We start from the raw sequence: 112,452 nt of genomic DNA on the forward strand, positions 1-112,452 counted from the left end.
CGTTCTCCGGAGGGAGAGCGTTTTGGGGATCACCGTTAACGGCGCGGTTGGTGGCTTATTCCCCGCCACCTTACCTTCCGTGTTGGTGATCCCTCGTCCCTCTTCATGTTCCTATCTCTGGTCGTCTGCTGGCAGCATTCTGTTTGTGTTCCGGCTGCGTGCTGGTTGGGAGTGTCTGCTGGCAGTGACTGGAGTGGGGACGTGAGTGGAGAGTGGACGCAGTGTTAGTGCGCTCTCCCCGGGCTGTTTCTTTGCTGGTCTCCGGTTCCTGTGTGTTGCTCCGGAGCCTGGCAGTCGGCTCCTGGTTCCTGTGTGTTGCTCCAGGGGCCGGCAGCAGTCCTGGGGAGACGCGCATATTATGACACTGATTCCCCTTCTCCTATCCTCTTGTATGGGTCCCTCTCTATTTTTCCTTTTTTTTTGGTGGGGAGGCTTTGAGGGGTGGGAGTGTCACGACCATGTTCATGGCCGTGACTCCTGGAACCGCATGCAGTTGCCTGCGGTCTTGTCTTGTTGTCAATCACAGGTTGAGGGCTGTAGTATGTTGCCTCACCTGTGGTTGCCGCTGGCAACATAATGTATGTGGCAGTTTAGCAACCTGAGCTGGTGCTGGGCAGCTTGCTGCAATCAGGGCCGGCGCCACCAGTAAGGCGAACTAGGCAGTCGCCTAGGACGCCATTTAGCAGGGGGCGCCCGTTGCGGTTTAAAAAAAAAACAAAAAAAAAACGTTGGTTATAATATAGGTTCAGGCGGCAGGCCGGCGGCGCCTCTCATGCTGCGCTGCGCTGCCTGAGCGGCTGAGGCTGAGCGCTTTGCCGCTCTAAGAATCTCCGGCCGCCGGCGCTGCTCAGTGCTGACTGCTCTGCTGTCGTCACTGAGTGACTAACTGCGTCGTCTGCTGCTGTGCTAGCTTACCTGGCTGGCTGTGGCTGCTGGGCTGCTGAGGGTGGAGCGGAGGCGGAGCTCTGCCGCCCTCCCTGAATGATCTTGATCTGGACTGAACCCCCTGACCCCTCCCACCTTGAGCACGTCACGTGACGCAGAGAAAGAGGGGTGGAGCGATTCAGGCCACACACTGAGCAGCAGCCGAGCAGCCAACCACGGTCCAGCAGTCCCACCACCAGCAATTTGCCTCCCCCGATCCCCAGTGAGGAACCAGCGGCGGCAGTGCCTAAATTGCATTCTCCTAGTTCTGGGACAGAACAGAAGTGGGCTCCAGACCATCCTACCTGGATTGGAGTGCAGGACAGGTGCAGCTGCTTTCTTCTTCCCCAGGACGGACCCCAGGGCGACAATGGTCACAGTGAATGGTGTACTTACTACCGTGTGTTTGTCTCCAGGACCAGTCCCCAGAGCCAGACTGCAGCCAGAGACGAGAGACCAGCTCAACTTATTGTCCTGGACTGGTAAGTAGTCAGTAGACAATGCAATATGTTTATTATTTACTGTATTTTTTGCCTTATAAGACACACTTTTTTCCCCCCCAAAAGTGGGGGGAAAATGGCCGTGCGTCTTATAAAGCGGATTGCGGATACTTCGCTGGCCGCTATGCTGCACAGCGCGGCCAGCGAAGTATCAGTGTGGAGGGAGGAGGCGGGGACACTCATGGCGGGGCCCGGTGCAGTGACTCTACTCTAATACACCGAGCCCCGCAGCTGTTAAGTGCATTCAATCCGAATGGGTCTGCAATTACTGTACTGTATTTACTGTAGTACCTTATGTATAGCATTAAGATGGCGCTGACCGTCAGCTCCCTCGGTCATGCGCCGCCTGCCGCAGTTCCCTTCTCATGCGCCGCCTGCCCGTCTGCCTGTTCATTCATAAAGTGAGATAAGCAGGCAGGCGGCGCATGAGGAGGGAGCTGCCGGTCTGCGCCATCTTAATGCTATACATAAGGTACTACAGTAAGTACAGTAATTGCGGACCCATTCAGATTGAATGTACTTAACAGCTGCGGCGGGGCCCGGTGTATTAGAGTAGAATCACTGCAACGGGCCCCACCATGAGTGTCTTTGCCTCCTCCCTCCACACTGATGCATCTGATGGGGGATCTGTAGATAACACTTATGGGGATCTGTGGATGACATAAGTGTCATCCACAGATCCTCCTATAACAGTGCGTCATCCACAGATCCTCCCATAACAGTGCGTCATCCACAGATCCTCCCATAACAGTGCGTCATCCACAGATCCCCTCCCATAACAGTGCGTCATCCACAGATCCCCTCCCATAACAGTGCGTCATCCACAGATCCCCTCCCATAACAATGCGTCATCCACAGATCCCCCCCATAACAGTGCGTCATCCACAGATCCCCCCATAACAGTGCGTCATCCACAGATCCCCCCATAACAGTGTCCGTCATCCACAGATCTTCCCATAACAACGCGTCATCCACAGATCCCCTCCCATAACAGTGCGTCATCCACAGATCCCCTCCCATAACAGTGCGTCATCCACAGATCCTCCCATAACAGTGCATCATCCACAGATCCTCCCATAACAGTGCGGCATCCACAGATCTCAGTGAAGCCGTGGGGGGGGGGGGGGAGGGCGCCAATTTTTATCTTGCCTAGGGCGGCAAAAATCCTTGCACCGGCTGCAATGTGCATGCGGTTGCACCTGGCAACCTATCTTTGTTAGGTGTGTCTTTTGTATGTCTGGTGTGCACAGGGTTTTAGTTATGTGTGCACTTTCTCCTTTTAGTGGCTGTCTTCCCTTCCCTGGTGTGAGAAGGGTTAATTCCCTTCTGTGTGTGTGAACACTGGGTGTGTCTGTGTGGGTGTGGCCACTTTGGGCTTTATAGCCTCAGTTGAGACCTGATGTCTGAGGGGTACTCCAGCCTTGTTTGTAAGCTGGAGGCACCCTCCTGGTCCCTTATACCATCTGCCAGTGAGGGCCACACTTGTGGTCATAAATGTTGTTATGTGATGTTAAGTTTATGTTACACATGATGTTATGAAGGTGTGTTTTTGGTATGCTTGTTTATTGCAGCTTATGGTCCTATGGTCCTATGGTTCCTGTGTGATGTGTGGTGTGTGCTGTGTCCGTGTGTGTTCTTTGGACAGCAGCGCTTCTGCATGGGTTCCAGGCTTTGTGTCTGTGGCAGGTAGGTGCTATACTTGTTGCATTTACCTGCCATTGCCATAAGTTGTTTATGTTTCCCCTTTATTGTAGCCTGGCCTGTGAGACTCCTGTTCCTCCGTGCCTAGGAGGAACAGGTCATCTTACCCTACTCCTAGTTGAGGGCCACCCTGAGGGCTAGTAGGGACTTCAAGGTTCCGGAGTATGAGCCCTCCCACCATCAGGGTCGGCTCATACAGCTAGGAGTCAGGGTCAGAGTTAGTGATATGATAGGAGGTGACCTGCTCCCTGATCTCTGTCCTGGCCTTGCAGCAACTAACATCTTCGTCATCGCACGGCTGAGGGTTTTCCCCATCCTCAGCCGTGACATACTCTCCTGTGTAATTTCGATGTTAGCCAGTGGCAGCTCATGCGTGACAACTGCCGTTTACTCGTGCTCTTTAAGGAGGCCACTTTTTTTGTCAGTCATCAGGACTACATGATGTACAACATCATTCCACTGTTTTATGCCCTGGAACAGATGCTGCTAAATCTGGCTGGCCAGGGGACAGGAGACGTGGCGACTATATCTCACAGCCACATGAGCCCTGTGGGGGCTGAACTAGAGGAGGTGGACATTTGAGCACAAGCAATGTGTAGAGAAATGGATGGTTTTTCTACACAGGAGACAGGAGAGGAGGAGCAGGTGGAGCAGGAGCAGCCAGAGGAGCTACAGGGCGATAAGGAAGAGGAGGGATAAGACCCAGACACACTGTGGCAGTATGCAGTGGAGATTGAGTCAGGGAGTCCCTCTGAGTCACTTGTGCAAATGGCTGATGCATGCTCACTTGCATGCGTAGTGACAGCCAAATTGTCACTATTCGCCAGAGGGATGACTACTGGCTTTCCACCATGTTAGATCCTTGCTACCGGTCTAAAATGGGGGGCCGCTGAGAGGGAGGACAAACTGAACTACTATCGAGACATCCTATGTAGTCAGTTGGCCGCTGCCTATGTGCGCCATCGCCCATAATCACGCAGGTCTACCCTTTGCTCTTACGTTCCACTGCCATGGCTGCTAGGAGGAGGCAGGAGCAGTACCAGCTCCATCAGCAGCAACTTAAGTCTAGAGTCGCTGATGAGCAGTTTTCTTCACCCACCTACTGAAGAAACTACTCACCAGCAGGGCCTGAGCTTCCATACAGGAAAGGGGGGCAATTGCCCCCAGGCCCCCGAGTCCTTAGGGGCCCCCAAGCCCACCACCCGACACTGGCCGGTCCCGAGCCTTTTTTTTTTTTTTTGCGAGGACTCGTGCTGGTGGGGGCCTCGCTCTGGCTGGATTGGGGGTAGTAGGATGATTTATCCAGAAGATGGAAGGATGATGGAAAAGTAGTAAACTAAGAATTTTTTTTGTTGTCAAACTGCAGAGATGGAAAATGGCGACAAAATGGTGGTCTGAAGGTCTGGAAGGAGAAGACGAGGTCAGCAAGTGTCCTGGGAGGGGGGGCCTTATTATTTTTCGCGCCAGGGCCCCATTTCACCTAGAACCGGCCTTGCTCACCAGCAGCAGGTAGACATAGAGCAGAACCTGAACCAGCAGGTTGTGGCATACTTGGAGTGCACCCTGCCACCCCACATTGAAGATTCCCTGGACTACTTGGCAGCCAAACTCGATTTGTGGCCGCAACTGGCTGAGTTTGCCCTGGACAAGCTTTCCTGCCCGGCCAGCAGTGTGGCATCAAAGCGGGTGTTTAGTGCGGCGGGGGTCATAGTTACCCCAAGGACAACTTGCCTATCCACCCAAAATATAGAGAAACTGACCTTTTGTGAAGATAAATGAGACGTGGATCAGCCAGGATTTTCAAACACCAGTGCCTGATGCATCAGACTAGATCATCCATAGTGCCACACCTACACTATGACAAAATAGGCCTGTCTCTTCTGGCTACCTTCTTCAGCTACTATTCTGATGCTGCCACCCACCTGATGCCACATCTGATGCCAGGTGCTCCTACTGCCAGCCACTATCTTTAGCTGGTACTGGTATTGCCCCCCATCTCCCCATTCTCTCACTGTGCCACTCTGTGTTCTCCTCATGCTGATGCCACCTCACCACTCTGTGGTCTCCTCATGCTGCTGCTACCTCAACACTATGTCAATGGGCCACTCTGTGGTCTCCTCATGCTGCTGCTACATCAGCACTATGTCTTTGGGCCACTCTGTGGTCTCCTCATGCTGCTGTCACATCACTGCTCTGTGGTCTCCTCATGCTGCTGTTACCTCAACACTATGTCAATGGGCCACTCTGTGGTCTCCTCATGCTGCTGCTACATCAGCACTATGTCTTTGGGCCACTCTATGGTCTCCTCATGCTGCTGCCACATCACTACTCTGTGGTCTCCTCATGCTGCTGCCACCTTAACACTAATGTCACTGGGCCACTCTGTGGACTTCTTATGCTGTTCCCACCCTCCACACTTCATGACTGGGACACTCTTTTGCCTTTTTGGCCTGGTTGACATCATCATTTATTTGACCCTTCTTCTGATCTGTCAGAAGGAAGGGAAAATGAGACGCACAATGGATCTTGTCTGTGTAGCAGCTGTAAGGCTTGTATGGTCCCATCAGAATTGGCTTATGATTTGGGAGCCAAAAGCAGAAGTGGGTACAAAACACAGAAGACATGCAAATATTCCATTCACGTGTAATCTCTGTTTGGATCCACTCAAGTTTTTTTTGGGCTTTAGCAATACTGATGGATTACTGACCAAATGCTGATCGAGTGCAGGCAGATACTCAACAGACAGGATCCTTTTTTTGGGGGGTTATTGTTCTGACGGATCAGAGAAAGGGCAAAATAGTCAGTGACGTCAACACAAATTTACTGCTGGGACACCCTCTCCACTCTCAGGGGGGCTCTAATTGTATAAGCGTCCTAACATTGTCCTGTAAGGCTGAGTTCACACTTGAGTTATTTGGTCAGTTTTGGACCCGTAACTGCCCAAATAAGTGAAGTGTGCAGTGATTCTATGAGCGACGCCTGTCATCTGCATGTCATACTCACTCACAGTATTATTTCACTACCACAGCAGACTCCCTATGCGTGTTACTGCAAGGCACAGTGTTCTACACCACTATACAGGCTCTCTGCAGCCAGGAAATAGCTGTTTTTTAATGCGATTCGCCACAAATAAATATGGATCGAATAGAATCTTTTCAGAAAATATGGCGAACCGACCAAATCGAATTTTTGAGAAATTCGCTCATTTTTAGTGGCAACCCTAGTTGACAACCATCCTTAGATTCATGGAAGTCCATAAAAACAGGATGTTTTCTTCTGCCGTCCATAGCGTCCAGCAGAAAAAAAGCCTGTCTGTGAATGAACTTCAGTATTCACTGGGCATTCAACGTGAATACTGTGGATCCATGCCAGTGTTCCCACCACGGGCACCTCCCATGGTGTAGGTTACAGGCCTACATACTGAGTTACTCTGTCCTGGTGTATGCGCTGTGCCGCATGATGATGTCATCATGTGCGTGTCTTCACTACGGTGTCATCATACGGCGCGCTGCCTGTGTCGGGGTAGAGTCAACACTGCAGGCAGGCTGGAAGAGTAGGGTGGCCACTGGCATCACTCCAGAAAGCCGGACCTCAACGACCACGCCCCCAAATCGATAAGCCATGCCCACTTCCACAAAGCCATGCCCTCATTCAGTGAAGGGGGGACTGCTGGGGTTAATTAATACTGTGAAAGGGGTACTGCTGAAAGACCTTCACAGTAGTTATTCCCCCTTTTCAGCAGTCCCCCAGTCACAGTATTTATTAACCCCTTTCAGTCCCCTCTTCAGTGCAGTTATTTATTCCCCCCTTAGCTCCCACAGTAGCTATAATTAACCCCTTCAGTAACCATTAACAGACTGAAGGGGCCCCCCCAGAGCGTATAGCTTGGGGGACACATGGTGGCAGGGGCACTGGTGTTATTTTATTCAATCTTAGGAGTTTTGGTTAATGAGTTGTCTTGTAGGATTTCTCTCCCCCCCTTCCTTTTATTTCAATTTTAGGGTTTTCCTAACAGGAATCCGGTTTGGGCTGGTTCCCCTAGTGATCTGCCTGGAAACGGGACGCTTGGAATAGCTGTCAGGATTGGCCAGCTGTTTCTGAAGCGGGAAAATGCTGGACAGCTGATTGGCAGCTGTCATTTTTGAGCGGGAATCTATGAGGATAAGGGTCCATTCACACGTCCGTTGTTTTCTTTCCTGATCTGTTCTGTTTTTTGCAGAACAGATCTGGACCAGATCTGTACCCATTGATTTTCAATGGGTCCTGAAAAAAATCGGACAGCTCAATGTCTGATTTTTTTTCAGGACCCATTGAAAATGAATGGGTACAGATCTGGTCCAGATCTGTTCCGTAAAAAACGGAACAGATCAGGAAAGAAACAACGGACGTATGAATGGACCCTAAAAGTGACAGCGCACAGGTGCCCAGCTGTCAGTTCCAGAGAAGCACCCTTCAAGGAGCAGCGCCTGTCAAGACCTGGGATTTGTTTCTAGGTTTTGCTGATTCGGTGTGTTGCGAGCAGTTATTGCAGGGGTTTTTAAGCATGTGTTCAAAATTTGGCATTCCAATAGCTCAAGAAAAGACCATATACCCGTGCTGTTGTTTAGAATTTTTGGGTATTGAGTTGGACAGCATCAGGATGGAATTTTGTTTGCCTGAGAAGAAGTTGCTCGATCTTAGATTGTGTATTTCAAGGTTATTGGCAAAAAATAAATGTACGTTGAGGGAGCTTCAGTCTCTTTTGGGTTCTTTAAACTTTGCTTGTAGGATCATTCCTATGGGGGAGAGTATTTTCAAAGCGGTTATACTTTGCCACAAGAGGTTTAAAGTCTCCTAAGGCACACATCAGGTTATCTAGACCTTTAAAAGACGACTTATTGTTGTGGTTAGAATTTTTGAAGAAATTTAATGGTATAATTTGTTTTCAGGAAGAATTTATGGATTCGGATGCGTTACAATTGTTTACAGATGCAGCTGGTAGTGTAGGTTTTGGGGCTTTTTGGAATAATAAATGGAGCGCTGGGGTATGGCCCGAGTCTTGGATTGTAAATAAGTTTGTATCTAATTTAGTTTTATTGGAGTTATTCCTGGTTGTTGTAGCTATTGTTATCTGGGGTTTCATACTTTAGTAATAGGCGGATTCTTTTGTTCACGGATAATCAAGGGGTTGTTTTCGCGGTAAATACGTTATCATCAAAGTGTGAGAGAACGGTTCGTTTATTGAGACACTTAGTATTATGCTGTATGAAGTTTAATATTTGGCTGAAGGCTAGATACATTCCAGGTAAAAAGAATGACATTGCAGATGCATTATCTCGATTTCAGTGGAAAAGATTCCGGGAGCTCGTGCCAGAAGCAGACTTGGAAGGAGTCCCGTGCCCGGAGCATCTGTGGGATTTAGTTCTGGTCTAATAATTAAAAATCTCCAAAGGTCACTGGCACCTAGAACATGGGATGCTTATTCATCCGCATGGAATAGGTGGCTTTCTTTTATTCAAAGTGAAGGTGGGACTTTGAATATCAACACTGAGAATGAAGGTTTAGCCTTCATTTCATTTATGTTAGAGAAAGATTGCTCCTTTTCTCACATTTTAAAGACAGTTGCGGGTGTTTCCTTTTTCCAGAAGTTGTACGGTCAGCCATGCTTAGCGAATTCTTTTATTATTAAGCAGGTCTTGAGGGGTGTAAAGAGGAGCAATCAAAAAAAGGATAAGCGATGTCCAGTATCTTTAAGCCTTCTATTAAAACTAGTTGATGTGCTAAGTACTGTTACAAAAAATCTGTTTGAATCATCATTATTTAAAACTGCGTTTATTTTAGCCTTTTTTGGAGCTTTTAGGATAGGTGAGTTAGTGGCTGACTCAAAAAGAGCGGATCCGAGTCTGCTCTCTTCTGATGTATCGTTGGGTCAAGAGAATGTTAGAGTTAGAATTAGTAAGTCGAAAACCGATCAAATGGGTCGTGGTCAGATAATCACAGTAAACAAATGGTTCAATTCTCCGCTTTGTCCAGTTAGTGCAGTGTCTTCATGGTTGGAAGTCCGGCCGAAAGTTAATGGGGCCTTCTTAATCCATGAAGATCACAGTCCATTGACAAAATTTCAATTTAATTCCATTTTTAAGAAATGCTTGAAGGCAATCAAGATGGATCATTTGCATCTGTCCTCGCATTCATTCCGTATCAGGGCTGCCACCGAGGCTGCAAATTTTGGTCTTGAAGATGCAGTCATAAAAAGAATTGGTAGATGGGCTTCTAATAGGTTTAGAATATATGTTAGACCACAGTTATTATCGTTTTAAAAATGTTTTCTTTTACAGGTTCCCGTATGGTTATTTGGTTAGTGGGACATTCTTTTATTTATTGGGCTCGGAAGAGAGCTTTGAAGAGGCAGTACACTGAAAATCTCTCTTTTGATGTTAAAAAATGTTTAGTTTTATGGTTTGGTGTATGGGGTTTACAATGGAATGACTTGCTTACTGTAATGCAGAAGTTATGTTCAAAGTGGCCTTTGCCTAACGTCATTGTCATTCATTTAGGTGGCAATGACGTTGGGAGAGTCAAGACGGTAGATTTATTATCAAGGATGAAGCAGGACTTAGCCTTAATATAAGGCATATTTCCTGATGCATTCTTGGTTTTCTCCGAAATTGTTCAAAGGATGGTTTGGGCTGGTGCAGAACAACGGAAGCTAGAAAAGATAAGGAAGAGAGTTAATAGAGCGTTATTTAAGTTCATGCTATCAATTGGGGGTCAGAGTTACCGTCACATTGATTTAGAAGGTTTTGTCCCAGGGTTGTTCAGATCTGATAATTTACACTTATCAGATATTGGTCTGGATATTTTCAGTTTAGGGCTGCAAAGTATTATAGAAGTTGGTCTGTGTTGCTTGTTTGGGGGGGGCCATGCCTGTTAGGCATCGGCTTGTGGGGTGATCGGTCACCCAGCTCGTGCTGGGTGGACTTAATGGTCCATAAAGTTAATGAGATTTAAGTATTTATTCAATTATTTATATTTTATGGTTGGATTATTTATTGATATTTATTAATTCAGTATTTTTGCTAAATTGGTATGATAACTTGGTAAAACCCCAAATAAAGCAACACGGCCTATTTATTCCACACTGAATTGTCTCGTGTTTTTAATTATCTATTTGGTAAGGTTATATGGTTTCAGGAAATGTGTCCTCTGCCACCCATGTCTTTCCCCCCTTTCAACTTGAAGTTTCACAGCAGACTTCCCCCCTTTCAGTTTCAGCAATCCATTTCCATTCCCTCCACGGCCTGGCCACAGCAACAGCACAGTGTTCGCCAGTAAGATACTACGACTACTACCTGCGCAGCTGCGCTCGCATTCGGCTGGCAGTGGCAGCGCTCCTCAGAAGCTGTCTTCCACTTCCCTTCCCGCTGTGCCTGAAGTGACTGGCGCGAATCTGCAGGGCAGCGCTGCGTGTGACGTCAGTACGCTGAGCGCTCTGCGCTTTTGACAATGATCCGGATCATGTGACATAGACTGTGAGTGATTTAAAGTGCCCCTCACCACGGAGTCGCCAATAACCGCAAAAAAGGAGGACTTCTGGGCGTCCGTCCTGGTCTTGAGCCGGACGGAGGACCAGGAGTCTAAAAACCGGACTGTCCGGCCTAAAACCGGACGTCTGGCCACCCTATGGAAGAGGTGTGCAGCCTACATCATGGACTGCAGGTGATATCTACTGCATTATCTGTCCGAAGAGAGTTATCACTGTGTTATATGTGGTGTTACATAGGACTTCAGGAGACATCTACTACATTATCTGCACTTAGAGAGTTAACACTGTGTTATATGTGGTGTTACATAGGACTGCAGGTGACATCTACTACATTATCTGTACTCAGAGAGTTATCACTGTGTTTTCAGCAGTGTTACATAGAACTGCAGATGACATCTACTACATTATCGGTCCTTAAAGCAATATTACTGTGTTATATGTGGTGTTACATGGGACTGCAGGTAATGTATGCTAGATTATCTGTACTCAGAGTTACCACTGTGTCATCTGTGGTGTTACATAGGACTGCAGGTGACATCTACTACATTATCTGTACTGGTTTGCATGGTGGTAAAAAACGCCACATTTCAACTCCATTTATTTAAGATTGAAGGATCCAACATTTAGGTCTCTGACAAACAAGAGATGGGATATCACTGGTTGTTATGGGCAACTCCTCCATTTTGTCTCTTGGCCCTAGCTTTCAAAACCCATAGGCTGTATTCCTCATAGCAACCAATTACAGTGCAGCTCTCATCTTCTCACAGCTGCTCAAGAAATGAAAGCTGAGCTCTGATTGGTTGCTATGGGCAACGGGCCTTATTTTCCTGTTAGATTGTGTGTTTGACAAATGAGGCAAAATGGCTCACATTTGGTAATGAGGGTACACAATTTCTTGGGCATACACACTGCGCTGTGAGACAAATTTGCACAAAAATTGACAACTTTTGTCACACGAATAAGAAAAGTGAGGAGAACGGTTGTGGTCTTCTCATGACTTTTCTTAGCAAGGAGTTGTAATACAGTGACAGGTGTATCAGCAAACACAAATGTAAGGGGCCCCCTAGAGCATTTAGCTTGGGGGACTCATGGGGACACAGTCACTACATGTTATTGAGGAGGTTTGCGGTGGTTTTATTGTTTTGGTGTTCTGCTGTGGCACTGGTGCTCTTCCCCCCCCTTTTCTGTGTTCCGTTTCCACAGGGCTTACCTGAAGTAGTGAATTCCAGTTCTAGCCGGTCCAAGATCTTCTTTTCCCAGCAACGGTTCTTGATGGGTCAGCAGTAGAGATAAGCGAATCAAAGTTGACGAAGTGGAATTCGATCCGAATTTCAGGAAAAATTAGATTCGCACCGAATCCGAATCTCCTCACTCTTCATGGTAACGAATCGCATTTCTTCCTAAAATGGCTGCTGCACGTGTGAGGACATGGAGAAAGGAACTCTGGGAAGGCGGGATCACCCATAATGCCATGCATGCAGCCAATCAACAGCCAGCCAGCCCGCCCTGTGATTTCACAGCCCTATAAATAGCCTCAGCCATCTTGGATTCTGCCATTTTCCAGTGTACTTAGTGCAGGGAGAGACGTCAGCAGGCGCTAGGGACAGTGCTAGGAAAGAATTCATTGTGCTGAAAAAAGATTTACAAGTGCAGGAAAAGATTATTCAAGGTGTAGGGAAAGGATAGGGAGGAATCATTCCACAGCATTTGTGTAGAACAGGGTTCAGTAGGGGAGGTTACAGTCTGGGTAATAGGAACAATCCTATTACACCTTGCTGCACTGATTGGGGCTCCAAATTGCCATTATACAGATCTGTAATTCCAGCAAACCGTTCTTATTAGGGTGCAAGTGCTGTTTGATACAGATATTAACAGGGTTTATTACAAGGAAATATTTCTATGTCTTATTTGCCCTTGTGCGGTGCAGTTATATGTTCTAAAGCATTTTTTGGGTTGTATTAGTGGGAAAAAAGGGCTTATTAGCCGTTGTGTGGTGAAGTGCAAAAATTACAGCCCTTTTTGTCATGTATTGGTGGCAAAAGAAAAATATATTTGCCGGTCAGTGGTGCAGTTATATGTTCTAAAGCCTTTTGTAGCATGTATAAGTGGAAAAAAATAAGGGCCTATTTGCCGTTTTTATTGGAGTAATATGTGACTTGTGTCACCATTACCAGAAACCATTGTCAGGATTAACACATCCAAAATATAGCTCTCCCATCGAATAGGTAAATTACCTATACTTTTCCTGTATTGATTCATAACACAATGGTTTATGGTAGATCCTCCTCAGACTGATTGAAACACCATGGGGGTCAATTATTAAGACCAGCACTTTAGATGACGGTGTTAATAACCCCAACGCTGGTGGTGGAGCTCAGGGTTTTCTGAGACTTTATAACTAATGACCTATCCTCTTGATAGGTCATCAGCATCTGATCGGTGGGGGTCAAACACCTGGGACCTCAGCTGTTCAGCTGTTTAAGAAGGCATGGCACCCGAAGTAGCGCCAAAGCCTTTTTGTAGTTATCCCTAGGCTAGTGACGACACGTTCATTGGTCACATGGTCTAGGAGCAGCTCAGCTCCATAGAAGTGAACGGGGCTGAGCTGCAATACCAAGCACAGCCACTATACAATGTATGGTGCTGTGTTTGGTGAGCACAGAGAAAGCCAAGATGCTCACCGGAGCACAAGTGCCTTCTCAAACATTTGATCGGCGAGGGTCCCACGTGTTGGAACCCACCAATCTGATACTGGTGACCTATCCTGAGGATAGGTCATCAGTTATAAAGTCTTGGAAACCCTTGGTGTTTGATTACTTACAAGTACCTGATCTTGCAAAAAAAGTAAAAGAAATACAGCACCCTGGTTCCAAAAATAAAGAGGTTCGGTGCGCACCCTTATGAGATTTCGTCCAAAAGTTTCAGGTAGACATTATCCTTTTTCATGCATGCTGGAAATAGTGTAATGTCTTGCATCTACTGGACTGCTATTTATGGAATAAAGACTTCACCTTTTCCTTTGTACAACACAAGTGCTGTCTTTCCTCCATTTTTTTGTTTTAGTACCTGATCTTGGCTTTTCTCTGACCCCTAGACCACTTGTGTTTAGACACTAGTTGAGCAAATCTATCAGCAGGAGCTAGTTCAGGCTATTCCTTGAGTTAAAAGTTGTTTGGATAGTTTGGAAGAGTTTCTGGGATCTGGAAAAGTTTGGTTACAATTATTGCTAAAAAAAAAAAGGGTAAAAAGGGGACAGTTACTTTTTCACACAAAAAAAACTAATGAGATTGATAATATTCTCAAATCCAGGGCCAGATTATAAGTAGAGCAGGAGGAACATGTGCTCTGGTCCTTCCCCAAGCCTAAAGGCCCTCTACCATTCATTGTCCCTGCCATGGTCAGTTCTGAACTGGTTATAAAATAATAGCTTGGTCAGAAGAACTGGTTGTTCAGTTCCACTTTGCGGGTCACTGCATACTTCTATCCTGCTACACAGCCTACATTTCCATGCAGGCCTTATTGTCATTATTTATATGGATAGTGTATACACTGCTCTTATCAACTTTCAAGAAAACCATGGTCCTGTTTTAGCCATTTTGCGATCCTATCCAACCAGGAAGGAGGTGGAGAGTCAGCCAGGCATGTGTTTGGCTTAACACTGCTGGCTCAGTGGTTCCTATGGACTTCAGCAGAGAAGTCCAAGCACATGCAAAGCCATCTTTATTATATGTGGTTACAACATGGGGGTTTAGTTCTATAAGCAGGGTGGAGATTTGGCTCTTCTCAAAGCTTTCAGAAAGGTGAAAGCGAGTTTAGCAATATTGCTCAATAAAAACATGCTTGGTGGTTGTAATCTCTTTGGAGATGTTTGACTTCCTTGTTCTTCCATTCATTAGAAATCAATTGTTTTCTGCATGTCTGATGATTGAATTTCCAACTTCTGGCATAAATTATAGTACATTTTATGGGCCATGGGAGGCTTGCTAAGTTCTACCATGCCATGACCACTTTTCAGAAATGTGGTAGCAAAGTGTAAAAGTGCAAAAATCCACAATTAGTTGTGTTAAGGAGGCTTACAAAAAGCAGCATTTTAGCTCCACACAACCGGTGAAGCAGCTATGATTTCCTCCCATAGTCTAGACATAAAGAAACTTCATTCACAAATACAGAAACCTTCAAGGAGTAGCATACAGTAAGTGCCATATAACAGATCACTACCTCATGGAACTTGTATGGATCCATATTGTGGTCATATCCATGAGATCGAGAAGCGATGACTGGAGATACCATTGGTAAGGCTAGCAAACATGAACATCTTTTTACATACTGTAAATGGTCATGTCTACAATTATAGGTGTCCTGGAGGTTAAAACATCTCCTGTGTCGACAGGTTTCCAACACCTTATACATCACTACTATTAGGAATCTGATCTCCAACCATAAAAGATAGAAAGGAGGTACAGTAAAACTCCAGAAGTTTCCATTTTGAGAATGCCACATTTAGAGGCATTTATAGACAAAGACCTTCTGTATAGAATTCTTTGAAATTCATTGCATTTAATTCCTTAATTTGACTAGAAGGCATAAAGCTGTGGAATATGTCCGTGCTATTTAAGTGTACAAAATAATAATAAATTAGGAGGTCAACTGAAGATCTGCTGTAGATTATGTCTAGGTCATCATTGATGGATTCCCCACTTGGGGTTGCACCATGTGTACTACAACCATATTTATTACTACATTTTCTCTGGCATGTTGCTTCAGGAGAAAAGTGCAGGGTCTCAAAGCTTCACCTGGACATAACAGCTGATTTATGAGGGTTTCAGAAGCCAGACTCCCAGCAAGCAGATAAGATCTGTAGGGCTTCATTGCGAAAGGAGGTTGTCCTCATTGGAATACTATTAAAGATTTTCCATAAATATGTATGTTTGAACTGGCCAAGTATACATTGTGCATTTCATGGCACATGTTTCTGCCAGATAACATAGAAACACAGGTCTTTAGGCTGGTTTACATGTTTAGGTTTCTTTATGCAGTTTTTGAAGCCAAGGCCAGGAGTGTATTCTAAACTTGGAGAAGACTCATACTGTCCCTTATAAGTGTCCTCAGTTTATGATCTACTCCTGGCTTTTGCTTCAAAAAGTGCACCAAGAGATCTGAATGAGTAAAACCAGCTTGTATTATTGAGACAAAAGTCTCAAGTCAACTGCAAGTTTAACGGGAGCCTGTCACCATCGAAATGCTATCTAATCTGCAGGCAGTATGTTATGGAGCAGGAGGAGCTGAGCAGATTGATGTACAGGGAGTGCAGAATTATTAGGCAAATAAGTATTTTGACCACATCATCCTCTTTATGCATGTTGTCTTACTCCAAGCTGTATAGGCTCGAAAGCCTACTACCAATTAAGCATATTAGGTGATGTGCATCTCTGTAATGAGAAGGGGTGTGGTCTAATGACATCAACACCCTATATTAGGTGTGCATAATTATTAGGCAACTTCCTTTCCTTTGGCAAAATGGGTCAAAAGAAGGACTTGACAGGCTCAGAAAAGTCAAAAATAGTGAGATATCTTGCAGAGGGATGCAGCACTCTTAAAATTGCAAAGCTTCTGAAGCGTGATCATCGAACAATCAAGTATTTCATTCAAAATAGTCAACAGGGTCGCAAGAAGCGTGTGGAAAAACCAAGGCGCAAAATAACTGCCCATGAACTGAGAAAAGTCAAGTGTGCAGCTGCCAAGATGCCACTTGCCACCAGTTTGGCCATATTTCAGAGCTGCAACATCACTGGAGTGCCCAAAAGCACAAGGTGTGCAATACTCAGAGACATGGCCAAGGTAAGAAAGGCTGAAAGACGACCACCACTGAACAAGACACACAAGCTGAAACGTCAAGACTGGGCCAAGAAATATCTCAAGACTGATTTTTCTAAGGTTTTATGGACTGATGAAATGAGAGTGAGTCTTGATGGGCCAGATGGATGGGCCCGTGGCTGGATTGGTAAAGGGCAGAGAGCTCCAGTCCGACTCAGACGCCAGCAAGGTGGAGGTGGAGTACTGGTTTGGGCTGGTATCATCAAAGATGAGCTTGTGAGGCCTTTTCGGGTTGAGGATGAAGTCAAGCTCAACTCCCAGTCCTACTGCCAGTTTCTGGAAGACACCTTCTTCAAGCAGTGGTACAGGAAGAAGTCTGCATCCTTCAAGAAAAACATGATTTTCATGCAGGACAATGCTCCATCACACGCGTCCAAGTACTCCACAGCGTGGCTGGCAAGAAAGGGTATAAAAGAAGAAAATCTAATGACATGGCCTCCTTGTTCACCTGATCTGAACCCCATTGAGAACCTGTGGTCCGTCATCAAATGTGAGATTTACAAGGAGGGAAAACAGTACACCTCTCTGAACAGTGTCTGGGAGGCTGTGGTTGCTGCTGCACGCAATGTTGATGGTGAACAGATCAAAACACTGACAGAATCCATGGATGGCAGGCTTTTGAGTGTCCTTGCAAAGAAAGGTGGCTATATTGGTCACTGATTTGTTTTTGTTTTGTTTTTGAATGTCAGAAATGTATATTTGTGAATGTTGAGATGTTATATTGGTTTCACTGGTAAAAATAAATAATTGAAATGGGTATATATTTGTTTTTTGTTAAGTTGCCTAATAATTATGCACAGTAATAGTCACCTGCACACACAGATATCCTCCTAAAATAGCTAAAACTAAAAACAAACTAAAAACTACTTCCAAAAATATTCAGCTTTGATATTAATGAGTTTTTTGGGTTCATTGAGAACATGGTTGTTGTTCAATAATAAAATTAATCCTCAAAAATACAACTTGCCTAATAATTCTGCACTCCCTGTATAATTGGGAATAGATTCCGTATAACTTGAAATTTATTGAAGAAATTTTGGAAGTTTCTATGCTTAGGAGTCTCACTCAATAATTGTCAGCCTTCCCTGTATGGCCTACAGAGATAGCTGTCAATCACTGATTAGGACCGCCCACTGGACTCCTAAGTGTAGAATGAGCAGGGAATTCTATCAGTATATTACAGGTTATGCTGCATCTTTTCCTATAAAACTATATATTAATCTGCTCTGCTCTTCCTAGTTCCAAATACTCAACACAGAAATAAACCCCTGACTGAGTGGCATACTTTCTACAGGGCCTAGGGGACGCAGGCCCTAGGCACTGAAGTGCTTCTTTTGTTCCCAACATAAAAACACTGTTTCATTCAGCCACCACTTAAAAACAATTGTAAATTTGTCAGAAATTTGGGGCTGACACTTTGTGTTCTGCATTGTCTGGTAGTATTTGACACTCGCGTACTGGAAAAAAATGGGTTCATGCTAAGTATTTCAGTTTTTTGCATGGACCTTAGGGCTCATACACACAAACATATTTTTTTCCATGTCTGTTCTGTTATTTTTTTAGGCCCGTATGCGGAACCATTCACTTAAAAAAAAACGAAAATGACTCCTCGTGCATTCCGTTTCCATATGTCCGCAAGTCTGTTCCGCAAAAAAAGATAGAACATGTCCTATTCTTGTCTGTTTTGCGGACAAGGATAGGCATTGTTACAATGGATGCAATACACATGTCACACGGACGTCGTCCGAATGTTTTGTGGATCTGTGCTTTGCGGACTGCAAAATACATATAGTCGTGTGCATGAGACATTCTATTCCATTTAATGATCTCTCTCCTCTATGTCTCTGTGTATTCACACATGCTACAGGGAGGGAGATGAGAGATGCTTTAGGTATCCATCCTTTTATGAGGGGTATTTACCTAGGGGTTTCTTGTGGAGCATGTTCTTCAGTTCCTTGGAATCTGTGGGGGATGGGGCAATAGCTTCAGGGTTGTGATTAGTTGTATTGTAAATAGCATGCTGCCTTGTTCTATTGCTTCACTTTAATCAGCTCTTTTCTTCCCTCTCACTTTGCTCTGGATTGAGCAATGGTCTTTTATGCTGAAGCTGTGTGATTTCCCGGCAGTGTTGAATTTGCATTCCTGTATTTGTCCCCCAGCCAATTGTTTACTTACCTTAAACCTTAAATCTCTTCAGTTACTTATTAAAAAGGCTATAGGGTCAAGGAAAGAGAGCTCAGGCTAAAATCCTTTATAAACCCCCCTCCATGTCTGCAACAGCACATACCCCAGGCAGCATCATGGGGTTAGGACCTCTGTGTCTTCTGCTACTGTATGGACTCATTGGGTCCTACGCGCAGCAACCGTGAGTATCCCCTGACCCTAAACATCTAGAGTCTATACATAGATATGTATTTATACAGAGTCATATGTGCATTGACTGTTATTTACTATGTGAAAATAAGATGCAGTGGACATAGCGGGCAGATCCCAGGGCAGAGATCAGTGAGATTGTGATGCTTGTTATTGTGTTTTTGTCTATTGCTATGTTATAAAAGAAGCAAAGGGTTAAATAGCCAAGGGTTCAATACCTGATGTGTCTAGAGGAGCTGGACCGCAGTGTGTTCAATTAACAAGTTGTAAAAGTTTTATTGGCATTAAAATCTATCTATCTATCTATCTATCTATCTATCTATCTATCTATTATCTATCTATCTATCTATCTATCTATCTATCTATCTATCTATCTATGTTATATCTATCTATGTTATATCTATCTATCTATCTTGTATCTGTCTATCTTGTATCTGTCTCTCTAAATATCTATGCTCTATAGATAGATATATTATCCAACTGTTTTATATTTAGTCAGTCTTACAAAATTGCTTCTGCACAAACGTAAATGTAGTTTACAAGCTTCCATAACTGCCTTACACTTTTATAAGCCATAAAACAATAATTAATAATACTCTGATATTTGATGGATGTGATTGATAGGTATGAGACAGATAGATAGATAGATAGATAGATAGATATGAGATAGATAGATATATATGAGATAGATAATAGATAGATAGATATAACATAGATAGATAGAGATAGATAGATAGATAGATATTACATAGATAGATAGATAGATAGATGAGACCCCATTATTCAGACCAGATTTTCTTGTCCACCATACAGTATATTATGCATATTGGCAGTTTTCTTTGAGAAGACCACCTCCCAAAGAGGTTTCCCTCTACTATCCCCTACAAGAGGATGTCTATTTAGTTAAGCTGCAATGTAAGATGCAGTCCATGAACAAGAAAGGAGTATTTTGTCTAAAAAGAGAAAATACTTAATTTTATAACCATGGACAACCCTATTGAACCTTCCTTTGAGGGGACACGTAATCAGGGGTGGACTGGAAGTTAAAGTGGCCCTGGAAAGAAAAAACTAAAAGTGGCCTCATTTTGTAGTTGGGTCCAAATCGACAGAACGCAGGGCAGCACAAGTAGAGGGGGCCAGCAATACCGTATTGTGGCACATTATACTACCCCAGCAGAGCCAAATTCCACAATGCATCACAAAACTGCCTTTTTGAGGTCGCTAGTGCTAGCTGCCATGTTTTATTCTACTACTCCATTCTGGAGTCATGAGGGGAGCGTCAGATCATTACTTACCATGGTTGTTGGTCATGAGAAGGGCTCCTGTGGCCCCTGGGCGTCAGCCCACTGTGAAAGTTTCCCTGTAGGCTCTATGGCCAGTCCACCTCTGCAGGTAATCAAACTGGGCATACTTTGTATCAGTTTTCAGATATTGACCTTTTCTCGTCATGCATTTCTTCTACCAGATGCAGCCTGATTACACCCAACGTGCTGCGTGTGGACAGCGAGGAGACCATAATAGTAGATGGACACGGTTCTACGGTTAATGCTGAAATAAACGTCCATGACTTTCCCCGAAAGAAATATACTTTAGTTTCGAGCAGAGTCTCTGTGAACAGCGATAACAAATTCTTTGGAGATGTTAAGTTGACGGTAAGATTGCATTCAAGTCATCCTTGGGTGGCACATCACGTACCTGTCTTTTCCTCTGGGTAAGGTAACCCATGTTTCCTGGTGGTGGCCACTAGTGGTGGGTTATCTCTATCATGAACAGATATTATTGATGTGCTCCAGTCTCAGTCTAGTCATTGTGCTCAGTATCCTCTTCAGTCTTGGTCCTGATTCTGGATGCTTCTGTAGTTATAGCTTCAGTCCCCTTCTAGATGTTTTTCCTGGTTGTACACTTCAGCTTGATGACCTTGACGATATTCAGGTAATGTGGATAACTCTAGATATAATCACCAAAATTCAGAAAATTACTCTCCTGAAATCACAGTGAAGGACCAGATCCTTAGATATTGAACTTCAACTATATTGGGGTCAAAGGTCCTATGATCTAGGCCTGTGTCTGCAGGTCTTATTAAACTGCATTGTAACGTTTGTTGACTAGCCTGGTGTTTTTGGTCAAGGAGAAATAATCGTTGCTGATGAGTGCTGTAGATAATATAGATGGATAGGAAGTGTCAAGTTATAATGAAGTTATAATGGTCTTAATTTTCATAATCTGTAGAGAGAGAAACATTCCTTGTAGATTCTATGTGGTGGTTAATAAATCTGGGTAAGAGTTTAGCCTTTTCCATCTTTTCAGCTTCTGATGTTTTTTTCTTCTTTTTTTTAAGATACCCTCAAATAATCTGGAAAAAGACCCAAATAAGAAACAGTTTGTGTACATCACTGTAAAGTCTGCTACTTGCAATCTGGAGAAAGTCGTCCTGGTGTCCTATCAAAGTGGATATATATTCATACAGACTGACAAACCCATCTACACCCCAGGATCTACAGGTACAGTGTTATGACATAACTAAATCGTAACAAATACATTCCTTTATCCACCAAAAAATGGGAATCCACATGTATAGTTCTTGAAGACAACAAAAGAGACTTCCCATTAGCTTTAAATATAGATATTGCTACTTCTTGTTATCATTTTGCCTGGTTCACCAAAGGTTTCAAAATTTGTGCACGTAAGGAAAAAATAGATACATCCATAATTTTATTTTCAGAGATTACCCATCCACCTAGTGGGGCAATAAAAATACAATTAGTGAAAAAAGAAAAGGAGTGAATTTTTGCGAGACATAGAAATTTTTATTCATTTTTCAAGTGGATTTTTTTTTTTATATAATCACACTAAGTCCTAGAGATTTTAGATTAACTTTGTTGAATTTAATATGTCTCATTTCTCCTTCTCTATGCTTAAGTACAGATCAGGTGTTTCTGAATTTCTCCCCGCTTTTAAATTTTTTTATTTAACATCTTTATTGGTATATAAAACAGATACACCAAAAAATTAGAGTAAAAGCTCAATATAAAAATGAAAATGAAAGAACGACTGGCACTCACTATGTGGTTCACATCAAACAAACTATACTTTATTGACCGCCAGTTCTACAGTTGAGTAATAGCAGCAATTAAAACAGCAATTAAAACAATGATGACTGTTAAAAAACCCCTAAAAAAATAAAATACAATGCACTGGTTATATAAATATATACAGAAACGCAACACAATAAAATCTCCTGAATATATAGTAGACTATGTATATTGCAACAATGTTCCTTTGCCAGATGGCAGTGTGTATCCAAATCAGTCGTGTTCGGGATATTTGCTTTTTAGATGGAAAATGTCCATTAATATCCTACCCAATGTCCACCATATATTAGTTCAAATGATCCGGATCCGAAGGAATCCACAAGCTGCAATGGCTATAGTATTCAATGCTGCTGGGGGATGCCGTATCCCTGTATATGTTGTTTGTATTCAGCAGTCCTTTAGCCAGCTCGTGTTTACTGCCTTCAATGGCTTGGCATATTATATATTACAGGGAAATATTGCTTACCCCTGATGCGGGTCTTCAGCAGTCGGATTTGGCTGCTCACTACGCCGCTGCACCGATCGCTCTCGGCGTCCTCGCTCTCTGCTGTTTGTCACGTGGTGTCTCAGAGATATCGCGGGACTTGGAAACTTAGTTTCGATATTCTTATGCGAGGTGCTTCGGTAAGGTGAAAGACTGGAGCGCTCCACTTTTGAAAAATGATGATCTATATCTTGTCGATCATATCCTGAATCTTGCTGTAGACAGGGATATAACGCTAAACGCGTTTCGAGGACTTCAATCCTCTTCCTCAGTAGCTATATCCCTGTTGATACGTCATCTCCTTTTATATCCCCACAAGCAGTCCACAAAATCTGGGCTGGAATCTATTTTTCACATAATGCGGTTTAGGTGCGTTTTCAATGCGGTTTTAAAATCGCTTATGCGTTTTTTGTTGTATTTGAACCGCAACCTCTTAATACATATTTATATATCAAAACACAATGATAAAACAATGTAAAATGTAGAGATAATCTACAAAATATAAAAATATGTTCAAAATTTATAAAATGTATAAAACAGGAAGTATAATAATTTATGGACAGATGAGGACTAAATGACGGTTCATAAAAAGACTTTAGTATATAAAAGGGCATCCTCCTGTACATCTTATATTCTTCCATTTCTTCTAAAATTGATAGATGTGGTATATCAAAGTAGGACAGGGGGAGGTGGGCCCGTCAACAAGAGGGGATCACAGTGCCGATAAACGGCCAAACATGTGATCCCCTATTGTACGAGGGGCACTTGTAGGTATTATCCTACCTATAACTTTATCTTGCAGAAGGTGGTGCCAATGGCGTTTAATAATTTCTTCCACTTTCCTTCTTTGTGTTATATAGGGAAGGATAATCCTAAATTGGGAGTCTGTCTCATTCTGTTCAGCTGTTTTTACAGTCAATAGTGTGCTCCTTGGTAATTTCCTAACCTTTTCCAATGACCCTTCTAGTATGTTACTCGGATATTGTTTGGCCAGGAATTTCTCTTTCAAATGCATGGCTTCCACTTCAAATTGGGCCTCTTCGGTACAGTTCCGTTTTAATCTACGGAACTGTCCGAAGGGTACATTTAGTAGCCAGTTTGGCAAGTGGCAGCTGGAGTGTAAAATAAATGCATTCCTGGCCGAAGGTTTTTGGTATGTCTTACAAATATACTTTTCAGCTGTTCTCGTGATCGACAAGTCTAAAAATTCAATTTCTGTCACATTAATACTTTGGATAAAAACCAAATTTAGGTTATTTACATTTAATTCCCCTATGAATTTTTTGAGACTAGCTTGATCTCCCTTCCAAATTAAAAGCACGTCATCTATATAACGTCGCCAGAGCACCAGGTTGCCCCCTCTATGCAAATCAATGGTTTCCTGCTCCCATTGTGCTAGGAACAGGTTTGCATAGCTGGGGGCAAACCTGGTGCCCATGGCCGTTCCTCTGATCTGTAAATAAAAACTTCCTTCAAAATAAAAATAGTTATGTTGTAAGATGTGTTCAATCCCTTCTAAAATAAAATCTGATTGTAGCTTCTTCATTGTCTTGCTATTTTCCAACTGTGCTCTAATGGCTCTTATTCCAGCTTCATGGTCTATTACCGTGTAGAGGGACTGGATATCCAACGTGGTCATAATCCAGTCCTTTCCCACGTTCAACCCACGTGGTCATATATATTTTGTAGATTATCTCTACATTTTACATCGTTTTATCATTGTGTTTTGATATATAAATATGTATTAAGAGGTTGCGGTTCAAATACAACAAAAAACGCATAAGCGATTTTAAAACCGCATTGAAAACGCACCTAAACCGCATTATGTGAAAAATAGATTCCAGCCCAGATTTTGTGGACTGCTTGTGGGGATATAAAAGGAGATGACGTATCAACAGGGATATAGCTACTGAGGAAGAGGATTGAAGTCCTCGAAACGCGTTTAGCGTTATATCCCTGTCTACAGCAAGATTCAGGATATGATCGACAAGATATAGATCATCATTTTTCAAAAGTGGAGCGCTCCAGTCTTTCACCTTACCGAAGCACCTCGCATAAGAATATCGAAACTAAGTTTCCAAGTCCCGCGATATCTCTGAGACACCACGTGACAAACAGCAGAGAGCGAGGACGCCGAGAGCGATCGGTGCAGCGGCGTAGTGAGCAGCCAAATCCGACTGCTGAAGACCCGCATCAGGGGTAAGCAATATTTCCCTGTAATATATAATATGCCAAGCCATTGAAGGCAGTAAACACGAGCTGGCTAAAGGACTGCTGAATACAAACAACATATACAGGGATACGGCATCCCCCAGCAGCATTGAATACTATAGCCATTGCAGCTTGTGGATTCCTTCGGATCCGGATCATTTGAACTAATATATGGTGGACATTGGGTAGGATATTAATGGACATTTTCCATCTAAAAAGCAAATATCCCGAACACGACTGATTTGGATACACACTGCCATCTGGCAAAGGAACATTGTTGCAATATACATAGTCTACTATATATTCAGGAGATTTTATTGTGTTGCGTTTCTGTATATATTTATATAACCAGTGCATTGTATTTTATTTTTTTAGGGGTTTTTTAACAGTCATCATTGTTTTAATTGCTGTTTTAATTGCTGCTATTACTCAACTGTAGAACTGGCGGTCAATAAAGTATAGTTTGTTTGATGTGAACCACATAGTGAGTGCCAGTCGTTCTTTCATTTTTATTCATTACGCTTGGACTGACTGAGTGAGCAGTTTTTCGACTAGAGCACCCTTACCTTATTGAGGAGGGTGGTGAGCTATCCACAAACTTTGCCATTTCCAAAAGCTCAATATAATTAGTAGCATTTTTCCCCTAGCTCACACCCCATTTCCCCCCTCCCCCCCACCCCAACCCCAACCCCGCGATGTGTCCACCCCTTCCTCCCTCCCCAACATCCCTGAGAAGGAGATAAGGAGAAGGAGAAAGGAAGAAAGAAAAGAAAAGAGGGGAAAGAGAAGAAACACAAAAAAAAAATTGGATAGCATTTCTCTCCTCTTTTGCAAATTTGAGAAAGACAGTCATGTATGGTTCCAATCAAAACCGGGAAAATACTGGCTGCATAAATTTTGTGTTGGAGGTTGCTTCTGTCAATTCTTTTGAATGAGATAAAGCTGGTCCTTGATTGGTTTGATGGGACCACATGCTCCCAGATGAGTAGTTTTTGATTGGATATCACTGGTCACATATGTTGAAAGACGTTTATCAATGGAGCTTCTTACAGATACAGCCGAGCTAAACTTGATGGTTAACGCGTTAAATAAAGAATGTCAAGAAAAAGATAACTAACTTTTCAATGTCTTTTGTCACAAGACACTGTGCCATGTGTTTTCAGAGTCAAGTTTAGCTTGGCTACATCTGTATATATTTATAGTGTGGAAATATCACATAGTGATCATATAATTTATATATTTTGCATTATATCTGAATCTGTCCAGCAACCTCCTTATTAAACTGTTTGCCTTGACACATAGCTGTGGTTCATCTGATTCAAATGTGGTTTCCTTTTGTTGATCAGAGGCTCCATTCCCAAGTTGTGATACTTTTTCTCAATATGTAAATTAGGCCTTTGGTGCAATGAGGGCATCACCGTTGCTCTTTTTGAACTCAAGCTCTGCTCCTTTATGTGGTTAGCCCCTCCCTCACTGCATTCCTACTACATGTTACTGTCAATCAAAACAGCTGTTCCCAGAAAGGAGCAGAGCTTGGGTGCAACAAGAGCAATGGTGATGCCTTCATTGCACCAAATGCTTAATTTGCATATTAATAAAAAGTATCGTAACTCTGGAACGGAGCCTCAGATCAACAAAAGAAAAAGAGCGTTTAATCAGGTGACACACAGCTATGTGTCTATGCAGACAGCTGGATAGGGAGGTACCTGGGGACAGATTCTCTTTAATTAGTACAATATTAATATATTAATAAATGTTTTTTATTGAGTAACATTATACTTTTTTATGCAGTTTTATGTATTTTTATGACTAAATGAGAACATTTTTTGTAGTCAGTTTTACTGCCATTACCGTTTATCGGGTCGCGGCTGACCTCCACTTCCTGATCACTCTCAGGTCTCTCACTGCCACTTTCTATGTGTTGGGCCCATAACAGGAAGTGGAGACCAGCGGGCATCCGGTAAGCATTGCAGTAGTGAGGGAGGGAGGGGGAGAGAGACTTTTTTAACACCGTTCTGAGCACTTTATTAAAGAATTTGCCCCACTGGACAACATATTTAAGGTTATCCTGTGGATGGAGTTGTTGCTTGGGCAGAGATTCAACAGTGTGACTGGCATCTATTCTTGGGACTCTACCTAGGACAATGTTATATGGTGGCACCAAGGTACATGTTGAAAGCAAGTGTAAGCCTGAAGCAGGGGTGTAGTTATAGGCGGTGCAAAAGTGGCCATCACAGCTAGACTCTGGTGCCACATAAAAGGATATCAATGAAACATGATTGATGGGGACCACGTTACAGATTTTACATTAAGGCCCAGGAACGTCAAGTTACACCTCTGACCTGGGACATGCTACATCTGTAAATACTGAAGAAAGCAGATTCAGAATATAAAGACATAATAAATTGTTGACCCATATATAACGAAACCTATATACGCTACATGGTACTTACAGATTTCTCTTTTTCTTTCTTACAAAGTTCTATACAGGATTTTCACCATGACCCCAAAACTAAAACCAGTGAGCAAACCGGTGATCATTGAATTCCTGGTAAGACTGCTTTCTTTGACACAATGTGCTATACAGTCCAATTGTTATACTGCGTTACTACAGAGAGTGATGTGGTGGAACCCTACTTACTTTGTAGGGAGCAGTTTTAGCTATTAAGGATAGTGGCCAGTGTCAATACCAGGTAGGTTCAAGGCAGATCTTACATTATATGGTATATTGTCATACGGTGCACAAAGCTAAACCTTATTGATAGACTAATTGACGGTATTATACTGTATGGTGCCCAAATGACAGTACCACAGTTGTCTGCACCACAAATCTGATCATTGCAATCACCACTATGCAAGGATGGCTGCACAGGTCACACTCTTCTAAGACCGAACTAGTGTACACCAGGCTTGACAGTTCCATGTACATCTAGTTAACTATGGGGTAGAAATGGACTCCATCATGAATCAGTCTTCCTTGGGTCCACATATGTGGACTAGGTGACTAGTCTTAAGAAGAAGTACGTGCACTAAATAGCACCATACTGGGTCACTGTGCTGGACCATACCTGTTTAATTAAGAAGCTCTTTTTTTCTTCATAGACTCCAGAAAATGTCATAGTCAAAAAAGATCTCATTCAACAAAACTCCAAAACCGGAATCATCTCCATGTCTCATAAACTGCCCGATCTTGTAAGGTGAGAAACAAAAACATGGAAGTAGGGGGCAGCATCCCCTGAGGATCATATATTTATCATGATGACAAAGATGAAAATAATTACAAACTTTTTCTGTCTTCTTAACAGTTTGGGAATATGGACAGTATCAGCAAAGTTTGAGGACACCTTGATACAGAATTATACCACACAATTTGAAGTGAAGGAATATGGTAAGAACAGGACAAAGCAAGAGCCTTACTGTTGTCTGATCCTCAGGGCTTTTTTTCTGGCGGAACGCACCGGAACGGCGTTCCGCCACCTTTTGACATCGCAGCCTGCCATGCTCCAGCATCGCAAGCTGTGATGTATCAGCGGGGAGGGACTGGGAGGAGGAGCTGGGGGCCGGTGCGTTCACTGTGCTCCGGCCCCCAGCTCCAGTACAGTTATAAAATGTGTTAATAATGATTCTATTCATGAGGCCCCCTCTGTAGTAGAACATTCAATATATCCATCCTACTCACAGGGCTGTTATCGTAATCCAGGCCGGCCGGGCAGACGAGCGGCAGCGTCACTGACTGACGTCACGTGCCTGCGCCGCCTGCTTCATTCATAAAGTAGGCCGGGCACGTGACGTCAGTCAGTGACGCTGCCGCTCGTCTGCCCGGCCGGCCTGGATTACGATAACAGCCCTGTGAGTAGGATGGATATATTGAATGTTCTACTACAGAGGGGGCCTAATGAATAGAATCATTATTAATTTTACACATTTTATAACTGTACTGGAGCGGCAATGGGGGGGGGGTCTGTGGATGGCAGTGTTATGGGGGGGGGTCTGTGGATGGCACTGTTAAGGGGGGGGTCTGTGGATGGCACTGTTATGGGGTGGGGGGGGTGTCTGTGGATGGCACTGTTAAGGGGTGGGGGGGTCTGTGGATGGCACTGTTATGGGGTGGGGGGGGGTCTGTGGATAGCACTGTTAAGGGGAGGGGGTCTGTGGATGGCACTGTTAAAGGAGGGGTCTGTGGATGGCACTGTTAAGGGGTGGGGGGGGGTCTGTGGATGGCACTGTTATGGGGTGGGGGGTCTGTGGATTGCACTGTTATGGGGTGGGGGGGTCTGTGGATGGCACTGTTAAGGGGTGGGGGGGTCTGTGGATGGCACTGTTATGGGGTGGGGGGGTCTGTGGATGGCACTGTTATGGGGTGGGGGGGTCTGTGGATTGCACTGTTATGGGGTGGGGGGGGTCTGTGGATGGCACTGTTATGGGGTGGGGGGGTCTGTGGATAGCACTGTTAAGGGGGGGTCTGTGGATGGCACTGTTAAGGGGGGGGTCTGTGGATGGCACTGTTATGGAGTGGGGGGTCTGTGGATTGCACTGTTATAGGATGGGGGGGTCTGTGGATGGCACTGTTATGGGGTGGGGGGGTCTGTGGATTGCACTGTTATAGGATGGGGGGGTCTGTGGATGGCACTGTTATAGGATGGGGGATCTGCGGATGCCATCCCCAGATCCCCCATTAACAGTGCCATCCCCTGATCCCCCATTAACAGTGCCATCCCCATCTGGGGGGTTTCTTTGCTGGGCTGGACTTTTATAGCCCCCCCCAAATTTTACTTGCATCCCTGTTCTCTAAAGGGGCGGTTTTAGGGGGCGGTCCTAGGGGTGGGTAGGGGCGTGGCCAGGGGAGGGGGGCTGAGTTCCACCACCTTTTCTCTGAGAAAAAAAGCCCTGCTGATCCTCAAATATGGTATTCTGATTTGGACATGTGATCAAATTGACAAAATTGACCTCCCAAAATAAGCTGATCATGATATGTTCCATTTCTGGCATCATAAGTGATCAGCTCAAATCTGCTGAAGAACTTGGCAGTGAATGCTCAATTTCTGTTCAGCCTCGCCAAACTGGAAATGAAGCATCACATGGTGCCTGTTAAAATGAATGGACTGTGTGTTTAATGGGTCAGTGCACTGGTGCCTTAAAAAGATGGATGCTCTTTCTAGATGCTCTTTCTAGATGCTCTTCACTCTGGCTCATTTGAAATTGAAAATTGCAAAAATAGGGCATTTGAGCATTTGTTTATTAGTGCAGTGGACATTCCAACCACCAGATGTCTATGTAGAGTATTGAACTATACAGGTCTGAATGATGTCTTTTTACTTTGCGTTGCTCAGTCATGTTTTCCCTGAACAGCACACCACATGGTTAGATGTGGTATTGCAAGATTGACTTTTACAGGGATTTAAAATGGTCAATTTCATTTTCCTTTTTGCATTTATTTTTAGTTCTACCAAGTTTTGAAGTAAAAGTGACTGCATCTCAGAAATTTTTCTACATTAAAGACAAAGATTTAACAGTGGACATAGAGGCAAAGTGAGTATAAGTCATGGCCATGTTGAATTTTTATCAGTTCTAGAGATGTTTGGAACTTATTCCAGCTGTCACTGACATCTATGAATGAGATTTTAATGTGACTGGTAGTAAAACATAGTTATTTTTTTTCTCATCAGCTATCTCTATGGTGAACCTGTTCACGGAAAAGCCTTTGTGATCTTTGGGCTCGAGAGAGACAACGAGAAGAAAACTCTGCCAGATACCTTGAGGAGAATAGATGTAATATATTTTTTTTCTTCTAAGTTTATCTTCTTCTTCCTTCTATAAATACATTTACTCTTAAATGAACCATCATCAGAATCCATCAGAATGATACATGTGATACTAACTAACGGGGCTGTCTGAGATTTAGACCTTGTTCACATCTGCATCATAGATTCCTTAATAAATGGAAGCCAAAATGCAGTATTGGATCCATAGCACTTTATACTGTGGAGACTGATGGACCATAGGTTTTCTCTGCAGTATCAATCTTCTTGTCCATAGGCAGGTGCCTAGTACTTTAGCGTTAAGTGACTGAGGTTAAGGTGCATTAACAGACACAGACCATGGACAAGAGTGGTACTGTATCCAGAAAAGGCCAAGGGTCAGGCTCCCATCTCCCCTGGCAAACAACGGATTTTGCTTAGGTAAAGACGTCACCAGGCAGATATGTATCATTACATGATGACCATTGAACCAAGTGACCAAGTGGGAGCTTCCCTTATAGAGCAGCTCTCCATTGTGGCTCATACAGGGAGAAAGCTGACATAAGCCAGATATCTGGCTATTTAGTCATCCATGCATTCATGATTCAAGTCTGCCAGAGTGGGAGCTGCCACATATATAGTATCACATAGCAGCTATTCTGATGAATGGATAGATGGCTTATGTTTTCCGTTGAGTGGGGGCACCTTCTCAATGACATTCCTATTCTGTAATTGAGTATGGAAGGCCTGTCTTCAAGAAACAACCAATTTAACCAGTTGGCCATCCATGGCATAGACGATGTTGACTGTGGTTTTACAACTTTCATCTAGATCAGCGACGGTGTAGGTTTTGCAGTTTTGAAAAGAGAGGACTTGGTGAAGGTCTTTGAAGAAGAGAGAGACATGTTACAATGGAGCATATTTGTGTCTGTTACTGTCATTACTGATTCAGGTAAGAGAAACAAATATCGCCTTGGTCTTGCCTTTATGTAGACTGTCAAACTATATCTTTTATATAAAATATAAATATCTTATATAAGAGATAAAATGTCAAAAAAATCCACTAGGCGGACATAAAAAACGCCTTTTCTTTCATCTTGAGACTCTAAATTTAATTTATGCAATTAATGAAAACAAAGGGGCAATCAATTATGCAAAAATATAAATTTTTTTTACAAATTAGTAAAATCCAATATAAAACAGACATAAGATCAATGGATAGACAAATTGACGCAGTACCAACAAACCACCACTAGATGGTGGTGTAACCTACTATCACTTTCTCACCAGCACAGAATTACTTAAAGTTACATATGATAAGATATAAATGCTATATTTTATCAAACAGACCAATAATTAATATATGAAGAGAAACTCAGGATTTTCTGTTTACCAACAGGCTATAACATGACAAAATACAGATTAATACAGGAACAATAAATGTTGTCCCTTAACTCTGTCTCAGCCTATGACAATCAAAAATATAAATGATATTAATATGATATTATACCCTACTCGGCAATCAGACTATGGAAATATAATTTCCCAGAGTTTTTCCTCTACTCAGACAATGTCTAATCTCCCATTAGCAATATGCATCTTTGCTAAGAGGACAACTAGCATTTAGGGAGGTGTTTAACACTATACGTTCCCACAGTATGGGAACTCTTCACTATATGCTGAGAGGAATATCTTATTAATATCAAAAGCAATAAATAATATACATTACCAAGTCAAGGATGGGCAGAGTCTTGGATGGGACCAGTTCTCAGGAGTTCTCTAGTGGTCAAAATATAATTCAAGTTTCTTTTAATATCCTTTATGGATCTTTTTTTCTTTCTTATGAGGACCCTGTTTCTTGTGATCTGATGATCTGATCTGATGGTTTGATCTGATGGTTTGATCTCTTCCTATGTTCCTATCCAGCAATACTTATCCTCCCTGATATCTTACGTTACCTCCTCCTGAATTATGATCTCCCAATCAACTGAGGAGGGTGTAACGTATGTTAATACTACTATGATGTAATCTTAACCCTTGCTATGTTATAGAAAACAAGTTATAAAATAATGTACTATTGTCCATCTGCCTCTAGATGGCACTGTGGTATTGCAGATGAATACCACAACCTTCAAAATTTATTCTAAATACCTAATAATACATTCACATAACCTTTTTAACCTCTCCAATATACATCAGTATTAAGGGTTGCTTCCTGACATTTTACTTATCCATAATCTAGACATGTTGGAGTCACCATCTTCTACCGTCTTTTTAAATTCATGATAATGGACAATGGGCCCTTTTACTTGATATCCGGGTTCATTAACTTGCCCACATGGCTGGCTAATAATATTCAGCTCTCCTCATGAAACCCAATTAGTAGGAAGATAACTTCAATACTTTCTAAACCTTCTAAGGTTATATCCAGTCAGTGAAATATACATGGCATAAAATATATATTCTAAATGATATATATATATATATATATTTATATACATATATATATCGACACACTGTTACACAGAGATGACATATTATATAATTCATTGGTTAAGATATGCTGCAAATCTAAATATACCACACAGGAATATATAGAATATAATTATGAAGACATGAATGGGACATTCACACACCCAATGCTTCCTATAAGGCAGACTTTCTTAATGACTTTGTAATGAAGTAAAATAATACATTGCTATTTAAATGGTTCTCTCTCACAGACACATGTCTGTTGGACCCATTATAGTATTAACAGATACACTACGTCTGCTCACAATAATTTTTAAAAGACAATACATTCTATGTTCCTACAAACATTTTACCCAAACTGAACTCAGCATAACCTCATCTCGGCCTGTTTCAATCCTACAGAAAGATATTAGACTCTGGTTCAGTCTGACTTTACACTTAAAGGCAATGAGCATTAACATTTAAACTATAATATCTTCAGATAAGACTGTACACTTATGAAAATGCATGACAAGACATATGCAAATAAATATCTATAATCTGGCATCTTGATAAATGTCACTTGTTTAAAGAAAAATCCAGATCACCTCCACATTAATGACTTGGTGCACGGTTCCGAACCAGGCAAATCAAATGTAGTAGTAGAAAAGGAGAACAATCCAGCACTTTGTAAAATCTTCATGCGCTTTATTGGTATTGTAGCAAATAATTCACAAGCAAAAAACCTTCGTACAGACAGCAGTTGCAGTTGACACATTTCAAATACCTCTGTTTTCTTAATCGTAACTTGAGTTACGATTAAGGCTACTTTCACAATAGCGTTTTTGCTGGATCCGGCAGGGTTCAGCAAAAACGCTTCCGTTACTGATAATACAACCATCTGCATCTGTTATGAACAGATCCGGTTGTATTATCTTCAACATAGCCAGGACAGATCTGTCATAAAATCCACTGAAAGTCAATGGGGGACGGATCTGTTTTCTATTGTGTCAGATTTAAACGGATCCATCATCCCCATTGACTTGCATTGTGGGTCATGACGGATCTGTCTTGCTCCGCATCACAGGACGGAAAGCATGCTGCGGTTTGCTCTCCGGTATGAGAACGGAACGGAATGTATTTTAGAGCATTCCGTCCTGTTCAGTTACGTTTTGTCCCTATGACGGATCTCAAACCGGAAAATATTAACGCTAATGTGAAAGTAGCCTAAGAACACAGAGGTGTTTGAAACGCGTCAAATGCAACTGCTGTTTGGGTGAAGGTTTTTTAATTGTGAATTATTTGCTACGATACCAATAAAGCACATGAAGATTTTACAAAGTGCTGGATTGTTCTCCCTTGCTACTATCTTGATAAATGCCAAATTATCAAATATTCCCAAGAAAGCTAAAAATTTGCACCGATTTCTACTTTAACCACCTCAGCCCCCAGTGCTTAAACACCCTGAAAGACCAGGCCACTTTTTACACTTCTGACCTACACTACTTTCACCGTTTATTGCTCGGTCATGCAACTTACCACCCAAATGAATTTTACCTCCTTTTCTTCTCACTAATAGAGCTTTCATTTGGTGGTATTTCATTGCTGCTGACATTTTTACTTTTTTTGTTATTAATCGAAATTTAAAGATTTTTTTTGCAAAAAAATGACATTTTTCACTTTCAGTTGTCAAATTTTGCAGAAAAAACGAGATCCATATATAAATTTTGCTCTAAATTTATTGTTCTACATGTCTTTGATAAAAAAAAAATGTTTGGGTAAAAAAAAAATGGTTTGGGTAAAAGTTATAGCGTTTACAAACTATGGTACAAAAATGTGAATTTCCGCTTTTTGAAGCAGCTCTGACTTTCTGAGCACCTGTCATGTTTCCTGAGGTTCTACAATGGCCAGACAGTACAAACACCCCACAAATGACCCCATTTCGGAAAGTACACACCCTAAGGTATTCGCTGATGGGCATAGTGAGTTCATAGAACTTTTTATTTTTTGTCATAAGTTAGCGGAAAATGATGATTTTTTATTTTTTTTTCTTTTCTTACAAAGTCTCATATTCCACTAACTTGTGACAAAAAATAAAAAGTTCTATGAACTCACTATGCCCATCAGCGAATACCTTGGGGTCTCTTCTTTCCAAAATGGGGTCACTTGTGGGGTAGTTATACTGCCCTGGCATTCTAGGGGCCCAAATGTGTGGTAAGGAGTTTGAAATCAAATTCTGTAAAAAATGACCTGTGAAATCCGAAAGGTGCTCTTTGTAATATGGGCCCCTTTGCCCACCTAGGCTGCAAAAAAGTGTCACACATCTGGTATCTCCGTACTCAGGAGAAGGTGGGGAATGTGTTTTGGGGTGTCATTTTATATATACCCATGCTGGGTGAGAGAAATATCTTGGCAAAAGACAACTTTTCCCATTTTTTTATACAAAGTTGGCATTTGACCAAGATATTTATCTCACCCAGCATGGGTATATGTAAAAAGACACCCCAAAACACATTCCCCACCTTCTCCTGAGTACGGGGATACCAGATGTGTGACACTTTTTTGCAGCCTAGGTGGGCAAAGGGGCCCATATTCCAAAGAGCACCTTTCGGATTTCACAGGTCATTTTTTACAGAATTTGATTTCAAACTCCTTACCACACATTTGGGCCCCTAGAATGCCAGGGCAGTATAACTACCCCACAAGTGACCCCATTTTGGAAAGAAGACACCCCAAGGTATTCCGTGAGGGGCATGGCAAGTTCCTAGAATTTTTTATTTTTTGTCACAAGTTAGTGGAAAATGATGATTTTTTTTTTTTTTTCATACAAAGTCTCATATTCCACTAACTTGTGACAAAAAATAAAAACTTCCATGAACTAACTATGCCCATCAGCGAATACCTTGGGGTCTCTTCTTTCCAAAATGGGGTCACTTGTGGGGTAGTTATACTGCCCTGGCATTCTAGGGGCCCAAATGTGTGGTAAGGAGTTTGAAATCAAATTCTGTAAAAAATGACCTGTGAAATCCGAAAGGTGCTCTTTGGAATATGGGCCCCTTTGCCCACCTAGGCTGCAAAAAAGTGTCACACATCTGGTATCTCCGTACTCGGGAGAAGTTGAGGAATGTGTTTTGGGGTGTCTTTTTACATATACCCATGCTGGGTGAGATAAATATCTTGGTCAAATGCCAACTTTGTATAAAAAAATGGGAAAAGTTGTCTTTTGCCAAGATATTTCTCTCACCCAGCATGGGTATATGTAAAATGACACCCCAAAACACATTCCCCAACTTCTCCTGAGTACGGAGATACCAGATGTGTGACACTTTTTTGCAGCCTAGGTGGGCAAAGGGGCCCATATTCCAAAGAGCACCTTTCGGATTTCACTGGTCATTTTTTACAGAATTTGATTTCAAACTCCTTACCACATATTTGGGCCCCTAGAATGCCAGGGCAGTATAACTACCCCACAAGTGACCCCATTTGGGAAAGAAGAGACCCCAAGGTATTCGCTGATGGGCATAGTGAGTTCATGGAAGTTTTTATTTTTTGTCACAAGTTAGTGGAATATGAGACTTTGTATGAAAAAAATAAAAAATAAAAAAAATCAGCATTTTCCACTAACTTGTGACAAAAAATAAAAATTTCTAGGAACTCGCCATGCCCCTCACGGAATACCTTGGAGTGTCTTCTTTCCAAAATGGGGTCACTTGTGGGGTAGTTATACTGCCCTGGCATTTTCCAGGGGCCCTAATGTGTGGTAAGTAGGTAAATGACCTGTGAAATCCTAAAGGTGCTCTTTGGAATATGGGCCCCTTTGCCCACCTAGGCTGCAAAAAAGTGTCACACATCTGGTATCCCCGTACTCATGAGAAGGTGGGGAATGTGTTTTGGGGTGTCATTTTACATATACCCATGCTGGGTGAGAGAAATATCTTGGCAAAAGACAACTTTTCCCATTTTTTTATACAAAGTTGGCATTTGACCAAGATATTTCTCTCACCCAGCATGGGTATATGTAAAATGACACCCCAAAACACATTCCCCAACTTCTCCTGAGTACGGCGATACCAGATGTGTGACACTTTTTTGCAGCCTAGATGCGCAAAGGTGCCCAAAGTCCTTTTAGGAGGGCATTTTTAGACATTTGGATACCAGACTTCTTCTCACGCTTTGGGGCCCCTAGAATGCCAGGGCAGTATAAATACCCCACATGTGACCCCATTTTGGAAAGAAGACACCCCAAGGTATTCAATGAGGGGCATGGCGAGTTCATAGAATTTTTTTTTTTTTGGCACAAGTTAGCGGAAATTGATATTTTTAATTTTTTTCTCACAAAGTCTCCCGTTCCGCTAACTTGGGACAAAAATTTCAATCTTTCATGGACTCAATATGCCCCCCACAGAATACCTGGGGGTGTCTTCTTTCCGAAATGGGGTCACATGTGGGGTATTTATACTGCCCTGGTATTCTAGGGGCCCTAAAGCGTGAGAAGAAGTCTGGAATATAAATGTCTAAAAAAATTTACGCATTTGGATTCCGTGAGGGGTATGGTGAGTTCATGTGAGATTTTATTTTTTGACACAAGTTAGTGGAATATGAGACTTTGTAAGAAAAAAAATAATAATTCCGCTAACTTGGGCCAAAAAAATGTCTGAATGGAGCCTTACAGGGGGGTGATCAATGACAGGGGGGGTGATCAATGACAGGGGGGGTGATCAATGACAGGGGGGTGATCAGGGAGTCTATATGGGGTGATAACCACAGTCATTGATCACGCCCCTGTAAGGCTTCATTCAAACGTCCGTATGCGTTTTGCGGATCCGATCCATCTATCAGTGCATCCGTAAAAATCATGCGGACATCTGAATGGAGCTTTACAGGGGGGTAATCAATGACAGGGGGGTGATCAGGGAGTCTATATGGGGTGATAACCACAGTCATTGATCATGCCCCTGTAAGGCTTCATTCAGACGTCCGGATGCGTTTTGCGGATCCGATCCATCTATCAGTGGATCCGTAAAAATCATGCGGACGTCTGAATGGAGCTTTACAGGGGGGTAATCAATGACAGGGGTGTAATCAATGACAGGGGGGTGATCAGGGAGTCTATATGGGGTGATAACCACAGTCATTGATCATGCCCCTGTAAGGTTTCATTCAGACGTCCGGATGCGTTTTGCGGATCCGATCCATCTATCAGTGCATCCGTAAAAATCATGCGGACATCTGAATGGAGCTTTACAGGGGGGTAATCAATGACAGGGGGGTGATCAGGGAGTCTATATGGGGTGATAACCACAGTCATTGATCATGCCCCTGTAAGGCTTCATTCAGACGTCCGGATGCGTTTTGCGGATCCGATCCATCTATCAGTGGATCCGTAAAAATCATGCGGACATCTGAATGGAGCTTTACAGGGGGTTGATCAATGACAGGGGTGTAATCAATGACAGGGGGGTGATCAGGGAGTCTATATGGGGTGATAACCACAGTCATTGATCATGCCCCTGTAAGGCTTCATTCAGACGTCCGGATGCGTTTTGCGGATCCGATCCATCTATCAGTGCATCCGTAAAAATCATGCGGACATCTGAATGGAGCTTTACAGGGGGGTAATCAATGACAGGGGGGTAATCAATGACAGGGGGGTGATCAGGGAGTCTATATGGGGTGATAACCACAGTCATTGATCATGCCCCTGTAAGGCTTCATTCAGACGTCCGGATGCGTTTTGCGGATCCGATCCATCTATCAGTGGATCCGTAAAAATCATGCGGACGTCTGAATGGAGCTTTACAGGGGGGTAATCAATGACAGGGGTGTAATCAATGACAGGGGGGTGATCAGGGAGTCTATATGGGGTGATAACCACAGTCATTGATCATGCCCCTGTAAGGCTTCATTCAGACGTCCGGATGCGTTTTGCGGATCCGATCCATCTATCAGTGGATCCGTAAAAATCATGCGGACGTCTGAATGGAGCTTTACAGGGGGGTAATCAATGACAGGGGTGTAATCATTGACAGGGGGGTGATCAGGGAGTCTATATGGGGTGATAACCACAGTCATTGATCATGCCCCTGTAAGGCTTCATTCAGACGTCCGGATGCGTTTTGCGGATCCGATCCATCTATCAGTGGATCCGTAAAAATCATGCGGACGTCTTATGGAGCTTTACAGGGGGTTGATCAATGACAGGGGGGTAATCAATGACAGGGGGGTGATCAGGGAGTCTATATGGGGTGATCAGGGGTGATCAGGGGCTAATAAGGGGTTAATAAGTGACAGGGGGGGGGGTGTAGTGTAGTGTAGTGGTGCTTGGTGGGACTTTACTGAGCTACCTGTGTCCTCTGGTGGTCGATCCAAACAAAGGGGACCACCAGAGGACCAGGTAGCAGGTATATTAGACGCTGTTATCAAAACAGCGTCTAATATACCTGTTAGGGGTTAAAAAAAACACATCTCCAGCCTGCCAGCGAACGATCGCCGCTGGCAGGCTGGAGATCAACTCTCTTACCTTCCGTTCCTGTGAGCGCGCGCGCCTGTGTGCGCGCGTTCACAGGAAATCTCGCGTCTCGCGAGATGACGCATATATGCGTGACTGTGCGCAGGGCTGCCACCTCCGGAACGCGATCCTGCGTTAGGCGGTCCGGAGGTGGTTAAAGGTTTTCCGAGACTTAGTGACAACCTATCCTCTGGATTGGTCATCAGTATCTGATCAGTAGGGGTCGGACACTGGGACCCCTGCCGATCAGCTATTTTAGTAGACAGCGGCGCTCGCAGTAGCACTTGAGCCTTCTCTCAGGTTTCCCTAGGCCAGTGATGTCACAGTCATTGGTCACTTGGCCTAGATGCTGCTCAGCCCCATTGAAGTGAATGGAGCTCAGCTGCGATACCAAGCACAACCACTATAAAATGTACAGCACTGTGCTTGGTAAGCAAGGAGAAAGCACTGATGCATTCTCAAATAGCTGATTGGGGGAGGGGGGTGGGGCCAGGTGTTGGACCTCCACTGATCAGATACTGATGATACGTCATCAGCATATAAGTGTGGGAAAACCCTTTTAATATTTTTTTTTCTGGTCTTTTTCAAATTACATTGCATTTCTAAGCTAGAGACAAATGGGCTTTAAAAAATTAGTGAAAATTGACATTTTACACTTGTTGGTATTTCCAAATGGTTTTGCCCAAATGATATAGAAATGTCAATCATTATTACCTCAAATATCGGTTTTTTACTTGGAGATAAAGTATCATTTGCATGAACACATCTTTAGAAAACTTTTTTGTTAATTAGATATTTGATAAAATCAACTATAGAACTATTTGGGACATTTATTAAAATCAGATATAGCTGGCATTGGGGCCAGATCAAGGTCTAGAGAGACCTTTAGGCAAAAGTATAAGGAGCCCCTGACATTTCTGTATGGAGGGAGATAGACTGAATATAATACTGCTATAATACTGCCCCAATAACAGAGTGTAAATAATACTAACATATAGTGGCAAATGTTTTCATGTAGTCTCTGACATAAAATTCCATTCAATGAGCACACAGCAGTTTAACCCCTTAAGGACTTAGGACGTACCGGTACGCCATGTTTGCCGAGTCCTTAAGGACCCAGGGCATCCTAAGTTTAAAATTACATTGCGGCGCGGCGGGGGTTAATCGGAACAGGATGTCCGCTGAAATCATTCAGCGGGCATCCTGTCACAACGCCGGGGGGGGGGGGTGTGTGTGTTTATGTGACCCCCCCATCGGCAATCACCGCAAACCGCAGGTCAATTCAGACCTGCGGTTTGCAGTTTTACCTTATCCGGCGGGCGGCGGTCCCATCGGGTCCCCATGCGGCTGTAGGGGGGACCCGATAGCATGGAAGGCCGCCAATGCATTTCAATACAGAAGTATTGGAATGCATTGTAAAAGGGATTAGACCCCCAAAAGTTGAAGTACCAAAGTGGGACAAAAAATAAAGTAAAAAAAAACATTTTCCCCAAATAAAGTAAAAAAAAGGTATAAAATAGGGAAAAAAAAAAAGTTAACATATTAGGTATTGCCGCGTCCCTATCGACCAGCTATATAAACATATCACATTACCTAACCCCTCAGATGAACACCGTAAAAAATAAAAAATAAAAACTGTGCTAAATAAACCATTTTTTGTCACCTTACATCAGAAAAAGTGTAATAGCAAGCGATCAAAAAGTCATATGCACCCCAAAATAGTGCCAATCAAACCATCATCTCATCCCGCAAAAAATGAGACCCTACCTAAGATACATAGTCGCCCAAAAACTGAAAAAACTATGGCTCTCAGAATATGGAAACACTAAAACATTATTTTTTTTTTGTTTCAAAAATGGTATTATTGTGTAAAACTTACATAAATAAAAAAAAAGTATACATATTAGGTATCTCCACGTCCGTATCGACCGGCTCTATAAAAATATCACATGACCTAACCCCTTAGATGAACACCGTAAAAAATTTAAAATAAAAACTGTGCTAAATAAACCATTTTTTGTCACCTTACATCACAAAAAGTGTAATAGCAAGCGATCAAAAAGTTACACGCACCCCAAAATAGTGCCAATAAAACCGTCATCTCATCCCGCAAAAATCAAAAAATCATACCCTACCCAAGGTAATCGCCCAAAAACTGAAAAAATTATGGCTCTCAGACTATGGAAACACTAAAACATGATTTTTTTGTTTAAAAAAGAAATCATTGTGTAAAACTTACATAAATAAAAAAAAAAGTATACATATTAGGTATCGTCGCATCCGTGACAACCTGGTCTATAAAAATATCACATGATCTAACCTGTCAGATGAATGTTGTAAATAATAAAAAATAAAAACAGTGCCAAAACAGCTATTTCTTGTTACCTTGCCTCACAAAAAGTGTAATATAGAGCAAACAAAATTCATATGTACCCTAATCTAGTACCGACAATACTGCCACCCTATCCCGTAGTTTCTAAAATGGGGTCACTTTTTTATAGTTTCTCCTCTAGGGGCGCATCAGGGGGGCTTCAAATGGGACATGGTGTAAAAAAAAAAACAGTCCAGCAAAATCTGCCTTCCAAAAACCATATGGCATTCCTTTCCTTCTGCGCCCTGCCGTGTGCCTGTACAGCAGTTTTACGACCACATATGGGGTGTTTCTGTAAACTACAGAATCAGGGCCATAAATATTGAGTTTTGTTTGGCTGTTAACCCTTGCTTTGTTACTGGGAAAAATGGATTAAAATGGCAAATTTGCCAAAAAATTTAAATTCTGAAGTTTCATCTCCATTTGCCAATAACTCTTGTGGAACACCTAAAGGGTTAACGACATTTGTAAAATCTGTTTTGAATACCTTGAGGGGTGTAGTTTCTTAGATGGGGTCACTTTTATGGAGTTTCTACTCTAGAGTTGCATCAGGGGGGCTTCAAATGGGACATGGTGTCAAAAAAAACAGTCCAGCAAAATCTGCCTTCCAAAAACCGTATGGCATTCCTTTCCTTCTGCGCCCTGCCGTGTGCCCGTACAGCAGTTTTACGACCACATATGGGGTGTTTCTGTAAACTACAGAATCAGGGACATAAATCCATGACGGATCCGCAAAAATGCTAATGTAAAAGTAGCCTAAGATAACTAAGCTATAATGAGTGTTTATAAGGTTAGAGAGCAGAAATAAGGAGTCCATCTGCTCCCCAGATGTCGGAAAAGACAAAAAATCCACTAGCTTCTACTAGAGCATGTCAGCTTTGTACACAAAAAAGGATTCCATATTTTTAATAAAGACCAATCGAAAAACTTATTTAAGTACAATGCAATAAAAAAAAATTATTGTCCCCAAAGGTGTACATAGCCTTAAAATGTGATTTTATTCAGTATTCAGATCCAGGTTCTGGTTTGAGAAATGTATTTTTTCGTGGGACAACCCCTTTAATCATAGCCATGTAAATACAGTATAATGCACGGCTCCTTCTCTTACAGGCAGTGATATGGTGGAATATGAGCTGGATAAGATCTTCATTGTGGAATCTCCCTATAAAATTCTCTACACAAAAACATCCAAGTATTTCAAGCCTGGAATGACATTCGATCTTATGGTAAGTGCACTGATTTCATATTAGATTATATTGTACAATTATATTTTTTATCTAGCACTTTCATCTACTGCTTATAAAATAAGGTAAAAATGCAAAAAATTCTTTACAAAGGAACTTATTTTCTGCCCAAGAAAGATGAAACGCCCCTCTGACACATAAGAAGATAACAGGATTATGAATGGCACATGTTGGGTGTGTTTTTTTCTTCTTCAAGAATCTCATTTTTGGTTTTATCCATTTCAGGTGTTTGTTACTAATCCTGATGGGTCTCCGGCTCATCGTATCCCTGTTATAGCAGAACCAGGAGGTGTCAGAGGATCAACTCTGGAAGATGGAACTGCTCGGTTGCCCCTGAATACTCGCTCAGACATAAGCAATCTGCAGATAACAGTAATATTTCTATTATTGGACATGTCTCCATTTGTAATAGACTAATAATGAATGTTTGAAAATTCTAAACTTAGTGGAGGTTAAATTCCAGGATTGTAATATTATTGCCCTATTCTCTGATGAGCTGTTCCAGGGTAGCTCTGGCTCTGAAATTTGGCATCAGAACTTCACAGCTCCATCAACCATGTAGTGATTGGAGCTGGTTACATCCATTGTGTACAAAGGTGATGGAGCTGTGTGGGAACATCTAGTCGGTCGAGGTGGAGGGTAGGAACAGCTAGTCGGTAGAGGTGGATGGTGTCGGATTCCCACAAATTAGATTTTTATGGTCTATCCTGAGGATAGGTCATCAATATTTAATTGTTGGAATACCATTTTAATGCATGGAAAGCCTAATGGTTCTGCAGTGTTGACTTGAATATTGAAGAAATCCCGGCACTCACTATCTTTAATCAGTTAATTTATTTTATTGTTTATGGTTCACAGATATAGTTATAACTAGAGATGAGCGAATCGAAGTTGACGAAGTGGAATTCGATCCGAATTTCAGGAAAAATTCGATTCGCACCGAATCCGAATTTCCTCACGCTTCGTGGTAACGAATCGCATTTTTTCCTAAAATGGCTGCTGCACGTGTTAGGACATGGAGCAAGAAACTCTGGGAATGAGGGATCACCCGTAATGCCATGCATGCAACCAATCAGCAGCCAGCCTGCCCTGTGATGTCACAGCCCTATAAATAGCCTCAGCCGTCTTGGATTCTGCCATTTTCCAGTGTACTTAGTGCAGGGAGAGACGTCAGCAGGCGCTAGGGACAGTGCTAGGAAAGACTTTAAAACTTTTATATTGCTGAATAGAAGTTCAGGGAAAAGATAGAGAGGAATCATTCCACAGTATTGAAGCAGAACAGGGTTCATTGGGGGAGGTTACAGCCTGGGTAATAGGAACAATCCTATTACACCTTGCTGCACTGACTGGGGATCAAATTGCCATTATACAGCTCTGTGATTCCAGCAAACCGTTCTTGTTATTGGGATGCAAGTGCTGTTTGATACAGCCAGGGCCGGCTCCAGGTTCATGTGGGCCCTTGGGCGATAAATCTCAGTGGGCCCCCCACACAGTATAATGACCCCACAGTCGCCCTCCATTCAGAATAATGACCCCAAAGTTGCCCCCATTCAGAATGGGGGTTATACTGTATGGAGGGGCACTGGGGGTCAATATACTGTATGGGGGTTATTATACTGTGTAAGGAGCCCTCACTAGTTAGAACTGACTAGGCCCCACAGTAAATTTGTGTACGAAACCACCGCCCCCCCCCCAGTGGGTTCACATCACGTTTTTCTATCCGTTTGATGTATACAAAAAAGTTACTGTATACAAATGTGCAGCACACCACATTTTTGTTTCCTGCAGAGTCCAGTAAAAAAATACATATGTTAACATATATGTTTTTTTTTTTTTACTATGGGACTGTATAGTGAACGGCCGCCACTGTATAGCATCAGTCTGAGGCATCTGTTAATGTATACGTTTTTGGTATACATTAAATGGATGGAAAAAATGTGATGTGAACCCAGCCTTAGTGTCAGAATAAGCACTAGTACACAGCGGGACAGAGAGGGGGGCCGCCATGTACTGACAGAGTGCAGAACCTGGTCCTGGTGGTCAGCAATCTGCAACTTTTCCCCACTCATGCCAGGTCTAAAAAAGTGGTGTGGGCAGGGAAGGGGATACAGTTATGACCATACAGTACCTGGATAACACTACCATACAGTGACTGGATACTTTTTATACAGTAACCAGATAAAACCTCCATACAATTACTGGTTAACACCATCATACAGTGAATGGATAGTAACACCATACAGTGACCGGATAAAAGGGTATAAAAGTGCACAGTACAGGGAATGACTAGGGACACTGTACAGTGTATGGTAAGAGGGCACAATGCAGGGTATAATGGGGCACAGTACAGGGTGGGGGGCACAGTCACGTGACCCTGTGAAATTAGAAGGTCATTATGGTGCATGTGGTTTACACACTACCATAATGAGAGGCATAGGAGTGAGACAGGGGCCCGGGGCCCTGGATGGATAGAAGGGGTGGACACAGCAAGTAGGTGCAATGGGCTCTGAGGGGGATTCATACAAGAAGTAGTGGCAGGAGGCCTGTGCAGTACAGCAATAGGAGGATGGAACAGGAGTTCTGGATACATGAGGGAGGAAAGGAGACAGCAGGGGCTCCATGAGGATGAAATAGGACAGGAAATGGGGGGCAGGTGTCATGGAGGCAAACTGCTTAATGAGGCAGTAAAACAACCAAATAGCATGTCTACTAGAGCATCCAGCAGCACTATGACAAAAGAGACCGGTTTCTTCTGGCTACCTGCCTCAGGTACTATTCTGATGCTGCCACCTGCCTGATGCCACACATCTGATGCCAAGTGCTCTTTCTTTCACCCACCATCTTCAGCTCGTACTGGTATTGCCACCCACTTCCCCACTCTGTCAACGGGTCACGATGTGGTCTCCTGATGCTGCTGCCACCTCACCACTCAGGTCTCCTGATGCTGCTTCTGCCACCTCCACACTGTCATTGTGCCACCCAGTGGCCTCCTCCTGATGCTGCCACCTCCATACTCTTTCATTGTTCCACCCTGTGGCCTCCTCCTGATGCTGCCGCTGCCACCACCTCCACACTGTCATTGTGCCACCCTGTGGCCTCCTCCTGATGCTGCTGCTGCTTCCACCTTCACACTCTGTCATTGTGCCACTCTGTGGCCTCCTGATGCTGCTGCCACCTCCACACTGTCATTGTGCCACTCTGTGGCCTCCTCCTGATGCTGCTGCCACCTCCACACTCTGTCATTGTGCCTCTTTGTGGTCTCCGGATGCTGATGCTGCCACCTCCACACTGTCATTGTGCCACTCTGTGGCCTCCTCCTGATGCCGCTACCACCTCCAGACTCTGGTTTTGGGCCACTCTGTGGTCTCCTCCTGATGCTGCTTCCACCTCACCACTATGTCATAGGGCCACTCTGTGGACTTCTCATGCTGTTCCCACCCTCCCCACTTCCCTGGGCCACTATTTTGCCTTTTGGACTGGCTGACCTCATCATTTATTTGACCCTTCTTCTGATATGTCTGAAGGAAGGAAAAATGAGACGCACAACGTGACATGGTTCCTATTTTGCATCAGAATTGGCTAGCAAAAGCAGGAGTGGGTACAAAACACAGAAGACATGCAAATATTCTGTTCACGTGTCATCCCTGTTTTGGATCCACTCCTGTTTTTTTTTTTGGCTTTAGCAATACTGATGGATTACTGTCCAAATGCTGACCGAGTGAAGGCAGATGCTCCACAGACAGGATCTGTTTTTTGGGGGTTATGGATCCCCTTCAGGGGAAGGGCAAAATAATCAGTGACGTCAACACTACCTTACTGCTGACACCCTCTCCACTCTGTCGGGGGGGCTCTACTTGTATAAGCGTTTAATAGAACAGGTGTGGAATCAGTGAATTGGTATAAAAAAAGCAGTGCCCTCTTCCACGCTATAGTAGGATCTTGGGCCTCTGCACTGTTCTTCATATCTGGCGCTAACACCTGTAAGGCTGAGTTCACACTTGAGTTATTTGGTCAGTTTTGGCCTCATAAATGCCCAAGTAAGTGAAGTGTACAGTGATTCTAAGAGCGACGCCTGTCATCTGCATGTCATACGGACTCACAGTATTGTTTCACTACCACAGCAGGCCTATGCGTGTTACTGCGAGGCACAGTGTTCTACACTAGTGATGGACGAACATCTGCCGGGGCGGTTCGCGAATGCGATCGCGCGATCAAATGTTCGTGAACCGCAAGTTCGCGGCGGATCCCATTCATTTTAACGGCAGGCAAACCTGAAAAAATCTTCAGCTCATATCTGCAGCCAAGAAATAATTACTAGAAGTGCACAAATAGTCCCACAACATGGACAGTGACATACCAGATGTATTATTCGAATTTGCGATCTCCATTCATTTTTGTTTTCAATGTGAAATATCGGCAATATAATTTTCACGTACGCGCATGCGCAAATGCACTATACAGTACCCAAATGCACTATAAAGAAAGTATATTGGTATATAACACCCCGCTTCAATCTGTTTTTTTGGGGGGCGACTGGTATATCACACCAGTAGAAATGATTTGTTCCAATAACGCTTGTCCCTCTATATACCTGCAGTATCGCAGCAGAACCGCTCACAACTGCCGCACAATACAAATGCACTATAATATACTTTCTAACATATAAAGTATATTAGAACATTTTACAAGAAAGGCAATCCATTAGAATATACATGAAGATAAAACGTAACCTTTAATAATTTTACTATGAGGGTCCATTCACACGTCCGTAAGTGTTTTGCGGATCCGCAAAACACGGACACCGGCAATGTGCATTCCGCAATTTGTGGACCGCACATCGCTGGCACTATAATAGAAAATGCCTAATCTTGTCTGCAATTGCGGACAAGAATAGGACATGTTCTATTTTTTGTGGAAACGGAAGCACAGATGCGGAAGTGCGGATCTCAATTGGCTGTCCTGTACCATGGGTCATGGGTCAGAGTTCTTCACAATGTAAAAGAATATGGCGGGTGCGAATTTCTCCATATGTTCGCATGTTCGGCGAATCGCGAACACGCAAAGTTCGCCGCGAAACGACCACCGGGCGAACCGCAAGGCCATCTCTATTCTACACCACTATAAAGGCTCTCTGCAGCCAGGAAATAGCTGTTTTTAACACGATTCGCCACAAATAACTTCAAACTGAATTTTTTCAGAAAATTCAGCGAACAGGCTGAATCGAATTTTTGAGAAATTCGCTCATCTCTAGTTATAACTATTTTCGAGAACAATATAAAAAAACTAACTGATTGAAAATAGCGAGTGCGGGGATTTCTTCTATATTCCACTAGGACTGATCTTGGCACGTGCACTGCTGACCTCCGACTGCCGACCGAAACTCTCCTTGACTTGAATATTGACTATTGACTATGAATATTAACTATGAATATTGGTTATTAGACAGTTACCACTTTATTACTACTCCATTGTAGATGGCACAGATTCTTCTCTCTACTTCTAGGTGTCCACAACAGATCCAAAAACACCCAAGGAAAAACAAGCTTTTGCCACTATGACGGCCTTTGCCTACAAACCCCTCCATGGCAACTACTTACATCTCAGTGTCACGGGAGGAGTATTGAAACTAGGAGAGAATGCAGTGATCACCTTTATTATCCGGAACAATGACAATGCCGTTCAAAACCAGATCACCCATTTCAACTACGTGGTAATTTTCCTTTTCTTTTCTCTGGCTTAACCTATATAAATTTTTGGAGAGGGGTTCTTAGCTTTTTTGTTGGAACAGTACCCTTAAAATAAGATAACCATATAGTATCTCCATTCTGACAGCCACATTGATCAGCTGTAATCTGTGGTGGAATTGGCAGCCAGTTCAGCGCCACCCCAGGCGAAATGAATTACACCACAGTGGTCATTGAAATCAATAGGCTGTCCATAAAATACATGGACATACCTTGACAAACCATGATAATGAACTAACATGGACAGCACAAGCCAGTCCTATATTTCATGCTGTCATGAGGGCCCATTATAACAGACATGCTGAATGTATAGACATTAGAATTAAAGAGATTACTATTTCCCCTATATTTATATAATCTTGAGGCAATACGGGATCCTGAACTGACCGAGTTCCTCTTCTGTTAGTAGAGCACCATTTAAAAAAATCAGATCTCACCATGTAGGTTAATCTTTGATCTACTTTGACATGGACCGATTGTTTTCAAAAACCTAAACGTGCCTCTGTATGATATTGTACATACTAGGGCCCACACATTTTTACAACTGCTATATTACAGATATGTACTACAAGATAGATCCATAATATGGTCATAGGCATGATCCCCAACCCCTATACATCAGTGTATCACTAATGAGCACTTGCGGCATGGAGGTTGAGTAGTAGTAACCTTGCTATCTGCAAGTAGTTTCCTCGGATGAAGTAGTCAAAAAATTTACCAAACTTTCCCAGATTCTCTGTTCTCTGACATTGATGCTTTTTTCTACAGATAATGAACAAAGGAAGGGTAATGAAGGTGGGGACACAAGTGAGGGAGAAGGGCCAGGGTCATGTGACTATGTTACTGCCAATAACAGAAGAATTTATCCCTTCATTTCGCTTTTTGGCATACTATACCGTGACCACTGGAGCAGTTCGGGAAATTGTGGCTGACTCTGTTTGGATTGATGTGGAGGATACCTGTATGGGGACGGTAAGAAAATTCACCATTAGAGAGACTAGTACCAGTATTATGTTTTTCCCCCCTCTATTTTGGAACAGGGGAAAATACTACAACTTGCAAGCCTGTGCAAATTGGGCTATCGTCGCCAATTTTTTTAAAATAGCACACAATGTTTGGTATCTACAGATCTATAAGCTTCCAAATTATAGGGTCAAACTTATTTGCCATCAACTGAGTTCTCCCCTTCCGTTACATGTCTTTTTCTTCCCTACTGTCCCCTTTTCTTTAGTTTCTTCCCTTCTTTCGGGCCTATAATTATCCCGACAAAGGTCATGATTTTAAGAATTTATGACACTTCCCCTTCCCTTTACTCTCTTCTTACTTATCCCTGGTATTATAGGAGCGCAATGGTATCTTTACAGCCCAAGAGCTATATCTTACCCACAGATATAATCTTAAAACCTAAATTCAGTAACATCATGTCTATCTTAAATGATGTCATCCTGTCTGCATCTATCAAATGACATCACTTCCTGTCTTAGTAACAATGAAGTCTCATCTAAAAACTGTTATGATAACAGGCAATAATTCATATAGATTACAGGGTAGGGAGACTCGACCAGAAAGCTGTGATGAAAGCTTATATAGGTTGAAAGAGTGGACAATAATCAGGAATCAGGAACGTTACAGCAGAGATAATTTCCGCAGGAAAATTATGGTAACTAGTGCACGCTGATCACTGCAGTATGTGAATAAATGATCTCTACTGCACTTGTTCATGCTCACCCAACAAAAGAGGATTGTTGGTACCACATGAAAGGGGCAATCTCCCGACAAATGAGTGAGTTTGTTTGGTGAAAGTTGGCCCGAACCTTGGGGGCCTAAATTAGCATGCTGACCTAGGAGAGGAAAAGAAAATATTTTAATGACTGACTGTTTCCTATAGCTGTCGATAACAGGAGATAAGGACAAAGACAATATTGTTCAGCTGCCTGGAGCCTCCTTGAGGCTGAAACTACAAGCAGACCATAAAGCTGCCGTTGGACTGGTGGCTGTTGATAAAGGTGTCTATGTGATCAACAGTAAACTAAAGATCTCCCAGCGAAAGGTGAGTAATAATTAAGGAACATGCATCACAATAGTTATTACATATGCAAAGCACAGTGTCACTTGAAAGTCATTCTTCTTTCTGTTAAGGTCTGGGATTCGGTGGAAAAATATGACATTGGTTGCACAGCAGGAAGCGGTGCCAATGCACCAGGAGTGTTTTATGATGCTGGCCTTGCCCTGCAAACAAGCTTCGCAATGGCAACTCCTCAGAGATCAGGTGATCATTTATCATATATTTAAATTGTCTTTCAGATTTGAAATGTCATAGAGGCTGGGTCGGGATCTGCGTAAACTGGAACCATCACTGATCACTCGAGTAAGGGGATATGCTGAGAGCCATGTCTAGTTAGGTTTTGATTAATTTTGAAAAAGTTCCATATGATTTAAAAGAAACTATAATCCATGTGTGGTTTTGATGACACTTGAGTTACTTCTCTAGCCACAGAGATTTATACAAGTCAGTGAAGTTATTGTACTTTTCTCCGAAAGTGTTTAAACAAAAAACATTTCAGGTTATGGACATCTACTGCCCAAAAAAGTCCAGAATGGAACATCAAAATCTGATCCGGTCTTTTTCACAAAAGCATCTGGTCAGTAATTGTAAAAAAGGTTTAAATATTACTCAACAGACCTTTCTGTTTAATTTATTTAGTAGATTCAGAGATAGGCAACAAAATTGGTGCCACTTCTGAGACATAAAACATAAGGAAATACTTGAGGAACTTTATAAAATGAAACCTTTTCAAAAGGACATTCCTTGTGAGGAGAGCACTCTTTGATCTTGACCAGAATTCTTGTGAGAGATTTTTAGCTCCATCATATATTGTGTATGTTGTGACCATCTTCTTTGAGAGGATCACCCATAAAATCAGTGGTTTCACTGTTGTGCAATTGGCGGCTCCCCAGGGCGATCGAATTTCAGTGTTTAGGAATGCCGAGTGGTAAGTTGTAGGCCTAATAGTTTGTGTCACGTTAAACGGTGATTAACGGTATTACTTGCAATAAACTTGTGTCATCCAAACAATACTTGATCTTTCTCTTGGCTCTTGGCTCCAACAGGCTAATGGTAAACTGGCATACTTTGCTTAATCGCTCTGCTGCTGTTCTGATCTTTGGCTTCAGTATGGTTCCTATCAGCTTCAGTTTCATATGAGAGTGAGGTATCATGTGACCCGTTTTGCTGAGTAGGGTACTAAGGCCTTTTATATATCTTGAGTGGGCTGCTCCTTTAGCTACTTTCCCAAGCAGCAGTGAGGGGAAGCCTCACCTCTCTGCACCATGCTGCTTCACTCTCTCGCTCCAACTCTCAACTCCACTCAAGCTTCCTGCAACCCTTGACTTGGTAGGAAGTAGGACTAACCCACTTCTGCCCCTAAGGAGTAGGGGGTGGGGAATGGAATGGTAAGTTCCACCCTGACTAAAGATCTCTGCCAGGTAAACTGCCACCTGCTGGTGAACCAGGTACATTACATTTCATTTTGCATATAACAAAATTACACTTTGTTGCTGGTGGTACAGTTGGTGGTGTAAACTAATACAATGGTGGCAAACAGGCTAGCAATAGGAGTGTGGGAGCGGTAGTGTCCCTCTGGGATACTACATATGCACAGTAAGCCGAGCAGAAGGCTGGGAATGTGTCACAAATAAAATCAATGACAGTCAAGACACAGTATAAAACAGTGAACTTTACTGAGATACAGCAGTATAATATTATAGCCTCTAAACTAATTGCCCACAGTCTTCTTGAGACGATGTACAGATTGTACATTAAATACAGTCACAAAGCATAGGTGGCAATGGTGGCTCCCCAACATATGCATCTTCCCAGGTACAGGGCTACAATTTTGACACCGTTGACACCTAACTTTCCACCCACTGTCACTACCATGCAGGTAGCCCAATTTTCAGCTGTTCCACTGTGGTTTCTCCCTCTAGCACGACCCACCCTTACACAGGTTCACTTACTCACTCACTTACTGTCATATGCCTTACTTCTGTTGGTGGGTAGGGTAGTCCAATATTGAGGAGGAATCTTAAGGATGTACTAACTGTAAAATACTTCTTTAGTAAAAAATTAGAGCACATTTGATGGACCTCTTGATGGTAAATGAAGGGGAGCTGGAAAGCTTGAAGCTGCTTATTTTGAAAGTTATTCAATGTCAAATTATTCCACAGAGCCTTTATGTCAACCAAATCTGAGGCGTAGGAGACGTTCCTCTGGTCTAATTATTCAAGAACGGAACAAAAAAGGTAAAACTGGGACAATATATTGTCATTTCTTCATTCCCTCAATCACATTTATGTATCTGTATTTTTTGGAGTAGTTACAAAGCCTACAATGATCTACTTTATCCTTCCAGCATCACAATATATAGGGCTGGAGAAGAAATGCTGTGAAGACGGCATGCTCGACAACCCTATGGGTTACAGCTGTGAACGTCGGACTCACCTCATTATGGATGGAGAGAAATGTATCGCTGCTTTCCTTGATTGCTGCAAACATATTAAAAAGCAAAGGGAAGTTGAGAGTGCACTCAAAACAACTGATGAAGATGGAAGAAGTAAGATGGGAAAAAAATTATCATAGATTATGATTAATAAACCCTTAAATATGTCAGCATGAGGGCCCAACTCACCTAACAGAGTAGGCAACAGGAGAAGCTAAGCAGATATATAATATGACGGGGAAAAGATTTTTATACATTCAAAACATCTGTTCTTTCAATGCCTAGAAAAGATCCTACTTACTGACGTTCTTATCAAGGTGGAGGTCCCTGGGCAAAAAGAGTGATGGAGGCCCTAATAATCTAAACGTTAATGTAGCTGAGAGAATGAGCATGTCCCTTAGATGCATGGCTATCTGCTGACGCTACACTCCTCTAGGGTCTACCTGCCACAGTTGCCCTTTCTCCAACTTGGTGGCCAGTCCATAGTCCATTGTAAGCGCTGCAGTCAGTACATAGTCTGGTGTAAAGGCTGCGGTCAGTCAGTCCATAGTCTGTTGTAAATGCTGTATTCAGTCAACAGTCTAGTGTAAACTCTGCTTCTGCCTAGCAGTGTTCCCAGTGATGTCACCGGCACTAATGGGTGGGCTTTAGTAAAACAAGCTAAATTAGCTGTTCATCACTGATTAGGACAGTGAAAATGACTCCTAAGCCCAGAATGAGCAGAGACTTAAAAGGCATCTGTCAGCAGATTTGTACCAATGACACTGTCTGACCTGTCGTAGGTGCATTTGACAGCTGAAGACATCTATGTTGGTCCCATGTTTATATGTGCGCGCATTGCTGAGAAATCGGATGTTTTCATATATGCAAATGAGCCTCTAGGAGCAACGGAGGCGTTACCATTACACCTAGAGGCTCTGCTCTCTCTGCCACTGCCACGTCCTTGATTCACAGGACCAGGTTTGATCACATTTACACTTCCTGGTCCTGTCAATCAAAGAGGGAAGGATGCAGCAGTTACAGAGAAAGCAGAGCCTCTAGGTGTACCGACAACACCCTCGTTACTCCTAGAGGCTCATTCACATATATTAACATCAGTGTTCTCAGCAATGTGGACACATACTGTATGAACATGGGACCAACACAGATGCCTTCAGCTGCCAAGCGCACATGTAACAGGTCAGCCAGTGTCAGAGGGACAAACCTGCTGACAGATGACCTTTAAATGATGGGTGGGATGAAGAAAAAGTGTTTGCACTGCTAGTTATTTAAAATTTTCATGGTATTCACCGTGCGGGTTAAATAATTTCATTTTAGTAATAATTTAATACTTCTGGAGATACCAATTATGTATACTTTTTTAGAATTAGGATTTTTTTATTTTTAAACCTTTTTTAGAACATTTCTTTACACTTTCTTGTCTCTCTCTTTCTCTCTCTTCCATTTTATTTGGCTGTTTTGAACTTCCTATACATTGTCATGCATCCATGGGAAACTTGGACCTCCTTGCTGAATTTCTGATGAAATCCAAGGGGTTTATGGGTTTTATAAGCTACAAGGCCCATTTCAGCTGGAACAAATAACTGGTAACATTGAAGATCCCCAAGCTTCATGTCAAGCTTGAACTCTACTCGAGCTGAACAAATTGCTCAAAATTCAATTCAGGTTCGATTCGGTCAAGTCGATCGACCAATTTGTCTAGGGTCCAAATCGATTCTAACCAAAGGAAAAGTGCTCTGATTGGCCTGAAAATTTGTGTATCACACTATGAGGTACCCTAGGATTCCCGTTGCTGCCACCTTGCTTCACTCGCCCTTCTTCTCCTGCTCTGGTCAACTGGTCCCGCATGCCTTCCTAGCCAACAGAATTGCTTGTTTCAACTCCCTAGCAGACTAGACCTCAGTCTGCTTCTTGCTGGCAATGGCTCTCCTCTCTGCCCGTAGGGCGCTCCTCACAGCTCACCATTGGTTATTTACCTTTGGGTACTTAAAGTATACGTGATCTTTCAACAGATTTTGCATTAATCAATAGCACAGTGTGTGTGTACGTGAGAAATAACACTACTTCTGGCATTTTTTAGCAGATTTCCCCCGTGCATGCTGAATGTCTAGTTTGCAGTTATCCCACAGATGGAGGATGGAGACTATTACAGAGAGATACTTACCTGTATGGTTGTGAATGAAGCACTTAGGAACTTTTTATCTCAGCCCTCTTCAAAACTTCGGTGGATCCTCCTCCAGTTCTAAATGTAAGACAGCTTCCTAGCTGTCTTACATTTAGACCTTTTTCTGTGCCTAAAACAGGCGTAGAAAATGGTAAATACGACGGACCCGCCAGCCCTTCCCGCGCCACTGCCCCTTTTTAAGACCTGGCATGAGCGGGGAGAAGTTGCAGATTGCAGCGCAACTACTGTAGCTTTTGCGCCGCAATCTGCACCTGAATATAAGTGTATTCAGCTTAGTGAATGACCCCTTGTGTGACAAGGTTTATATTTTAAGATTAATTTTTTTTATCAGGTGATGAAGATGAAGAATTTATTGATGATGCTGAGATAACATCCAGAACACAGTTCCCAGAAAGCTGGCTTTGGAAGACAGAGGTTATGAATGAAGCACCAGATGCCAAAGGGTGAGTCAACTTATTAAATGGATTGAATATGAATGGATGAAAGAATATACAGTACTTTTTATCTTCCAGAAATACCCCCACTTTTGTCCATGGGCTGTGCCTGGTGCTGCACCTAAGTCCCATTTAAAGGGAATGTGACATCAGAAAATGACATTGTTTAATGCAAAATTACCTGATAGGAAATGTTTCATTTTTATCAACCCTTTAAATTTTGGAAATCATTAAGTGTTATCAGCATTAATGATCACCCTGTCCAATATTGTCAGATATGTTGGGGGTTACACTATGAATTTCTATTACATTTTTTGACAGGATCTCCACCAAGTATCTACCTGTTTTCTTAAAAGATTCAATCACCACATGGGAGGTTTTGGCAGTGAGCCTATCTGACAGTAAAGGTAAGTGTTCTTGTTCTCATGAAGAGAGTACACAGGGTTGATTATAGCCATTTTGCTGCCTGATGTGAAAATTTAAATGGCACCTACCTTCCAAATTCTCTATCCAACCCATTGGTTGAACACATTTGGTGATACACATTACATACAGTGCTGTGAAAATTACAGGACAATACAGTGCCACATACCTATTACATACAGTGATGTCTCCCCTGTTGTAGATGTTTTCTTTCCTCATGTTCTCAATTCGGACAAGACCGCCATGATGACTTCTTTCGTCTTTGCCTCCTTTTTTCTTTTTTGCCTCCTGTAGTGGTCTGGCCTGGATTATAATGTCTCCCTCCTATAGTGCCCCCTGTACTACAGAAGGGAATTATACTGTAATATTATTCACTCCCGTAGTGCTAGTATATATAATACTCTTACCCCCACTCCATTGTGCCCCCTGTACTATAATGCTCCCTTGTAGTGCCCCCTGAAGTTTTAGCATTTAGAATGCTCTCACGTAGTATAATGCTGCCTGTAGTGGTAGTATATATAATAGCCCCCTGTATTGGCGGTGTGTATATACGCATATATATAACTGCTGTATGCAACATGGACAACTGTTAGATTGACAGAAAACACAGAGGTTTTCCGTTCACGTGTCATCTCTGTTTTGAATCCACTCCTGTTTTTTTTGGCATTAGCAATACTGATGGATTACTGACCAAATGCTGACCGAGTGAAGGCGGATCCTCAACAGACAGGATCAGTTTTTTGGGGGGTTATTGTTCTGACGGATCAGAGAAAGGGCAAAATAATCAGTGACGTCAACACAAACTTACTGCTGACACCCTCTCCAGGACGGGGGGCTCTACTTATATAAGCGTTCAATAGAACAGGTTCTGTAGACATCTATGTGGAATCAGCTGATGACGGTTTATGCCAGAATATTACTTTGCCTATTTTTTGCAATAAATAGAATACTGAGTCATTATTCTATTTATTGCAAAAAATAGGCAATGTAATATTCTCGCATTGTGAATCCAACTTAGAGCTGTCCATAGGCAACTTTCCTATTGGCTTGCTAGAATTAACGAATATAGAGAATATAGTGCTATATTCATTATCTTCGTTAATTCTAGATAGCCAACCAATAGGAAAGTTGCCTTATACAGTTAAACTTGCAATACGCAAATAATTAAATGGCATATTATTCACAATAAATAGAATAATGACGAATATTCAATCAAATAGTCGCGAAATCGAATATGGCACCTCCTGCTTATCACTAGTATGTACAAGCCAACGACCTATCCATGAGACAGGTACAGACAGCATACCTTACAATGGCAGCCTTGTGTGCAATGAGACATTTAAGACCAGCTCTTATCTGACTAAGAGCCAGTAAGCCTCATAGTTGCTTGATTTTAGTTGGATGGCTTGGGAGACCTGCACACCTAGATCATTATCATTAGGGTGACAAAAATTAATTTTTTTTTTTGGGATGCCAGCTAACTCTTCTCTCACTGCTTAGGAGGGCTGCATAAAATTTTCAGCTTTCTAATTGTCCTAACATTTATATTCAATAACCTTTCTATACTGTTTTGTCATGTAAACTAATTGCATAAACATGGGCATATGGGAAAAACATGCAAATAGTGTTTCAGCTGAAAAACAAGGCAGATTCTGCTAATTTGCATGTCTTTACCATATCCCCATGTTTATGCAATTAGTTTACATGAGAAAACAGTATAGAAAGGTTATTGATGTTAGGACAATTAGAAAACTGAAAATTTTTATGCAGCCCTACCCTCCTAAGCAGTGAGAGAAGAGTTAGCTGGCATCCCCCAATTTTTTTTTTTTACAATTTTTGGCACGCTAATGATAATGATCTAGGTGCGCAGGTCCCCCAAGCCATCCAACAAAAGTCAAGCAACTTGAAGGCTCACTGGCTCTCAAGTCTATGTGGATAGAGAGCTGGTCTTGAATGTCTTATAGTGCACAAGGCTGCTATTGTAAGGTATGCTGACTGTACCTGTCTCATGGATAGGTTGTTGGCTTGCATATACCCGGCTTTTGGCATTTAGCGTTTGTGTGATTGTTTGTTATAGGGAATGAAATTGCGCACACAATACGTGCATATTACATTGCTGATTTTTGGAATTGCAAATATTCTGCTAAAAATATGTGAAATATCACAAATTCAAATATTGCCTATGCTGCTCATCATTACTCTGTAGTATAATACCAGATGTAACTCAGGATCAGTACTAGGTAAGTAATGTAGTATATATACACAGTGACTCCACCAGCAGAATCGTGAGTGCAGCTCTGGAGTTTAATACCAGATATTGAGTATAATATAGGATGTAACTCAGGATCATGGGAATATAAAAAAGTGATGTACTGTAAGTACATTTTACATAGATTATATTTGTAATCAATCACATGGAATTTAAAGTTCTCTTTTGTTTCTACCTTTTCTTGGCAGGTATCTGTGTTTCTAAACCTCATAATATTCAGGTGATGATGAAATTCTTCATTGATTTGAAGCTTCCATATTCTGTGGTGAGAAACGAACAAGTAGAGATACGGGCCATTCTCTACAACTATCAAAACATTAGGTTGAAGGCAAGTCAACCACATTACAGTCATAGAAATGAGAAAGATGAGTCAATTAACCTGAGAATGTTTACGTCTCAGTCATTCGTCTTTCATAAACGGTTATCTTGTTGTTTTTGGTTTAGTTGTATGTATACTGGACCTACAATGAACACTTCTGCAGTCTCTCTACTGCCAAGAAGAAGTTCCGTCAAGAAGTGACAATCCCACCTTCCTCATCTGTGGCTGCAACATTTATTATTGTACCACTAACCCTGGGATATCATGAAATTGAAGTGAAGGCAGCTGGACAGCATGTATCTGATGGTGTAAAGAAAACCTTGTTTGTTGTGGTAAGTAACAAAGAAAGATGCAGTCCTGATAGCATACCTGTATGAAGAAGGTGTAAAGAGGTAATGAATTTGACAGATTCTAAACACGATCAACAACATTCCACCATGTAGATGGTCATTTAATGGTTCCATGCAAACACTGAGTCATAATAAGGGATATCAGAGCATATGTAGACTTCAACGGGACCCTGTTATATATCTGTATGCCTCCTAGCTAGCACATATAGTATTTGTGAAAGCGGTGGAGGATCGGACACAAGAGTAAGGGCTGTTTCACACGAGCGGATGCCGTGCGTGTCATCCGCAGAATGAATGACAGGATGGATTTTTGCCAACACAAGCAAAGCTACATTTTGGCGCCCCCCCCACCAGAACTCCCCCTAGCACCAGCATCCCACCTGGACCCCACTCCAATCGCCTGAATGCCTGCCTTGGAAAACCCTGCAGTGCACCTACCGCACCCACCTCCTGTGCATATAGGATGTCATATAACTTCACATTGACCTCATAACCTCAAGTTTCGTGACATGTAGCATCCTGACCACTAACTTATTTTGCTTATTATTTATCTCCTAGATTCATAAAAAATTTGTGAAGCTCTGCCTCACTGTGCCCCAATACAAATATTCTCCCAGAGGGGAGAGGAAGGGGGGGGGAAGACAGGCTGGACAGTGACTCACCATGCACCCCGATGCAGCCACTGACCCACACGTGCCTCTATCCTCTGTTGCTCCTCAGTCTGCAGTGCAGTCCCCAGCCGAGCCTGAACGGAACTGAAGCAAAATCATATTTATCAGATCTGTGTCACCATATATTATATTCTGTGCCCCCCATATATTATACATCCTGTGCCCCCATATATACAGTGCCCCCAGCCCCCATATAGTGCCCAATATATACAGGGCCCCCATATAGTACCTGTGCTGCTGACCTCCTATATACAGCGCCCCCATATACTGCCAGTGCCCCCATATAGTGCTCAATATTTACAGTGCCCCCATATATACAGTGCCCCAGCCCCCATATAGTGCCTAAATATATATATACTAGGGCTGCACAATTTGGGGAAAATGTGCAATTGCGATTAGGGAGGTAAATATTGAAATTTCGACATATGATTGAGATATAATAAACAAATGGTGAAATTCCCCAATTTCATGTCCACTGCCCCCTTTTCACATCACCCCTCTTCATATCAATCCCCCAATGTCACATTTCTCCCCATGTCACATCAGCCCCCCATGTCACATGTTTCCCCCTCCATGTCACATCAGCCCCCCATGTCACATTTGTCCCCCCATGTCACATCAGCCCCCCATGTCACATTTCTTCCCCTCCTTTTTACATAATCCCCTCAGTCACATTTCTTCCCCATGTCACATTTGACCCCCTCAATGTCACATTTCTCCCCCCTCAATGTCACATTTCTCCCCCCTCAATGTCACATTTCTCCCCCCATGTCACATTTCACCCCCTCATTGTCACATTTCTCCCCCTCCATGTCAAATCACCTATGTCAAATCTGCCCTCCACGTCACATTTCTCCCCCTCAATGTCACATTTCTCCCCCTCATGTCAAATCACCCCCCTATGTCACATCAGCCCCCCATGTCACATTTCTCCCCCGCCAGGTTACATTTCTTTCCCTCCATGTCACATTTCTCCCCCTCCTTTTTGCATTATCTCCTCGGTTACATCACCCCCATGTCACATTTCACCCCCTCAATGTCACATTTCTCCCCTTTCCATCCATGTCACATTTCTCCCCCTCAATGTCACATCACCCCCTCCTTTTAAGTTTACATCACCCCCTTCGTGTCACATCATGATCACATCATTACCCCCTATTGTGTCACATTTCTTCCCCCCCATGGCACATCAGCCCCACCCCCCGGCCAGCCCTGGCCCCATCCCCATGTCACAGACTACAGATATTATCCCCCCTCCCATCATGTCTCAGCCCCCCCCACAGCCCTAACAGTTTCTGATACTTTTTTCTTTTTTATAATATAAAAATGGACACAAAAAGACATACAGTATAATGGAAAAACTTCTCCATCCTGCTGGATTTGCATTCTAGCTTTGACTTAAAAAATAAAAATAAAAAACCCAAAAATGTATATAAAAAAGTGTCATGTGCACAATCGGCTGAAGGATCCTAACGAGAATGGGTCTTTATTCTCACAGTCATAAATTCAACATTACCCCCTCCATCTCTTCAGTAGTTTTTAACGCGAATATTCTAATCGCAAATTTTTATTGCGAATATCGGCACTTTTCGAGAATTTGCATAGATGTAGAATATAGTGCTATATCTTCATAATCGCGAATATTCTAGATGTTTTTTTCATCAGTAACCTCTCTTCTTGCTTGTGGGCCAATGAAAAGGCTGCAATATCTTTGTCTGAGCTTAGCAACATCCCTAGCCACCAATAGGAAAGTGGCATACCCTTATTATATAAGAACCTCCCCTGCAGCCATTTTCTGCTGTTTTTTGCAGTTCTGAGAGAGAGAGCAGTGACATTGCTGTGCTCTGTGCTTTGCTGAGTCAATTACATTAGACAGTTAGTTAGCTCATATATATAATACAGATAGTTAGTGGGAGAAAGTCAGTGTAGGTTAGATAGTGATATAGTGTAGCTGGTAGGTTCCAGTGCAGGGTGTTAGGTAGTGTGATAGGAATTACTCTACTGTGATTTTTCTCCAGTCTCAAGAAACTTCTAGCAGCTTTAAAAATGTAGCAAAAGTGACCCACGCCTGTATTGCGCGTACAATACGCACATATTACATTGCCGATTTTTGCAATCAAGAAAATAATGACTTGAGATCACAAATTCTAAAATTTGCGAATATTAGGCCAAAATTTCTCAAAATATCGCGAAAATGAATATTGCCTATGCTGCTCATCACTACTCTTCAGTTACATATTCCAGTTCTCCCAAAACCAGGGAATGATCCTATATTATAACTTTAGGCCTATATCTTTGATCATCATGGATTTAAAACTACAGTATATGCCAAGATTTTGGCTCTGAGACTCCAACCTTTCATGCCATGCTTGATTCATCGTGAACTAGTGGGGTTTGTCCCTGCTCGGGAAGCTTAAGACAACATTATCAAATCTCTGTCTTTAATATCTATGGCTAAGGCCTGTTCTCAACCCGTTTGTTTAATCACTGTCGATGCTAAAAAAGTGTTTGACAGGGTGAATTGGAACTTCCTGGAATCCACGTTGACTCAGATTGGCCTGGCTTGTCGCATTCGGAAGTGGATTATTGGCCTTTATCGTCGACCCACTGCAGGGGTTACAGTGAATGGTACTCTCTCAGCTTCTTTTTTCAATTCATAATGGGATGATTCAGGACTGTCCCCTCTCCCCTTACCTTTATGCACTGGTGATGGAATCCCTTGCCAATACACTTAGACAAAACAGATCCATTTGAGGATGCCGAGGACCATAAGCTATGCCTGTTTGCAGATGACCTCCTTCTTTAGGTTACCTCAGCAAGGGTTTGTCTCCCTGTAATAAGGCATGAATTTCAGAGGTATGGCATGGTTAATAACTTAAATGTTCCAAAGTCTGTATTACTTAACATTTCTCTATCTGTGGAGGTGTGACACTTGTCCGAGGCTTTGCCCTTCTGATGGAAAGAATCCTCATTAAGTACTTAGGAATTTACCTTCCTTCTGATGTTTCCCAAGTCTTTCCCCTTAATTATAAGCCCATCTTAGACTCTCTGGAAACAGATTTACATAAATGATCCTTACTCCTCCTTTATTGGTTTGGTAGGGATAATGTCAGTAAAATGGATACTTCACCCAAATTATTATATCTTCTTCAAACCCTCCTAATTCCGTTTGCAAAACTATTCTTTATGAGACTGAAGAAGATAGTTTCTTCTTTACTTTGGATGAGATCCTGGTCGCATTTAAGACATTCCGTACTTACACTCTTTAAAACCAGAGTTGACATAGGCCTTCCTGACTTCCAACACATCAGCTATTGGAACATGCGTGCTAGATCTCTGTCATCACATGTCCTCTAAACTGTGGGTGGCTTTTAGAACATACCCTTAATCCTTTTCAAGCAAAAGGGGCGTTTTGGCTCACTGAAACACCCTCTTTCTCATTTCCTATGCTCTTTAAACTTGTCTTGGTAGAGGTTAACTATTCCTCCCGTTTGATAGCATCTCCAGGCCCACTCACTGCTCTACTTTTTAAGAGACGGACAGGTTCATCTCCCCTCCTTCATTTTAAGGAGGGGGGAAGAACCCAGGGTGAACGATGTGCATCAGGGTTCTGGGCTGCAAACACCACCGAAGGGGTGCTTGGTGACTTCAATACTTTTGCCTGCGGGGTTTAATTTCTAAACTGGACCCTATGTCTTCTTTATCCTCTCGTCTTAGACCATTTGAATCACTTTGTTTTGTAGTGTCGGCGCCCACTTAGACTATTTTTCTGATCTATAAAATGTTGGCTTTGGAGGAGATGGGGGACTCTAAGCCAGATTTCATTGCCACCTGGGAGAAGGAGCTGGGAGGCACACTTTCTCAGGAATAGTGGACTACATCACCTATTCTATTTTTATAAACTTTCTATTTCTAATCGTATTTAAAAACTTGCCTGTTAAATTACACCTTATGTTTTCTTCTGTTCCTGCTGTGTGTTAGCGTTGTTCCTCAGCTCTAGGTACTATGTCCCATATTTGGTGGAGTTGATCTTTGATCTCTCCTTTGTGGCAAGATGTCATTTCCGTATACAGTTTTATTTGCCATTCATCCCTGGTTCTTACCCTAGAGATGGCGCTTCTGTCACTTTTTCCAGGGAGTGTTTTTGGGACATTGAAATGTCTGCTCCACAACTTTATTGTAGCGACTAGACAGATTATTCCTAGACACTGGAGGTCGCCCTTACCGCCGTTCAGAGCCCAATGGGCTTAGGCCTTGAATTTTCTAATTAGGATGGAAATATTAAAAGCGTCTGAGGATAGTAAATGCTCAATATTCTTCAAGATTTTCTTTGTTCTTCTCTCTTTCTTTTTCCTCTGTCTTCCCTTTTCCTCTTCCCTTTTTGGATCTCATATAGCCTCTATTTTAGGGGTGTCTGTGTTTTGTATTGTCTCTAATGTTGTATTGGATAACATAAAAATGGTCTGGCAGTTGTACTCACTTGAAGGGTTTCCCACCCTCTGTGTTTTGAAGTTTCATTGTACTGAATAATAAGTTCAACATTATTGGATCTGCGCCGCAGGAACAACCAGAAAGTTTGTGGAGAGAAATTGGATCTTCTTGCAAATAAAAAACTTGCAATCCTTCTTCATGATCTGCAGGTCTCTATTATCCACCAACACCATTACTCTGTGCCGCAGTCGATCGCTGGTATCAGTTTTTCCTCTGCACCGGCATCTATATCAGTATCCTTCGTCCGAGAAAAAATACTATATAGTAGAGTACAGTAGTCACAGGTTCTGCGAAACACATTTTTATTTACTTACAAGATAAAAAGCCTTCAAAATAGCTTATAGAAATTATCTTTGTGTACTTCCCCGACCGCGGTTTTGCTCTGCTTCATCAGTAGCAGAAAACTGATGGGGGGGGGGGGGGACGACATTTATCAATAATAACGTAATTTGCACCAAAAAAATCTTAACATTGCAAATTAAGTGGTGATTTGTTACTCTTCATATATTGAAAGGCACAGGCCACTTTTAAAATGTGCATTTTTGAAAATAAACTTGATTTTCTTATTTCTCTCGATTTGCAACATTGTAATGTCAATGGCACTAAAATGCAACTTTTTTTTAAACCGAAATGCGCCATTTCAGCCACCCCTGCCTGACCACACTTGAGACTTTTGACACATATTTGTGACTTTTGAAGCATATTTGTGACATTTCCACTGGTAAATTGCGCCTTTTTGTCTCTGACTTGGGATGTTTTTGTTATAATTTTGTTTTTGTTGAATGTAAATTTACTGACAAAACCCTGTTTTTAGCTAATTTATATTAGGTAAAAATAAATGCATCCTGTTTTAATACTTGTTCCCCCATCTTTATGCCGTAAATACCACTGTCTACACAAAACACCACCGCATAAGCCGGCTTAATTGTCTGTAATTTGAGCCATTTCTGCCAATAGGAGGATGATACATGAGGCATATGCGCCATTTTGATATCCCCACCCACTTTGACATTTTATTCATTTCTGGTTTGATGCATTCTTTATGGTGAAAATTATGGAGAAAACTGTTGATATATTTGGCGCAAATCAAAACGCCATTCTTTTTGGCACATTTTATGCCATAATTCTGGCGCAACATGCTCAGTAAATGTCCCCCATTAGCTCTACAATGAAAGCAAAAACTGCAGCTCAAACATCATCATAAAAGCTCAACATTTTTTTTTTTGCTTGTAGAAAATTTTAGATAGCCTTTTTTTTTTTTTCAACCAAGCTATGTGGCATCTATAATGATTTTATGTTTTCAGGTCCATTAGATAAGCCTTTTTAGAAAAGCAAAAAAAAAAAGTCCTATGCTCAGAAAATGTCATTTTTTTCAAACAATACCACTGACCCTCTAACACCAAAACAAAAAACAACACAAACAAAAAAGCATTCTGTAGTGCGTTTTATACATGGCTGCAGAAAAAAAAACACAAAAGAAAAACACAGATAAAAAGAACATTAAAAATGGCCACAAAAAACTTCCACAACTTCATGCGTGATTCCCGACGTAAGAAAGGTTTGATGTGGCTTCACAAAATTTGCATGGATGTCCCATTTTGGCCATCATCATGGTAAATTTATTTTTATTTTTTTATTTCTAGCCAGAAGGAAGACGTTTGACAAAGACCATGAAATCAGTTGTTTTGGATCCAGAACGAAAAGGTTTGTAAATTGTATAAGTCTGTGGTGTTACCATATACTTGTGGATGAGAATTTATTTTTATTTTTTTAGGGGGGGGGGGGCAGAATAATGAAGAATGGATTATTAAGCTGTTGTTATTTCCAAATCACTATAGCTTTTAATTTCTTCTTATTGCTGATTCTTATACAGGTGGAGTACAAGAAGAGCGGGTCTCAGCAGTAGATCCCAAAAATATTGTTCCTAATACAAGAATTGACACCATTGTTACCATCCAAGGTGAGCTCTGATTAGCATATCTACAATTGTCACTGGACCATATATAACCAGTATATAGGATATATCTATACATATATACTGTACATCTATACATGTACAGAATGAATTGCATGAAATAGTGACTCTTTTGCTAGCCTGATCTCATGACTTTTACCTTCACAATACCCAGGAAGCCCAATAACTGAAATGGTAGAGAAATCCATTGATGGTGTCAATCTGAACCATCTGATCAATCCTCCACAAGGATGTGGCGAGCAAAACATGATGAGTATGACCTCTCCCCTGATAGCCACACATTACTTGGATTTCAGCAACCAATGGGAAAAAATAGGACTTCAGCGCAGGGATCAGGCCACTCAGTTCATCAAAAATGGTAAGATATTTCTGTTATTTTTTATTCCAAAAGCAGGTCTCACTTCAGCAAGTGGCATTTATCATGTAGAGAAAGTTAATACAAGGTACTTACTAATGTATTAATATTATCCATATTGCCTCCTTTGCTGGCTTGATTCATTTTTCCATCACATTATAGACTGCTGCTTTCCATGGTTACGACCACCCTGCAGTCCATCAGTGGTGGTCATGCTTATAACATCCTCCTCTAGAAGCAATGAAACTCATGAGGGCACCATACAGTAATAAAAACCATAGGGACTCTGTATGCCTTCACACAGGAACTGGGCTAATGGAAATCCTATAGTTATGGATCTAAGGGTGTTAGATTTATTCATGACCTATATGTTCAGTCCCATCAGAGCATCTGGACACAGCAGAATTCCTGGTTTCAGATGTACACTAATTTACTGTATGTGCTTTTTTGACAGGTGTTGTTCAGCAACTGACTTTTGCAAAACCAGATGGTTCATATGGTGCCTGGATCCATACATCTTCTAGCACATGGTATTTTACAAATTTACTAGTGTCGAGTGAATCAAAGTTAAAGAAGTGGAATTCGATCCGAATTTCAGGAAAAACTTGATTAGCCACAAATCCGAATTTCCTGGTGCTTTGTGATAACAAATCAATTTTTCCTGAAATGGCGGTAAAAAAAATACATGCCTCATCGATTTGAGTGCAAAGAGGCCTTCATGGCCATCTTGATGGAAGACAGTGCCCCAATTCTCCTGCCCTCTGATGTGTGACATCACCATGCTGGGTGGGCGAAGTGACGTCATCAGTGATGATGCCACAGCACTCCCCCAGCTTGATGACGTGGTGACATCATCACATCAGTGCGCACACCTATTGGCGTGTTTTCTTCAATAAAGATGGCCACGATGGCTTCTCCTCGATCAAATGGATGAGGTGAGCGTATATATTTTTTTGTTTTAACCCCAGATTAACCCCCTGATAGGCTGAATGTGACTGCTCCATACAATTGAATGCAATTAGTAATAAATTTAATTTCTTGCCGAAATTTGAAGCAGCCAAATTAAATTTTTTAAAACTTTGCTCATCTCTAACTGTGCTTACCATTGGTTTAATAATCCTTCAAAACTATTATCCTCCTTTTTTTTACCATATAAAGGTAGTCTTACTAAATGCAGAAGCCACATTTGCTTAAATACAAAGATGTTATCAGTAGATGCCTGTGTCCTCTGGCCTCCCCTTGATTGACACAATGACCAAGCCCTCATCTTCTCACTCACAGAGACCCATTTACTGCAGTGGGAATTTAATGCTATTGAACATAGCAGGTCCATTACAGTGAAAGAAATATTATAACTATTGGTTTGGGAACTCAAAAGCCCTCCAAGTCAGAAGATAAAAGGGATCAGCACTCTACAGCTGTGTTGGTGCCCATTTTTTTTGTTAAGTTCAGCAGTTGGGGACTCTTGACACACCCTGACTAACGACATGTCAGAGAAGTCAGAATATGTTAAGGTGAACTTTCCCCTTCAAGCCTTCACCACCCACATAGCCAGATGAAGTAATGTAAGATTGAGCCCAACCCTAAATATGAAGGCTGTTTCATGGGTGGAAATCCAATCTAGCTTATTTACAACGTGTTCCTTTCAAGGTATATGCAAAGTCGTAATAATTTAGGCTCCATGACTTGTGGTCACTTGTCTACATTGCTGTCCATTTTCTTTGTGGCTTATTCCCAACACCTGATCTGCACGCTGTGGCTTCTCTACCTGTTGAAACTCTACCCATTGCATTTTAAGTTCTACCTCTACTTAGTAGAACTCATTTTACTTGGTATAATTTTGGTTTACTTTGTTCTTAACATGTTTTTTTTTTATCTACAGGCTCACTGCTTATGTAGTCAAAGTATTTTCCTTGGCTTCAAGTCTGATTGATATTGAGAAAAATGTGATATGTAATGCAGTGAAGTGGCTCATTCTAAATAAAAGAAATCCAGATGGAGAATTCAGAGAGGATTTTCCTGTCTATCATCAAGAGATGGCGGTATGTACAAAGCCTTCACAAAAACAAAAAGCAAACTGGAATATTCCAACTAGAAGACATGGGAATATAATTCTCTTGGTTCTCAAATCTGATGACCCAATGACATGGTTAATGAGCAAGGGTAACCACTTGGGACCAAGAAAACCACTGTGGAGTACACAATATACAGTAGTTATTATGACCATTATAAAATACTTCTTATTCTTACTTTATTGTGTGTTAGAAAATCTTGTCAGTCACCAATCTCTTCCTCAACAATAAGGCCATATTAACAGTGTGGATTTGCCATAGACATGTCTCAGATAATCCACCTGCTTGTTTTTCTACATGGAAATTATCTATAGCTAGCAACTGGGTGAGATACCCATTCACATGCATTACCAGCAGTAACTCAGATGATACTTCAAAAATTTAGATGCAGAATATGCACCAAAATTCTGAAAGAAATCTTAAAAGTGTGAACATGGCTTAAAGAGGACCTTTCATCAGTTTAGCCATAGTCTAATTATGGTCTTACCTTGTAGGGCGGCCTCCACTGATGCTATGGCACTTTTTTTTCCAAAGACCCCCCCGTTCGTCCATTCTTGGCCCTGTTGATTTCGACGCCTTATATTATAATGAGCCGACTCGGTTATACTAGGCGGAGACTCACAGTTTCACTGGGGGCAGTTCTCTTCTCCCTGGCTGTGAGCGCATCCAATCAGAGCGCACTGCTCTTAGCTTCTCCCTGGCTAAGAGCGTTGTGCTTTGATTGGATGTGCTTCTCACTGGCTAAGAGCGGTGCGCTCTGATTGGATGCGCTCACAGCCAGGGAGAGGAGAACCGCCCCCAGTAAAACTGCGAATCTCCGCCTAGTATAACAGAGTAGGCTCATTATAATATAAGGCGCCTAAATGGGGCCAAGAGCGGAAGAACGGGGGTTCTTTAGAAAAAAAAAAAGTGCCATGACATCAGTGGGGGCCACCCTATAAGGTAAGACCATAATTAGACTATGGCTAAACTGATGAAAGGTCCTCTTCAATCGAGTAAAGTGGACAGGAAGGGGTGACATGCAGCTGCAGACCTGTCTCTTAGTGGGAGCTAGATCAGCTGTGCAGACATGAGGTACATTTTAAAAGTTAAGGGGTGGGTAGGGTAAATTACACAGACTAGGCACATAATTTCATGCTGCAAATAGTTTACTCTAAATCTACTGCTGAGATTGGGAACGTTTTTTGTAGTAGCATTATGTAAGTGTATTCTTTTTATTACATAGGGTGGTATAAAAACAGGTGCTGTTGAGTTGGATTCTAGTCTTACAGCCTTCGTCCTCATCGCCATGTTAACTAGTGAAGAAACCTGTAAAGACCAAGTTGTAAGTTCCTCCTCTCAATTAAACACATTGCCCTCAAAAGGTCAACTTCTCTACACTTTACTATTGTCCTACTTTTTGTGAAGTACAGTTGAGATGATATAACATCAATGACATAGTCAACTGTAGCATGGTCTTTTAATAGATTAAACCATGTTGGTGGTGGGAATTATTTATAATGTTGTTTCTGATGCCAGTTTTAATAAGAAGCCTCGCTGGCATACCATCTCCAGGCACCACAAGATGAAATTTGCAAGTAGCTGGTTTACATTTCGGGTACAATGTGAGCCAGATATCCGAAGCACATATTGGTAAATGTGTTAGGCCATGGAGATTCTGCCTCTGACCCACAGCTTGTCCCACCCATGGTCTACCCAATTTTTTGCAAAAGTGGTGAGGGAATAGGAAATCAGGGAAAAGTTGGACATTCTGGTGACAATGGGGGTCATTTATTAACAGCAGTGTTTAAGACTCCGGTCTTAATAACCCATTTACCTAATGGTGGATCTGCCGAAAGTTATGTAGAGGCCTGGCTTCTAACATAACTTTGGTGTATTCACCGCCGGTCTAAATGTAAACCAGCTTCCTTGCTGGCTTAAATTTAGACAATTTTCTACAACTATGCCTTTTTTTTAAGCTCCCCAAAGCCCCTAAATGTGATAAAAAGTCCTATACTCACCACTTAAAGGGGTTTTGCCATCACATACAATGGGGGCATATCGCTAGGATATTCCCCCATTGTTTGATAGGTGCGGGTCCCACCTCTGGGACCTGCACCTACAACGAGAATGGAGCGAGGAAATTAATGGAGGGCACACTGCGCATGCGCAGCCACTCTCCATTTATTTCAATGGGATCACCGAAAATAGTCGAGCTATTTCCGTCTGCCCATAGAAATGAATCGGAGCAAGGGCCACGTGTGCATGGCGCGCTTCCATTCACTTGTATGAAAGCAGCGGGGAACAGCGCTAGGTGGTGGATGGACCCTGGGAAACCCGGGGTCCTCCAGCCACAGCTCTCCCCGCTCCACCTCTGGGACCCGCACCTATCAGACAATGGGTGCATATCCTAGCGATATGCCCCTATTGTATGTGATGGGAATACCCCTTAAAGTAATCAGCCGCCTGTCTGGGCCTAACCGATGGGAATTTTTTACTTGACTGCAGCAATATATGCTGCATGTCACCACTCGGCTGTATATAGCACAAGACTGCTGGGGCCAGTGACTAGCTAGAGCAGTTATGCGGAGTATACAACTTCTTTACGGGGGGATCAAGTGACTAGTATTGGATTTTCTTTTATTTTATCACAGGTAAGTGAGCTTTATAAAAAAGTTAGACAACCCACTAACTATAGGTCTAGTATGCCTAAATATGTCTTCTAACACTCAATCGTTTTAATAACTTTTCAAGAAATTATAGCATTTACTATGTTTTAAATGCAATACCATACTTACCCCCATGGTGTGCTGTGAAATGAAAACACACCTATGAGCAACATGGATCTCAAATAGTGAAACATATAAAAAATAATTTTACCTGATTGTAGTATACAATCACCACAGCTTGTACTTATTTTTTTAACAATTGTTAATCATGGTTATTTTACAGAATGTTCCTACAAGCATTGAAAAGGCTGCACAATATTTAAACGATCGTTATCACTCCCTGAAGAAACCCTACTCCATCGCCATCACTTCCTATGCACTGGCTAAAGCTGGCAAACTCGAGGACTCCAGGATACTAATGGCTGCTTCTACAGGTAGAAGACCAGCAATTATCCATTTTCTTTCTTGTGTTAGATCAATGCTTTCTATTAGAAGTTATTTATACCTCATTTCATTGGTGGTAGATGATGTGTTGATAGTATTGTTGAGTTGATGGATTTTTTTGTGCCCAACCTTTTTCATTTTTTTTTTTACAGATAACAACCACTGGAATGAACCAAACTCTCGCTTCTTATCCCTTGAAGCTACCTCCTATGCACTTCTCACCCTATTGAAGTTGAAGGAGTTTGAGAAGGCTGGACCACTGGTGAAATGGATAACCGAACAGAGATACTATGGAGAAATCTGGGGATCCACACAAGTAAGTCATTCAACTGTACAGAAAATATTTAAAATATGATTTTGTCTGTCATGGGATATGTTGAGAGATGTCAACCTCTCTCAGCCCCATGCTTTGGCTTCAATAACAGTTGTTCTTTTCTTTCTACTAGTTAATGGGGAAGGCAGATATTTTTATAAATTTGAACTTTGACCTTAGGTCCACCAGAGGAAACTATTTTGTGAATTTACTGTAAATCTACAGTATAGAAAATATGTGGACACAGTGATAATATGTACTTATATAGCACCAACATATTCTGCAGTGCTTTATACCTGGGAAAAGAAACAAATAAAATTACCGATAATGTCCTGTCCATAACAGCTGACAATCTAAAGGAGAAAATTCCCTGCCAATAAGAACTTACACTCTACAGGAGAGAGGTCCTGCCCATTAGAGCTTACACTCTACAGGAGAGAGGTATCTGCCCATAAGAGCTCACACTCTACAGGATAAAAATCAAATGTCCATCAGGTCCAAGGCATATAGGATGATTTAGGAGATCCTACACTCTACAGGAGAGAGGTCCCTGCTCATAAGAGTTTACACTCTACAGGAGAGAGATCCCTGCTTATAATGGCTTGCACTCTATAGTAGAGAGGTCCCTGCCCTTAAGAGCTTACACTCTTCAGGAGAGAAACTCCTACCCATAAGAACTTGCAGTCCACAGGAGAAAGGTCCCCGCCCATAAAAGCTTACACTCTATAGGACAGAGGTCCTGCCCATAAGAGCTGACACTCTACAGGAGAAAAATAAAATGTCCATCAGGTCCAAGGCATATAGAATGATATGAGTAAAGGGAAGGGGTATCGCTAAAATATAGAAACTTGTTTTCCCCTTTTGAACCAGAGGAAGCTAAAAACCAGAATAAGGCATGATCCTGTCTTGCCAAAAAGGGATGTTCCTCCCTATGCCAAGTGGTGATCATTTTGGCTCAACATGCAAAAGATAAATTCTATATATTTCCATAAGAATAGATGTTTTTAAAAAACCTTATCAGCTTAGTTGCTCTTCTTTAGACCTTTTCAACCTTTAAGGCATCTTTTCTAAGAACTGTTGCCTAGACATAAACTGGTGTATATTTATTTCTGGGGACGAACCCGTTGTGTTGATATTGGGATTATAATTATAGCTACATTAACCAGTCACCCCAATACAAATATGAAGTGCAGAGTGATGCTAAAGTGCAGCTAGCTGTGAAGAGGAGGGAGTGGAAATATCTAGGATCAAGTCAGGTTGTATTATGGCCATGGACAATGGTTATGTGACATACTTGGAGCAGGCATATTTAAACCTCGGAGTGTTAAAAGCAATAATAATGGTTCTTGGCAGTGAGTTGTGCATTTTGGGTGCAGCACAAGAGAAGTCCTAATGATAGGAATGATATGTGGTAGAATACCAAGTTAGTTGGTAACCAAAAGTGGAACATTGTGGAGAGTCTTACAGGTATCGTCTTTTTCTTGCTTTGGAAACCTTTGTTATCATTGTGCAAAAATGTATTTTTAGATTATTTTTAAATGCTTTTTCAGTATCTTCTCATGGTCTATGAACACAAGCATGTTTCTGATAAATTTAGCATTGTTCTATGTGCTTTGGTTATGGTGGTGCACTGTTTATATCATTATTCTCTTGGGTTGTAGTCCACTATGATGCAGTTTGAAGCCCTTGCTCAGTACCAGATAGATGTACCAGGTTTCAAAGACTTGGACATGGACGTCTCCTTCCAACTCCCTGGGAGATCCGACCGTATAACTCATCGTCTCAATCTTGGAAACGCCCTGCTGGCCCGATCAGAACAGGTAAGAACCTGGAGATGTGATGGGCTCAGTAGTAAAAGAAAAGTCACTGGTGTTGAATGGAAATACAATTTCTTGGGACTGTCATTACTTAATCTATTTCATTGCAGACAAAAGAAGTTGGAGACTTTATAGTCACTGCTAAAGGGAAGGGTCAAGGCACTTTGACGGTAAGGGAAGGGGTTGGTGTTTTCAGACAATCCTGTAATAAATACTTTATAGAGATAATGAAGAACTGCTCTGTACAGCATTGCTGGGGAACATCCTGAGTCTTTGATGAAATTTCTTTTAGACTAATGCAGACTCCATCTTATCCGAAGGAAGAAAGAGGTGGATTCCAGGGCGCTGTACTTAGTCCAGTTTATTCAAAATGTTAAAACAATAACAATTGTTTTTAATGTGATTCACTGGACAAATGAGAGCAATGGGAATTCCGCCTCTTTGTTCCTTCTGATCAGTGTAATGGGTTCTGAGTGAATCATCAGGTGGGAAAGGAGATGCAGTCTTATGTGTGCACTAAACAAGCATAATGCTGAGTTGTGCCAGCTTAAGTTTTGCACAAACCCATATGATCAGGATGGTTTACACTATGGAGCACCATGTATTTAATATACAGGGTGGGCCATTTATATGGATACACCTTAATAAAATGGGAATGGTTGGTGATATTAACTTCCTGTTTGTGGCACATTAGTATATGTGAGGGGGGAAACTTTTCAAGATGGGTGGTGACCATGGTGGCCATTTTGAAGTCGGCTATTTTGAATCCAACTTTTGTTTTTTCAATAGGAAGAGGGTCATTTGACACATCAAACTTATTGGGAATTTCACAAGAAAAACAATGGTGTGCTTGGTTTTAACATAACTTTATTCTTTCATGAGTTATTTACAAGTTTCTGACCACTTACAAAATGTGTTCAATGTGCTGCCCATTGTGTTGGATTCTCAATGCAACCCTTTTCTCCCACTCTTCACACACTGATAGCAACACCGCAGGAGAAATGCTAGCACAGGCTTCCAGTATCCGTAGTTTCAGGTGCTGCACATCTCGTATCATCTGAAGGCAATCGTCTATGCTGTGAAGATACGAGATGTGCAGCACCTGAAACTACGGATACTGGAAGCCTGTGCTAGCATTTCTCCTGCGGTGTTGCTATCAGTGTGTTGAGAGTGGGAGAAGAGGGTTGCATTGACAATCCAACACAATGGGCAGCACATTGAACACATTTTATAAGTGGTCAGAAACTTGTAAATAACTCATGAAAGAATAAAGTTACGTTAAAACCAAGCATACCATTGTTTCTCTTGTGAAATTCCCAATAAGTTTGATGTGTCACATGACCCTCTTCCTATTGAAAAAACAAAAGTTGGATTCAAAATGGCCGACTTCAAAATGGCCGCCATGGTCACCACCCATCTTGAAAAGTTTCCCCCCTCACATATACTAATGTGCCACAAACAGGAAGTTAATATCACCAACCATTCCCATTTTATTAAGGTGTATCCAAATAAATGGCCCACCCTGTATTCTAACAGATTCTAGGCACGGTAGACAACCATAGAATTATATAGTTTTCATATTTCTTATGATAATCATTAACAAATGTAATTCTATTCATCTGCCAGGTATTTTCCATTTTCCATGCCTTTGAGACAGAGAAAGAGAGAACATGCAACAACTTTGATGTATCGGTGACAATTCAGGAGGAACCTGAATGTAAGATATTTGCATCTTGTGATTATTTTGTGATTTTATATTTATATATGATGTGGGGATAGAGAGAATGTGATCAGTAGTAGGGCTCATGCACATGCCTGTCAATGCCCAATGTAAGGACCATGCACAAGACCACAGGGAGACACTACAGATCAGTATTACAGAGATGTAACCACTAACCATGTGTCATGGCTGTGTCTCGGTCTCTGTGTTGTTTGCCATGACACGTTTGCCGTGCATGCTGGTTGCCTGTGGCAACGTGTAGTTTATGCAGCATGTGTGTACACTTCTCCTTTAAGGTTTGTTTTCCTTCCCTGGCTGGGTGTGTTCACTAGGTGCTTATATTGCCTGTGGCTGGTAGCCTGGAGTTTAGTTGTTCTCCAGCCTCTGTTGGTGCTGAAGCTATGCTCCTGTCCTGGGTATTCCATCTGCCCAGTTTTTAAGGGCCACCTAGTGAGACATACTATTATGGTGGGGAGTGGGGAAACTCCCCACCGAACACCGAAGGCAAATAGGAACAGAAACTAGGCCTGAACACCGGGGAAAGGGAGCAGGGAATCACCTAATACCACCCTCATCTTTGCCCTGACTCCTATCCATATGAGCGGACCTAGATGGTAGGACAGCTCATACACTGGAACCTCGGACCCTGAGTCGCCCTGATGATCCCTGGAAATAATAACAGGAACTAGAGACGACCTCTTCCTCCAAGATATGGATGAACAGGAGTCTCCCACCAGCCTAGATGCAAGGAAGGGGGAAGACAAAACAAATGTCATGTTCCTGAGCGGGTTCACCTAACCCCTAGAACATTCCACAATTAAAGGAATCCCCATAACATGCACATATAAAGAGAAGACAGTGATAAGCAAAACTGGATCGGCAGGTAAGAACTCAGCGGCAAATAATATCCACTGCATCAAGGGCCGCTGGATCCTAGGCACTTACCTGCCGCAGCAACAGGAAGGAAATACAGCACAACAGTAACTGCCCAGACCCCCATGCGGACAGGATGCATGGTGGCCACAGGCAGAGCTGATCACTGACTCGTTGTTACCCAGGATCCCTCTCCCTGAAGGCACAGACAGACAGGTGAATGTCTAGCATCCATCCAGGACCGTACACACCAAAACAGACCAGACATACAACACAAACCCTGAACATAAACCACACCATACATAGTAACAGGTAAGGTAGGAAGACATGGTAACAACGGGATGACATTGCTGTCTCACTAGGTGGCCTTCAATAACTGGGCAGATGGAATACCCAGGACAGGAGCATAGCTCCAGACCAGCACCAACAGAGGCTGGAGGACAACTAAACTCCAAGCTACTAGCCACAGGCAATATAAGCACATAGTGACCACACCCAGCCAGGTAGTTAACCCCACAAGCACCATACAGGGAAGGGAAACAAACCTTAAAGGAGAAGTGTACACACATGCTGCATAAACTACACGTTGCCCCAGGCAACCAGCATGCATGGCAAACGTGTCAAGGCAAACAACACAGAGACTGAAACACATCCATGACACCATGCCTCTGTATGTTTCCAGTCAAGTAGAGTGAAATTTCTTTGGGATGACCACCCAAAATGGCATTAACTATGGTCTTCTAGAAGGGTGGTCTTGTCAAATAAGATATCCAATAAGCATAGTGAGAAATAGTGTAAGTGAAAACCTTACAAAGTCAATCTGGTTTCGTTAATAGCAACATCTTCTCAAGTGGTGGTTTTCAGCATTAGAACCATTGAGTGGAGTAAAATGATCAAAAACATTATTTCCCTATTCTATAAAATGTGTGACACAACAACTAGCCCCAAGTTTTGCCTTGATTAAATTGTAGAGCCCATATTTGTCATGTATATGACTTCCAGAGAAAATATACAGTGAATACAGAGACTTCTAGGAATGTCTTCTTCTTGGAGCCAATATTCTTCTCCTCCCTGTAAACACTATAGATGCCTTTAAACTGGTAAAAACAGGTAGGAAATAAATCCTATGTGCTTCACTAATGGCAAATTCCAGTTCCAACACCAGAATCTTCCATACAAAGCACCCATTGTGTGTAAAAAAAGACACCAAATATCTGACACACGTAATGGTCATAAAAGCAGAAAATAAAAAAAATACCATTCTGGCTTCAACATAGGTCAGAGTCAGTTTTCTTTAAAGGAGCTGTCTAGCTTTTTCCTCTGATTACTATACTGCTCCTCATTTCACTTCAATGGGAGGAGCACTGCAGTAACCAGCTCCATCCACTGTACAGTGAATGGAACTGTGTAGTTCCTGCACAAACTTCCAGCACTGGAGCTACTGTAGATCTTGGCGGAGGGTGCGGGGCGTTGGACCCACACTGATTAGATAGTGATGGGCTATCGCTTGTGAAACGCTGGATAACCCTTTTAAGCTGGTCATACATGTGAGATGTTTGCTTTCTGAATAACTTTGATATTTAAGATTGGTCTGTGAAGGTTGACTTGCTCTGGGCCCAGGGTTGAGCTTTTATATAAGGCTACTTTCATGCCTGCTGTGTAAATTATGGCATGCTGTTCCAGCAGAGAACAACCTGCCGAAATTCTCTGCATCCGACACTGCTGGATGAAACTGAAATGCCTGCCAGCCCCGTTAAGTATAAATGCTGAGAATTGACCGGACACAAACCGCTGCATGCTGTGTTGTCTGCGGCCAGATCATAGTGCCGTTGGTCTGAAAGTAGCCTAAGAGGTGCACCTGAACCCACTCTCTACTGCCCTACACTGGAAACTGAATAAGAGCACCGTACATGGTGTGTGTTTAGTATTTTAGCTCAGCCCACTTCACTTGACAAACCCATGGATAACTAAGGCACTGTTTCTGGATAAAACACAGACCATGGACAACCCCTTCAATTTGAGACAGAAGTTTCTTTCAGGTCTCCATTAGTCTGTACCTCCTGTTCCCTCTTGATACACGGAAATGACTGCTCAAACAATCACTGGTCACAGTGATCCTGTGATTGGCTGAGCAGTCATTTTCTGTGTATTAGACGGGACCAGGAACAATGGAGTATCAGAAGGATCAGGGATTGGGTAGAGTGGGGAATCGGAGGGAGAATTTGAATCAAACAGACAACTCCTTTAAGTGAAATCATATTTGAAATTTAACATATCCTTGAAATCTTCCACACAGTTAAGAGACCTAAGGAGGCCCTTTCAACTGTTTCCATTACTATTTGTACGAGGTAAGTTCCATAAGTAGCTAATAATGTTGATGTGAACTTCAGTAGAATAATATTGGATGGAAGTAGGAGAGTTGCTAGATAACATTACCATTAAAACAATCCCATTTTGCCTTTTTGTAAAAATTTCCCGCAGATTGTACATGTCGTCATTTAGTTGGGATTGACTGGTTTAGTCCACATTCAAAGCTTTTATCTATTTTACAGAGGAAAGAGTGTCTCGCTCTTGAGTATCTGGTGTGTCTATGCATTAGATGACCAGTCCATTGATTAGAACGTTGTAATTCTTCATTTCGTCTATGATTGGGAGACCCTTCTAATAAAAGGGGATTTCCAAAGAAATATTATTTCGGTGTTTACTTCACTATCATCCAAGAAGAATCCATTTTTTTAAAATAACGAGTGATCTTTGGAGTAAAACATTTGCATTATGGAAAATATCTTTACCTGGAGGCAAAAAAATATCCAAGATGCTTGTTGGACTGGAGTTGTATCACTATGGAGTGTCAAGAGAATTCAGTAATATAATGTATGTACAGTTCTCAGATAGTAGACTACATTTAGAATCTGTTCCTTTTTGCAGATTCCTTAAGAACCAAGATGCCACCATGTCCATCATTGATATGTCTATGATGACTGGTTATGCTCCAGATATAAATGACCTTAATAAGGTGAGTTCCGATCTGGTTTAAGAGTTGAACATCTGCTTTAGGGCTCATGCACACAAACATATTTTTTTCAGTGTCCATTCAATTTTTTTTTTTTGTGGCCGTATGCGGAACATTTCCCTTCAATGGGTCCGCAAAAAAATGGAAATGACTGTGCATTCTGTTTCCGCAGTTCCACATGGCCATTCCACAAAAAAGATATAACATGTCCTATTCTTGTCCATTTTACAGACAAGGATAGGCATTGTTACAATGGATCCGCAAAAAGAAAACAAACGGATGCAATATGGATGCCACACGGACATCCGTATTTTTGTGGATCTGTGTTTTAAAGACCATAAAATACATGCGGTCGTGTGCATGAGCCCTTAATGACATTTAAACAATGGTCTAATCAGATGTTTTAGAGTAGACCATATGATGAGGGGACTAATGGTCTCATTATCAAAAGCAAATTATTGAGAAGCTTTAAGGACTTCCTTACAATAATGTACAAGAAACCAGGCACAAAAATTGCAAATTAGAAATTATACAGAAGCCATAACCACCTAGTACAAAATTTTCCTTCTTATCATCGTTAAACTTGTATTCAAGAAAACATTAAAGGGAGTCTGTAACCTACTTGAGATGCTTTACACTGATCATATAGCTCTGTGGGACACGTTACTTTTGTTTAGTTTGTGAGAGTCTCCAAAGCACCCAAAACAAGTTCTAAGGGTCTGCAAATGAGCGATCACAAGTGCCCACAGGCAGTGAGTTTGCTGCAAGTGAACTGCAGTAATTGCCCGCTGTCCATATCATATATTTTTTTTGCAGGATTCTGTACATACAGTAGATTTGGTTTAATGCTAATGAAACTGATCAGCTTCATTTTTTTTCACTTGGAACCCATTTGATTTGAAGGTTACATATGTTTAAGAATCTAAATGTCTGTTACTTTTTTAAATATATTTTATGTGATGTTTCCAAGATTTTTAAAAAGTGAACACTTCCTTTATTTACAGCTTAAAAAAGTAGTGGACAGATCCATCTCCAACTTTGAGATCAAAGAAGGCGTATTTGATAAAGGCACATTGATTATGTACCTTGACCGGGTAAGAAATTGCTTGTTTTTGCATGGATGGGCCAGGGTGTGAACCTCTCTGAAAGAGTAAATCTTTGTCTTGGCTCATAGAGGGGGGCAGACTCCACATCTATGACTTCCAAATGTCACAATAAGGAATATGGACATGAGTTGTTTTTATGAGTCAACCACTTGTCGCCAATACCTTTTATTTAAAGCGATTCTTTAAATATGAGATGATCACAGAATCTTCTGCCACTGGATTCCTGGAAATCAGATACAATCTCTGAGAGAATCTGGAAGTTAGGGTTCAGAATCCCCTTATAGGGTATATGGAATTGGGCTTTCCAAACCAACCCTCTTCTATTTTGAACACTTTTAGCCATAGATATCTAAAGTTGGACATTCTCAGGGCCATATCAGGGGGTCAGGGGCATTCTTGACATACATTGCACACAAGTCCATCAGACATTCAATATCATGTGGATATGTCATAAATGTCCAAGTTTGGAATACCCCATTAATGGTTAATGGGGGTGTCTCAACTTGATAATGTGTCTGTATTAACATTCAACAGCATTTTAGGAGGGTAGAAAATGTGTCTCATCAACCATAAATTCCTTTAGAAGGCACCTTTGTCATCTCTCACTTTATAAAGAAGTTTTATTTTGAACTGTGTTTTATTTTTAGATTCCCCACAACGAAGATGAATGTCTGAAATTCCACCTTCATCAATACTTCGAAGTAGGACTTATACAGCCTGGATCTGTCACAGTGTACGACTATTACTCTCCAGGTAAAATCCTAGTCACAACAGCCTCTTTAAAGTGGTTCTCCGAGAATTAAGAAAATAAAAATACTTAAATATAACTTCATTATAAATATATTCTCAAATACCTTACATTAGTTATAATGGCTCGTTTGTCTGGGGAGCAATCATTAGAAAAAACAAAATGGCTGCTGTCCTATTAGTACACAAAACCTGTCCTAATAACACAGGAGGACAAGTTACTTCACACTGAGCTAAATAGCTGCCTCATTGTCAGGGATTATGATCCTCAATACATATGATAAGATCTTTAGCTGAATCTCTGTTGGAATTGAGTTCATGAGCAGATGTGCCTAATGAGCAGCACTCCATTACCACAGTCTGTCCTGTCCATCCTTTCTGTACTTCATGTCTCCTCATGAGCTCCATTCCTACAGAGATTCAGCTAAATATCATATTAAACTGTATTCAGGATTATAATCCCTGACAAGTAGAGCAGAGAGGAGGATGAGGCAGCTCTTTACCTCAGCATTATGAAGTAACTTGTCCTCCTATCTGATTAGGGCAGGTTTTGTGTGTACTAATTAGTGATTAGCGGCAGGGGTCATTTTCGAATTCGCAATATTTCGCAAATATTTTGTAGAATATTCGCCAAATATTCACAAATTCGAATATTCGTTATATTCTACGATTTTTTTTACTCGAAAAATCGCCAAGGTAATGATCGCGTAATATGCGAATTTTCGTAATGCAAATTTTTATCGCAAATTTTTAAATTACCGAGCAAAAACATGATTCCTCCCTGCCTCTTGCTTGTGGGCCAATGAGTCATAGCACTATATCGAATATATTAGTTTTTTCGAATATTCGTAATATTCTAAAACAAGAATATATAGCAATATAGCGAATATTCGAAAAAAAACTAATATAGAGAAATTTAGCTAATATAGTGCTATAATCTTCTTTGTCTAGAAGTTGTAATTTTTTTCTCATCTGGAGCTCAGATTGGAAAAAAATTTCAACTATTGAAAAAAAAGATTATAGCACAATACTAGCTAAATTGCTCTATAATCTTTTTTTTTGAATATTCGCTATATTGCTATATATTCTTGTTTTAGAATATTACGAATAACAAGAATATATAGCAATACAGCAATTTAGCTAATATAGTGCTATAATCTTTTTTTTTTAATAGTTGTAAATGTTTTCCAATCTGAACTTCAGATGAGAAAAAATGACAACTATTAGACAGAGAAGATTATAGCACTATATTAGCTAAATTGCTCTATATTCATTTTTTTTTGGAATATCCGGTATATTGCTATATATTCTTGTTTTAGAATATTACGAATATTCGAAAAAACAAATATATAATTTTTTTCGAATATTCGTAGTATTCTAAAACAAGAATATATAGCAATATAGCGAATATTCAAAAAAAAAAAATATATAATATAGAGCAATTTTGCTAATATAGTGCTATAATCTTTATTTTCAATAGTTGAAATGTTTTTCCAATCTGAACTTCAGATGAGAAAAAAATTACAACTATTAGACAAAGAAGATTATAGCACTATATCAGCTAAATTGCTCTATATTCATTGTATTTCGAATATCCGCTATATTGCTATATATTCTTGTTTTAGAATATTACGAATATTCAAAAAAACGAATACCGGTATATTATTTTTTTTTTAATATTCGTAGTATTCTAAAACAAGAATATATAGCAATATAGAGCAATTTTGCTAATATAGTGCTACAATCTTTATTTTCAATAGTTGAAATGTTTTTCCAATCTGAACTTCAGATCAGAAAAAAATTACAACTATTAGACAAAGAAGATTATAGCACTATATTAACTAAATTGCTCTATATTCATTTTTTTTCAGAATATTCGCTATGTTGCTATATATTCTTGTTTTAGAATATTACGAATATTCGAAAAAATGAATATATTCGATATAGTGCTATATATTTGTTTTTTAGAATATTCATCATTTTTTCCATTTAAAGTCATGATTCCTCCCTGCTTCTTGCTTGTGGGCCAATGAGTCATTGGCCCACAAGCAAGAAGCAGGGAGGAATCATGTTTTTACTCGGCAATTGAAAAATTTGCGATAAAAATTAGCATTACAAAAATTCGCAATAAAAATATCTCGAATATTTGAAATTACGAATATATATCACTATATTCTAAATATTCATGAATTTTCGAAGTACCTATATTCGCAATAAAAATTCTCAATTCGAATATTCGTGATCAACACTAGTACTAATAGGACAGTGACCATTTTTTTTCTCCTAACCATTGCTTCCTAGACAAAATGAGCCATTATAACTAATGAAAGGCATCTGGGAATATATTTATAATAAAGTAATATTTACATATTTTCATTTTCTTCATTCCTGGAGAACCCCTTTAACTATGAGTTAGAACCCAAGCCATGAAAATGTAAATTTTTATTTTATTTTTCACTCTTTTGAAACGGAAAATTAGAAAGTCTTTGAAATTTTTAGTTAATATTTTTATGAAATGTTTTATTTTTGTTATTTGTTGTACATATCTTCCCTTCCTTATGTTTCCTCTTGGACCTGGATTGACTGATGTTAGGTTACCTGCATTGTGAGTAATTTTCATTACTCACGCTGCATTGTGAGTAATGAAAATATCACCAGTGGTGCCCAAACAATGGTCTCGGTGTTGGCAGTAGTCACATGCTGTGCCTGTGCACAACATTGCTGAGGTCATTGATTGTCTGGCAGCAGTGACTTGGATGTAGACGACACGCTTCCAGTCCAGCGGGGACCAGAAGTAAAAAAAAAAAAAAAGAAAAGGGAACTCAGTGCTGGACAAGGGAAATGTTAAATGTGAGTGGGTGAGGGGTTCCCAGTCTCAAATAACCCCTTTATTTTAAGTAATAAAAGTGTAGATGTTTAGAACCTATATAATGATGGTCTTCTGTCATGAAACTAAAATCGAAGATGGCACCAGATTTACTCTGGTATTGGCAAAAATATTTGAATAACTCCCTCTCTGGGGCATTTCAACCAACAATGGTATTACATGGTTGACTAATCATTTCAACTTGTTTTATAATAAATGTCTTACGTCATATCAGTCTAAAATCGAAGATGGTTCCAGATTTACCATGGTTACTAGCAAAAATATATTAAACAAGCATTTGGACATCATGGATCTTCTCCATCAGAAATCTCTCTTCTGTGTGTGGACCAACTATGGTATTACACGGTTGACCATACATTTGAATGGTCGTTGTGTAGTGCTATATTTTCACTTCATTGAAATGTGTGATTGGTCTCAACCTCCTGGACCACAGCTCACTATAGTGAGAAAATTTTAACATTAACATTATCTTATTTTTTGTACCCTCATAAGAACACCAATCAACTCCCGCCAATCAATTGTACAAAAAACTTTTTTTTTATGATTTTTCTCTACCCCACAGAAAACCGTTGCACTAAATTCTACCATTTGGAGGAAGGAAGCAAACTTCTGGGCAAGATTTGTAAGGGAGATGTATGTCGCTGTGCAGAAGGTAAGAGGACATAACTATAATCTAGTTTTAGCAATGGGGGAACTATCTAATCTGGATCTTTTTGTTTAAAGACTAATTGGTTGATATGGTCTATACATCCCAAGTGTTTGTTAATTCCTTTTCTGTATGAAGAATTTTGTTTAGAAATTTTTTGAGTCTATTCATTGTCCCTTTCATTTTTCAGAGAATTGCTTTTTGCAGCAACAGCTTGATAATGTGAATGCGCTTGAGCGAGTAAATAAGGCTTGTGAACCTGGTGTGGATTATGGTAAGATCATTACAATGTGATTTTCATGTTGTTACATATTCATAGTCAGACTTAGACTTTATTCCAAATTTATTAATGTATTGATATTATGTTTTAGGATTTTTTATATCTATTTTCTTAAAACTTGAAAAAATATGTCAGTGCTTCTAGGATTTTGGTCATTTGGACATCTTTAAGACGTAGTACACAGTAAAGACAGTTGTTTATTGTGCACCACATTGAGGCCAAACTCTGTCTAGTCTGATCCTGCAGTCAGGGGCATAGCTATAATACGGGGTGCAGAGGCCCAGGAGCCTGAGGGGGTCAAAGGACCCTTGTGCCACATAATAGGACAACAGTATTGTAGAAATTGCATGCTGGTCAAGTTACATCTCTGGCTGGAGGGAAGGGGTCAAGAATTTGGCATGGGGGATGGGGAGTTGTGCCATTTCAATTTTTTACCCCAGGCAGCAGGAAGGCTATGTTCTTCCCTCCTCCCTGGGCACAAAGCACTGAGGAAAGGGGGGCCCAAGCTGAACTCTTGTACCAGGGCCCATGAACCTTTAGCCTTCATCCAGGAGCTTAAAGAGGGCTTTCTGAGATTAACATGTTGATGAACTATCTATAGGTACAGCAAATCTGCTTCCATTCACTGAAATAGGATCATCAGCTGCAGCATTCGCAAATGATCACTACACAGTGTACGGGGCTATGTTATTCTGGCTCTATCCACTATTTACTTCTGGAACCTGTGGCTTCCGCTAACAGCTGATCGGGGGACGTCCTGGGTGTTGGATCTCCACTGATCTCTTGGTCTTGAAAAACATCTTTAACGTAAAGCTCCTAAAACCCAAGACAAAAGCTGCAACAAGACCCCTGATCTACAATGTGCCAATTGTAATATTGAAGTCTTCTTATGTGTCAAGGAGGCATGTAGGCCCTCTCAGGCACCAAGGCCCAGGTGTGACTGCTGTCCTCATCCTATAACTACACTCTCTGGCTTCCATTTGTTTCTGTTTTACTAGCAAACATTCAGAAGTAAGGGACAGATGGAAAGAAGTATGACTGCATGATCAGACTACTCATGGTATATGTAGTCTGTAACCATAGAGACAAATAGGTCTGCATGTCAGCTGTGTACACAAAATGGTAGAATCATTTTTATTGAATACTATCACTGGAGGTTTTAGTGTAGATGCAATCCACTATATCTATGTGAAGTTCTTAAAATCTTATAAAATAATTTACTTCCAGTTTTTAAGGCAACCCTGACGGAGATTCAGAAGGGTGATAGCTATGACAACTATGTCATGACAATTATTACCGTCATTAAGGAAGGTAAGTTACATTTGTGCATTTCATTCATGCATTGCTATATTTGACTTATATCAAAAGACCATGGCATCAGATCTTATATGTGGACTCCTACTTTTTGTTTCCCCTAAAGCGCTGTAAAAAATATAGCTTAGTATATGTTGCTTGACTTTACCATGTGGGGGCTGAAATAAAGATCAAGCGATATTGAAGTGGGTTGCCCATCGCAGACATTGACGGCATATCTGTAGGATTAGGCATCAATTTCAGATAGGTGCCGGTCCTCTGTCTCCTATCTCCAAGACAGGGCCCCTGAAATGAGGGAGAGTACACCATGCATACACGGGGTGCTCTACATTCATTGCCATGGGAGTTTCAAAAATAGCCAAGGAAGCGCTGTCCTTTATATTCGTAACTCCCATAGGGGTAAATGGATGGTTGCTACACTTCTATGGTGTACTCTCCTTCACTCTGGGGAACCGGTTGTGGAGATAGGTGCGAGTCCCAGATGTGGAACCTGCACCTATCTGACACTGATGGCATATCCTAGCGATATGCCATCAATTTCTGAGATGGGAATACCACTTCAGATCTACAGACGGAGTTAATCTGTCTCATCACAATAAATTTGTACAGTATTTGCTAGAATCAGAAATTTGAATAGAATTTACTAATTTTAGAATCAATTGGCTCATCTCTAATAAGTATCAACAGTTTCTATCTCTCATACAAGCAGAAACTGCAGCTTATTTGTTAGAGATTAGTGATGAGCGGCAGGGGCAATATTCGAATTCCCGATATTTCGTGAATATTGAGTAGAATATTCGTCGTATATTTGCGAATTCAAGAATTCACTATTATTTTCTTGATTGCGAAAATCGGCGATGTAATATTTGCGTAATGTGTGCGCAATACATGCGTGGGTCACTTTTGCTACATTTTCCAAGCTGCTAGAAGTTTGCTGAGACTGGAGAAAATGGTTGGCACGGCAGAACATTAAAAATGGCTTTATATGCAGATAGAGTGCTCCAATATATTCGCGATTGCGCTAATCGGCACTAATGATGCGAATATTTTGGCGCAATAAGTGAAACTTTACATTTTGGCAAGTCTGACTACATTTTACTGATTGGTGCACTATATTTTGTTGTGACATCACAGCACTATGTCTGTAGCATGTATGTATGGACAGCAGAACCTATCAGCTACACTATATCAGGATATAACCTACACTGACTATCTCTCACTAACTATCTGTATTATATATATATGAGCTAACTAACTATGTAATGTAATTAAACAGTAAAGCACAGAGCACAGCAATGACACTGCTCTCTCTCTCAGAACTCCATAAAACTGTAGAAAATGGCTGCTGGGGAGGTTCTTATATAGTAAGGGGGTAGGCAACTTTCCTATTGGTTGCTAGGGATGTTGCTAAGCTCAGACAAAGACATTGCAGCCTTCTCATTGGCCCACAAGCAATAAGCAGGGAGGGATCATGGGTTCAGATGAAAAAAAATCTAGAATATTCAAAAATATATATTCCAAATATTCGTGAAATCTCGAAGTACCGATATTCGCGATTAATATTCGTGATTCGAATATTCACGCCCAACACTATTAATGATATTAATATACTTTTTCCGTTTCCAGGTACGGATGTAGGTGTTGCCAATGAGAAACGAAATTTTATCAGCCATGCCAAATGTAGCAAAGTCTTGAGCTTGGAGGAAGGCAAAGACTATGTGATCTGGGGAGTGAGCAAAGATCTGTGGAATACTGCGAATGGGTAAGTGACAGCAAATTACTTGTGAATTAAAGGGGTCTTCTGGGACCTAGTGGGTCACACATAGCCACCTTTAAGGGGTTATCCCATGATTAATGTAAAAAATGAAAATCAGATATCATATAGCCCATGACAATGTCTTTCTGAGGGTACTTTCACACTTGCGTTGTTGGATTCCGGCAGGCAGTTCCGTCGCCGGAACTGCCTGCCGGATCCGGCAGTCTGTACGCAAATGGATACCATTTGTAGACGGATCCGGATGCAGATCCATCTCACAAATGCATTGCAATACCGGATCCGTCTCTCCGGTTGTCACCTGGAAAAACGGATCCGGTATTTATCTTTTTGACATTTTAAAAGATCTGCGCATGCGCAGACTGCAAAACCGGATGTGTTTTTCCAGAACTATTGGGGTCAGATCCAGCATTAATGCATTTCAATGGAAAATAATGCCGGCAAGTGTTCTGAAATTTTGGACGGAGAAAATACCGCAGCATGCTGCAGTATTTTCTCTGTCCAAAAACTGTACAGTGACTGAACTGAAGACATCCTGATGCATACTGAACAGATTGCTCTCCATTCAGAATGCATTAGGATAAAACTGATCAGTTTTTTCCCGGTATTGAGCCCCTAGGACGAAACTCAATACTGTAAAAGCTTAACGCAAGTGTGAATGTACCCTAACCAAGATAGAACCAGACCTGCACTTCGTATGAATCCAGAGATCTCCACATTTATTTTTCTTATTGCTCTGCTAGATTTATATCAAGCTGGCAGCTCAGGGAGCATGTCCTTTTTGCTGCAGCTTCGGGGGCATGTCCTTTCTGTTTCATCTCTTTCCGAATCACAGCTCAGGAGGCATATGAAGGATGGAACTGAGCGTGTGCATCCACCTCAGCAAGGTGGACAGAGAAATAAGAGTAGCTCAGTGGCATAACTAGATTTTTTATTTCATGCATCCAGGTGCTGGTTTTAAAACTGCTGAATATCTTTTATGGGACAGCCCCTTTAATTACACATAGCATACCTGTATGAGAAAGTCTACAATATACTTAAAATCCTGAAGTTGTGCAGATCGGCTGCTCAGGAGCCCAGTCATGGGATGCTCCTTTTCTGAGAATCCAGCTTCTGACAAAATCATGTCCTTTATCAAGTTTCCAGCCTGGACTTTTGATGAGATGTCACTTCAGCTGCAGATGGAGCCAGAACTATTACTCTCATTGGTGCATGTGTAAACTTCTTCATCCACCACATCTGTGCATGTACCAGGGAGAAGAATAGTCCTGGCAAGGTCCACAGTGTAAGTTGCATTCCATCCATAGCCCAATGGGAAAACCTGGGACATCACATTGGCAGAAGCAGGATTTTCAGAAGAGGAGTTCCTGTGAGGCAAACGCGGATACCGGCAACTTCTGGACAATAAGTATATTACCAATTTTCTTCTACAGGTGAATTATGTGTAAGTAAGTTGAGCAAACCTATTTAAGAACATGAAAAGTGGCATAGATGAGAACAATGATGTTCAGGACAAAGGTCAGCTTGTCCAGCAAAAATCAAAGTTACATACAAAAATAAAAAAAGTAAGACCATATAAAAATGGTTATATCCAAAGCCACTCCTCAAGAGTTTAAGGGTGCATTGCACATGTTGCTAGGATATGTCATTACTTTATGATCAGTGGATGTCCTACTGCTAGTGGAATGCGTTGGTCACCATCAGATCTCTCTGCTTTCTATTGGCCATTGCAGTTGTCATGGATGAGATTTGCAGATAGCTGGAACTTATAAATAAACTAGCGACTGGCTTGATCCCAAACTAAGGAGCTATTAGGTGAGCCCTATAAAACCCTAAGAGCTCTCCCTGACTGCTATGCACATACAAGGGTCTCAATGGTAGACGATTGCATGCCCACGTACCTAAGCCTGTGTGACACCTGAAAACCCTATAATAGTGAGGGGACACGACCACTGGCTCCCTGAACTTAATACGGAGGGAGTCAGGGTCACCTAGAATAAAGCCAGCAAGCAAACACAATAAAGTAAAGGACTTATCTGAGCAAACAGCAGGCGCAGCCTCCAGCAGTGAACACTTCATCCAGGAAGTAGTATAAACCGCAAAGTGAGGCAGTATGGGAGGGAATATAAAGGAAGACGATTATGTCTAAATAAGTGACACCTGGCAGAAGGAAAGGAGATGAGAAAGTGAAACCAAAACAAAGAACATCATACAAGAGGTAGAGAAGAACGTCTGCCATACCTTCTCACAGAAGTGGCGGTGACAGCAGTGGACTAGATAATCATGTACATAGTAGAATATAAGGATAAAATATCCTAATGGCTCTACCTAGATATTCTGGACTTGTCCCATACTTAAAATTTTTGTTCCCCTACAGATTTGCCTACATGATAACCAAGGACACATGGATTGAAAACTGGCCAACTGACCGGGATTGCCAGAAAGCTGAGTTTGCTAAACTCTGTGATGAATTTTTCAACTTTATTGATGAGATGGATTTCCGTGGATGTATCAGCTAAATTATATTGGACTTCTCACACCTCATTTCCGTTTTCATATTCTCTTTGCACATGCCGGTTTTGATATTCTCATTGTATATGTTAAGAATGAATACATCAATAAAAGTTGTTTCTGACCAATGGTTTCACATCACTCATTATATTATTCATGAACTGCAATACATGTCCTAAAATTGGCAAGGGAAGACCATTGGCGATCCTCTTATCTGATCGCATATAATAAGTACAGATAAATGTTTTATAGTATAAAACAATGAATCCAAAAGTATTTCAAAGGGGTTTCTTTTTTAAAAGACAGGTTATCCATCATCTATCAATTAACCAGAGTGGAGAGCGACTATAAAGACCATCGGTCTCTGGAGGAGTCACATCCATGCATTAAGCCTCATTCACATGTCTGTGTCCATGCTCAAATCCGTGGGCAGGTGGTCAGTGATGCATCTGTGAAGCTGTCCGTGAAGGATCCATGTTGGGTCCGTGTGTCAGTTTTTTGCTGTCCGTGTTGCATCCGTGTTTCACTGACACTGAACAGCTGAAAAACAATTTTCAAAGAATCTCTTCTTAATGATCCGTGAAACACAACGTGTGCTGTCCGTGGAGAACACATACAGCACACGTTTGTGAAACACTGACGTGTGAATGAGGCTTTACACAGGCATTTGATTTGTTTTCCCTCTGGTGGTGCTGCTACAGGGTATTTATTGTTACTGTCTTCAACAGGTTACAATTCTTCCCAGCAATACTGTAGGACATTCTAGTTCCTAAATATGTGAGGTTGTAAACTGTGCAGATGACCGGTAGGCAAAGTATTTGTGGGTGTAGTAATCTAAATAAAGGACATGGTTATGAAAATAAGGACTGGAATAAGCTATGTCATCATTTCACATGTCCATGCAAAAAAAAAAAAAAAAATTAAGTCATTACTATAGTACTATAAAAGCGTATTTTTATGTTCCGTCATCGCCCAGAGTGATCAGTGATGGCTACCAAAAATTAACCCTTTACAGACCCAGCAATTTTCCATTGTTTCACTTCCCAGAGCCATACCTTTTAATTTTTCTGTTCCATTCCATTCGCATACTGTATGGGGGTTTATTTTTTGCTTTGTTCTGAACAAGTGGCCCAAAAATTCTGAGTTAACATGGAAAGATGCCTGCCTATGTTTATAAATAAAAAAATAATGGCTGCACACACATATAAGCAGTAAAGCTGAGAAATGGGAATCATTCTAAATTCAAGTGGTACTATACCTACTATTGGAATCAATGGAAGCTCTTAGCGCACATTTTGATCAAACTTGTGTCAGGCCCATCCACCACGCGTCAAGGTGGCTTCCGCGGACGGGTCCCTATCACTAATATACCGCCTCTCTTGGACTTATCCAAGTCCACATTATCAGGGCAGTGAAGGAACCAGCTTCATTTGTACTTTGCTCAGAAGCTCCAGGCAGATGGGCGTGTGCTCAGTTTAAAAGAGGCGCCACCCTCAGATAAATATTACAAGAAAGTTTGATCAAAATGTGCGCTAAGAGCTTCCATTGATTCCAATAGTAGGTATAGTACCACTTGAATTTAGAATGATCCCCATTTCTCAGCTTTACTGCTTATATATGTGTGCAGCCATTATTTATTTATTTATTTATTATGTATGCCTTACGGATGTGCACCCATGACTATGATTATGAATAAGAATATGCCAGTCTAAATTTTCTTGTAATATTTATCTGAGGGTGGCGCCTCTTTTAGACTGAGCACACGCCCATCTGCCTGGAGCTTCTGAGCAAAGTACAAATGAAGCTGGTTCCTCCACTGCTCTGATAATGTGGACTTGGATAAGTCCAAGAGAGGCGGTATATTAGTGATAGGGACCCGTCCGCGGAAGCCACCTTGACGCGTGGTGGATGGGCCCGACACAAGTTTGATCAAAATGTGCGCTAAGAGCTTCCATTGATTCCAATAGTAGGTATAGTACCACTTGAATTTAGAATGATCCCCATTTCTCAGCTTTCTGTATATACACACATGAAAGTGTCAAAAGGAGCAGCAGCTTATTCTGAGCAAGTGTCCAAATAGTATGCCTTAATGTATACACAAATGTTAATGTCAGAAGAAACAGCGGCTTGCTCTGAACAAGTGTCCAAAAATGTTCCCTTGTTTGGGAGCAGCAGCAGTACAGTGTGGATGTAGAAGAGGTTAGCTGTGTAGGGGTAGTAGTGGCAGCAATTGTAGCAGCACTAGAGGCAGCACAGCATGGAACCTAACAGACAAGGCAGTAGATGTGCAGCTGTGTAGGGGTAGTTGTAGTGGCAGTGGCAGCAGCTATATAGCACTGAACATAATGGAAGGCTGACAGTAGCAGTGGCATGATCAGGACGACAATAAATAGACACTCTAAGAAAGTGCTATTCATCGGATTCAGCCACAGATGTGTGAAGACTCTCATGGATCTATCGTCAGTCATTTTGACAAATGTGATGTTTTGTACACTTGTGGAGTACAGATTTGACGGGCTTATCAATGCCACCTACCTAATTAATAAAACACTGGTGGTTGGACAAGACAGTAAAGCAAATGCAAACTGGGCCAGTTCCAGACACTGTACCAATCTGCCTGGCCAGAGGTATATCAAGTAGTGGAATGTGTATGTGCCAGAGTAAGGCCACTGCCTAGGACTGAACCTGGTTGAGGCTGAGGCAGAATTTATCCGTTTGCTGATTTGCATCAGCCTGGCACAGGAAAAAAACTGCTCCATCATGTTCATGACACTGAATTACTGAATTTGCTGCTGCTGGTGCTGCTCTGCCTTCTGCTACATGTGGTCACAGAGATGGCAGGATGTGGATAAGACAGAGAGGGGCCTCCTGGTCAGACACACAGCTGCAGCAAAATTTGTACATAGTGTATCCTGGTAATACAGCAATTTTTCCTCTCTTTCAGAAAAATGAAAACATTCCCCCATTTTGCTTTGATAGTGAGGATCTAAAAGCATGGCTATCCAGTCATCATCAGATTGCTTCATGTGCAGGGCTGGCTCCAGGTTCATGTGGGCCCCCAAATATCACCACGGCATCTGAGAGTGTTAAAAAACGAAAGCACGGGCTTCCTGCTCAGACGCGCCTTCCCCCAGTGGAGATCGGGGAAAGTACCCTGTTCTAAAAATGAGCCGCAGCCTGTACTAGGCTTCAAGGCTCATTGTTAGTATATCCCAGTTCAATCCACTAGGTGGCAGCACTAAACTTTGATATAGTGATTTCTATACAGAATAATGGAGCAATTTCCATTATTCTGTATAAGTTGCAGTCTGATGAAAAGTAATTAAAAAAAAAGTAAAAAAACATTTTTGAAAATATAAAAAAATGTAAAATCACCCTACTTTCCCCAAAATAAAAATGAACAAAAAAAAATAACATTATGGGCATCGTCGCATGCGAAAACACCCACACTATTAAAATATTAAAAAAGTTAGCCCATATGGGACATCTCTGTAGACATAACTATAAAAAAAAGTTATGGGGATCACAGGGGAGCAGGGGTTCTGTTAATGTTGCCACTTTTTCCAGCAAAAAATAATAGTTACACAAATTAAAAAGGTTGGTGTGTTTATTTAGCCTCTAGTTTTGAAATGTTTCTGCTGGGATTCAAACTCACAGCCTTTGACATTAAAGTCAAGAGCCTCAACCACTGGGCTATAGAGCTTCATATTAACCTGCTATAAATATATTATGGCTAAACATCTCAGTAGTAGTTTCCCGTATATTATGCATTCACATATATATATATATATATATATATATATATATATATCAGAAGTAATATATATATATATATATATATATATATAATCCAAAAAGCAGGCAGCACTCCAAGGTAAAGGTGAAAAAATATGCAAGACTTTATTCCCCCATGTGACAAGGCAACGTTTAAGCTCAGCATGAGCCTTTCTCAAGCAAAATTACAAAACCAAGTGAGCAGTATATATAGGGTGAAAAACATGTGACACACAAGTGGATCAACCTGTGTTCAATTATGCAAATGAGATAAATCACCCCCAAAATAAAAATCCAGACCTTGCTCATACAAATCTTTTCTTTTCCATCTAATATAGAACCGATGATTGTTTAACCGTGTCTTCATGTCACATGTGGTCTCCCCAACATATAGGAGACCACACGGACACGAAAGCACATAAACAACATATGCACTATCACATGTCAAAAACTGACGAATGTCATATTGGGTCCCCAATGTTGGATGAATAAACTTGTCACCCTTAATCATAAATTAACAATTTACGCAGTTTAAACAAGGGAAACATCCTTTTCTGCGTCCCCCAATATAAGTCTGCACCAAACCCTTAGTGGGAATATCAGCCCGTTAAACAATTATCGGTTCTCTATTAGACGGAAAAGAAAAGGTTTGCCCGTTCCGAAACATTTTGTGGAGGCGGGCCATAATGAGAAGGACCCGAAATGTATTATTTTGGATCAGATCACTTTGTCTAGGAGGGGAGGTGATTGGACATTGGCTCTCAAACAGAGAGAGCTACGGTGGATCCATCGCCTCCACACTCTGAGACCATTTGGTCTTAACGTTGAGTTCAAATGGAATGTGATGTAGATGTGTGCGCTCTATCTGTCTGGTGGTTCCTTGTTCAGTTCTTCTCTGGTTTTGTGAATTCGAATGGTGTCACTAATTTATTGTAAATATATTTATATTTATTTCTCCTTCCTTTTTAGATCATTAGTATCAATGGTTTGTACAGATGGCGTCCTCAGGATCCTTGGTCAATTTACATATGGAATGATGAAGAAGAGGGGGATTCATAGGACACATTGATATTCATATTTATCATTTATCACTTTGGCCGCTTGTATATGGATTTAAGTGAGTGGTGTTCCTAGTTCACATATCAATTGGGTTTGGGGTGAATTTGGGTTGGAGGGCATTTGGCATGGACGTGTCTTATACCTCTACCCCCTTATAGGCCTGTGGTGATGATCATGTATAATGATACAACTACAGGGCACCCTCTACTTACCTAGAATATGCTTGGTGTTATAGCTATATATTATATAGGGGTTTATTCCTCTTTTGTTTTTTTATAAACTATGGGACCCTAATCACTCCTACATATATCCTGACTACAGCGGTAATATTAATGTCTTTATTTTTTAGACATGTAGTATTATCTTTTTTACCATTTTTCTTGTGCCTTCTGTCTCCCGATCTCTCTATAGTTGTGACTGCTGTGTCTGGTTGTTTAATTGGTAGGCGCTTTGCTTGCGGTGGTGATCGGCTGTTACTATGGCGACGACGCAAGTTTCACTAGCGGTGGTGACCTATGTGCATTTGCTCCTCCCCGTCGGCTTGGTGTTTCCAAGCGCTCCTCTCTGCGTAGTCTCGCGATGATTGTACAAGTCATAAGGTTGGTCATGTGATCGATCATGTGGCTTGGATGACGTCTCCTGACTCCGTTTGTTTGAGGTGTGGTTGTACTTAGAGGACGCGGATCTTGGCGCCGCATATCTGTCTCCGCTGTGTGAGTTTTCGTTTATTTTTAACAGCTGTTGCTGACAATTAATGATACACAGGTGATTTATTGTGTTCAATTTACACATTTTATATTGTATGTATGAATCATGTATTTCAATATTTTGCACATTTGCACATAATCATGGATATTGTAATGTTGCCACACATGGTACTGTATAACTATTGCTTATGGATTTTAACACTCTTTCTTATATTATTGTATTATTGATTATCTGATTGTCAATTAATTTGCTGCTATGTATTTTGGGTATATATACCTCTGTGAGACACCATTTTATATGCTTGATAATAACTGCATTGAGCGGTTGAAATGTTGCAGAGGGGTCAATAAAGGGTCCACCGTTTTTTTACTACATCAACTGGAGTGCTGCCTCATCTTTTGGATATATATCATCTAGCTAGCTGATGAGCCTGCAGCTTGGAGGATTTTGCACCCGTGGTCTATTGGACTAGTGCTGCTGTCTGAATCTTTGTTTGTTATATATATATTTTTTTATATATATACACTCACCTAAAGAATTATTAGGAACACCTGTTCTATTTCTCATTAATGCAATTATCTAGTCAACCAATCACATGGCAGTTGCTATAATGCATTTAGGGGTGTGGTCCTGGTCAAGACAATCTCCTGAACTCCAAACTGAATGTCAGAATGGGAAAGAAAGGTGATTTAAGCAATTTTGAGCGTGGCATGGTTGTTGGTGCCAGACGGGCCGGTCTGAGTATTTCACAATCTGCTCAGTTACTGGGATTTTCACGCACAACCATTTCTAGGGTTTACAAAGAATGGTGTGAAAAGGGAAAAACATCCAGTATGCGGCAGTCCTGTGGGCAAAAATGCCTTGTGGATGCTAGAGGTCAGAGGAGAATGGGCCGACTGATTCAAGCTGATAGAAGAGCAACGTTGACTGAAATAACCACTCGTTACAACCGAGGTATGCAGCAAAGCATTTGTGAAGCCACAACACGCACAACCTTGAGGTGGATGGGCTACAACAGCAGAAGACCCCACCGGGTACCACTCATCTCCACTACAAATAGGAAAAAGAGGCTACAATTTGCACGAGCTCCCCAAAATTGGACTGTTGAAGACTGGAAAAATGTTGCCTGGTCTGATGAGTCTCGATTTCTGTTGAGACATTCAAATGGTAGAGTCCAAATTTGGCGTAAACAGAATGAGAACATGTATCCATCCTCTGATGGCTACTTCCAGCAGGATAATGCACCATGTCACAAAGCTCGAATCATTTCAAATTGGTTTCTTGAACATGACAATGAGTTCACTGTACTAAAATGGCCCCCACAGTCACCAGATCTCAACCCAATAGAGCATCTTTGGGATGTGGTGGAATGGGAGCTTCGTGCCCTGGATGTGCATCCCTCAAATCTCCATTAACTGCAAGATGCTATCCTATCAATATGGGCCAACATTTCTAAAGAATGCTATCAGCACCTTGTTGAATCAATGCCACGTAGAATTAAGGCAGTTCTGAAGGCAAAAGGGGTCCAACACCGTATTAGTATGGTGTTCCTAATAATTCTTTAGGTGAGTGTATATACAGTATATATATATATATATATATATATATATATATATATTGAAGGAAAGACTGCAGCACTTCCAATCGGTGAAAAAATGTGAGGTCCTTTATTCAACCATGTGACGTTTCAGTCCACTTTAGTCCACAGAGGTTATGCCTCAGAAGAAGCCAGCTAAAGATGAAACTTGAACAAATTCAGAAAGGACTTGGTTCGGGTGTTACAGGACGTGCATTATTTTTATTGTCATTTGTATGAATGAATAAACGCTTTTACAGAGCTTTTTAACCATTCAGATATGTTGCTAGTCTAAACATAAAAAATTCGGGGGAGATTTATCAAACTGGTGTAAAGTAGAACTGGCTTAGTTGCCCATAGCAACCAATCAGATTCCACCTTTCATTTATCACAGCTCCTTTGGAATATCATACAATCTACCTCCAGACATGGTCCCATGATCGTACGCCAAAGACTATGCCGCCACTGACTCTGGGAATAGCGAATTAACAGAGGCGGACTGACCATTCAGGCACTCGAGCATGGACCAAGGGCCTGCGGCCACTAGGGGGCCCGCCAGGCTCAGACAGTGGCTGCCTGCTACTTCAATAAGCACAAGTCACACATACTTAACTTTAGCAAGTGGCGAGATGACTTGATCAGTGCCTCCGTTCCCCTGCTCGTTGTGATGCCTGGGTTCACCTTCTGCCATGGTGGGCCCGCCTCCTCATACGTGCCTGCACTGCGCTCCGCTCTCGCTGCATCCCTACACATGCACAGGCACAAGCTATTGTTTTATGTACAGCTGCCAAGTGACATTTTCTGCCTGAAAGTAAACGTGCTACGATCTGTCACTGGGAGGCACCTGCAGCCCGGCCCCGGGTCCTGTGTACACGGAGCAGGTACCTGTGTGCGTTACTGGTAATGCACTATAAAAAGCGTCTTTTCAGCCTCTTTGATTAGGAGATGGGAGAGTAGTGACCCTGCTCCCCCTCCTCCTGTCACCCCACTAGTAACCCTGCTCCCCCCTCTAGTAACCCTGCTCCCCCCACTAGTGACCCTGCTCCCCCTCCTCCTGTCAGCCCACTAGTGACCTTGCTCCCCCTTCTCCTGTTAACCCACTAGTAATCCTGCCCCCCTCTCCTCTTGTCACCCCACTAGTAACCCTGCTCCCCCCACTAGTAACCCTGCTCCCCCCACTAGTGACCCTGCTCTCACCTCCTCCTGTCACCCCACTAGTGACCCTGCTTCCCCCTCCTCCTGTAACCCCACTAGTCACCCTGTGCCCCCTCCTCCTGTCACCCCACTAGGGACCTTGCTCCCCCCACTAGTAACCCTGCTCCCCCTCCTCTTGTCCCCCACTAGTAACCCTGCTCTCCCTCCTCCTGTCCCCCCACTAGTGACCCTGCTCCCACCTCATCCTGTCACCCCACTAGTGACCCTGCTCCCCCCTCCTCCTGTCCCCCCTAGTGACCCTGCTCCCCCTGCTCCTGTCACCCCACTAGTAACCCTGCTCCTCCTCCTGTCCTCCCCACTAGTGACCCTGCTCCCCCCTGCTCCCCCTCCTCCTGTCACCCCACTAGTGACCCTGCTCCCCTCCACCTGTCACCCCACTAGTGACCCTGCTCCCCACTCCTCCTGTCATCTCACTGGTGACTATGCTCCTCCAGCCTTCTGTCACCCCACTAGTGACTCTGCTCCCCCCTCCTCCAGTCACCCCACTAGTAACCCTGCTCCCCCCCACTAGTGACCTTGTGTGTTCCTGTACGGAGAAGAGCCTGGCTGGAGTGTGGTGAGACCTAGCTGTGTGTCCGTTCCTGTGTGTGTGTGTCTGTCCCTGTGTGTGTGTGTCTGTCCCTGTGAGTGTGTCTATCCCTGTGTGTGTGTGTGGGTCTGTCCCTGTGTGTGTCACCATCACCATGCCCACAGTGTTCCTATGTCTTGACGCAGCGGCATCAGGACATTCTGTGCGGGGCAGGAAGAAGAAGATGGAAGAGGAGGCAGCGCCGCCAGCATGGAGTCTGTAGGAGAGACAAAGGGAGGCACACTAAGGACATAGGTAACATTACCACATTATCTACACTAGTGTTATCTGTGGTTTTACATAGGACTGCAGGTAACTACCACATTATCAGGACTAGTGGTATCTGTGGTTTTACATAGGACTGCAGGTAACACTACCACATTATCAGCACTAGTGTTATCTGTGGTTTTACATAGGACTGCAGGTAACACTACTACATTTTATGTACTCAGATAGCCATCACTGTGATATCTGTGTTGTTACATAGAACTGCAAGGGACATCTACTATATTATCTGTACTCAGAGAATTATCAGCGTGTAAGGGGGCCCACTGAGACTTTATCGCCCAAGGGCCCACATGAGCCTGGAGTCAGCGCGGCGCGATATGTGGGTGGGGCTGTATGTGGGTGTAGCTTGAGGGTGAGTGGGGACACAGGGGCCCCATAATCTACTAATGCCCGGGGGCCCCATGAGTTGTCAGTCCGCCCTTGAGCGAATATGAACTGGAACAATATGTGTCCTTTAGGATCCCATGAGAAATCTTAGTAGACCTTTCATGAACAGAGTTTAGATGGCAATAATGCTACAATAAAATGTTCTAATAGGAGAATGATCTGATGATAAATTGCAACAGGCCGCCTCCGCCCAGGGCCCTCTATATCGAGACCCAGGTATAGTAGGAATGCTGAGTGGTATAGTGCGGCCTAAATGTCTCTCTATGCGTGTCACGGTGCTCCTACATGGCTACCGCTGGACCCCAGGCTTTGGCTCCGAAGCAATAAAAAGGGGAAATAATTAAGGTATTTGAAAGAATAACTTGAGTCCAGACCTTGAGATGAAGTTCAATGGCAGCTTTACATGAATAAACATTTCTCCAAACAGTTTTCAGGCTTTTTCTTGGTTCCAGCAGGCTTTAGCATGAACTGGCAGGCAAACTCAACTCTGCTCTTTCTCTCAGCTGTACTGACAGGCTAGCTTAGTAACTTTGATTCCTTCTTTATGCTGCACTCCACTCTTTAGTCTGACTTAGATTCAGCCAAGGAATAGGTTAGTGTCCTGTCAGCTCCAACAAGGAGTCTAAACTGGAATCATCTTGAACTGCCCCACCTCCTTCTGGTAGCAAGCAGGACTTGCCCACTTCTGCCCAAAGGGGGGAGAATGGAATGGTAAGTTTCATTCTCTCTAAGGATAACTCTGCCATTTACGCTGCCACCTGCTGGTAAACCAGACACATTACATGTAATAAACAGTTACATAACAAGATTATGAATTGTGGAGGACCTGGAAAAAATACATAAGATGACGTTTTGTTAGCCCATTAGAGATAGTAGCAGGGTGTTACAGAATTACATGGTAAGATACAGTTAATTTCATTGGGAAAATCTCAGTAAGTAATGCCAGTGTCAAACTGGAGTTCCTTGGGCCCACCAAAGAAAATTCTTCTCTGGGCCCAATCACTATATCATCAAAAAAATCTAATAGTTTTGAATGAAAGAAATAGACCCTAGTGGCAAGTGATTGTCTACAAAAGAAGCTCCAAATGGGATTTTTCTCCTGGAATTTTGTGGTCAACTGTGGGTCAGATACTGCTATGTAACCCTTACAATTTTGGAATGTATTGGATAACACTGACATAATGCTGTCAGTGTTAATCAGTACATTCCACACCTCTAAGGGTTACATAATCATAAATCAATATAATGCTATGCGACCCCCTTCAGTGCTAAGAGATCAGGACAGGTGCTTTCCCTGACACACGCTGCTAGTCCGATGTGTGGGACTCACTCGTGTAAAAAGGGGCCTTAGAGTCCATATTCTTTCCGGTGTGGTAACCAGTTTTCTGTCACATCTGTTCCTGATGACAGACTGACTGGTCTTTCTAGCCAATCCATGTAGGTTCCTGTTACGTTTCTAGGCAAGTCAACTTTCGTTTGGTACATTTCTTGATGCCACCCTGCTTGCAATAAGCCAGTTATGTTGCAGGTATGTCTCTGCTACTCCATGTGTTAAGTTGGTTATTCTGTGCTTAAAGTAAGAGGTTGCTGTTTCATTTTTCTATATCGTTATTGCAAATTGACGTTCTACGTGTCAACTCGGCTATCCAATGTTGTTATCGCCAAGTCATCTGAACTACAGACTCTGCTCACCGGACCCAGCTTGTTTCCTCTGGACTCTGTCCTAGTGCCAAGTTGGGTGTCCTATGTTACCTTTGTAAAGTTATGTTAACTATACAGACACTGCTCACCTGACACAGCTTGTTTCCTCTGGACGCTGTGTAAGCTCTTGGACTGTGTTTTTACCTGCTTGCTCTTTGTTGTGTCCACATAAGAATCCACATTCATACCTTGCGTTACTGCGTGCTTAATTTGACCTGTCGCTTATTGTCTTTACTAAGGATAAGCAAATCGATTATTAACAGACGGTTTTCGTTACGAATTTCTCAAAAATTTGTCCCCCCAAACTAATCTAAAGTTTTACAACTCGTTTTAGACAAATCACATTAAATGGCACGCAGAGCCATTTTCATATGAGAATTGGCGAGGAAATATCATGAGTGGGTGGCTTGCAATAAACTGGAAAACTCCAGGTGTTCTACATTTAGTTAGGAAAGTAAATCCTAATGATGTGTACAAGAAAATAATAGCTAAGAGTAGTGAATTGAAGCATCTGTAGTGGAATTTGATCCGAAGTTTAGGAAAAACTCAATTTGCCACGAATCCGAATTTCCTCGCTCTTCGTGGTAACAAATCAGATATTTTCTGAAATGGCTTCTGCACGTGTTACAAAGTGAAAGTAAGAAGCCCGGAAACACAACATGACTATAATGTTGCGCAGCCAGCCAATCAGCAGATCCCCTGTGATGTCACAGCCCTATAAAAAGCCATATCCCGAGCAGTTTCCATAATTTCACTGTGAACTGAACTTAGGGAAAGAGCTAGGGAGAGTGTTTCAGAAAGCTTTTAATTGTAGAATATCGGATAGGGGCAGTGCAGGGATAGTAGAGGGACAGTGTAGGGAGATTGTAGGGAGAGTTTTTAGACACTAGAGAGAACATAGGGAGACTGCGGGGACAGTGCAAGTTGAGTGTAATCACGCTGTGCATCTTGTTGAACTGCTGGGACATTCACAGTTCATCTGTTAGTTTATACATAGACTTACTGTGCCTCAGTATTAAAGGGTTTTCCAGGCTTTTAACCACCTCAGCCCCCCTAGCTTAAACACCCTTAATGACCAGGCCACTTTTTACACTTCTGCACTACACTACTTTCACCATTTATTGCTCGGTCATGCAACTTACCACCCAAATGAATTTTACCTCCCTTTCTTCTCACTAATAGAGTTTTAATTTGGTGGTATTTCATTGCTGCTGACATTTTTACTTTTTTTGTTATTAATCGAAATTTAACGATTTTTTTTGCAAAAAAATGACATTTTTCACTTTCAGTTGTAAAATTTTGCAAAAAAAAAACGACATCCATATATAAATTTTTCTCTAAATTTATTTTTCTACATGTCTTTAATAAAAAAAAATTTGGGTAAAAAAAATATGGTTTGGGTAAAAGTTATAGCGTTTACAAACTATGGTACAAAAATGTGAATTTCCGCTTTTTGAAGCAGCTCTGACTTTCTGAGCACCTGTCATGTTTCCTGAGGTTCTACAATGGCCAGACAGTACAAACACCCCACAAATGACCCCATTTCGGAAAGTAGACACCCTAAGGTATTCGCTAATGGGCATAGTGAGTTCATAGAACTTTTTATTTTTTGTCACAAGTTAGCGGAAAATGATGATTTTTTATTTATTTATTTATTTTCTTACAAAGTCTCATATTCCACTAACTTGTGACAAAAAATAAAAACTTCCATGAACTCACTATGCCCATCACGAAATACCTTGGGGTGTCTTCTTTCCAAAATGGGGTCACTTGTGGGGTAGTTATACTGCTCTGGCATTTTAGGGGCCCAAATGCGTGCGAAGTAGTTTGAAATCAAAATCTGTAAAAAATGGCCGGTGAAATCCGAAAGGTGCTCTTTGGAATGTGGGCCCCTTTGCCCACCTAGGCTTCAAAACAGTGTCACACAGCACATCTGGTATTGCCGTACTCAGGAGAAGTTGGGCAATGTGTTTTGGGGTGTCATTTTACATATACCCATGCTGGGTGAGAGAAATATCTTGGCAAAAGACAACTTTTCCCATTTTTTTTATACAAAGTTGGCATTTGACCAAGATAATTCTCTCACCCAGCATGGGTATATGTAAAATGACACCCCAAAACACATTGCCCAACTTCTCCTGAGTACGGCAATACCACATGTGTGACACTTTTTTGCAGCCTAGGTGGGCAAAGGGGCCCACATTCCAAAGAGCACCTTTAGGATTTCACAGGTCATTTTTTAAACTACCCCACAAGTGACCCCATTTTGGAAAGAAGACACCCCAAGGTATTCCGTGAGGGGCATGGCGAGTTCCTAGAATTTTTTATTTTTTGTCACAAGTCAGCGGAAAATGATGATTTTTTTTATTTTTTTTTCTTACAAAGTCTCATATTCCACTAACTTGTGACAAAAAAAAAAATTCTAGGAACTCGCCATGCCCCTCACGGAATACCTTGGGGTGTCTTCTTTGCAAAATGGGGTCACTTGTGGGGTAGTTATACTGCCCTGGCATTCTAGGGGCACTAATGTGTGGTAAGTAGTTTGAAATCAAAATGTGTAAAAAATGACCTGTGAAATCCTAAAGGTGCTCTTTGGAATTTGGGCCCCTTTGCTCACCTAGGCTGCAAAAAAGTGTCACACATGTGGTATTGCCGTACTCAGGAGAAGTTGGGCAATGTGTTTTGGGGTGTCATTTTACATATACCTATGCTGGGTGAGATAAATATCTCGGCAAAAGACAACTTTTCCCATTTTTTTATACAAAGTTGGCATTTGACCGAGATATTTCTCTCACCCAGCATGGGTATATGTAAAATGACACCCCAAAACACATTCCCCAACTTCTCCTGAGTACGGCGATACCAGATGTGTGACACTTTTTTGCAGCCTAGATGCGCAAAGGGGCCCACATTCCTTTTAGGAGGGCATTTTTAGACATTTGGATCCCAGACTTCTTCTCACGCTTTAGGGCCTCTAAAATGCCAGGGCAGTATAAATACCCCACATGTGACCCCATTTTGGAAAGAAGACACCCTAAGGTATTCAATGAGGGGCATGGCGAGTTCATAGAATATTTTTTTTTTTGCCACAAGTTAGCGGAAATTGTTTTTTGTTTTTTTTTTCTCACAAAGTCTCCCTTTCCGCTAACTTGGGACAAAAATTTCAATCTTTCATGGACTCAATGTGCCCCTCAGCGAATACCTTGGGGTGTCTACTTTCTGAAATGGGGTCACATATGGGGTATTTATACTGCCCTGGCATTTTAGGGGCCCTAAAGAGTGAGAAGAAGTCTGGAATATAAATGTCTAAAAAATTTTACGCATTTGGATTCCGTGAGGGGTATGGTGAGTTCATGTGAGATTTTATTTTTTGACACAAGTTAGTGGAATATGAGACTTTGTAAGAAAAACAAAACAAAAAAAAAAACAGGGGGGTGATCAGGGAGTGTATATGGGGTTATCACCCCCCTGTCATTGATCACCCCCCTGTAAGGCTCCATTCAGACGTCCGTATGTGTTTTGCGGATCCGATCCATGTATCCGTGGATCTGTAAAAAACATACGGACGTCTGAATGGAGCCTTACAGGGGGGTGATCAATGACAGGGGGGTGATCAATGACAGGGGGGTGATCAGGGAGTCTATATGGGGTGATCACCCCCCTGTCATTGATCACCCCCCCTGTAAGGCTCCATTCCGATGTCCGTATGTGTTTTGCGGATCCGATCCATGTATCCGTGGATCCGTAAAAAACATACGGACGTCTGAATGGAGCCTTACAGGGGGGTGATCAATGACAGGGGGTGATCAGGGAGTCTATATGGGGTGATCACCCCCCTGTCATTGATCACCCCCCTGTAAGGCTCTATTCAGATGTCCGTATGTGTTTTGCGGATCTGATCCATGTATCCGTGGATCCGTAAAAAACATACAGACGTCTGAATGGAGCCTCACAGGGGGGGGTGATCAATGACAGGGGGGTGATCAATGACAGGGGGGTGATCAGGGAGTCTATATGGGGTGATCACCCCCTGTCATTGATCACCCCCCTGTAAGGCTCCATTCCGATGTCCATATGTGTTTTGCGGATCCGATCCATGTATCCGTGGATCCGTAAAAAACATACGGACGTCTGAATGGAGCCTTACAGGGGGGTGATCAATGACATGGGGGTGATCAATGACAGGGGGGTGATCAGGGAGTCTATATGGGGTAATCACCCCTCTGTCATTGATCACCCCCCTGTAAGGCTCCATTCAAATGTCCGTATGTGTTTTGCGGATCCGATCCATGTATCCGTGGATCCGTAAAAAACATAAAGACGTCTGAATGGAGCCTTACAGGGGGGTGATCAATGACAGGGGGGTGATCAGGGAGTCTATATGGGGTGATCAGGGGTGATCAGGGGTTAATAAGGGGTTAATAAGTGACAGGGGGGGTGTAGTGTAGTGGTGTTTGGTGCTACTTATTACAGAGCTGCCTGTGTCCTCTGGTGGTTGATCCAAGCAAAAGGGACCACCAGAGGACCAGGTAGCAGGTATATTAGACGCTGTTATCAAAACAGCGTATAATATACCTGTTAGAGGATTTTTTTTTGAGAAGCATCTACAGCCTGCCAGTGAACCGCCGCTGGCAGGCTGGAGATCCACTCGCTTACCTTCCGATCCTGTGAACGCGCGCCTGTGTGCGCGCGCTCACAGGAAATCTCGCCTCTCGCGAGAGGACGCGTATATGCGTCCACCCAGAATAGCAGAGCCGCCGCCAGGACACAATCCTGCGTATGGCGGTCCTGAGGAGGTTAATATTGATGACCTATCGTCAGGTTAAGTCATCAATATCAGATCTGCAGAGGTCTGACACCCAGAAGCCCCACCGATCAGCTGTATGAAGAGAAGGCACATGCAGTCTCCTGTCTCTCTTCCTGCTTGCCGCTGCTATCTCAACAGTAAGCAGGAAGAGACATAGGAGACGGTACACGCGCACAGGGTGTCGGACCTCCCCCCAATCTGAAATTGATGACCTATCCTGACAATAGTATTAAAAAAGAAATTCATATATATCACTGGCATAGGCGTAGCTCGGGAAGTTCTCTTGTATACTTCCCACGCAGTCCAAGCAACAAAAGAGCCTGCAGTATTATATTAAAATCTTCTTTATTTCATTATTATTTAAAAAGTATAATAGACACATACCAAAGTCCATGTTTTAAAAGTCCAAATCACAGAGGCAGACAAGGCACAAGGCTGTGGGCATTTCGGTGGCGTTCCCCTTCTTTAGGCATATTCTGATGATAGATCATCAATATTAAAAGCCTGGAAAACTCCTTTAAAGGGAAGTGTAATATAGCGCCGTCTGCATCTTGTTGAACTGTTGGCACAGTACATAATTACTGTGCCTCAGTAAAAAAAATTAGACACAACTTTTTTTCCGTCATACATAACACGAAAAAACGGGACCTTTATTTGTGCCCATAGAAATGTATTAGGACGGAGCAAAACAGAATGCTTCTTAAAGGGTTCCGTTTTCATTCCGTCCTTAAACTCTGTTATATTCCGCTATAACCCTGTTATAACGGAACAGTATAACGGAATTACTAAAGCTAATGTGAACCCACCCTAAGGCCTCTTTCACATGATCAGTATTTTGCATCAGTATTTGATCAGTATTAGTAAGTCAAAAGCAGGGGTGGGTCCAAAACACAGAAGACATGCAAATATTTGTATTACATTTTATCTCTGTTTTGGACCCACTCCTGGTTTTGGCTTACAATTAATGATCAAATGAAGGCTTTTTTTTTTCTTTTCTTTTGACGGATCAGAAAAACTGAAAAATAAACAGTGATGTGAACACAGTCTTGCTGCCACTTCTGCTGAACTTCCCCCCTTTCCACTCTGTTATGGGGCCATTACTGTCACTGCTTATGCCACTGCTGCCATCCTCCCCACTCTGTACTGGGGCCACTACTGTCACTGCTTCTACCACTGCTGCTGCCACCCTTTCCACTCTGTAATGGGCTACTGTTCCGCTCCTCCTGAGCAAATTGCTGATCTAAATCACACTGCCAGTTTACTTTGACATGTCAATGCCCCAAGTTTCAAACATTCAACACAGAAATAGACCCCTGCCCCAGTGGTGTACCTTCTATAGAGGCAGACCACTCGACTGCTACATGGTTGTTGGGGCTATAATCTGCCCGCCAGAGCATCATACTCACCAAAATTGAGTGGTCACAGTAACTCTTAAAAGGGGCCACACACCTATTCTGCTGCCGTTGCCCATAGCAACGTGCACCCAAATTGAATTATTGCTTTCTGCCGACCTAACTAATTGAGAGAACACATATAAAACTCTGACAGTGAGGACCCTACACAGCTGGGCTGCAGCAACCCACCACCAGCAGCTAAAGCTGCCTGCACTAGGCTTCTAACCATCCGGCTTCCAGTGCAGGAAAAGAGAGACCCTGCAGCCCTGACCATATCCAGTTTGGCCATTAGGGGGCAGTGAGGCTCTTCTTATTGACCAAAGCATCACCTCAGGAGCATCCCGTCATGAGTTTCAGCAGCTCCAGCAGCAATGAGGACTTCAGATCCCTCATCTGAGGAGACCTCATGTTGTGAAAGAAAGATCATGGACTACTTGAGCCACAACGTGACTGAATCTAACAGGTGAGAGGATTGTTGGCCTTTGCAGTTTTTTGTTGCCCTTGTTTTATTCTTCATCCCAAGGAGCATGGTTTGTTAGGACTCCGCCCAGAAAAATTATCTCCAAGTTGTGCCCATAAGCGCCCATCCCTTTTCCCCCCTTCTCAGGTCAAAGGGGTTTTGCAGTTTTTTAACCTGATGATCTATCCTCTGGATAGATCATCAGCATCTGATCGGCGAGTGTCCGACACCTGGGACCCCTGCGGATCAGCTGTTTGAGAAGGCAGCGGCACTGGCAGTAGCGCTGCGGCCTTCTCGCTGTCCATCGCAGGCCCAGTGACGTCACAACCAGTATCAATGGCCTGGCGGGGCTAAACTCTGTTTACTTGAATGGAGCTTAGCCCCGCCCAGGCCATTGATACTAGTCGTGATGTCACTGGGCCAACGGTAAACAGTGAGAAGGCCGCGGCACTACTGCCAGCGCCGCTTCCTTCTCAAACATCTGATCAGCAGGGGTCCCGGGTGTCGGACACCCGCCGATCAGATGCTGATGATCTATCCAGAGGATAGATCATCAGTTTAAAAAAACTGCAGAACCCCTTTAAGTGTAAACTCTATTTGCACTATGGGTTCTCACCAAGATTTAAATAACTGCAATAACCTATGACTCTGTACTACCTCATGAGACCAGTAGTGGGAGCCTGTGTTTTTGCAAGCTTGAGCTGTTGATCATTCACAGGTCGGGAGCCTTCCATATGCTTGCACTATTTTTTGCACTGAAGTTTTACTGTTTTTTGCAACGTTAAAGCACTTTATCCCATTGTATGGACTCTTTTGATGGGTACAACAGTGTGATTTTCATGCACTTTTTGAATGGACTTGGGTGAAATAGTACTGTTATCTAGATAGCTACCCCTTGCTCCATTGCTCTTGCAGACTGCCTCTGAGGACTCAAAGTATAAAATAGTCATTTTGCCCTATGTTAGTTTAGAAAGCCTAGGTATTGTACTGTGTCTGCATATGCCCTTAACTGTTTTCTCTCCACAGACTTCAGAGTGAAAGGAGTCAGAATGTCCTGTGTCTATAGGATCATGTGCTGTTGCTATACCAGAGGACCATGACGTAGACTCACAAGCAGTACCATTGCTACAAGCAGCACCAGTGCCTTAACACTTTAAAGGGTAACCCTGCTGCCAAAAATATGTATCTAGGTGCCTTAAAGCACTATGCACTTCCCCAAGGAGAAAAGTTAAAAACTCCCAGGTTTAGATGTCAAGGTGATGAAGCATAAAGCATGATTTGACCTTGATGCAGTGAAGGCATTACATGATGAAGCCACCCTTCTATTTGGAGGCCTTCATAATTTAGTGGATACAACCCTGGCCATGTCATACAGATTTTGGAGTAATAAGTGAATGCATAATGCCAGTATAATCTCTAAGTGAGTAGGGAGTTCTTAAATTTTTAGACTGTAGCAATTTCAGCTTATATTCAGTTATGGGGACCTAAAAGGAGATAAGTAATAGAAAGTAGTCTAAAGCAACCCTTAAAAAGGAACCATGGAGCAAGCCCTAAGCACAAGCCGAGGGCGGCTTGATTTTAAGTAAGGGGGTATGTAGTACCCCAGAGCAGGAAATACCATTCCTACTTCCCTGTTACTGTCTCTAATGTCTAACAAATAATGTCATCTGTGTACTTGATTCCAGGTCCTTTGACACTGTATCTTAATCGTATTGATATGAAACTGTTATGTTCATGCACTGTGCCTGGTTGTCCAACAGGTGGCAGTGTATTTAGCAGAGAGAGATCTTTAGTTAGAATGGAACTTACCATTCCATTCTCCCCCTTTAGGGCAGAAATGGGCTAGTCCCTTCCAAGGGAGAGGTTGCAGGAAGCTATCTTCAGTGTAGTCTAGTCTAGTCTAGTGTTGAAAGCAGACACATTGTCACGGTAGGTAAGATAAGGGAAGGAAAAAGAACACAACAAGGCAAACAAAACAATTGACTAGGCCCCAAATGCTAGGGAACAAAGGGGTCACCACCTAGCAATCCCTAAAACACTTTCCCTAAGCTGCTATGCCCATGTGCATATCTCGATGGTAGATATGCACATGCCCATGCACCTAAGACTATAGCACACTGAACCAAACCCTCAGCTGTAGAGAAGAGGGAAAGAGACACCCAGCTCCTTCAACAACCAAAGGAGCTAGCGTCACCCTAGAGGCCTAGTCAAAACAGACACAGAAGGAATAAGGGAAAAGGACTTATCTAGAGATGTGTTGGAGCAGACGATCCAGCAAACTTCCAGAGCTCACACAAGGCAGAACTATAACCCGCAAAGGCTATAGGGAGAGGGAGGAATAAAAAGCCTCACCAATTACCTAAAGAACAACACCTAGGAGGAGGTGGGATTCAGTTCAAACCCACAACAAAACAAACTGTCAGATCGAGTCACGTGCAGCAACTCTGACAGATCTCCTCAGAACACCCACAGGGCAGGGCGTGACACAAATCAAGATAGTGCAGTGACTTTCCAGGGGAAGCAGCTTGCAAAGCCCCCCGACTCCTTTTACTTATTGCGAGCGGGTCAACAGCCAAAGGAACCCCACTCAAAAGGTACCAGAACAGTCCTAAAGTCTAGCTACCAGTTGGAAGCCAGATTCTAGCACAGCAGAGAAAGATAAAGCAAGGTTTTCAAGTCTGCCTGCCAGTTTACCCCAAAACCTGCTGGAGCCACAAAAACATCAAATATTATTTGGATGCAAGTTTATTCAAGTAAAGCTATTGAACTTTCATCATGTCTGGACTCGATTTATTCTCCACTTCCTACAACTCTCCCCTTTATTTCTTCAAAGCCTAACCCTGGGGAGCGACGGTATCCAGGTAGGAGCATCGTGACACACACAGAAACTAATAAGGCCGCATCACCACTCGGCAATTCCTAAAGACCTGGGACACGATCGGCCCTTGAAGGTGGCACATTGCATATTTCTTTTAGAAGATGACTTTAACAGTTGTCTCTGTGTATTCACACATCCTGGAGGGAGAGGGGATAAGAGAAGCCTGATTTGGACGCATTCATCTATGATTTTTTTTTGAGTGATGGAAGGATGCTTAAGGAGCATTTTCTTCAGTTCCTTGCCATCTGCGGGGAATGGGGTCTTTGATTACATTTTCTGCATTAGTTGTATTATTTATTGAATGCTACATTGCTCCATTGTTGCTGTTACTATAATCACTACACTGCGTGCAGAATTATTAGGCAAATGAGTATTTTGACCACATCATCCTCTTTATGCATGTTGTCTTACTCCAAGCTGTATTGGCTCGAAAGCCTACTACCAATTAAGCATATTTGGTGATGTGCATCTCTGTAATGAGAAGGGGTGTGGTCTACTGACATCAACACCCTATATTAGGTGTGCATAATTATTAGGCAACTTCCTTTCCTTTGGCAAAATGGGTCAAAAGAAGGACTTGACAGGCTCAGAAAAGTCAAAAATAGTGAGATATCTTGCAGAGGGATGCAGCACTCTTAAAATTGCAAAGCTTCTGAAGCGTGATCATCGAACAATCAAGCGTTTCATTCAAAATAGTCAACAGGGTCGCAAGAAGCGTGTGGAAAAACCAAGGTGCAAAATAACTGCCCATGAACTGAGAA

The 112,452-nt window shown here is 42.0% G+C and overlaps 1 protein-coding gene across 1 annotated transcript; it reads left to right on the forward strand.

Moving 5' to 3' along the window:
• The first annotated feature begins 18,736 nt into the window (after positions 1–18,736).
• Positions 18,737–91,006, forward strand: LOC120986495 (venom factor-like). The gene is made up of 41 exons (XM_040415114.1): positions 18,737–18,889; positions 20,363–20,549; positions 21,236–21,398; positions 27,165–27,235; positions 27,787–27,881; positions 27,990–28,072; positions 30,126–30,213; positions 30,351–30,453; positions 31,254–31,374; positions 42,863–42,978; positions 43,222–43,368; positions 48,500–48,706; positions 49,509–49,712; positions 50,629–50,790; positions 50,880–51,009; positions 52,968–53,042; positions 53,153–53,353; positions 55,756–55,867; positions 56,180–56,265; positions 58,739–58,878; positions 58,995–59,201; positions 66,025–66,085; positions 66,255–66,341; positions 66,511–66,714; positions 67,166–67,241; positions 68,594–68,753; positions 70,009–70,107; positions 71,715–71,865; positions 72,028–72,191; positions 73,850–74,008; positions 74,116–74,175; positions 75,632–75,722; positions 78,895–78,946; positions 79,527–79,614; positions 80,616–80,705; positions 81,365–81,470; positions 84,914–85,003; positions 85,188–85,271; positions 86,505–86,588; positions 88,218–88,353; positions 90,743–91,006. Exons 1-41 carry the CDS (start codon positions 18,792–18,794, stop codon positions 90,882–90,884), a joined length of 4,980 nt encoding a protein of 1,659 aa, XP_040271048.1. The 5' UTR covers positions 18,737–18,791; the 3' UTR covers positions 90,885–91,006.
• The last annotated feature ends 21,446 nt before the right edge of the window (positions 91,007–112,452 follow it).

The sequence above is a fragment of the Bufo bufo genome, chromosome 1 (genome assembly GCF_905171765.1).
Source record: "Bufo bufo chromosome 1, aBufBuf1.1, whole genome shotgun sequence".
Taxonomy (NCBI): domain Eukaryota; kingdom Metazoa; phylum Chordata; class Amphibia; order Anura; family Bufonidae; genus Bufo; species Bufo bufo.

Excerpts from the sequence above, each read along its gene's own strand:
- LOC120986495 (XM_040415114.1), top strand. The coding sequence starts at position 18,792 with ATGTCTGCAACAGCACATACCCCAGGCAGCATCATGGGGTTAGGACCT. Across the intron at positions 53,354-55,755 it reads AACTGATGAAGATGGAAGAA|GTGATGAAGATGAAGAATTT; the intron begins GTAAGATGGGAA and ends TTTTTTTATCAG. Across the intron at positions 88,354-90,742 it reads CTGTGGAATACTGCGAATGG|ATTTGCCTACATGATAACCA; the intron begins GTAAGTGACAGC and ends GTTCCCCTACAG.